This window comes from Nothobranchius furzeri, chromosome 16 (genome assembly GCF_043380555.1).
Source record: "Nothobranchius furzeri strain GRZ-AD chromosome 16, NfurGRZ-RIMD1, whole genome shotgun sequence".
Classification (NCBI taxonomy): Eukaryota; Metazoa; Chordata; class Actinopteri; order Cyprinodontiformes; family Nothobranchiidae; genus Nothobranchius; species Nothobranchius furzeri.
The window spans coordinates 31439795-31583973 of record NC_091756.1 but is presented as its reverse complement, the minus strand read 5'-3'; the positions used below and the strand labels follow the sequence as shown (position 1 = coordinate 31583973).

At 42.2% G+C, this 144179-nt stretch overlaps 6 protein-coding genes across 17 annotated transcripts; 4 read left to right on the top strand and 2 right to left on the bottom strand.

Annotated features, from left to right (window-relative positions):
• Window positions 1–23468: 23468 nt before the first annotated feature.
• med24 (mediator complex subunit 24) lies at window positions 23469–68707 on the top strand. Of its 8 annotated transcripts, none has more exons than XM_070545542.1 (27): window positions 23469–23490; window positions 54982–55112; window positions 55195–55277; window positions 55359–55397; window positions 55480–55553; window positions 55659–55882; window positions 56080–56191; window positions 56271–56421; window positions 58320–58433; window positions 58764–58817; window positions 58894–58976; window positions 59055–59141; window positions 59258–59369; window positions 59498–59640; window positions 59731–59768; window positions 59845–59927; window positions 60051–60229; window positions 60315–60414; window positions 60680–60855; window positions 60938–61202; window positions 61272–61453; window positions 61526–61619; window positions 61710–61809; window positions 62174–62257; window positions 67079–67159; window positions 67898–68046; window positions 68452–68707. In XM_070545542.1, the coding sequence occupies exons 2-27, from the start codon at window positions 54983–54985 to the stop codon at window positions 68566–68568; spliced, it is 3054 nt and encodes a 1017-aa protein (XP_070401643.1). In that variant the 5' UTR covers window positions 23469–23490; window position 54982; the 3' UTR covers window positions 68569–68707. The 8 variants fall into 8 exon arrangements, with proteins under 8 accessions (XP_070401643.1, XP_054605093.1, XP_054605092.1 ...); XM_054749118.2 differs by lacking the exon at window positions 23469–23490 and adding an exon at window positions 53833–53932; XM_054749117.2 differs by lacking the exon at window positions 23469–23490 and adding an exon at window positions 54850–54870 and having other exon boundaries at window positions 59270–59369.
• Window positions 36039–37639, top strand: kcnj12a (potassium inwardly rectifying channel subfamily J member 12a). The gene has a single exon (XM_070545546.1). The coding sequence runs from the start codon at window positions 36185–36187 to the stop codon at window positions 37487–37489; it is 1305 nt and encodes a 434-aa protein (XP_070401647.1). The 5' UTR covers window positions 36039–36184; the 3' UTR covers window positions 37490–37639.
• A 378-nt stretch (window positions 68708–69085) lies between the features above and the next one.
• Window positions 69086–73046, bottom strand: csf3a (colony stimulating factor 3 (granulocyte) a). Its single transcript, XM_054749124.2, has 4 exons — window positions 72761–73046; window positions 69791–69898; window positions 69564–69704; window positions 69086–69482 (listed from the first exon to the last, which is right to left on the bottom strand). Exons 1-4 carry the CDS (start codon window positions 72911–72913, stop codon window positions 69318–69320), a joined length of 567 nt encoding a protein of 188 aa, XP_054605099.1. The 5' UTR covers window positions 72914–73046; the 3' UTR covers window positions 69086–69317.
• On the top strand, window positions 72732–138728 carry top2a (DNA topoisomerase II alpha). 4 transcript variants are annotated; one of them, XM_054749114.2, is made up of 36 exons: window positions 72732–72867; window positions 114298–114346; window positions 126664–126810; window positions 126933–127023; window positions 127106–127169; window positions 127267–127412; window positions 127761–127858; window positions 127963–128175; window positions 130002–130175; window positions 130479–130580; window positions 130660–130797; window positions 130880–131018; window positions 131094–131251; window positions 131329–131454; window positions 131575–131685; window positions 132420–132525; window positions 132646–132755; window positions 132861–132953; window positions 133026–133140; window positions 133254–133375; window positions 133797–133945; window positions 134038–134269; window positions 134370–134504; window positions 134619–134819; window positions 134908–135103; window positions 135180–135271; window positions 135351–135491; window positions 135577–135660; window positions 135743–135955; window positions 136044–136158; window positions 137019–137189; window positions 137407–137584; window positions 137665–137720; window positions 137821–137934; window positions 138019–138245; window positions 138337–138728. In XM_054749114.2, exons 3-36 carry the CDS (start codon window positions 126715–126717, stop codon window positions 138478–138480), a joined length of 4650 nt encoding a protein of 1549 aa, XP_054605089.1. In that variant the 5' UTR covers window positions 72732–72867; window positions 114298–114346; window positions 126664–126714; the 3' UTR covers window positions 138481–138728. The 4 variants fall into 4 exon arrangements, with proteins under 4 accessions (XP_054605089.1, XP_070401642.1, XP_054605090.1 ...); XM_070545541.1 differs by lacking the exon at window positions 114298–114346 and having other exon boundaries at window positions 72739–72867; XM_054749115.2 differs by lacking the exons at window positions 72732–72867; window positions 114298–114346 and adding an exon at window positions 118363–118396.
• On the bottom strand, window positions 100096–104658 carry lrrc3ca (leucine rich repeat containing 3Ca). Of its 2 annotated transcripts, none has more exons than XM_015963483.3 (2): window positions 104522–104658; window positions 100096–101228 (listed from the first exon to the last, which is right to left on the bottom strand). In XM_015963483.3, the coding sequence occupies exon 2, from the start codon at window positions 101144–101146 to the stop codon at window positions 100352–100354; it is 795 nt and encodes a 264-aa protein (XP_015818969.1). In that variant the 5' UTR covers window positions 101147–101228; window positions 104522–104658; the 3' UTR covers window positions 100096–100351. The 2 variants fall into 2 exon arrangements, with proteins under 2 accessions (XP_015818969.1, XP_054605098.1); XM_054749123.2 differs by having other exon boundaries at window positions 104516–104646.
• Window positions 138729–139897: 1169 nt separating the features above from the next.
• Window positions 139898–141089, top strand: LOC107388097 (gap junction delta-3 protein). Its single transcript, XM_054749122.2, has one exon. The coding sequence runs from the start codon at window positions 140027–140029 to the stop codon at window positions 140876–140878; it is 852 nt and encodes a 283-aa protein (XP_054605097.1). The 5' UTR covers window positions 139898–140026; the 3' UTR covers window positions 140879–141089.
• Window positions 141090–144179: the final 3090 nt, after the last annotated feature.

The window sequence follows — 144179 nt, the reverse complement described above, 5'->3', positions numbered from 1 at the left end:
TTGTTGGCTAACAGCCCTAAATAAGGCCAGTGAAGTAGGAGTTATGGCACAATATGGTGGGGCGAACTAAGTTTTGATTTTTGTCACCATTTCTATTACTAAATCCAGTACTCACCTAGTCCCAGTGGGTAAAATTGTCCAGTGAGTGCTTGCTACACACAAACAGTTTCAGGCTTATCAGTGTTAAAACTAAACAATGTCAAATGTGGTATTTTCTAAGGGTGGGGGTGAAAAACATTTTAGAAGGTCAAATTTAATCAAGACTAAGAGCTAGTTGGATGTCAGACGTTTGAGGTCAGGAGGCTGATGTGTGCATGATAGAGATTTATTAATGGCCCGAAGTTAATTAACCACCTATCACTGTACCTCTTTTACTCCTAGTGTGCTATAATTTTGTCTGTGAGTTAGAAATTTTTCTTTTAATCCCGCTCATGGAGGTCTCCATTTTGTGGCTGTGTGAATGATTTTGAGCACCAAATGCATAAGCAACACCTGGATCAGATTTGCACAAACAATTGACATAAGGTAGGTAGGTTTTACCTCCCTCATTGATCCAGTAACAATCCAAAAAGTTGCTGAACATCATTCCCTTCTCCAGCTATCCCTTTAAATCCAGCATCTCTCATGGGAACAATGGCAGAAATATTTGGACTTTGGAGCTGTTCAGTGGACCCATTGATCTCCCTGCTGTGGGATCGGATACAGTGAATTAGTGTAAAGCCTCAGTGGAGAATACAGCTGACACAACGGCAGTGCTGTGGCCTTGCTATTAGTTAATGTCATGCAACACCAGGATTCAACTTGACAAGCGTTAGCATATGGTTGTTTCAGTTGTTTGGACTACTTAAACCTAAATATCCCATCATGCATGTACAGCAATGGCAGGTTTTACTTAATATAACCCAGACAACTATATTCTATATCTTATCACCCACACATTTCAAAATTATAGTCTATGACTTTTAGTTACTGTTTAACGTTTTTTGTCATTTGCAATGATCTATTGTATGAAAGAATGCCTTGCAAGTTGTTCTACGGGGAAAAAGGTTTGGTGCGCCTGTTTTAACAAGGAGAATTAAGCTGGAGGAGAAAGTAGCTTCAGACAGCAGGATTTGAGTCCTTTTTCCAGATTTTTGGACATCTCACCTCGGATTGGATAACAACAACTGTAACACTGATTCCATTTTTCTTGTAACGTTGATGTTTTATCTCCACAAATAACACAAAACATGAAGTTAAAGTTCCATTAGCTGTCACACTAGTGAAATAATTTCTCCACATTTGATACAGACGCACAAATCAACCCTTTGCTCACTTATTGTTCCTCAACACAGACATAAACAATCTGCCGCAAGGTCTAATAACATTACAATAAGATATTCACCACACATAAGAGTTTTTAGCATTTTCATTTACAAAGTGTTGAAACCTTTGTGTATCTGAGGGAAGGTGTGGTTTTCTGAGGGATGTTGGTAAAACTCCAAACGTGTCAAATACTGATTTGCCAAAACTTGACCAAATGTCATAACATGGTGGTTTAATAAAAGAAGAATTATTTCCCGATTAAGTCAGTTTCTAGCTAATTCTCGAACTAGGCAATTTGGGAACAAGCATCGTTGAGACATCTCTTTTGACCTACAAAAAGCCTCTTTGCACGATGCAAGCTGACACAGCCAGACGGCTCTCATTTTAAGAGCCAAACATCCACCTTGGACGCAAACAAGCATTCCAGCTACTGTTGTGACCCGGATGACATCTCAAGACTGGACAGGTTGTATCGGAGCTGATCTACAGGCTCTAGGTACCGTGAGGTCCACCCGACTTCTGACAGTCCGGATCTGCTGAGGGTCTCCACCAGGGTTCGTAGGCACAACAGATTGCCTCTGATGCTGTTTTTTTAACCTAACTCTAGTTTAGAGCAGACAACAAATTATTTTACACCCAGATTTCACAATTTCTTTCAGATACAAAGAAGGTTCTGCTAAACATCTAGCTTACACCACACCACACCACATCACATTACATCTCCTCATATCCACTGCATCACATCTTATTATTCATATCTTGTCATGTATAATTCATTAGTTTAGGAAAAAGAACTAAATTCCTTTTTTTAACTATATACCTGACGCTGTCTGAATTAATACGAAGTGTGTTTATGGTCCCTGAACAAGTAAAAGTAACTATAATCTTCTGATTAAACTTCAAAGATCAATCAGGTTGATAATTCATATTTATATGAATTATCACACCTTATTGGTCACAATTAGTTTGCAATCGCCACGCTACAAGATGGGATGACTCTGCGTATTCTTTTCCCTTGCAAGCCACCAGGTAAACTGACAATATGAAGCATACCTGTAAGACCTAAAAATTAAAAATGTAGACTACATCAATTTCTATATATTTATATTCATAAAACAGTAAGGTGAAGAGCTACACAGTCCACTGAGCTAGTGATTTTTATAGTGTAGCTACTGTCTCTGAAGCCCTACACTAACCCGGTCACGGAGGCTTGCAAGTGTTGCCAAAAGAACATCTTCATTGAGACAAACTGCTTCAAAGTTTTGTGATGCACAAAGTATCTGAAAATGATTGAATAATGCTGGTAATGTTATTTCACAGTATAATAAAGAAAATTAGGAATTTTTTTTATTATGATGTGGTTCTGTGATAATGTATAATAAAGGTATGAATTTTTATTATGTGTTTCAGTAGTATCTTGGATTGCTGCTTAGCTTTTTGCAACAAATACTCTCTATCTCCGTATGCATGGGTATGCATTTCCTGCATGTGCACCAGTGTTTGAGCCCCATCCTGACAGCAAAGTACACGTTTTAGTGCAAATTTGACTCAATAGTCCAGGTTCCTTTTAACATAACATACTTCACACTCATGAATAACCTTCCCATTAATAACATAAAATTGTATACTTCATTGATACAATTATTATTTTATTTAAACCTATTTTACTCCAATATAGTGAGTTTTGGTGTTCATTTAACATCCTGTGTCTTTAAGAAAAGGGTGTAGGTTTGGCATGGATGGAGGTGACGTGTCCCAACCAATATCCAGCAACGACCAAACAGTCCCCACCAATAATTTGACCACCTCTGCTAAAAAACAACAAGCCATTCAATGTCTTGTTACCCTAGAGGTGCAGAAAGAGTTAAATGACATTCTCTCCTCGAGTCCCACCTCCGTAACGCATATGGCCAGTGTGAATGGCTGCGCATGCTGCCACGGGAGACTCAAGTGAGACAAAATACACTGGTTGTTTGCAGCACCAAAGCCTGAAGGAAAACGTTCCAGTTGTATGCAAGACTTCTGTGTTTGCAATGTGAGGCGAGTGACGCATTAGGCCTAAAGCGAGTGAGTGTACCCGAGGGTCTTGAGAGGATGATGCTAACTGTATAAAAGGTGCATAGAGTGGACAACGGCCATGAACTCGAGAGCCTTTTTTATCATTACATGACATTACAGCAGTCAAGTTCACCAACATCCAACCCACACACTTCAGTTCATAACAATAAAAGCGCTGTACACCACATCCTGCCTGACTGTATTGATGAAAATAAGAGCCTCACGAAAGTTGTTTACATGAGGATGGAGGCAAAAAAAGAAGAAGGTTGAGGACATAAGGAACTATATTCCAAAGAAACGTGTAAGTCACTAAAGGTTAAGTTTGCTAATGAAATGAGTCCATCATAATAAAGTTATTGCAGTGCTAGTCTTTAGGGCTCAGGATACAGCAGGTAAATCATCTGTAGCTACACCAATGCTTAAGATGAGACAAGTAGTGGGTTGTTGTCACTTCCGGCTGTGCGGGGACAGCGAGGGGAAGAGAGTTAAGCTGGTGTTCTATTTTTGTTTTGCTGTTCTGCTAATAAAGAAGAATTAATCCAAACAACTGTAGCCCACTGTTGTAATAGGGTCTATTTTACAATAGGAAGCGCACAGTGTGGAGTGATACATAAGGAGTGGGGTTGCCAGGCAATGACGGTCGCGATGTATGTGTGTTGCTGGCTGAATAAGTAAACGTTGAAAACTTCAACCACAAGTGTCCTTATTTAAGATACCAAATAACACTTCATGGTGGCAGCAGTGAAGGACCTGTATAAGGAAGGAAAAAGAGAGAGGGAACTGCTCCTTATCGAACGTTAGTGGAAAACGCGTACTCCAGTTTTTTCATCACTGTGACGGAGCTGCGGGAGTGCTAACGGCAGCTAGATAACATGGCGTCGCAACTGCCCATGATGAACTGGTCCAACCCAGATCTGATTGAGGCTATTTCACCATTTAAGCAGAAAATGTCATTGTACCTAGAAGATGAGGGCATAACTGACGAAGACAAGCAAGCACGGAAAATATGCCGGGGCATAGGAGATCAGGGGCTAAAGAAGCTACATGCTAGCGGCTGATGATGAAAAGAAGGTACCCGCCAATCTGTGGACGTTTTTTGAGGGACAACTAAACCTGGACATGAACTTCAGGATCCACTGACTCCGCCTCATGCAATACAGACAAAGGTCAGATGAAAGTATTGATGATTTTGTAACAAGAGCAAGAACGCTTGCATTGAAGTGCCAGTTCACTGAAAAAGAGCTGAAAGAATGCCTGATTGAGCTAATAATAGCCAGCACACCACACAAAGCATTCAGAAATATGCTATATGGGAAGCCCCAAGGTTGATTTCTGGCCAAAATATTAACAGAGGGGAGGAGGCACGAAGCCCTGACAGCAGGAAATATGCAAATACAACAGCTTGGGCTGACAAAAAACAAAAAGATTGATCCTATAATTAAAAAACAGGAATAAATATGCCAGAAATGAGGTAACGAACACAACTCACGTCAATGTCCAGCATTCTATGATGAGTGTTGGGCCTGTGGAATGAAAGGACACTGGGCAAAATGCTGCAGAAAAAACAAATACCAGCAGAAACACCATAGCCAGCACCAAGGGAGCAAGGCTCAACCGCATAGAGGCAAATATAAAGACCAGCATCAGCACCAACCACACAGAAATGACCACATTAAGGCAAAGAACCCCAACTTTGACACTAAATGCACAAGTGAACTTGGGCCCAGGGAAGAAGCATACACAGTGCTAAATGTAAAGCCACTGGGTTTGCCTGATAATGGACACACACTCCGTCTAAAGATTGACACTGGAGCATCAGGCAACACCATTCCACTGCGCACATTCAAACAAATATATGGGAACCGCTGCCAAGCTATGAACAGGCTACAAGAGAGCAATACAAAAATATCTGCTTACAGTGGCCATAGAATTAAATGCTTCGGAAAAATAGACATCCCATGTCAGTGGAAGGATTCAGAGTGGGTCAAAGCCATGTTTTACATTGTGGATGTACATGGACCAGCGATTGTAGAACTGCCTACATGTGAATCGCTGAAGCTTGTTATGGTGAATGTGGACTCGATAAGCAGCCAAAACGACTCTAAGAAGCCAAAGAGATCCAATTCACCAATACAAATATCCACAATAAAGGATCTGAAGTAAACATACCCTGACCAATTTGACAAAACTGGCAATTTCAGTGGAACCGCCAGACTCATACTGAAAGAAGATGCTGAACCGTTCCAAGACCCACCATGTAAATGCAGCATCCACATTAAAGACAAGCTTCAAAAGGAACTGAATGACCTTGTGGAGCAGTGTGTGTTACGCAAAGTAGAAGGACACACGGATTGGTGCTCCAGCTTAGCGTACAGCACAAAAAAGGATGGTACACTCCGGGTGTGCCTAGACCCCCAAAAGCTCAACAACAGCCTGAAAAGATGCCCACACAAGATTCCAACAGTAGAGGAACTCAACCCAAAGTTTGCTAATGCTACAATATTCAGCAAACTGGATGCTAAGGCAGGATCTTAGTCAGTCCACCTGGACCCAGAATCACAACTCCTAACCACGTTTCATACCCCATTTGGTAGGTACTGCTGGACACGCCTACCTTTTGGATTAAGTGTGTCTCAAGATATCTTTCAGGCCAGGATGGACCAAATCCTCGAGGAGCTGGAGGGTGTAGTCAGCATAGCTGATGATATCGCTGTCTGTGGGAAGTCAGAGGAAGAACACGACAAGAACCTGATCAAACTGATGGAACGTGCTGCAAAGACAGGGTTGGTGTTCAACAGTGATAAATGCACCGTAAAAGAAACTCAGATCTCATTCTTTGGAAATCAGTACACAGCTAACGGCATCAGACCAGATCCAGCTAAAATCCGGGACATCCAATAAATGCCAAATCCAAAGAACAAAGATGAGCTACACAGATTTATAGGGATGCTGACGTACCTGTTACCCTATATTTCCAAGTTTACTGACAAAGTGCGCACACTGAGGTGTCTTCTAAGAAAAGATGCAATATGGTGTTGGAACCACAACCACCAGAAATGCTTTGATGAGCTAAAGGCTATGATCACAGAGAATGCATGTCTAAAATACTACGATCTCAAAGTGACCCTGACACTGGAAGTAGATGCGTTACTGAAAGGCTTGGGCGTGGCCCTAGTGCAAAACAACAAGCCTATAGCTTTTGGATCCAAAACACTCACAGAAATGCAATCGAGATACAGCAACTTTGAACAAGAGATGCTAGCCATTGTGTATGGCATACAGCGTTATCACACCTATTTATATGGGAAGTCATTTGTATTGATAACGGATCACAAGCCGCTTGTTATTATACGCAGAAAACCACTACATGCTGCGCCACCCAGACTACAACGCATGCTAGTGCAAATACAGGGGTACAATTCTGAGATTGTGTATAGGCCGGGACCACAGATGATCCTAGCAGATACACTCAGCAGGATGCCAACCCCCAAAAACAGGAAGGAAATAGAGCTAGATGAACGCATATATGGAATAGCCCTAGAAACAGAATGGCACTTATAAACTTCTCACCAGAAAAACAGAGCATCCTACATGAGGAAACCAACAAAGACCTCAAATTAAATGCTCTCATGGAAGTGATCTGCCAGAGTTGGCCAGAGAAAATGACCGATCTGCCCAAAGATCTGCGTGCCTTCTGCCCTTTCAGACATGAACTTGCAATGGAGGCAGGTGTAATATTCAAAGGCAAACAGATTATTATTCCAGACTCTATGACCAAGAACATCCTGGAACAGCTACATGCAAGTCACCAAGGAATGGAGAAAACATGCAAACTTGCAAGAGAGAGTGTCTACTGGATGAGAATCAATGAGGACATAGAGAAAACATGCAGATCCTGTAGAGCATGTGCAGAATACCAAGATGCACCTCCAAAAGAACCTCTGCACCCACACAAAGTACCAACAAAGGTGTAGCAATCAGTAGCATCAGATATGTTTGAAGTAAATGGCCACCAGTTTTTACTGACTGTGGACCGATATTCCAAATACCCTGTGCTTGATGAAATACACACAGCATCTAGTAGAGCTATCGCACAAAAATGGAAACATACATGTCAATGTTTGGGCGTTCTGATGAAATCCTGACAGACAACGGTCCACAGTACACAGGACAGCCATTTCAGGAATTTACAAAAAAATGGGGAAGAAAGCACAACACAAGTTCACCACGCTATACGAAAAGTAATGGATTTGTGGAGAGACATGTGAGGCACATTAAATCTACAATGAAGAAGGTACTAGAACACGGTGGAAATCTGCAGATTGCATTATTGCAGATTAGAGCGACACCTATCGATAGCAAACTGCCATCACCTGCAGAGCTACTCTTCGGAAGACCAATCACCACCTTGCTGCCAAGTCGATCTGATCCTGGGAAGTAGGAACACGGGTTACAACTGGAACAAAGATCCACAAACATGAAAGAAGAGCATGACAAAACCAGTGGCAGGGAACTCCCACCACTCCATCCTGGACAACACGTGACTGTACTACAACCAGAAAGGAAAACATGGTACCCAGCTACCATTGTAAAGAAGTGTAGCGAGCCAAGGAGTTACATAGTACAAACTCCAAATGGAAATCAGGTCAGACGTTGCAGGAGGCATCTGCGGGAGCTGTTCAGACCACACCAAGGGACTGACATGGAGATAAACACCACAGAGACCAACCCAGGGGAGCGACAGCATTTGACCATATCAGTTAAACACAAAACTGACCAAGTAACAGACACCATTCCCCAACTTGAAGAAAAAAATAAACCTTGAAACAGACAAAAGTATGTTACAAACACGCACCAGATGTGGCAGAGTCATAAGCAGACCAGCCCACTATAATGACTTTGTTTGAAATGCTTTAGCCAGCTAATCATGTTCATCACCAGGAGATGTTTTCCCATCTCAGTTTCAGCAGATTGTATCTACTTACTTCTTACACTCTATTATACAGACAATTCAAGTAAAATGTGAAATGTGAATGTATATTTCTTGGCTGACGGGGGGATGTTGTAATAGGGTCTATTTTACAATAGGAAGCGCACAGTGCGGGGTGATACATAAGGAGTGAGGTTGCCGGGCAATGACGGTCGCTGATGTATGTGTGTTGCTGGCTGAATAAGTAAACGCTGAAAACTTCAACCACAAGTGTCCTTATTTAAGATACCAAATAACACCACCCACCCTTTTCCATCTACCCCAAGTGAACCACCACCAGACAACCTTTAAGAGTTACAATATTTAACCCCAAAACCTACCACAAGTCAGTCTATTGTATTATTAATTCTAAAGTAGTCTCTTACGGTTATGTACTAAGTCCATCCAAGATGCTTTAAGAAGTTTCATTATTGATCCTTGCTGACAATAGTTCTAAATAGCAATGTCCATATATGCTCATAGCCAGTGCACAAAAGACAAGTTGTTAGACAGGTTCCATCTTTGAGCTATGAATGTCTCAATAGGGAGTCTAAGCCACACCCATCTACTTATGGACCACAGTCCCCGGAAGAACAAAAAAATTAATATGAGTCAATGGGGCTATAAAAGCTAGTTTCTAATCCCATTTGTTACGTGCCATGGATTTCACATATGATGTCAGTGAATTTTAAATTAAATAAAGTACTTAGTTTCGAATGGCGGCAAAAGTAATTTTAGGTTTTGTGTGAAAATACTTTCAAGACTACAAATGTGCATCACCAAATTGACATCATCGAACCAGACATGGAGGAGAGCAGAGGAAAATGGATTCAAATCCTTCGTTCAGGAGGAAAGAACCACCATAAGTCTGCCATGTGGTAAGTAGCAGCTATACGCTAGGGGAGAGGAGATTCTGTGGTGACGTCATATATGCAGCATGCTGACGACTGATTTGTAGTCATAGTAATTATGAACTTTTACAAGCAGATAAATCTCAAAGTAGGTGACAAGTGTGGTCAAAACACACATCATTACTTTAATTTAAACTGACCATATGTGCGATCCAGGGCATAAGGCAAAGCAGGTTAGAAAATAGCTCTTTTAGCCACATCGACTTGCATTCATTTTTTGTTCTTCCAGGGACCCATGAGCAGACCAGAAAGGGAGAGGACTTAGGCTCCCAATTGTAGTCAATCCTGGAAACCAGATTATACAGGTTTCCTCTGTATGTGATAGCTGTGAGTCATCATTTAATCAGTGAACAGGATCCAATGGAAGAGGGACACCTCTTAAATCAGTGACACAACAAAGTATTTTACCCGCGGTTCTGAAACTCAGGACACCACAGGAACAAATGTGTCCAGAGTCCCAGGTGAACAAAACGAACAAAAAGAATCTGATACAGCATTCATTTTGTGTCTAATGATGTTAATGTTGATCTTTCAACTCAAATGATGTATCCTGGCACAATAAGAAATATAAAATTGAAGTGAGAATGTCAAGAAAATATATTTCTTTGTTTATTTTTTATTAATCCACAAAGAAAATCCATTAAGATTAGAAAATCTCTATGATGTCTAATTTACCGATGGCAAGGTCTGCCTCTATTAGAGTTCTTGAAATCTGTTAGGATTGTAGGGTGGTAGCCAATTTTACTCTTACTAACGTTCAAATATACAGACACAGGTTAAATATGTAGTTGAAATAAAAAATAGTTGCAAATATATATTTAGAGCTGGCAGAGAAATGATTGCACAACACCTAGACAAACTGATATAAAGCCCGGTCTCACATTTTTAACTATTGTCTGAAAAGTATGAAAGAAGAACTCTTTTTATACCATTAAATTGCATTTTCAAATCTCACCAGTATGACTGGAAATCTTCTGTTATTTTAAACAAGTAAAACTATTAGATTTAGTCACTATATAATAACAGGACGCTTGTTTGGCCTTTGTATTTCATTTCTCGTGTGGATCTCCTAGCTCGGTCTTATGAATGGCTTCTTAATCCAAAAGGCCCCAAGTGAAAAGGGCAAGTGGTATTTCACCATATGCCTGCACAAACCACCATATGCACCACTGGTTAATTCATTTTTCTAAATCTTCAGGCCTAATTTTTTTGTGTCTCAATGTGCAAGTCACAACACAAGCTGAAATCACTGCACAAAACTTCAAACGCTGTCTCTGAACTAAAACGCTTTATGCCATTTGATATAAATGTGCCCTCTCTCGTGTCTATTCTAGTGACAGTAGAGATGAATGTGTGTAGGTGTGAAAGTGACTGTGGCTGAGCGTGTGAAAGAGCATATGGGGAGTAAAGATAGATCTTTATGAAAGGCTATGCTGGTGAGAAATAGGAATAAAAAAGCACAGAGAGAGTAGATGAGAAATCAAGGAGACCATTTCAGTGCAGCCCGGGGATAACGTGGTTCTGTGATGCAACCATGAAATAGGGTCAGCTGCTGGTAAATTTAGGGTAAAATTAGGGCTTGGCTGGTCTGGGTTGCATGGAGCTGACAGATGGAGGATGAGTTACCTCGGAGATGGCCCTGCTACAAATAGTTGGGAGTGTACCCGTTCTCCTGCATGTACCTACTATATATGCAACCTTAAAGGAAGATTGAAGCAAGGAGCAGTTCTAACACAGATGTACACCCACCCATACAGGAAGGGCTGAAAACAAGTGCATGGACATCTTTATGGCAAGGGACTTGCAATTTCACACAGAGGTGTAAATTAACCCTTGTCTGTTGCAGCGACTGAGGAGACGTTTCCTGCGGAAACGTCAAGGATGTGTCCTTTATTCCTATGTGCCATGTGACCAGTTTTTCCTGGTTTTGACAAACGGCAGTTCAGTAATAATCTCTGTTTTGGGAACAAACTCTGAGGCATCCACAGAAAGTGTCCAATCACACTGCCGCTCCGCAATCAAGGCATGAAATCAGAAATCGAGTGAACAAATATTGATAGGATAGCATCTTGCAGTTGATGGAGATTTGTGGGATGCACATCCAGGGCATGAAGCTCCCGTTCCACCATATCCCAAAGATGCTCTATCGGGTTGAGATTTGGTGACTGTGGGGGCCATTGTAGTACAGTGAACTCATTGTCAAGTTCAATTTGAAATTATTCGAGTTTTATGGCATGGTGCATTATCCTTCCGGAAGTAGCCATCAGAGGATGGGTACATGGTGGTCATGAAGGGATGGACATGGTCATAAACAATGCTCAGGTAGCCCGTGGCATTTAAACAACGCCCAATTGGCACCAAGGGACCTAAAGTGTGCCAAGAAAACATCCCCCACACCAATACACCACCACCACTAGCCTGCACAGTGGTAACAAGGCATGATAGATCCAAATTCTTTTTACGCCAAATTCTGACTACCATTTGAATGTATCAACAGAAACCGAGACTCATCAGACCAGGCAACATTTTTCCAGTCATCAGCTTTCCAATTTTGGTGAGCTTGTGCAAATTGTAGCCTCTTTTTCTTATTTGTAGTAGAGATAAGTGGTACCCGGTGGGGTCTTCTGCTGTTGTAGCCCATCCACCTCAAGGTTGTGCTTGTTGTGGCTTCACAAATGCTTTGCTGCATTCCTCGGTTGTAACGAGTGGTTATTTCAGTCAAAGTTGCTCTTCTATCTGCTTGAATCAGTCGGCCCATTCTTCTCTGACCTCTAGCATCAACAAGGCATTTTTGCCCAAAGGACTGCCGCATACTGGATGTTTTTCTCTTTTCACACCATTCTTTGTAAACCCTAGAAATGGCTGTGGGTGAAAATCCCAGTAATTTAGCAGATTGTGAAATAGTCAGACCGGCTCGTCTGGCACCAACAGCCATGTCATGCTCAAAATAGCTTAAATCACCTTTCTTTCCCATTCTGACGTTCAGTTTGGAGTTCAGGAGATTGTCTTGACCAGGACCACACTCCTAAATGCATTGAAGCAACTGCCAAGTGATTAGTTGATTAGATAATTGCATTAAGGAGAATTTGAACAGATGTTCCTAATAATCCTTCAGGTGAGTGTATGTTCACAGGTGCTGGTCATAAAATTAGAATAAATGGACAAAGTTGATTTATTTCAGTAATTCCATTCAAAAAGTTAAACTTGTGTATTGGATTCATTCATTACACACAGATTGATATATTTCAAATGTTTATTTCTTTTCATTTTGATCATTGTAACTGACATTTAATGAAAATCTCAAATTCAGTATCTCAGAATATTAGAATATTGTGAAAAGGATAAATATTAAAGAGCCCTGGCGCCACACTCTAATCAGCTAATTAACTGAAAACACCTGTAAAAGCCTTTAAATGGTCTCTCAGTCTAGTTCTGTAGGCTACACGATCACGGGGAAGACCACTTACTTGATCGTTGTCCAAAAGACAACCATTGACACCTTTCACAAGGAGGGCAAGACACCAAATGCCATTGCTAAAGAGGCTGTCTGTTCACAGAGCTCTGTGTCCAAGAACATCAATAGAGAGGCAAAGGGAAGGACACGACGTGGTAGAAAAAAAAGTGTACAAGCAATAGAGAACCGCACCCTAGAGAGGACTGTGAAACAAACCCCGTTCATTTATGTGGGGCAGATTCACAAAGAGTGGACTGCAGCTAGAGTCAGTGCTTCAAAAACCAGCACACACAGACATATACAAGACATGAGTTTCCGCTGTCATATTCCTTGTGTCAAGCCACTCTAGAACAAGAGACAGGTTCAGTAGCGTTGTAAGTTTTAATCATTAAAATTAAAAGAACAAACATTTGAAATATATGTCTGTGTGTAATGAATGAATCTAATATAGGCTACAAGTTTCACTTTTTGAATGGAATCACTAAAATAAATCTACTTTCTCACGATGTTCTAATTTTATGTCCAGCACTTGTAATAGGTAAATATCGTTAAGTGCATTTTCTTCTCATGATACATTTATTGATTATTCAAAAACAACAGAGGATCAAATACGTCCTTCACAGATAAATGCAGGGAAAATAATTGTGATGATGTTTACAACCCAGATGTGTAAAAAAATGTTTAATGAGTTGAATCCATTCAAATCACTTCATGAACTGTGTCAAATCATTTTTTAAAACCTTTGATGAATCATTGTCAGGGATTAATCATATCCAATCAAATTGTATCATTAATTGATCATATTGCTGTTATGGTACCGTATCAAGGTACGAATCAAGTCTGCCTCACCGGCGGAGATTCGCATCCCTCGTAGAGGGCAGAGTATGTCTCAGCTTGTAGATGCTAACTATCGGCACTCCACAACATGGTGGAACAGGTTTGGAATTATGTTATTTATGGAGAAAACACATCAAATATTCATTTCTCACCGAAGAATGAAAGGTAAAAAGAGGCCATTCAGGGGCTATGCATTTGCATATCATGATAATGAATTAATGAGATTCATAACGTCTGTACTTTTCCAAGTTTGCGCTCACACGCATTGATGGAAAGTGTCCCTTTTACTTCTTTGTTGTGTCAGTGTTGCAAAGCGATTCTCAGCCAGGACTGTGGACCTTTTCTGGCGGTAATGACAGTTTATTTACTTCAGCTTGTAAGTGCACATATCTTGAAGGAGGTGTGAATCCATCCACCCATCATGTGTACCCGGTTATCCACGCAGGGTCACGGGTGGACTGGTGTCTATCTCCAGCTGTCTCCGGGCAACCGTGGGGGTGGGGGGGGGTGGGGGTGGGGGTTGGGGTTGCCACTCGTAGGAGGTGGTAATTCAAGTCAAAATTTTAGATTCTTGTGTTGATATTGTAATTTGTCATTATTCCTATTTCGTTAAAGAAAGTTCAGAAATCAAAGCTTGTTAACGCTAGTTCACTAACAGAGGCTGATAGATAACGAGTTTTCATTGAGCTCGAACTGCTCGATCTCAAAGAACAAAAACTTTTGCTGCAAAGATTTAACAGGAGTGAAGGAGACAGCGTCAGTGGAATGTCCGTTCACTGATGCCGCCACTACTTGGGCTGACCAGTGACAGATGTGTGTGTCCTGTTATGTTTGACAGATAGTTAAAAAACTTGGCTCTGCTCTGTCCATCCTTGTGTGACGCAAAATGGCGCTGTGTGGCTTTACCCTGCCATTTTCTGCCCCTACCCCTTTGATAAATTAACCTATTGAAACAGAAGCAGGATACATTTTTATCCACAGAAAATTACTCAAAGTATTCATTCCTAGTGGAGACAACAGAAGATTTCTGAATAAGACTTTTAGAAAATCAGCCTGGAGGTCAGAACTTTCAAAAACCTCAGGTTAGAGGAGTGGAGCCCTTCAGACTGACCAGAGTTCTCTACCAGCAGACTGACTGCAGTTCATTGTAATAGTTTAAACATCTAGCATCGATAATAATGATCATAAATACACATTTAGAATTGCTTAGCTGCTTTACCGTGGTTAACAGAGGAACTTGATCACTTTATGGAATATGGAGAATATATGTAGACCATGAATGGTTGAGCCTAAGGTACTGTAACAATAAGGAAGGTTGTTAAAACATCAGTCACTGTAAACCAACGGCATTCCTGGATTAAAAATAATATCACCAGCCACCCACAGTGAGAAGTGGCAAAAGATGGACGTTAAACTTAGGTGCTGGAATAGCAGCAATACACTTCATCCTTTCATGTGACCACAACTCTGCTGACTGGCAGTGTAGGTGTTGTGGCAGGCATTACCGTTTTGGTGTTTTCTTGGACATATTTGTTCTGTTTCAGCACAAATATGGCAGGAAGTTTTCTAAAACGTCACTGTGTTTAGCTAACAAATATGAAGAGGAATGCTGGAAGTTCTTATGTCCCTCAGACTGCTATGCTTGATTATTGTTGGACCAAAGGTTAATTTATTTTATTTGTTTAATCCACGGACGTAATTTGGGGGGGGGGGGGGGGGACATGTCCCCCCCACTTTTTCAAAAGTCAAGTTTTGACCCCTTCACTTTTTACCATCCAAAATCAATATTACACTATATTAAATTGACACTGGTTGAGCTCTAGGACCAAGCAGAAAACAACCATTTGTGTTGAAGCCTGCTTCCCATGAGAACATACTGTAAAGATACCCCCCAGCCCCCGTGTCCCCCCCCACTTCTAAAGTGAAAATTATGTCCATGGTTTAAACGTTGTTTTGATTGAGACAGTATGGACAACACATGACGTACAGTTGTAAACATGTCGATTATAGCCAAAGGCTAATTTCCATCCGTCGTCCCACGGAGAGGGTCCACACGGGTTAAAAATTCGTAAGAACATAAATGGTTACGATTTCATAGCAAAAATAAAATGCACATTGAAAGTTTGAAATTTCTCATTAAATATTTACATGAATTGTATTTAAAGGCAAAACTCTACAATTTATTTGAAAAGGTCAAAAATCAGGGCAAATTTCATTAAATACTTTGCAACTTTTTCATATTTTTAAATCATTTTCTTGAGCCAGTATGTACTAAAATGATCCTTTACAGGGTTAATAAAAAGTCACTCAGATCCCCACTGCCCTCTGTGGCCAGAATGCCACATTTGCAAATTCAGAGTGCCAAGCTGCTCTGTTGACTTAGAAAATTCTGAGCTGACATACCTGGCGCTGCAGTCTGCTTCCAGCATGTTTTAGATCATGAACACAGCTGACATGTTTCATTTAGTGATGAATCACTCCAGGAGACATTTCAGCTGTTATATCAAGGTGTAAAAAAGATGAACGCTCTGCGAGTAGATAGGTTTCACTTTTGCTTTGACCACATATAATTAACAACGGACACTAGGGAGTGCTAAAAGCCAGCAAAACTGCTTAATATCGCTTTAAAACAACTCAATGTTTATAGACTCAACACAAACAAGTAATTATTGCTGCAACTTATTCTCTAATGGTTACAATTCTGGTTAGACAATAACCAGTTTTTAATTTTTGCTTTAAACCTATGTCAGCAAGGATGAATTGTATCGTAACAATTAAACAATTCAATTCTATAATCTTTGTTTCACTTCTCAAATATCACTGTGCGTGTCTCCTATATGATACATCCAACTGAAATATTTATCGAGACAACCAACGATTTATACAGGAAAATCATGAAATTTTGCATCCCACTGTATATATTTTTATGTTTTCATCTTCATATCAGGGAGGGCGGATCCCGTTATGGATGAACCACTACTGGTGTTGAGTGTTTTTATAATAGTATGCTACATTTGTAACCTATAGTCTATATTTTTGAATTTCAAGTTTAAAAAGTCAAACTTAAAATTTGAACTCAAAACACAGTAGTCATTCATCACCACTGGGTGTTTCTCTGTGTCAAGGAACCTTGCCTTGATGTCTTGATTCTGCCCTGGTTCCCTAGGAGATACGTCATCAGGAACTGCCAAGGTGTGTTCCAATGTTCATGTTCTACCGAGGGCTTCTTAGTTTGTTAGCTCAATGGTTGATATGTCTGGTGAGTATGCTGGCCATGTCACAACTGGGGTGTTTTCAGCTTCCAAGAATTGTGTACAGATCCTTGCAATATGGAGCCATGCGTTATCATGCTGCAACGTGAAGTGATGGTCGTGGATGAATGGCACAACAATAGTCCTCAGGATCTTGTCATGGTACCATTGCATTCAAAATGCCATCAATAGAATGCACCTGTGTTCGTTGTCCATAACATACGCCTGCCCCTTACAATAAGGGCAGCAGTAGCTCAGGAGGTAGAGCGGGTTGTTCAGTAATCGGAAGGTTGCAGGTTAAATCCTGGATCTGACCAGAGAATTTTCATTTGTGCAAGACACTTAACCTGCTTCACCTGCTGGTGGTGGCCAGACAGACCAGTGGCACCTGTGCTTGGCAGCCTTGCCTCTGTCAGTGTGCCCCAGGGCATCTGTGGCTACATTGTAGCTCATCCCCTCTAGCGTATGAATGACTGACTGTGTTGTGAAGCACCTTGGGGGGTTGTAGAACTCTAAGAAGGTGCTATACAAATACAGGCCATTTACCCCACTGCCACTATGGGTCACTATGGCCATTCGTTCCACAATGTTGACATCAGCAAACCGTTCACCCACACGTCGCCACACACGCAGTCTGCCATCTGCCCTAAACAGCGAAAACTGGGAGTCATCTGTGAACAGAACGCTTCTCCAACGTGCCAAATGCCATCAAATGTGAGTGTTTGCCCACTCAAGTTAGTTAGGACGACGGATTGCCGTCAGGTCCAGACCCTGTTAAGGATGATGAGCATGCAGATGAGCTTCCCTGAGACAGTTTCTGACAGTTTGCGCAGAAATTCTCTGGTTATGCAAACTGATTGTTGCTGCAGCTGTCCGGGTGGCTGGTCTCAGGTGATCCTGGAGGTGAACATGCTGGATGTGAAGGTCCTGGGCTGGTGTGGTAACACGTGGTCTGTGGTGGTGAGGCCGGTTGGATGTTCTGCTAAATTGTCTGAAACTCCTTTGGAGACAGCTTACGGTAGAGAAATGAACATTCATTTAATGAGCAACAGCTCTGGTAGACATTCCTGCAGTCAGCATGTCAATTGCATGCTCCCTCAAAGGTTGCGACATCTGTGGCATTGTGCTGTTTGATCAAACTGCACATTTCAGGGTGGCCTTTTATTGTGGGCAGTCTAAGGCACACCTGTACATTATTCATACTGTCTAATCAGCCCCTTGATATGCCACAACTGTGAGGTGGGATGGATTGTCTTGGTAAAAAAAAGTGCTCACTAACACATGTAGACAGATTTCAGAACAATATTTGAGAGTTATGAGTGTTAAGTGCCTGTAGACAGTTTCAGATGTTTGAGTTCAGCTCATGAAACATGGGGGCAAAACAAAAGTGTTGTGTTTATATTTTTGTTCGGTGTATTTATATTGAAAGTTATATGTATAAAATATAATGTTACCTTTAAGTCTGTTCCATTTACCATTTTCTTTGACCAAGGAAGGACAGTGTCCTCATAAGAAAGACGCCTGGCCTCGCAAGACATCCCCTTGGGAGGCCAGGTGCCTTGACATTGAAAAACAGCCATTGACCTCAAAATCCAATATGGCTGTCATGTAAAAAAATAAAATAAAAACATATTTAAGAACAGGATGTTGACCATGATTGGATGAGGTTTTCCCAGGATTGAAAGTTGAATAAAAATATTTATTTTTTCACAAAACATTTAATTATCTGGTTGCCATCAGTATGTAAGGAGCATATCAATTAATATAGCCAAATTAATATAGTCAAATACTGCTCAAAAACATACCAGATTACACCTTAATGATTATTTCACAAGTAGCATATCCATCTATGTGCGCAAAATGCACGTTCTCTGCTTTGAGTTGTTAAACAGGAAGCAAGGACAAAGTAGGGTTAGCTATGTGAAAGACAGCAGGTCCTGTTCTCTTTGCAAGTTATTTCACATGTTCTGTTTAGAGTCTGGTTCTAGTTCTCGTTGGGAAATGTTTAGGTGACGGACTTGTTTGTTTGAGCGGCTCACTCTCTTAGTTTTAGCTGACTAGATACATTTTAATTGTATCCTCTGTCTCTTTTACCTGTAATCAGAATTTGTTTTATTGGATCTGCTTTTAGATTTTTATTGTTCTTGTGAAGCACTTTGTTATTTTATCTGTGAAAAGTGCTATATAAACACATTTATTTTCATCTTTTTAATTAAAGTCAAGAACTAAAAAGTACTACATAAAAGTAGGAGTAAATTCCCCTTAGCATGTCAAAAAGTCTTTAAATGATTTTTCTCGATTATGATACAGGGAGAGATTGAACTGTCAGCAGCAATAAGTCAAAGAGGCTCTGCTCTGTTTCTGCCTGAAGTGCCATTGTAACAAATGAAATGCCATGATCACTATCACTGCAGAGATGATCAAAAGTTTATTCTTAGGGCTCCGCTGATTAATGAAATTACACCTTGCTGCCCACAACTGGCAGGTGTCCAGTGACTGCGCGAACACCAGTTCCTGTCCCCCATAGCTATTTTAGCATGTCACTTGTCACTCCCGTTTTCATTTTAGCCCTGTCTTGGTATTTATTTTCACGTATCAATTTGTATTCACACTTTCTACATCAAAGTATTTATTTCAGTTAATTCCATTAACAAAAACGTATGATTTCAGTTCAACAAGCAGTTAAAAGTTATGCTATGAATGAAATAAAAACTAGTCTATGTTTTCTTTCTCTCTGTCTCTGTTTTCTGCCAGCTCCTTTTGGTCTGAAAATAGTGAAAAAAGTGTTATAACTGTAGCCATGGTTGCAGCAGTGAATCCCACTTAGCCGTGTCCCTGGGAGGCAAAGCCCTCTCATTTAGACACAGACATGCAAAGGATATTTGAGCAGCCACCTGTGATTATGTTGCCGTTACATAACAGGGTTTACAGTCTGAAAGTGGGAACCTTATTTTCCGAGCTTTCCACATTATGGCGTCTATAAGCCCCACATTATGCGAGAACCAGTGTGATACCTGTTGCCGACACAGCACGAGAGACCCCTGGCTCAAAAAAAGGAGGACATTTTGAGCTCCATTAGTTGACGTCATCCTCCCAACACAATAGCCTGGTGATGATCACACACAAGCTACTGCAAATCACGTTCAGAGCTCTGAAATCAGAGCACGGATGGGGAAAAAGGGGTGCAGGACAAGAAAAAAAGACAGAGGGTTCCTGCACTGATGAATCATTAGTGATACAGCCGGCGCTAAGCTGCATTTAGAAACTTCTCACTCGTTCAAACCCCCCCGTACTAATTGTCTTCTCTTTTTGCATTTGACTGATGACTGATTCTAGAAAGACGTGAGAGGAAGGGGAAGCAAGCATTCAGCTCTGAGGATAATGCCACACTTTGAGGCTGTCAAGGGTAACAGTGAAGTACCCAACACTGGTGGTGAGTGAGAAAAAGCTGCAGACTGAAGGCAAATGCAAGGAGAATGGACTGTCACAGGCGCATACTGTCAGTGTGAACAAAGGTGTCCCATCCCAATGGAGAGTCCAGACTCAGAATGCAAAACTGTGTTTAGCTGACTGGCATTTCACCCGATTCACTTCAGTTCGGAGCATTGCAGAGAAGTTTAAACAGACACACACACACACACACACAGATTATCAGGTCAAATTTGATTGATTAGCTGCTGGTGACAAGTGTGAAAGGCATCTATCTCCAGTGAGACACAGCAGCCAGTAGGCTGTATTTTAAACCCTTTCATTAGAGTAACAAGCTCTCACAAGTCAAAGACAACTCGACCCGGTCACGCTGCAGCAGCTGTTCAACAAGTGATGCTCTCACCTGCCAAGGAAAAAGCCAGATAATTTGCACAGCTCTGACAGGAGAAGCTATGTGAATTTTGTTGAATTTAGATGAGTTTTGTTGAAGAATTAAAAAATGAATGCAAGTCAATGTGGCTAAAAGAGCCATTTTCTAGTCCACTTTGCCATACATGCTGAATCGCAGATATGATACACTTCAATTTAAATTGAAAGTAATTATGTGTGTTTCGACCACGCCAGTCACATATTTTGAGATCTATCAGCTTGTAAAAGTTCGTAAGTAGCATGACTACAAATCAGAAATTGGCAAGTTGCATATTTGACATCACCACAGAATCTTCTCTCCCCTAGCGTAGCTGCTACTTACCACATGGCCAGATTTATGGTGGTTCGCTGAACTTACAGCCCTTTTACCTCAGATTTTCTCCATGTCTTGTTTGATGACGTCACTTTCGTGATGCACATTTTTAGTCCTGGACTTATTTTCACACAAAACCTAAAATAGCATTTTCCCCCGTTCGAAAATAAGCACTTTCCTGACATCAGAATGTGCCTTTAAAATTCATGTACATCATATGTGAGAGTCCATGGTAGATGACAAGCAACGTTGGAAAATAGCATTTTTAGCCGCAATGATTTGCATTAATTTTTTCGTTCTTCCTGGGACCCCATGGTCCAGAAGTAGATGGGCGTGACTTAGCCTCCTTATTGATAAGCACTGATATCTAGCTTAATGCAGAGGCGGACTGGGACAAAAATTGAGGCCGTGAGTATGAAACCACCCCAGGCCACTGTTGGTAAACTGTTATATATTATATATAAGGACTAATCTTTTTTTTTTTTTTTTTTTTTTTTTTTTTTACTTTCTTTGTTTATTCAGCCAGTGTGCGTCCATGTGAGGTGAGCTGAGTAAATCAACTAAAATGCTGCGTGGAAATGACCAATTTCAAAGATCTTTACAGACACAAAATATTTTGCAGTAAAAAAAATCAATAAAGGAAAAAAAATCAATAAAATAGATAAAAATCATGAGACGCTTCACAAAAACAAAAATAAAAAAGATTTACAAATGATTCAAAATCATTATAAAAATGGGAAAAATAGATATTGTAATAAAAAATAGTTACAAAAACAAGATGCACAGCAGACACTTTCATCACTGGACTACTGAGGCCAGTACAACAGTAGACTTGTTTAAGACGCTGTGGGAGGCATGTTTACTCAGAGCGGGTATAGGCAGAGCTTCAATGTTTTTGTCAAATCTTAACATTAAATGTGTTTAACACTGGAAGCCCCATTTTTTATGATTATTTCTGATTATAATCAGTCCCTCTGAGTTTTTAATGCAGGCAGAACATAAAACCAGTCTAATAATAAAAGTAGTATAATAGTCTCCTACACCTATCTCCTGCATTAGCTTCTGATAGAAAACAGACGGTGAAACTCTGGGGTTACAAAAGCCTGACACATCTACGTCAAACTGTCACTTAATATTCATGGACTCACCCATCTTGAGTCACAACAGGGAAGGCTGTTGTTGGTTTAGCATCCAGGAAACATTAGAGAACGTCTCGACTAGTATAAGCTAATTGCTAGCACTAGCAACTCCACCACATAGCAGAAGCTCCTCCAGGCTTGCGTTATTTGTGGAAATAAAGCATCCATGTTGCAAGTTAGTAGTAGAGTCACAATTCTGTCATCCAGTCTGGGGCGAGATGTCCAAATATCAGGAAATAAGACTCCAAAACCTGCCATCTGAAACTCAGCTATAATGTGGCTCACTTCTAGTTTCTGTAAATGGTGCCCCGGTATATACCCACCCAGAAAACTAAGAAGGTAATTTCCCCAGTGCAGGTTATTGCCCTCATCCATCTCCTTGTTCTTTCCTATATAAACACCAACTGTATTTCATGTAGAGTTAGCATGTGGCAACATCACATGTGACATCCCAATGTAGCAGAGTGGTAAGTTGGGCCTCAGCAGGGATATTGAAAAAAATAGATTTAACGTACAATTTTTAAGCATTTTGCACGTTAGGGGTCAGAATATAATAAAATAATGATAATATATAAAGTTTAAAAGTATATTAAACTGATGAAACGTAGTAGCTAATATGTGGATATTTATATAAAATATTCATGTTGATTACCTGTTTTTGATTAAATTCAATGATGCTCTGACTGTCTGCATGTGTTTTCTGAATGATGAATCTGTGCATCAAGTTGCTATCAACTGGTAGTGCTGTGACATGGGAGGGAGGGTGAGACAACAAGATAGGGAAAAAAGAAGAGGAGAGGAGGAGAGAAGAGAGGATGGGAGGGAGGGAGGCTGCGATTGGTGACACCACACGAAGCAGGAACAGAGAGAGAGGAGGGAGAGAGAACAGCGGTCCAACTAGATCAGATTGCAAAAGATTGATAGAGCTGCCTGGGAACATTACACTTTGTTAAGAACTGTGAAGGGAAGACTAGATGTTTTTATCTAAGTAAAGGATCGTAAGTAAGAAGACCAGCTCAAGAAACAGCCCAAAAGATGGAGATACAGAAACCCAAATTTTCCTTTGGATAGCTCTAATTAAAAGCTGTGCACCTGCTTTACAAGCCCGAGAGTGCAGTGGCAGCTTAGCCCAAAGCTTCTGGTGTGAATCGTGTGCAGGGCAGAGCTGCTTCTGGTCCATGCTGACAAAGATTCAAAGGGAGCTGCAAGGACTCAAGCAAGGATGAAGATGTTTAAAGAAAGTCTGTGCCTTCTGCTGAAGATGATGATGGAGTGGGATTCTTCAGTATTTGAGCACCTGTAGTGGTGGATCCAGAGAGAATGACTAAGTTTGGTTAATGGGAACACGGAGACAAAGAAGACATCACTCAGTTCTGGAGCCTGGTGTAGGACAAGGTAAGAAGAGGACACAAAACTTTATGTGAAAGTCTCAGCCTGACTGTCACATCGGCATCTGTCAGAGATCTGCAGCTTTACAAAGATGTAGGAGTGCTGCGTCAGGCATTCCCAGTGGTGCACATCCACAGTTGTTCCAGTTCAAGTCAATCATATAGCCAATGTTAAATTTTCATGAAGCAATTTTCTAAAGAATGCATAAACATCAGCTTGAGTTTAACTTTTCTCAAGGTTACTTTAAGATTTTACAGGCAAAAATGAAGTTTTAGTTGAGAAGGTTTGTGGGAGTTGTTTAAATTTCCTTTTACAAATGCACTAAATGAAGCTTTTTGTTACTGGTTCTGCTTTTTTCAAACGTCTGTGTTTTCTTCTATAGCTAAGACATATGATTTATTATGGTGTGCAGGTTTCTGTATAAAATTACACAATTATGCCTTTTCTGGTGTTATCATGATCTGATACTGAAAATAGGATACCAAAGGATTTAGAAGGCAAATGATAATAAAACATAAACAATAAATGAAGATGTTCAAATAATTACATTTGCTTCAAGCGTGTCATGAAAAATACTTTAATCCAAATCGTACGTTCATTAGGATGGGAAAGCAAAGTAAGATGAAACTGAAAACAATGTTACATTATCACATCCAATCTAGTTAATAGATGGTTGAATTCATGTATTTATTTAGCAAATATTCTTATTTACCTAAGTAAAATGATAAAAACCTACTTGTAGGCAAACAACCTATAACATTCAATAGATACAATAAGAAAGCACAGAAGGTTGTTGCTTTTTATGTTTATATTTGCAGGGTTGATGTTTCTCTCATTTAGACAAAATACATAATGTTAGCCTGTTGCTGTCTAATCTGGTCAACTGTGCAATCATTTTCTATAGATTTGGCAAGAATACAATAATTGTGTGTCTAAAGATTCCATAACTACAAATAGCTTTAGGGCAAAGTAATAATGTCATCAGCATATTGTAGGACTGTCAGGAGTGGATCTTCTCTGTTTCTATTATCTATTTTTAAATCGAGGTACAAAAGAAGGCAGGACAAAGTTTAGCAATATCGTTTTACAAGTCGTTAACTTCATCTTGCCTCTCATCTCATCTTCTTTTAGTTAGATTCAAAATATTAGGGCAACAAAAAAACAAGAAATTATCGATTTACAGAACCAACAAGAGGGACACAGTGAAATTTTTTTCTTGTACGGATAAATGTGATTGTAAAAAAGTCACATTAACTGGGCCTTTCCTTCACCTCTCATCCCAAAGCTGGGCTGGATCGTTGTGTCCTGAGTCACCAGGGAGAAGCTCACATGAGGGAATGATCAGTCACTGGAAACCAGGTGTTTGAACAAAGCGACAACTTCAGGTGCAGCCTGTAAAGGAAAAATGTTCTACTTGCAAAAGATGAAACCATCTGTTCCAACAGTGAGAAGACAGCATATTTTTGCTTATGTGCTATTATTCTGCTAGATCAAGGCTCGCAAACCCTGGTCCTCATCCCTGTACAGCATGTTTCAGTTGTTTCTCTGCTCCCTTAATTCAGTAATTGAATTGCCTGTTCAGTAGATCATCAAGCTCTACAGAAACCTGTTAATAACCTGCTGATTTAAATCTGGCGTGTTGGAGCAGAAACACACATAGAACATGCTGGTTATGAGATCTCGAGGACCAGGCTTGGAAAGCACTGTGCTTGTTCTGTTTTGTATAGATTTTGCCATTTAAAGTGGCAGTGTGTCGTTTCTTGCCACTAGGGGGCAGCACACAACTTTCAGGGTAGACTGTTGCTTGTTTAAAAAAACATTACGGTAAATGTTGTTACCTGTGGAGCAGGTCATGGCCTATCGTTCCATCTCTATGCTGACGATTGCCAGATTTACTCTCCATTGTGTCAGGAGAAAGGTCTCTCTATCCAGTCCTTTGTGTCCTGTCTTAACGAGGTCTTGGTTAATGGCCAACTTTCTGCATTTGAATGAGGGAAACACAGAGCTCATTGTTTTTCACCCCAATAGCAGGGCTGTGTGTCGTTATGTTGATCTCGGCCCTCTTCAAAACCAGTTGTCACCAGTTTGGGGGTGAAAATTGACGCTGGACTTAAATTTGATGCTCACATCAACTCTGTGATCCGGTCCAGTTTCTTTCTCCTGAGACGCCTTGCAAAAATCAAGCCTATGCTGTCAAGAGCCCACCTGGAGCGGGTACTCCATGCTTTTGTAATTTCTAGACTTGACTACTGCAATTCTCTCTATGCAGGGTTGTGTCAGTCATCACTGCGTCGCCTACAGGTTGTGCAGAACAGCGCAGCCAAGTTCCTGACTGGGACCAGGAAACTGGACCACATCAGTCCGGTTCTGGCCTCCCTGCACTGGCTTCTAGTTTGTTATCATTCACACTTTAAACTCCTCGCCTTTGTTTACAAGTTCTTCCAGGGTGGTGCTCCCCCCTATCTAGCCACACTCCTGAACAGACATTCCCCATCACGCGCTCTGCGCTCCTCAGACCAAGGCCTCCTCGTTGTCCCTCGGTCTAGGTGTCGTACTCGCGGGGACCGGGCTTTCTCAGTCCTAGCACTGTCACTCTAGAACCAGTTGCCACCCTCAGTTAGGCTGTCCCCATCTCTGCCAACCTTTAAGAGTCACCTAAAAACCCACCTCCTCTGCTTGGCGTTCCTTGAACGTGTTTGAATTTGGCCCTCTTTTTTGTTGATTTTATTTCCCTGTTTTCATTGGTCTCTTTATCCCTTGTTTTACCCATTTGTCTTCTACTATAATGTTTTACCTTTTTTGTAATATTTGAATTGCTTTTATTTTCGATTTATTCATCATATTTCAATTTTCTCATGTACCATGTTCAGCGCCTTGGGCTTCCCGACAGGAAGGCGCTTTATAAATAAAGCTTTGATTGATTGATTGAGAAAGGATGCAACCTCAGCGTGACTCCTCAGTCTTTGATCGTCCTTCGGTTAATTTCATCTAGAGAACGCAATGCCGACTGTAGTTTCCTGGCACTGTAGTTTCTAGATCTGCTCGAGGTCCTGCGCCTGCCGATGACGCCATCACTCTACGGCAATACCATTCAGCCAAAATATATTGATTTTTATTTCAATTGAGTTCTTTCACGTGTTTTGGAAAGAGTTTAGCATTTTTCTGGACATCGAATCCTCCAAAATACAAGCAAAAACGTTTTCATTAAACTTCCAATTACACACCATCTCTGTAGTGTTAATGCGGTGCAGCATTCAATAGGAGATCACCTGAGACCATTTGAGTTCACCTGGTGAGCTAAAGGAAAATACAGACACCTGAGCCTCTGACATTCCTTCACAATGGCTGTGGGGGGTGGTCCGGGGTCTTAAATCCTCAGCTCAGTTTTTTGAATGCTTTTTCTTGAGTTGAACATAACTCTCCCACAGGGCTTCATCTCCATTGTTCCTCCCAATCCCTTCCCATTATTTTTGGCCATCCAATTATTTATTCTATTCAGCCTAATCAGCAGCAAGCTTATCCTCTCCTCCCAACGCCGAAGAACAGACAGCACAGGGGTCACTAAAGGATGTTCAAGAAACAAAAGTGCAAGTCTGTTTCTTTGGTGCGGGCTATGTGTGCTTTTCAGCATCTCACCATCTGGGTGGTGGGTTTGTGCACTACTGTAGTATTTAATGAATGAACAACTTCTCATTCCTAAAAATAACCACCAAATCTGAGTTGGAATTACGAGGACTAACACTTGATGCAAACCGTCATCACACCCTCATTGTGACACTAATATTTAGCTGCAGCTTTTAGTAAATAATCACCTGTTGTGGGATAATCACATCCAGTGTGATTAAACAATTTTAATAGTGACGCTGGGGTGGGGGTGGGGTGTGTGTGTGTGTGTGTGTGTGGGGGGGGGGGGGGGTCCAGTTTGTTAGACTAAGTTGAATTATTTCAGTTTTGTTCCGTAGTTCACTGAACTACTAAATACATGCTGGCTCTTTACCAACTTATTTATTAAAATTTTCACTCAAATAATAACATTTTGAAAAATAAATAAATTATATCAATCCAAAACATTTATTTACATTTTTAAAAGCACCTATACACACGCCTCTTGGTAGCTGGTTTGAAGAGCTTTCTGTGTTTTAACATAGATGTTTTCTTTCTCTTTAGGATTTAAAAACTCTTATAATTACTCCATTATTCACAAAGGAGTTTTACTTTTTATTCAACAGATGAGCGACACTACTATAGGGATGCTCAGGTTGTGTGGAGGCTGTAAAGCATATCATACAGACAGTCAGTGTAGTACACGTGTTTGCTCTCAGTAGTATGATAGAGCCCGCCTGTTCTGATGGGTGATCCAAGGTGAACAAGTTTAGCTAACCTGACTGAGTGAAAGTCACATATTTATGTAATCAGAGGAAGTAAAACAGCAATGTATTAATTTTAGCATCAGCAGATGTTTCCTCCTCTGGGACTGTAGTGTCATATTGTCAAAAGATCTTTGGAGGTGTAAAAATAGCAGCTTTAGCTACAGCACGTTTTTCTGATGTGGGTGCTCGTTTTGACCCCAAGGGATGGTATTAATCTGTGGCTTCTGATCGAGAGAGCTTCCACCTGGAAGACTGCGAGTGAGATTTGGTGTGTGGCAGTCAGGGAGGAGGGCACTCGGGATTTGGGAGCACACACGAGTGAACGGTTGGGTCTTCAGGGTCCACATCAGACAGGCAGCAACGTGTTTACATGATCCGAGCTTTCTGCACCCTGGGGATGATAGTCCATGTCCCATGAGGGGAACTTCTTGATCCCATGAACATGCAGCACATCGGTCATGTTATCACCTGAAGGAAGTTCTGACATAATACACAAACTTCTGAGAAAAGCATTGGGACATGCATCAGCCATCTGGCTGCATTTTTGTAAGCTAACATTCTTGTATGTAATTACAGATAAAGGAGGGCATTAGACGTGTAAAATCCACTTTCCCCTTGTAGAACACCATGGGAAGGACTTTGCTGCATCCTGCATGATTAATAACACTGCAAATTTTACAGAATGGGGTCAAATAAATTAAGTCCTCTCTCTGTTTCTGTTTGCAGCATCTGGAATCTCACATCCGATCAGTGGCAGACACACAAGTCCCTTAGGAGCAAAAGTGCACTCAACCCGCTCTAATATAAAATATGTAAAGACGGGACAATGGTGGACTGTGAGAGGACAGATCGAGGAGCACAGCTTGTGTGTTATAATATGTGTGATAACTTCACAGCATGCTGCTGATGGACTATTAATACAACCAAGACATGCTGAAAATTAACATGCGACAGCCTTCTCTATTTTGATGGAAATATGATCAAACTTTTCATTAAAAAAATAAAAGCAAGCCTCACGTGAGCAGTGACTTGCCATTTTGAAAATCTAGCGTTTGATAGGAAATGAATTAATCTTTTGTCCTAATTTTATGATTTAAAACACAGAGAGGGGAGCCCGTTTGATATAAGTGGCTGAGCTGTGAGGCGAGCTCTTCACTTTCTCAGCTGACATCAAAAGACAGGAGGACTCTTCAATTTGGATTAACGAGATTTTGTGCCATGATGATAAAAGAGCAAGACTGGCTAGAGAAGGAGTGAAGTAGCCACAGAGACTCAATCTATACAAGCACTTAAATGGATACTATGCAGTTTTGGCATGCTTTAACACCCCCTAGTGTCCATTTTGAATCCCTCTGCCACGCTGTGAGCCCGTAGTTTCAAACCAGCTGATCACATATTCAAGTTATACTTACAAGCACATGATCACGATGTCTGCATCCACTTAGAAGCATTCTTTTTCTCTGAGCTTTTGTCATTCAGAAAACGATTTCCCAATGTTGATTTTTGTTTGACCACTCTTTTGGTCTATTTTGTTTAATCGGATAAAGGTTTACTTTGGGTGTTCCTCAATGTCAAGGCGCCTGGCCTTGCAAGGCGATGTCCTGCTAGGCCAAGTGCTTTGCTTACGAGGAAATTGTCCTTCCTTGGTCAAAGAAAACAGTTAAATGGAACAGACATGCATCACGTGACCGCGAAGGTCACGTCACATGATGTGACACGTGACATAAAAGTTTCAAAATAAATGTATAATGAGGCTTTCACTTTTTAAATTGTGTATATATTGGTGAAATCAAATATGTAAGCAAGTTACTACCCACTAACCACCGAAGCTGCAACTACTAAGTAACTAACCAACTATAGATAACTGCTTTGGATATAAAAAAAAAAAACAGATAAACTGTAGATATCAGCCCGATAACTACAATTAGTTGACATACATTTAAACTGGAAATTTGAAGTAGCTGCTGGCTCCTGATCCGCCATCTGTTTGAAAATACTGCAGTGTATTCTTGGAAATGTTTGATCAAGGTCAGGTTAAAAGGTACCTCCCGTATATCCTTGCTCAGCTAGCTAAACGGCTAACAAACGAACAGACACCTTGGTAGAACATGAACATTGGAACATGCCTTGGTGGTTCCTAATGACGTATCTCTAGGCAACCTGAGCGGGTACAAGACATCAAGGCGAGGTTCCTTGACATTGAGAAACACCCCCCTTTGGAGGCTTCACCATGGTGAACATGATACAATAGACGCCGACCATATCTAACTTGTCTGTTAGGAACACTCCTGTGGAGTTCTGGATGTAAAAATAACAGAAATGTTCCGGCAGTGGAAGTGTAGCGTTCCTTCTGTCTCCCTGATGGGTGGGGTTTTTACAAGCAAAGCTCTGGTCTCCGAGAGAGAGAATGTAAGACCTGCCCTTCCGGTCCGTCAGGCAGCGTTACCTTGTGCAGCATTTTACAAACAGGAAATAAGGGCGGAGTTAGACACAGATTGGGGGTGACTTGTTATTTAAGTAATCTGAAAGCTGATAATGATTCATTCTCACCTCTGGGTCAGTGCCTGGAAAGCACATCTGGTTAGAGTCTAAAATGCTATGTTTTTAAGTAAGGACTAAGTCCACTGAGAAACCATTATTTACTTGTTATTTTTAAAATATGGTCTCTTTGAGTTTAACATGCAAGCTGAACATGAAAAGTCTTCTACCCCTATTTCCTGCAGTAGCCATGAGGAAATGCTTAAATTAGAAAAGCCAGTCAATTTTACGTCAAATAAAAAAATTGCATTCATGGAGGTGTATTGGCTTCAGATGGGGAAGGCTGTTTTGCATCCAGAAGAGAGCAGAACACGTCTCGACCAGTAGAAGCTAACCGTTAGCATTAGGAATGTTGGTTACGTATTGTAACCCCAGATTCTATGAGTCTAGTCGCAGCCCTTAAGCTAGCTGCTATTGGAAGGATGATCTCAGCATCAGCCAATCATGAAGAGCTTAAGTGTACGCCCACCAATGATGGGCACCCCTGTGGGTATATGAGTGGAGCGACTCCACTGTTCGCCTCCGATGGCTCTTGGTCCTAACAGAACCAGTGGGGCCAGTGGCTTAAGGGCTGCGACTAGACTCATAGAATCTGGGGTTACAATACGTAACCAACATTCTATTTTGTCTAGTCTTAGCCCTTAAGCTAGCTGCTCTTGGAATAATGCGCAGCTGGATGGGTTTACGCCACACTGGTTAGCTCAACCAATGGACACACCCAGCATGTCTCCTTTTAGCGAGGGTCGCTCAGCCTTAGCCAGGGCTTTAAAGGCTGAGGCAGCCAGAGAGAAGAGTGGGGCTCCCACTAAAAATATCATCCACAAGAGGATGAAATTCATTCAGGTAGGGCTGATGTGGTGCCATAATGCTTTCACTTAGCCTGCTGAGGTCCAAGCACTGAACGAGTGATGGATCCTGGAGACACATCTCGTAAATAATAACGAGTAAAGGAACAGGGTGAAGCCCATGAAGCAGCCTAACAAATGTCTTCCATCGACACACCACAGTGGAGCGCCATAGAAGAGGAAATCCCTCTGGCTGAGTGAGATCTGAGTGTCTCAGGAGGATCCCGCCCTGATGATGTGTAAGTGAGTGAAATGGCGTCACACAGCCAGTGTGAAAGACGCTGGGTCGACAGCGCTTGCCCAAGGGAAGAATCTCTGTAGTGCACAAACAGGCTTTGTGAGTCACTGAGAGGGCGGTTAGGTCGCTCACTCTCTTGACTAATGCCAGTGCCAGCAGCAAGGCAGTTTTGAGTGACAGGAACTTGAGTGAGACCTGGTCCTAGGGTTCAAATGGGGCTTCAGATAAGCCGCGCAGAACCACCGTTAGGTCCCACTGAGGAAATAGTGGGCAGGACACAGGTCTGTTCCTTCTGAAACCTTTTAGAAAACGTTTTGTGATGGGATGATTGAAAACAGATCTATCTCCAAAACCCTGGTGACAGGATGAGATAGCTGCAGCATATGTTTTAATAGTGCTGAATGCGAGGCCTCTGTCCATCAGCATCTGCAGAAACAATAGGACATCTGCCAGCTGGCAGGAGAGCGCTTGAACATTCTGCTCTGTGCACCATTTCTGGAAAGCTGCCCATTTAGCAGCATAAGATGTGACGGTAGAAGGCGCCTGCAAACTCTTAATCGTGGCGGCGACCACATCACGCGGCAGCCCAGAAGCCTCTAAGCGTGACTGCTCAGTGGCCAGACCCACAGCCATTGTCCTATTTCCGGAGGATGTTTGATTATCCCATCTGCCTGGAGAAGGGCGTCCGCCCTCCACGGAAGCCTCCACGGGGAGCCGGACACTAGCGCTTGCAGGCCTGGAAACCATGACACGGACAAGCGTCTGGGAGCTACCAGAATTACTGAGAGCTATTCTGACCGAACTCGGTCCAGGAGACGGGGAATCAGTGGGACAGGCGGAAACGCATACAGGAGCATCTGAGTCCAGGGCTGGTATGAGATGGCGTCCGCCCCGAGTGGGGGGTGGTCCCGGGGACTCAGAGAAAACTACAGGCGACACTGAGCGTTTTCGCGAGCCTCGATCAGATCCACAGAGGGTTCCCCGAACTTGATCCAGATCTGTGATAGTGCGGGATGCAGACGCCAGTCGGAGTCGCGGGGTCCCCCTCTTGACAGGATGTATGCTGCTAGATTCAGGACCCCCGGAATGTAGGTGGCTTTGATGGACAGCAGGTGGACATGTGCCCAACACAGTAAATCTGTGGCTACGCGCAATAGTGGGAGGTATCGAACTCCCTCTTGGCGATTTATGCAGGCTGCCGCCACCTGGTTGTCTGTGTGAACTTCGACATGACGGCCCTCGAGAAGGTCAGCAAAGTGTCTGATCGCATTCTTCACTGTCATAAGCTCCAACACATTTATGTGCTCTTGCGTGTGGGAGGGCCAGCGCTCTGCCACCGTATGGGACAAGCACGTGCCCCCCCATTCCAACAGTGACGCATCCGTAAACACAGATACGTGTGACGTAGGACGTCCGATGGGAACCCCTTGTGAAAGGATGCAGAGATTGCCCCAGTGAGCGAGGTCCCCACACACTGAAGAGAGAACCCTCAGCATACATCTCTTCTGACGTATCGGGTGTACCCAGAGGCAGATGAACCAACGCTGTAGGCGTGCGTCTCGTGTGCAGTAAACCTAACGGCACCACAGCGTGGGCTGCAGCCATCATGCCCAGAAGTTTCATGACTAACAGGGCTCTCACGATCTTGCGGGGTTGCACGCGGGAGATCACCGTGGTGAGATATGCCGCTCTCGCCGGAGACAAACGTGTTCTCATTAAGGAGGCATTCAGCTTCACCCCGAGAAACACAATCGACTGGGATGGAAGGATGGAGCTCTTTTCCCAGTTTATGGAAAACCCCACGGTTGACAGATGCTCTATTAACTTCCTGGTTTGCTCTGACGCCTCGTCCTTGGACCGGGCGCATAGGAGCAGATCGTCCAGGTAAAATAAAACCCTCTTTCCCACCGTGCACAACGGCTGCAGAGTGGTCTCCAGACATTTGGAGAAGGTGCGCGGGGCTAGTGAGTAGCCGAAAGGGAGACGATTGAACTGGTATTGAACTCCCTTGAATGAAAAGCGCAGGAACTTCCGATGTTTGGGAATTACTGGGATGTGGAAGTATGCATCTTTCAGGTCTATTGACGTTAACCAGTCCCCGGAGCGTACGTATTCTAGGACTTGCCTCATTGTTAACATATGGAAATGCATCACTGCTATGGAGCAGTTGAACAGGGAAAGGTCGAGAATTGGTCTCATTCCTCCCGACTTCTTCGGTACTACAAAGTAGTGGGAGTAGAAGCCTGAGAGCTCTTGTCCGCGAGGAACATGGGAAATGGCGTCCTTGGACTAAAGTTCCCGCAGCTCCAGCTCCAGGGCCTGAGATTGTTCCTGTGACGTGAACGTCGTCTCCACGATCCCGTCGAAGGGAGGAGGAGCGGACTGAAAATGGAGTGTGTGACCGCAATGAATGGTGTCCGATATCCATTTGCTCATGAGACAAAGGCGGCGCCATTCTTGCGCGCATTCCGACAGCGGACGCGTGTTCGAGGTCACGTGAACGACGTCTGAGGACTGGGTTTGCGCCCTTACTGTCGTTGCTTGCACCAGAGAACTGGGAGCGACCCATGGAGAGCTACGCTCGAAAGGGCGAGTGTGAAACAGCTGGAAAAGGCTGATCCGCACCGCGGAGCGTGGAGTCCAAAGATAAAGGATGAGTGGGAGCCGTGCTTGTGCATGGGGTTGACACTGTGTCGCCGCGCGTGGACCAGGTCTCGCACCGTGGCTGACAGTTCAGCTGTCTTCTGAGCCCTCTCGATGACGCTCCTAAGATGGGGACCAAACAGAACGTCAGAGGTGATGGGGCCTTCCAGCATCTCCCTGTGCAGGTGTTCAGGAATGGAGGGCAGGGCCTTGAGTCACAAGACCCGCTGGATAAGGGTCTGCCAGGCAGCAATGTGAGCAGAACCGGTGAGTACAGCAGCGCACAGATTGAGAATGGCATCAGCAGTTTTAGTAATGATGGTTTTTGACTCGTCAGGAGCGTCAAGCTCTTCCACCATTTTGGAAACGCCAAAGACAAGAAGGGCGATGTTATTTCCTGCAGCGCCGGTCTGGAAGGCGCACTGGTGTGCGCGATCAGTGAGCCGCGTCAGCAGCTGGTCATGCTTAGAAGCGGGAACTGCTCGTGGGCCAGCGATGTGGTTCTTGGCGCCAAACAGCGAGGCCAAGTCCGGCTCCAGTGGAGGAACGGAAGGCCAGCCTTGGTCGGAGAAGCCCTCGACCTTGATAATGGGCGCATATGTGGAAATTGGCGCCTTGAGCTTAGCAGGTTCGGAGAAGGCAGCGGACCAGCAGCTCATGGCAGCGGGGAAGTGCGGCCAGATGGGGTCTGGACAGCGCGTCTGTGTTGCCCCGAAAATTCCCCCCAAATCATCTGCTTCAGGCGAAGCCGGTTCTGGCATGGCTAGCCCCTTGCGGACCGCAGTCGCAGAGATGATGGCAGGCAGCTCCTGGAGCAGTGCTCTAACTGCTGGCAGGGAGGAGCGAGAAGTCAGTGGAGCAGAAGGACCCGCTGAGCGAGGCTCTTCGACCTCCGTGTTGTCCAGGAGGGAAGAAGGGCTATGGCAACCAGCCTCGTCGTACTCCTCACTGTCGATGACATCGTCCAGTCGGTTGAAGCCAGCCGGCTCCTGGTTGACGTTGAAGAACTGTAAGGCCATGTCCAGCGAGTACGTGTCAGCCATCGGAAATTCCTTGTCGTCGGCGGGGGTGAAGTACTCGACCCGGCGAATCTTTTCAGCCACGGGCAGAGCGGCACAAAACGGGCACGAGGCCTGGGGGGTCAAGGCAAGGCCAGCGTGATGAGCCCCGAGACAGACCTCACACTTGGCGTGCAGGTCGCCACTGGAGATGGAGCCCATCTGGCAGGCCGGGCAGATCCTGGCATCGCTGGACATGGTAGGTGAGTAGAATGCTTCTTGGATAATTGCTCTTTAAAGGAAGCTCTTAAGCTTGGCTTGAAGAGATAACGGAGGCAAATAGTGGAGTCGCTCCACTTATATACCCACAGGGGTGCCCACCATTGGTGGGCGTACATTTAAGCTCTTCATGATTGGCTGATGCTGAGATCATCCTTCCAATAGCAGCTAGCTTAAGGGCTATGACTAGACGAAATAAAACGCCACCACATGGTAGAAATCCTCCAGGCTTGTGTTATTTGTGGAGATAAAACATTCACATTGCAGAGAAAACAGAGTTCGTGGTAGAGTTGCGTTGGTGTTAGCCAATCAGGTGAAATGCCAGAATATCAGGAAATAAGATGCCGAATCTGTTTACAGCTTATCTCTCCTCTGGCTCATTTCTAGTTCCCAAAACAGGAGCGCAGGAGCTTTTTTTCCCCACAGAAATTGTTTCACAAGGCATTCATTTAGAGATTGCTGCAAATGCATTAAAAAATTCTTGAACTTGGTCTTTAACTACTCTCAAATTTTTAGATGTGCTGCATTGACTGATTTATTTTCTTCTCTTTAAAAAAATTGTTGGATGACGTTTAACAGACTGTGTGTGTGTGAGCTAATCTTCATGACACTCAAACATGTTCTCTCCCCTCTGCAGGGCCTGGATTCATGCTCAAAGCTCCCACCCTGCTGCCTAAATGAGGCACTAAAATGTGGCTAAGCCAGTGATCAAGCTGTGAGGGGCCTTGATCACAGCCTCCAAGACTGCCCTTCTGCTCAAACTCTGCAGCTGAAGGTGACGTCACGAGCATGAGTGTGGGCAAAATCAACCGCTACAGCATTGTGTCTTCAGAGGAAGAGGGGCTCCGCCTCACTACCATGCATGGCATGAACGGCTTTGGCAACGGCAAGATACACACACGCCGCAAGTGCCGCAATCGCTTTGTGAAGAAGAACGGCCAGTGCAATGTGCAGTTTGCCAATATGGACGACAAGTCACAGCGCTACATGGCTGACATCTTCACCACGTGTGTTGACATTCGCTGGCGGTGGATGTTGGTAGTTTTTACTCTTGTGTTTGTTATGTCTTGGCTGGCCTTTGGACTGGCCTTTTGGGTCATTGCTTTACTGCATGGGGATCTGGATAACCCAGCTGGAGATGACAACTTCACCCCGTGTGTGCTCCAGGTCAATGGATTTGTGGCTGCCTTTCTATTCTCCATTGAAACACAGTCTACTATTGGTTACGGCTACCGCTGTGTGACTGAGGAGTGCCCAGTGGCAGTTTTCATGGTGGTCTTCCAGTCAATTGTAGGCTGCATCATTGATTGCTTCATGATTGGTGCAATAATGGCTAAAATGGCAAGACCTAAGAAGCGAGCACAGACACTCCTGTTTAGCCACAATGCTGTCATTGCCATGCGAGATGGAAAGTTGTGTCTCATGTGGAGGGTTGGGAATCTTCGCAAGAGCCACATCGTAGAGGCCCACGTCAGAGCACAGCTCATCAAACCCCGGATCACTGATGAAGGGGAATATATTCCTCTAGATCAGATAGATATTAATGTTGGTTTTGACAAAGGATTGGACAGAATTTTTTTGGTTTCACCTATCACTATTCTCCACGAGATAGATGAGGAGAGTCCCCTTTTTGGGATCAGCAAACAGGACTTGGAAACGTCAGACTTTGAGATTGTCGTCATTCTGGAGGGGATGGTCGAAGCGACAGCCATGACCACGCAGGCTCGCAGCTCCTACCTGGCATCTGAGATCCTTTGGGGTCACAGGTTTGAGCCAGTCCTGTTCGAGGAGAAGAACCTGTACAAGGTGGATTACTCTCACTTTCACAAAACCTATGAGGTGCCGTCCACCCCACGGTGCAGTGCCAAGGACATGGTGGAGAACAAGTTCCTAGTCCCCAGCTCTAACACCTTCTGCTATGAAAATGAGCTGGCCTTCCTAAACCGTGATGATGAGGAAGAGGAGGACATGGGTGGTGGGAGCAGGGTGCTGGCAAATCTCAGTCCAGACAGGAACAGCCGACATGAGTTTGAACGCTTACAGACAACCAGGGCCATAGATCAAAGGTCATATCGTAGGGAGTCAGAGATATGACCCCAACTTAATGACCAATAGGTGTCAGAAGAACAAACTTAAACAAGTGTAAAATGCAGAGCAATGCAAAGTGCCATAGGAAGACACAACTATAGTAAGAGCCTGGAAAAGAAATGTAATCAAAAAAAGGAACATTACTTAGGGAATGTGGAAATGCAAGGATGCACAGGTTAGATGTTGGGTGAAAACAAGAAAAATCTTCTTCCTTCACAAAAACTTGAATGTTTTTTCACTTGGTCATTTTGAGTTCAGAGTGTTTAATACTAGTTCATCGACAGCTACTAGGACAGAACCTTATTATAAGTCTTAGATGTAAATACATTTCTTAGATAAGCTGTTTTGTGTGCAGTAGCATCTCTAAAACTGCACCCTGGATAACTATAAGCAGCTCTTTCAATGTGTTATTTACCACAAATCATGGAGTTATAAGTCTCCTCCCAAGATCAGCTGGTAGTGGTGTAATTTGCTGGACAAACACAAACCAGATGCAGCTTCCAAACACAATGAGCCATGACATGTTTAAATACTTGATTTTAAAATTTAGGTCCCAAAAGACAACATTTTAAAAGGGAAAAGATGCAAAATTAAAAAAAAGCACTTTGATTATTATGAAGAATGTATTACAAAGAAACTGTATGAACCCTCTGTTAAAAATCACTTAATGCCTCTTACAAGCCATCAATGTCATGACTAAGCTGCTGTAAAGCTAAAGCTACACAGAGATTACAGGGTGACCTGAAGCACTAATCAACAATAAACAACCTAAATGCAAAGGTACAAAATACGAGTTTGTGTCCATAAAGAAAAAACAAAACAAAAGAGCAGGGTTACCTTTGGAAGGCATCAAGCTAACTCTAACCTATATGCTAGAAGTCATGAAGTCGTTTTATTTCACATGGAAATTAGAACAAACTAATCACACAATGTGTGCATTTGCTGTCTTCAAATGTTAATCTATGCATATTCCCATTTCAGGGGACACCGTCTAAAATTATGTTAAACAAAGCTTTAATCTAATGTTTGGAGTGAGGGAAAAAATGGAAATCAAATTCCGAAAATTGCTGCTTTCTTTGTCAGATGTGTTCAAAATCTAGTTGAATGAAAAATTATTTCCAAATTCTTTCTTTGCAAAGTTTAATAATAATAAAATGTAATGATGATAAATAAATAATAATGAGTTTATTTAGTCTGGCCAGGCTATTTAAAATCAATTTTAAAAAAGAAGGTTACAAAAAGAAAGAACCATGTAGAGTAAACTGGAAGATCTCAACATTTTCACAACTGTTTTTCAAACAATCAAAGAAAAAAAAATGTGCAAAGCCCTAAATCATTTCCCATTAGCAGTGATTGAATTTCCCAGTATAGTTATAGGGAGTCTGTCTCTTAATAAACCATACCGTAGTTGTAGATGGAAAAATATCATCAGTGATTACAATTTCATATGAGTATAAATATTAGTACACTAGAGTACTTTTTTAACTGATCCTTGCAGAAGCAATAGTTAGCATCTCACTGGGCTGCAGGAGTTTGTAACAAACTGTGAACACCTCTGAAGAGGTTCTAAGATGTCCTAAAATGTTTGTGAGGGTTCTTGTTTTTCATCGGTGAGGCACACAGCCTCACTCTTGAGTCGCATGAGTTTAGAACATGTATGTAAGAAATCATTTCTCTCAAAATAACCACAGAGCTGTTTCAGAAGACCCATGAAACTGAAATGCGATAAATCGAAAGTTTTTAAAGTGTTGTCTTACTTACCAGAGGCAGCTACAATGCTAAATAATTCACATAAAAATAACTCAATAATCAAGATATTTTGTGACTAAACTGAGACAAAACAATTTGCACAACTTTCCTGAAAACTGTGTGAATGTTCTACTTTGTTAGGAGTTTTGACATACACACAAGTTCAGTTACTCTGAGGCAACATTTGAATATTTTCTTGAAGTTCGGCGTTTCCTGACAGAAAGCCCAGTGAGAAACTACTTAAACATTACACACTGTAGACATTTAAAGGCATTTTAGACAAATCGTCAACAAACACATGCCTGAGAGCTGAACTGAAGCAATAAAGTCCAAAGCACATTTTCATTTGGTCAACTTAAATAAGTTATTTATTTTTATTAATGAAATTCCAAAGAGCTTTTTAAGGGGGTCAGAGGAGAATGGTCGTGGCTTTATTATTATTATAATTTTTTTTTTTTTTTTTTTGTATTTTCATGGATACAGTTTCATATTTGATACCAAAGTAACAGAGTGTTGGGTAAACTGAAGGTTTGATGTGATCATTTTCCCAAAGTACTCCTCCCAAACCAGATGATTTGGACTTGATAGAATGGGTCACATTTTTCTATTTTAAACAGCAACATGAAGAAGGTCACAAAATATTTCAACCATTTAAATTTACTAACAAAGCAACATCAAGATAAATTTAGGTATTAAAAACTCTCTTTCCTCGACGTTGACAACCTTCTTCTACTTCTGATGTCTGGTCAAAATCTAGAACCAGTAAAATAACAATCATTGTGTCTATTTCATTATTATCTCCTTAAATTCATATCTGGTTATTTTAGTTAAATTAAGGCAGTGGTGCCCGCAAGGGGTGGCTAGGGGTGGCCATGGCCATCCATAAAAATTTGATGCCCCCCCCCCCCCAGGAAACACCAGTGTTAATGAAATCACACTAGTATCTACTCAAACTATAACATCTTATCTTGTTAATTCAAGACATAAATGTAAAACACAATAAAAATTATACAATTAATGAGTATAGAAATAATCAGAATAAAAAATATAAATACATACATATATATATATATATATATATATATATATATATATATATATATATATATATATATATATATATATATGCATATGTTTCTGCTGCTCGGCATAAAAAATGTTTATATCTCCACAGCTTTTTGTGAAGACAGCAATAAGTGAATTAAACAAAAAAAATTCTAAATGTTTTTTTGCAATAACATTTCAAATAACTGAAGTGTAAGTTTATGAAATGTTTGGTTCTTAAATTTGTAGTAAATGTTTTGGATACATATTGTTTTATTATTATCTTTTTTTTTTTTTTTTTTTTTTGCATTGCCACAGGCTACAATCTCCCATAGCTACCACAAGGACCTATTTGGTGTGCCACCCCCAAATTTTCTTTGGCCCCACCTGGCCACCCTTATTAAAATTTTCTGGGGGCGCCCCTGCAAGGAGGGGAAAATAATAAACTAAGGGAAAACATGGAAAATGAAGAAGAAAACCAGGAAATGGTTGTAATGTTGGTCACAATGACCAATATTTTCCTAAAAACTAGCATCCTGTCTGATAATACTAGCATTTAGTTAAATGATGCTCTTTAAGAACATAGTAGAAAGTAGGAAACTGTACTTTTTCTGATAAATCAAAAGATTCTTCAAACCTAAATATTTATTATCTTCTGGGAAGGTTGTGTGCATTCAAGTGTGACACCAATTCACTAAAACTTCAGTGGTAATAAAGAGGCAGCAGCTGCATCACTGATATGCACAGATCAGTCATTTCTACTCTTTGGCTTTGATGATGCCCTTAAAAATGATGAAAATGTTCAGATTAACGTAAACTCAAGATAGGGAGCAGAGAAGCTGAACAAACCTGCTTGTTTTTACCTAAGGTTATTTTTTGATAAAAAATAAATAAAATAAAGGAGCAATAAACATGTATCTGTTTTTGCAGAAACATGAAAAGAAACCATCTGTTGAGACAACTGAAACATAGAAATACAAATCTATTTCAACTATTTAATTTTTGCTGTTTGTTCTGCACAGAAGCTCATAATAAATATTTCTCTTAAAGGGAATTTTGATGGAAAACAAACACCTTTGACCTCTGTAGAAGTCTTCCTATGTCCAGCACAATGTTTACTGGGCGTTTGAGTTTCATTGAGAATAATTGAAATGATTCAATTAAAAATATATATATTATGAGGAAAAGCAGACTACTGTTGTTTTATCCCATGCTAACATGATCTCCAAGCCGACACTGTGTTTTGTATCCCAAAACATTGAGCCTGGTCTTGGGCCATTGATTCAAGAAGGTTCATGAATTAATCACAGCGACACAGAATCAGAGGGGCGGGGAGCCGTTTGGCCTGGCGGAGCGAGAAAAGACGCCTGTAGCTGTCTTATGTAACAACACGTGGAGGATCGTTGGTGCTCTAAAACCTCACTAGGTGTCTGATCTGTTTAGAATAAACTCTGCAAAATGTAAACGTGTAAAGAACTGATTGAGGAAAATAACACAGTGTGAACAGTGACTGTGAAGACACAGACAGTGAAACTCTGGAGTCAGAAAAACCTGACAGATCTATGTCAAGCTGTCCCTTGGACTCACTCATCTTGGCTCACTACGGGAAAGGCTGTTGTCGGTTTTGCATCCAGGAAACATTGAACATCTTATCTAGCAGAAGCTAACATTTAGCATTAGCAACTCAAGCGCATGGCAGAAGCTCCTTCAGGTTTGTGTTATTTGTGGAGATAAAACATCAACGTTGCAAAGCAAACAGAGTCAGTAGTAGGGTCCCGTTGCTGTTAAATCAATCTGAGGCAAGATGTGCAAATATCAGGAAATAAGGCTCCAAATCCTGCCGTCTGCTGTCGCTCTCTGCTGCAGCAGACTTGCCTGTGCTGAATCAGGTGCTTCTGGGCTTTATTCCGCCCGAGAACAACTTACAAGGCATTCAGTCCTTCCAGAGACCGCAGCAAATGTATTGATTAAAGTAGTGTTCCAAATTTAAATGTGATCATATTTTTTTGCTTTGGGTAAAAAAAATCTACCATTGGGGTCAAAGGAAAAGTTGCTTTGCTAGATATCTTAAAACTAGCAAAATTATCTAAAGTTAGATTAATTTGCTAGTTTTAAAGGTGCAGTATGTAGTATATAGGGAGCCTAAGTCTTCTCCATTTCCAGTTGGATCGTGGGTCCCCGGAAGAACACAAAAATGAATGCAAGTCATCTGGGCTAAAATAGTTATTTTCTTATCCACTTTGCCTTATGCCCTGGATCACACATATGTTGTACAGCAATTTCAAGGTAACAAAACCCCGAAAGAACATTTTTTTTGCTTATAAACTGTATCATTGGGTTTTTACAAATGCAATCTTTCTGTTTCTGTGCATTTTTTGACATGTTTGTGTAAACTTGATTAAATCTAGAATCTAGGTCTAAAAATGTCTTAGTGCTGCCCCCAGTGGCAGAACAGCAGCTACTGCATTTAAACTTGTGATTATCTGGGGCTGGTACAATTTCACGTCATCGGTACAGCCTCCACCCACTCCCCCTCTATTACGTCCCCGGCTCTCTAGGAGAGATGAGGAGGGGAGCAATAAAATTAGTGTGTGGGTTAAATAATAATCAGGGTGCTGTGTCGCTTAAAAACAAAGGATTTTATCACAAAATGAATGGAATATGTACAAAGAACCTAAAATCAATACTATATACAAAACCAAAGGAGCAATATTTAAAAAGGAGAACCGAAAAACGCCACCCCAGAAGGGGGTGGGAAGAAAACCGAGAATAATAAATATACCTATAGTTTCAAAAGGGGAGATCCTAAATCGAGGTCAAAATGCCGGTCCGAAGTCAAATTAGCCAAACGATCTACTGCCAAATCCAAATACCAAAACGAGTCAAAAATCCAAAGTCTACCAAGCAAACAAGTTAACAGTGAACGAGGAGAAGAAAATAGTACAGACTCAGCCGAGTCTATACTACCCTTGGACCTTCTCCCAGACTGAGGGAGGATAGCAGCTTTTAACAGCTGCTCCCTGATTAAGCTTGGTTTATGCTTGACGCATTCACTTTCCGTGCGGTGATGCGGCTCGCGGCTGGAACGCGCTTCACAACTCGCAGCGTTTATGGTTTGTGCGGCTCGTCTCTGCGGTGAGCCAATATTCTCCCAAACTGAACGGGGCAGCATGGAGCTCTACAGCATGCATCCAACACTACACCATAGTAGAAGTAGAAATCACTGTTTACAACATGGTATTTAGCATTTTTAACAGCGTTCTTGTCTTTTCCGACAGTGCGAGCTATTTCTCTCCAAGAATTATTAACAACATGTTGATCACGGTGATCTCTGAGAGCTGAATCATACAAATGTCTGTATTTACGAACCTCTGCCGTGCCGGTCCGCCATGTTTTTCCGCGTCCGTCCGTCCGCGTGGTTAGAAATTTTCCAAGGTGCGCGTTGCGGAAATCTTGAGCCGTGCGGAGACGCGGTGGAGGGGCGTGGTTGTTAAAATGACGCAAAATGACGCAACTTTTCCGCGCGGAGCCGTGCGGACCTCGCGGACGCGTCAAGCATAAACCAACCTTTACAAGTGATTACAGACACCTGGTACACCGGGAGACAGGCGAGGCAAAGGCCACTGAGGCCATCTTGTGGCAGAAAAGGGACACGGTATGTAACACCCTCCCTCCCAGGATGGAAATTCCCACACCTGGCCGTACTTTGTGGGTGTTTCTCAATGTCAGGGAACCTTGCCTTGATGTCTTGGCCCCGCCCCGGTTGCCTAGGAGATACGTCATCAGGAGCCACCAAGACGTGTTCCAATCGGTTCCAATGCTCATGTTCTACCGAGGCATGTGTTCTCCGTTTGTTAGCCGCTTAGCTAGCTGAGCAAGGACACATGGGAGGTGTCTTGTAGCCTAGACATGGTCAAAAATTACCCAGAATGCATTGCGGTATTTTCAAAAGAACGGCAGATCAGAAGCCGGCAGCTACTTCGGGGACAAATTTCAAGTTTAAAAGTAAGTCAACTAATTTAAAATGTTTTTAGATCCAAAAAAAGTTATCTTTTTTTTTTTTTTGCATCATAAAGATATTGCGACTGTTGGTTAGTGGCTTAGTAGTTGCAGTTTTGTTGGCTAGCGGGTAGAAACTTACTTATATTTTTGATTTTATAAATATAAACACAATTTAAAAAGTAAAAGGCCCATTATATATTTATATTGAGAATAATATGTATAAAATATAACGTTGTCTCCCGTGTCACGTGACGTTACGTGACCGCCGTGGAAGCCGCAGTCAAGTGATGCAAGTCTGTTCCATTTAACCGTTTCCTTTGACCAAGGAAGGACAGTGTCCTCGTAAATAAGGTGCTTGGCCTCGCAAGACATCAAGGTTCCAAGATTCAAGATTAGACTTCAAGAGGCCGTAGATAACAAAGAGCATGGCAGAGAACTGCCCTGCAAGTGAGACGGTTCTTATAATCCCAGACATGTGACCATTATGCAAAGACAATCACTTCAATTACTTTAATTAATTCCAGCAAGTGCAGTCCTAATCAAGTGTTGTTAAGATAAAAACTGTCTAATGTTATCCACCAGATTCTCACATGCTGACCTGCGCTGAGAGAGAGCTCTGTGTGAGAAGCTAAAAAAGGTGAAGATGTTCTTCATAACCCCTAACTGGCTTTGGTAGAGCATGTTTGTCTTTACATCTTCCTGAAATCAGCAATACACCAAACTAAAACCAAATCCACTAAACTAGAACAATTCTAAAAAAGAGGTTTTAAGAAATGGTTAAAGAATATTTCATTACATTATTTTCACCGTAATATTTTTCATTTTACATTATTAATGATATTTTCTCAGTTTAATAACATTTATTGCTCCAAATGAATCAAAATGTGCTAAATGAATAGTTTTCACTGCTGTATAATTCATTTTTAAACTCAAACAGAAGAACCTGTGATGACTGCTGCTGATGCACCAGACACACATCCCATCATGGCTTCTCCCAGTAAAGCCTATTAATTACTGTATGGAGACGGTTGCCATGTCACCCACTGGCTAAATGAGGGAAGATGCTTGCAGCTGCAGAACTAATCAGAGACATCCTTGAAAGACCAATGCACAACAAGCGTGCCCCAATGCTGAGGGACAGACAGACAGACAGACAGACAGACAGACAGACAGACAGACAGACAGATGTTATTTTGCATCATAAAGATATTGCGACTGAATTACACAACAGCAGAGCTGAAGCTCCCTTGGGATCATCCCTTTTGTGACTCTCAGGGAGCAGCTGATCATGCCAGCTGAGGTCTGGACTCACACGATGTAAAATAAAAACCACATGGCATCTTTTAGAAAATATTAACTGAATTTAAAAAAAGATTTAAATGGATTGACCTGCAGCATAAAGGGATTAGTTATGATGACGATGACGATCAAATGATTGTGAATCTCCGTCACTGCTCTCCTGGCTAGTAATATCCTAATTTATGACTTGCATTAAAAGACACATTTATACAACAAACATGTTTTTTTTTTGTTTTAAAAAGATACAAACTAAAAAAGGAGTTTTTACCAAGCCCAGACTGACTCAAGAGTAAGAACAAACTAAATCTAAGGGCCGCTGAGCTGAAGCTAAGTACAAACTGAACCTTTTCAGATCCCAAACTGTGACGGGCATTCAGCCAGCGACTGAGACATGTTTTGCAGTTTGTTGCCCAAATGGAACAAAATCACAAAACACGGCAGCCTTGTCCTACAACCCACGCTTGTTGCCTTGTGTAAAAAGCCCACTGGTTAGCTGTGAGTGGTGGATAAGTGCACATCAAGCAAAACAAAAATGAACTTTCAGATGGATGCCTTCAGTCAGAATCCCACCATCAGCACCTCCTCCAGCCTGTGTGGCTGTTCGCCATAGCAAGAAAACACCTAAACACTTTGCTCTCAGACACGTGACACCTATATTTTTTATTCTGGATGCCGCCCAACCTTTAAATCCTCAACACACAGAATAAAAACATTCATATTAGAGAAACTGTTAAACTTTGCACACTTTGTTCTTTGTAAATGTTGGAAGCAGTGAACATTTGTTGCACCGATTAATATTCACAACATAAGATGTTCTAACAGCTAGCTTTAGGATTTGGCACAGAGCGCCGTAACGTTGCAGCAACTTTGGAGCTGTGGCATGGAACGAGGCCTGTAAAGAAGTGGGGTGACGGTGGCACAGAGGTTAAGTGCTCGCCTCGTAATCGGAAGGTTGCAGGTTCGAGCCCCTGTCACTGTCATCGTGTCCTTGGGCAAGACACTTAACCACCACCCCACCCCCACCACCCCGCCCGCTGGTGGTGGTCTGAGGGACCGGTGGCACCACTGGTCGGCAGCCTCGCCTCCGTCAGTGTACCCCAGGGCAGCTGTGGCTACATCGTAGCTCATCCCCACCAGCGTGTGAATGTGGTGAATGACTGATTGTGTTGTAAAGTGCCTTGGGGGGTTCCAGGACTCTAGAAAGAGCTATATCAAATACAGGCCATTTACCAAAGTGGTGCTGACATGTTACGGGCCTCTTCTCTCAGCTGCAGCAGGTTCCTCTCGCTCTCCTCTGGATCAGAAATAGAAAGCCTGAGAGAACAAAAGCGGGCCACACTCATTTCCTGGCTCTCCACTCTCAGTAATCATCTCTCTGTGTGCCCAAAGGCCCTCAGTGTGTCTTTGAGAAAGACAGGAAGAAAAAAGAGGAAACCAGAATCGCCTAACTGTAACAGATAGGCTATAAATAATGTAAAACATGACAAATTAATTCAATCTGCTTCTGTTATTTTAAGGTTACCCTCTTCTTTCTCTCTGAGCACAGCATGCAGGGTGATATAGGTCTATGGGTTAGTAACTGATAGATTACCTTAATAAAGCACAAATCTGGTAAAGGAATAAAAGGTCCATAAAATCAGTCTGATCCGTCGTTATTGGTCTATTCTGAACAAGGTAGGGTGCACATAAACAAGTCAGGGAGAAATAAACCTTTTAAGCTGATTCTGGTTAATAGAATACAATGCAATTCATTTTTAACTGAGTTGAAAAGAAGCCAGTAAAATTTGTTGTAATGCTTTAAAAACCCAGCTTGCTGATTTATTGTGTCTGGTGGTTGAGTTGACAGACAGACATTTACGTAAAATTTTACTAAGTTCATGATAAAAGAAGACAAAAACATGATTGAAACTGTCACATTTAACTTAAAGGCACAATGTATAGTTTTTTATCGTTAATCTCTGGCATTATCCATCAAAATGTTGTTGAAAATTACTTAAGAGTTATTTTAGAATTAAATGATGCCCAGTTGTTGAAAAATATTGGCGGCTTCTTAACATATAACCATAAAAACCAGGTCTAAAGTACACAGGAGCGGGTGTAAGGGTGTTTTTCAATGTCAAGGTGCCTGGCCTTGCAAGGCGATGTCTTGTGAGGCCAGGTGCCTTACTTATGAGGACACTGTCTTTCCTTGGTCAAAGAAAATGGTTAAATGGACCAGACTTGCATCACGTGACCGCGGCGGTCACATAACATCACGTGACACGGGAGGTAACATTATATTTTATACGTATTAGTTTCAATATAAACATATAATGAGCCTTTTACTTTTTAAATTGTGTATATATTAAATATTTAAGTGAGTTACTACCCGCTAGCCACCGAAGCTGCAACTACTAAGCAATTAACCAATCATAGGTAACTTCTTTGGATCTAAAAAAACGTTTTAAATTAGTTGACTTACATTTAAACTTGAAATTAGCCCCCAAAGTAGCTGCCGGCTTCTGATCCACCATCCTTTTGAAAATACTGCAGTGTATTCTGGATAATTTTTACCAAGGCTAGGCTACAAGACACCTCCCGTGTGTCCTTGCTCAGCTAGCTAAACGACTAACAAATGGAGAACACACGCCTTGGTAGAACATGAACATTGGAACACGTCTGGGCGGCTCCTGATGACATATCTCCTAGGCATCCAGGGTGGGGCCAAGACATTAAGGCGAGGTTCCTTGGCATTGAGAAACACCCAGGGTTTTTCTCAATTTCAAGACATATGGCCTTGCGAGGCTATGTTTTGCGAGGCCAGGAGCCTTGCTTACGAGTACACTGTCCTTCCTTGGACAAAGAAAACGATTAAACAGAACAGACTTGCATCACATGACCGTGGCTTCCACGGAGGTCAAGTAACGTCATGTGACACGGAAGACAGCGTTATGTTTTATACGTATTAGTTTCAATATAAATATATAATGAGCCTTTTACTTTTTAAATTGTGTATATGTTTATTCAATTAAAAATGAGTTACTACCTGCTTGCCACCGAAGCTGAAACTACTAAGCAACCAACCAACCATAGATAACTTCTTTGGATCTGAAAAAACATTTTAAATTAGTTGACTTACTTTTAAACTTGAAAATTTCCCCCGAAGTAGCTGCCAGCTTCTGATCCCCTGTCCTTTTGAAAATACCGCAGTGTATTCTGGGTAATTTTTGACCAAGGCTAGGCTACAAGACACCTCCCGTGTATCCTCACTCTGCTAGCTAAATGGCTAACAATGGGAGAACATACCCCTCGGTAGAACATGACCATTGGAACACGTCTTGGCGGCTCCTGATGACGTATCTCTCGGGCAACCGGGGCGGGGCCAAGACATCAAGGTGAGGTTCCTTGGCATTGAGAAACACTCTCAATGTCAAGACACCTGGCCTTGCGAGGCTATGTTTTGCGAGGCCAGGAGCCTTGCTTATGAGTACACTGTCCTTCCTTGGTCAAAGAAAACGATTAAATGGAACAGACTTGGATCACATGACCGCAGCTTCCACGGAGGTCATGTAACGTCATGCGACACGGAAGACAGCGTTATATTTTATACGTATTAGTTTCAATATAAATATATAATGAGCCTTTTACTTTTTAAATTGTGCACATGTTTATTCAATTAAAAATATAGGTGAGTTACTACCCGCTAGCCACCGAAGCTGCAACTACCAAGAAACTAACCAACCATAGATAACTTCTTTGGATCTAAAAAAACATTTTAAATTAGTTGACTTACTTTTAAACTTGAAGTTTTCCCCCAAAGTAGCTGCCGGCTTCTGATCCGCCGTCCTTTTTAAAATACCGCAGTGTATTCTGGGTAATTTTTGACCAAGGCTAGGCTACAAGACACCTCCCGTGTATCCTCACTCAGCTAGCTAAACGACTAACAAAAGGAGAACACACGCCTTGGTGGTGTGGCAAGATGGATAAACGAGGGCCCGGGCGGGATTTGATCCCCAGACTCCCGGGTGAGTCATAGCTCTAACCAGTCAGCCAAAGGGACATCCCCCTGGCCAAGTAGCCAGGGCGCATGATCAATCGGGACATTGTGACAGGACGCTCACACTGTCACAGTAGAACATGAACATTGGAACACGTCTTGGCGGCTCCTGATGACGTATCTCCTAGGCAACCGGGGCGGGGCCAAGACATCAAGGCAAGGTTCCTTGGTGTTATGGATTTTATCAGTATGTTTACCAATAACCCATTTCCTGATCGAAGAGAAAAGGAGAAACACGTTGAGCAACAAGTCAACCAGTTATAACTGTGGCACATGCACGAGGCAAATTGCCCCGAACACCTGGTCACAGACTTTATTTAAACAAAAAGATAAGAAAGAAATGGGAGTGAGAGAGAGAGAGATTGTGTGTGTGTGTGGGGAGTCAAGAATGTGTGTGTGTGAGTGGCTTGTGTGGATGTGTCTGGATAAGTGAGCATGCAAAGAGGCATAGAGTAATACATGTTACATTCACTTGATTGAATCAATGATCAAGAAATATCATAAAATTTCCATAACACTTGGCATTGAGAAACACCCCCTAAGTCTTTGGGCGACGCCATTTTACATGCCATGTTTCCTTCTACAGAAGCCCTTGAGGACAAAATGAATTTACTGATTTGTGTCACGAGCTGACTGGCGGATCCGTAAAAACACCCAACACAGAATGACAGTTAACAATGTTTATTAAAAGGAGAGAGGCAGAGGCTAGGTCAGGAGGCAGGAGGTAGTTACCAGGAGGTCAGAAGTGAGAATAGTCCATAAGGGAAATCCCAAAAGCGAAGTCGGGAAGCGAAGCAGGATCGGAGCCAGAGGACCAGAGAAGCAGTGGAGCAGACAGGGTTATCCAAGAGTTGAGGTCAGAAATGGAATAGGATCGGAACCAGAGGATCGGAGAAGCAACAGAGCAGACAGGGTAATCCAGGAGACGAGGTCGGGAACAGAGCAGGGTTCGGGATCTGAAGACAAGGTGAGTAAAAGGCTGGAGAATTTACTAGCAGGGCTTTCAATAATCTGGCAATGACTTGGTAGCTGGATGGATCTTATATAGCAGGAGGAGCAGGTGTGGTGAATAAGGTTGATGACGGAACAGGTGGAATGAATGGAGCTGTGGCAACAGGTCACGGCAGGAACAGGATCATGACAGTACCCCCCTTCAAGGACCGGCACCAGCCGGTCCAACAGGCTGGTCAGGATGGGTCCGGTGGAAGTCGCGGATGAGGGACCCATCGAGGATGTCCTTGGCGGGGACCCAGGAACGCTCCTCAGGGCCAAACCCCTCCCAATCCACCAGGTACTGAAGTCCCCGACCCCAGCGCCTGGATCGTAGGAGCCGCCTGACCAAACCGGCCCACCCCCACCAGCCGGGCGGTCGGAGGAGGCCTGGAGGCAGGCACAAGTGCCGAGGAGACGACGGGCTTGATCCTGGAGACGTGGAACGTGGGATGGATGCGAAGCGGCCTGGGGAGACAGAGGCGGACCGCTGCAGGATTGATGACCTTAGACACAGGGAAGGGTCCGATGAATCAAGGAGCCAGCTTACGGCAATCCACCCGGAGGGGAACATCCTAAGTGGACAACCAGACCTTCTGCCCAAGACTGTAGACAGGAGCAGGTATGCAGCGACGGTTTGGCCGAGCGGGAGTAGACTGCAGAGGAGCGGACGAGGTTCCTGCGGGCTACCCGCCAAGCCCAATGACACCTGAGAGCGGCCTTCTAGGCCAATGGAACCCTGGACACATGGTCCTGCAGGGAGAACACGGGAGGTTGAAAACCATAGACAGCATAGAATGGGGACACACCTGTGGAGCTTGATGGAAGGGAGTTGAGGGCATGCTCCACTCAAGGCAGGTTACGTGACCAGGAGGTTGCATCATCCTCACAGAGTATACGAAGTCTGGTCTCCACCTCTTGATTAATCCTCTCCGATTGACCGTCGTTCTGGGGGTGAAAACCGGATGAGAGACTCACTTGAATGCCCAAACGAGCACAGAACTCCTTCCAAAAGCCAGAGATGAACTGAGGGCCACGATCTGAAACGATGTCCAGGGGCAATCCATGAAGGCGAAACACTTCTCTCGCCACGATGTTGGCCATGTCCTTGGCAGAGCAGAGTTTCCTAAGGGGAACCAGATGTGACATTTTCGAGAATCGGTCCACAATGGTGAGAATTACCTTAAAACTGTTGTGCTTTTCAATTTGTTGTTGTGCTTTTCAATTTGTTGTGCGTTTAGTGATTTGTTTTTGCGCTTAGTGATTTTTTGTTGCATTTAGTGAATTTGTTTTTGCGCTTTTCAATTTGTTGTGCGTTTTGTGATTTGTTTTTGCATTAAGTGATTTGTTGTTGCGTGTTTCAATTTGTTGTTGCGTTAAGTGATTTGTTTTTGTGCTTTGCACTTCAGGGCCACTGTAATATAGTTTTTAATTACACAAAGGCCTGTTGTGTTGCCTTTTTAGGTCTTTTAGCCTAATTGATACTTTCAGACAGGTGTTATTGATGTAAATTCTTAATTCATTAGAACTCAGAGTTCTAGATAATGTGATTAATCACATTTACTTTGTGATTTAACAAAGGGTGTCAGTAGCTTTTTCACACAGGACCTAGGTGGTTTGGCTTTTTCATCTAAATAAAGATAATCCTCAGTTCAAAACTTTATCTTTGTGTGATTCAGATTTGTTTTCTTCTGAAGGAGAACAAACAGAGCTGAAGCTTGTCCTGAGGGGGAAACTAAAACCTATCAGGAACCAAAGCTCTTAAATAGAATAAGATCTTTCACCTCTGATACATAACCACACATCTCACAACGTTAGACCATTACAGAGGGATTATCTCTGGCAGGATGACATCACTCCTGTCCCAGGACACAGTCTCCAATATCAGACAGAATGAGCGTCTTTGTTGAGGATGACTCCGTGCTGAATGTTCACAGAGGTAGTTTAGGAGATTTTTGATATGGAGAACAGACTCTCTTTCATTCCAAAAATAAAAAAGACTTGATGATGAATGAACAAGTTTATCTTTTCCATTTCTGGGGGTAGAACAAAGTTGGAATGTGGTTATATAACATTCACACACATGTTGGAGGAAGTGCCTTGACCAAGGGCTCAATGGCAGACTGAAGGAGCTGGAGTCAAACCACCAACCTTCCAACTATTGGATGACCTGCTCTACCTCCCAAGTTGGTAAACAGGCTGTGTCTGAATCCAGGGGTAGAATACAATATTGGACAGTTGTCCCTGGCCCTACCTCCCACACCCCTCCATCTAAAAGGCTGGGGTATCCTGAGTTATCTCTGTAGCTATGCTGCTATAGGCCTAGACTTTCATCACTCTGTTACTTTCTTCTACCACCACTCTCTAATTGTATTATTTACTTTAATTTCAGCTGTTAAATTTATGTTTTTCTCACCAGAAAAACCATACTGGTGTTCTGCTGAGCTGTGATAGCCTCCAGGAGCAGGCCATCAGCCGGCCCACGGCTGCCAAACACTGAAGGACTGGGTTCTCGTGTTTCCACTCAGCTGACCTAAATAAAACATATAAATCTCCTAAAGACAGAGTTCATGGCCATCAGTCAAATCAGATGACATATAATAGTAATTATATTAAGAGTTTCTTTAAACAAAGAACAAACAGTAAAACGAAGCTGCACTTATATATATTTTTTGCTTGTTATTTTTTGTCAGAATCGTTTTTTGTTTTATTTAGTTGAGGAGTTTATATATTTATTGCAAAATCTAAAAACATCAATGCTTTTCCTGTTTAAAGCAAAAATGAGTACCTTTTGAAAAATAATTACCATGTATGTATGAATCTCTCTCTCTCTCTCTCTCTCTCTCTCTCTCTCTCTCTCTCTCTCTCTCTCTCTCTCTCTCTCTGTTTATTACACGTAGTTGGGTATTTATTGGGCTTTGAACTAATAACTCATAGTTTTATTTCTGACATGTTTTTGATTCAAAACTACAAATTTATGCTGGTAAACATCAGTATCTAAATATATTTATTTTATATTACCTATTAATATTTTAATTGAATTTAATAAGAACAAAACCCCTTTTTAATCAGTTTAAATGACTTTCTCTGACTCGCTGGTAGAAATAAATTTTGCTCATCTGGTAAACAGCGACATGTAGTGTTCAACATTATCTCATGCTTGCGACGCAATTTTTGAGCACTAGCTCCAACCAATCACCAGAGAGAATACTCCTACGTTTGAAATATTGACCAATGAGCGCTTACGTAGTTGCAACAACGATTCCATCGCTTACGTTGTGAGAGTCTGGTTTTCAAACCTACAGCCCTGCATGCTGTGGAAAAGTCAGGTAATTCTTACATTGGGAAAAAATCAGTGCGACTAGAAATGTTCCCATTGACGGTGACATAGGTGTGTTTAATAGCTGTTGAGTTTTTTTGTTTGTTTCAAACAGCTGATGGATCGCGTCGCTATCTAACGGCTAACATGCTAATAAACACGCTTCAGCGACATTGAACGAATGGTTCAAACTATTAGTATTCTATTATTAGTATGGAATATATCAGTGAAATGCGGCGAGACTTCCTCGTTTGCTTTTATTTTGCTTGCAATGAGCCACGTTTCGATGTCGTTTTTTCATACTAGTGGACTTATTCAGGCTTTAGCTTCTCTTTAACCTTACCTGGCTGCTTTATAACTAATAATGTACTATCCGTTTACAGAAAAATGTTCTTTGTTAATAAGATACTTAACAAGATAGATAGATAGATAGATAGATAGATAGATAGATAGATAGATAGAGTAGCAGACAGGGAAGTACAAAAGTATAAGAATAGGCAGAAGTAATATAAACTATTGGTGCTTTACTATACTAGAGTAACATGTTTCATGGTTGTATATTTGTAGTTATAAACAGATATGCGTTTGTGGAAAATTAATCTACAATAAAAACATCTGTTGCACAGCGATGGTATGCATGTTGTCTTGAAGCCATATTTACTATGGCAGAGATGGCCAAATGAGCAGCCGATTAGTCTCTGTAGGGCAGTGGTTTCTAATCCAATAGCAATCACTGCGTGGTTTTAATCAGTGAGGTACTTCTGCAGAGCTTGTTGACATGCTGATCATGTAATTCAAGCTTTGAATTGGAAGTGTTGGAGCAGACAAACAGTGAGGACCGCAGTGAGGCGTCCTGAAGAGAGATGGGTTGTCTGTGGTGGGGAGCAGTTTGTGCAGAGACGACCTGTCTCTCATGCCCTAGGACCAGATTTCCATGGTTTTCCTTAGGTGCTTGAAACGACTTGAATTTTTTTTCCCATAAAATACCTAAAACCTTAGCTGAAATTGGGGATTTGGAGTTTTGTGCATGACAAATGTGTGTGTGTTCACTCTTGCTAGGATGAAGGTGGTGAATTTGAAACAAGCCATTTTGCAGGCGTGGAAGGAACGATGGAGTGATCACCAGTGGGCCATCAACATTAAAAAAAACTTCCCAAAGGGCCAAACATGGGACTACCTTAATTTTGCTGGTTTGTGACGCCTATTTGTTGATAATCTGTTAATTTAATAAACACTTCCTCTATGATTTGAAATGTTTTCTGTGTATTTTAGAGGCACTGATGGAGCAGGCGATGATCGGTCCCTCTCCCAACCCGCTGATTCTGTCTTACCTTAGATATGCTATAAGCTCACAGGTAGAGAGAAGAACCATGGTTATGATCAAACATGCAGCTGAACAGATTATCTAATGGTGCACCTCATTCTCCCTGTCTCAGATGGTGTCCTATTCCAGCGTACTAACAGCCATCAGCAAGGTACTTTTTGGAATATAAACACAATGGTGTAGTAATCACTTGAAGAACTACAACTTTAACATAAATATCTCCATTTAAACAGTTTGATGGCTTTTCTCGGGAGCTGTGTGTCATGTCATTGTTGGAGATAATGGACATGTTCTGCCATCGTCTCAAGTATGTTCAATCTTTTCTAACTCAACAGATTGTGTCAATGGGTCATCATTCTACCACTAAAAAAATGTATAAACTAAAACAATTTCTTGTCTGTGTGTGTCTCAGCTGTCACGGAAAAGCAGAGGACTGCATCGGGCTGTGCCGGGCCCTGCTGGGGGTGCTCGTGTGGCTGCTGCAGGGCTGTGCGTTTTACTGCGAGAAGTTAAGAGAGCTGGGCCCGTCTCCCAGCATCGAGGCCGCTCTCAAAGCCTGCCAGGAGAGGCTCCACCACCTGATGAGCAGCACTAAGATCAGAGCTCTGGTCCACATTGCCCGACTGGAGGACCAAGGTGCCTGAAAATAGCTTTTTCAAACCATTTATTTAAAAATATTGTTTTGAGAAGCTGAAAGGTGTTCCTTGTGGATACAATGGTGTTTAAAATCCTCAAATCTCTCTCGGAACATATTTGTTTTGAAGCAAATGGCAGACCACAGGATGTTGCGCTTACTTCATGCACCTTTAAAGTGTCTGTGTCTATGTCCTCAGGTTCCTGGGGTAACGCTGAACAAGCAGTGCTCAAGGTGTCTGACGGCCTTGTTAACGTGCCAAACCAAACACTCAGAGCTAAACTAGAGGAAAGCTTGTCTCTAGTTAAAAGGTCAGCCTTCCTCTGCCCGACTTAGAAGGGCCATCACAATCCAGCTTGTTTATGCTGCATCTCTGCTCTTCTCCCTCAGCATCCCGCTGATGCTCTCGGTACAAAGTGACCCGCCAGTCCGTGCCTCTTTCCCATCAGTTCATGCTTTCATCATGCTGGAGGGGACCATGAATCTAACGGGGGAGATCCAGCCCATGGTGGAGCAGCTAATGATGATCAAAAGAATGCAGGTAAACATTAAAGTGGGGGGAAACAATCACATTGCACCTTTTTTATTTTTTGTAGAAAGATGAACCTTGTAATGTTTTTAGTTGGAACAATTTTAAGTAAGAATGTGTTTTCATTTCATTTGCATTTAAAGGGATACTATGCAACTTTTTTCATAATTTTAAATCATTTTCTCAAGCTATTATGTGCCAAAATGACCCTTTGCAGGGTTAATGAAAGGCCACCCAGCCCCTCTCACCACCGTGGCCAGAATATTCCACTTGCAACTTCAGACTGGCGGGCCACTCTAAGTTAAGCTGATTTACCTGACGCAGTAGTCTGCTTCTAGCACGTTTCCTTCATGTTTTAGATCACGAACACAGCTAATTTGTTTAATTTAGTGATGAATCACTCCTGTATAAGGAAGGCTGAGGAGACATTTCAGCTGTTAGATTAAGGTGTTAAAACACATGTGTCAGACACAAGGCTGGCCTGCGGAGCATTTCTATGTGGCCCGCGAGATAAATATCAAAAATATATTAAAACTGACCCGCTGGCCGATTTTACTGTAAAGACTACAACTCCCATGATGGTTTGCGGCGTTAGCGCGGAGCCAAAGCGCCCCCTCCTTTGTGTTTTTTCCAGCATCTACTGCCGGTGTCTGCAGCTCCGCTGTCTCGGACAAACTAAACGCTCCTCTCACTCAGCGCCAAGTTCACTCAGCTGTTTTCTGACGTTGAAGCCCAGAAACGGAGATTTTAACCGCTCTGTAATGTGTGAACGACTATAAGAGAAAGATTTCCAACTAACTTTCAGACAGAGCTGATTTTACTCCAGCGAGCAGCGACGAGCTCAAATCAGCATGACTCTGTGGCTGCTGTCGTTTTTATTTTTCCTCCCCAACACACAACGACGTGGTCAAGCTGCTCAGACATGTTCAGCAGCACAAACCTATGTGAGCACCTGTTGTCATATAATGTTGTCATTATTATGATGAAGATGAACAAAACAACAGGAGTCTCCTCCTCAGCTCAGATCAACCCCATGATGCAGGGATCTGGCTGGAACAGGTGAGCATCACAGTAAACCAGTGGAACAAACTGAGCTTTAAATATGTTGGTTTTATGCTCTTTTTCTGCTCCAAAACATGAAAGTTAACAGGTGAGATGTTGCATTTTCATTTAAGATAAAATGATATTTTTATTTTGTTGTCGGCCCGTGAGAAAAGATTTAACCTACAGTAAACAGGAAGTGGAAAGGCTGCAGATAGATGAATAGAATAGAAAATCCCTTTATTGTTCCTGAGTGGGGAAAGCTAGATGTCACAGCAGCGATGACGCGTATTACAGGAGAAAAAAAGGAGAATAAAAAATAAGAAAAATGAATAAACAAGAAAACATAAATCCTGAATAGATTTTTAAAATGCTGATTATACCACAAGTAATGAATACCACTGATGTGTTTTTATTAAAGTAGACTTGCTGGTTTGTAATTTGGTTATTCCACATTCAGTGTTAATGCAAAAAGAAGTTTGTTTCAAAGTTAAAAGGTTCAAAATTGCATATATGTTGATAAAGAAAATGTGCAAATTTGCCGTCACTTTTTCAAAAAATAAAAAGTTTGGCCCGCGACTTCGTCCCAGATTTTCATTTCGGCCCAGTGTGAATTTGAGCTTGACTCCCTTGAAAAAGACAAACGCACAGTAATGAGATAGGTTTTGCTTTCTGTTCTACAAATGGACAGTAGAGGGTGCTAAAAGCAAGCCAAAACTGCCTAATTCCCCTTTAAGTTTTCATCATAAACTTAAAGAGACAAAACTAACGAGTGGAAATGGTGCAAAACAGCTCCTGGTGTCCAGATTCAGCGCTGTAGACACACACACCTGTGTATATTTACCTTTCATTGTTTTTTTCCTCAACAGCGAATCCCTGCTCCTCTTTTTATCTTGGAGATATGGAAGGCGTGTTTCACCGGACTCATCGAGTCACCAGAGGGCACAGAAGAGCTGAAATGGACTGCCTTTACTTTCCTCAAAGTAGGAAGATGTGATTCAAAGATCTTGACCCTGAGCCCACATCTGCTATTAATCCTTTAGTCTTTATTATGACTGCATTTAACGTGGCACAGACTTTTATTTAGCATTTTCTAGAGTTTAGTAAAGCGACATACCCCTTAACGCCTGGATTCATTTTCAATTATAAAAGTTTTTTTCACTTGTGGATTTTCTCAGGTACTTGCAGTATTTTGGTTGCATTTGGAGCAGATGTGGGTTTGATGCGAATTTGCGACAACCGGCGTTAAGGGGTTGAAGGTTGTTTTCTTGAGCTTTAGGCATCGAAAATGAATTTCGTATTATTTGCTTTAGATCCCACAAGTTCTGCTCAGACTAAAGAAGTATCCTCAGAGTGATAAAGGACAGGTACAGTATTTAACCCACTGATTTCATCATGACAAGTTCTAATTTTTGCTGTGACTAATGTTTAAACGTTTTCCAGGATTTTGTTGAGGACGTGAACGCTGCGTTTCAGTTTTTACTTAAACTCACCCCGCTGTTGGACAAAGCAGATCAGAGATGCAAGTGAGTGATTCAAACTTATTTGAGTCATCTGGTAAGACCCTGCAGACGTCTCATTCCTCCTGGTCGTTCTTCACATAGCTGTGACTGCCTCAGCATGCTTCTGCAGGAGTGCAACAAGCTGGGGCTGCTGTCAGACCCAAACACGGAGAACCTCACATCCAAACGGTATGAGTCTTTGCATGATGCAGTACGTTTCACATGAATGTGATGCAGCAGAGAACACGTTTTAAGTCTCCTTACCCCCACCCCCCTCCATCTTTCCTTCTGCACATTTCATTAAGCACCGAGGACAGAGAGTTCTCCCCAAGGCTAAAAACAGCAGAAAATGCAAACATCCAACCGAACCCAGGCCTTATCCTGAGAGCTGAGCCCACTGTCACCAATATTCTGAAGGTAACTAACCCAAACAACACCTAGAGTCATGTAACGATGTGAGCTAAGAAAATAACTTGAAGCAGAATAGTTCCTAAACTGCGAATCTCTTAAAGAAGCATCCCCCCCCCCCTTCTTTTTCTTATCAGACGGTAGATGCAGACCACTCAAAGTCACCCGAGGGTCTTCTAGGTGTTCTTGGACACATGCTGTCAGGGAAGAGCCTGGATCTGCTTCTGGCAGCGGCGGCGGCCACTGGAAAACTCAAATCGTTTGCCAGGAAATTCATCAAGTGAGTTGATATGTGATGTAACAGCAGGTGAGGACATGTTGGAGTTTTACCACCGCCGGTAATCTTGGTTTGTATTCTTCCTGCCTCTAGGCTCAATGAGTTTCCAAAGCACATCAGTGGAGAAGGATGTGAGTTGATGTTCCAGTTTTAATGACATAATATCGGTGATCTGATGTACTAACGCTGAGGATGTTCCCTTCCTAGCTAAGTCTGCTTCTGTACGAGCCCTGCTTTTTGATATTTCATTCCTCATGCTCTGCCATGTTGTGCAGACATATGGGTCTGAGGTGAGCTTGTCCAAAAACACAACTATAATATAGGGAATGTGGAGTAACATGGATTTTCATCTGAAGATCATCCAATTTTAGCAGAAAATGCTTCATTTTTCCTTTATTTCCATCTCCATAAAGGTGATCTTGTCAGACCCCAGTCCCTCAGGAGAGACACCCTTTTTTGAAACGTGGCTGCAGACGTGCATGCCTGAAGAGGGCAAGACGCTGAACCCGGACCATCCCTGCTTCAGGCCTGAGCCTGGAAAAGTGGAGAGCCTGGTGACCCTGTTGAACAACTCCTCAGAGATGAAACTAGTGTACGTTTATTTTATTTGTAGGTGCTTTCCTATTTCTAATGGAGTCTTGTTGTTTTTAAACAATCTGCGTCTGTTTTTTTAAAAGTCAAGTGAAGTGGCATGAAATCTGCCTCAGCACTCCGGCAGCTATCCTGGAAGTTCTGAATGCGTGGGAGAATGGCGTCCTCTCTGTGGAGGCTGTGCAGGTCAGTCTTCACCTAACCTCATCATGTCTGCCACCCTGAACACAGAACTGCACTTAACTGTGCCATGACTTGTCACCCTTTGTGCGTAATCTACAATGACGTCTTATTTTGCCCAACGTCTTATGCGTGCGTTTTGTTTTCATGTGACAGAATGTGGAAGGATGTCATTTGAGTCAGATCCTCTCACCTCTTTTTCCATTCTTTGCATCCTCCTCACCACGTTTCCTTCCTCTTTTCTTGCTGCGACCATGTCTGTTGAGTGTAGAAGATCACAGACAACATCAAGGGGAAGGTGTGCAGCATGGCCATCTGCGCAGTGGCCTGGCTGGTGGCCCACGTACGGATGCTGGGGAGGGACGAGAGAGAGAAACCTCAGACGATGATCCGACAGCTCGTGACTCCAAATTTTGCGGAAAACACCCTGCAGTTTTATAACGAGCGGTACAAAAATAAATGTATTCAATTCAGCACCGTGATCAGGTTATGGTGACAGCCCACATTATCTCCTTTCATCTCTCCTCAGTGTGATCATAATGAGTTCCATCATGGAGCACATGTGCGCCGATGTTTTCCAACAAACGGGTGCCGTCCTGCGGGCCCCGGTCGAGGGCCAGGAGCCAATCCCCTACCGCAACCTGCTGCCCGCTAAAGAACCAATTCATAAAGCCCTCAGTAAGCAGTTCCAGGTGGTGCTGCGCAAAGGCTGGGTGGACAGCCGGGCTCTGCATCTGTTTGAGAGCCTCCTCAACATGGGGGGGGTCTTCTGGTTCACCAACAACCTGATCAAGGTAACGAGAATGAATAAAGCATCCAATATGAGCTCAGATGGTATATAAACACCTGCTGTGTTGTTCCAGGAGCTTCTGAAAGAGACACGTCAGGAGTGGGCCACGCGGGTGGTGGAGTTGCTCTACAGCATCTTCTGTTTGGACACCCATCAGATCACCCTGACGCTGCTCGGTACCATTTTACCCAACCTGCTCACTGACTCCGCCCACTGGCACAGCCTTTCAGACCCTCCTGGGAAGGCTTTGGCCAAGTAAGAGCAGCTCCTTTCTGCTGGTTAAATCTGCATTTCAGCTGCTTTGCATTAACTTTCTTCCCCCTTCAGGTTGTCTGTGTGGTGTGCGCTCAGCTCTTTCTCCTCTCACCACAAAGGCCCCCTCTCAGCACGGCAGAGAAAAAGGCAGAGAGAAGACATAGAGGTAAAACTGCAAAGGCCAGGAATGGCATGTTGAAATGCATGAGTGATGTAATGTCATGGTTGCGTTTCATGAGCATCTTTCTAACCACAGGACTACAACAGCCTCTTTCCTCTGGACGATACTCAGCCGTCCAAACTCATGCGGCTGCTGAGCTCCAATGAGGATGAGCCTGCAGCTCTGTCCAGTCCAGGTCCGTCTAATAAAGTTTGTGTTTGGTTGCACGCTTGAATTATGGAGCTTCAGACATTTGTCTCTCGGTCTGAGCTGGGGATTATTCAGATGCTTTTTCTAATATCCACTTCCAAACCGGTTTGTCCCACTCAGAAGGGATAAACTTGGCTTCCAGTGATCCCAGACGTGAACGGTGGCGTTAGGTTTGCAGGCTTGCAGGTTCTAACTTGAGCCTCATGTGGGGTTAAAATATTGCCAGATTAAAACTCTGAGCAACAGCAGTGTTGTATTGTTACTCAATTCGTCATCACATGACCAGTATAATGAGCTTCCAGATCACCAGCTCTGGAATTTTTAATTATTTTCCCTGTTTTTGGCTGCAGCTTCGGAGACAAATTCCCAGACAAGACGTTGCATGACTCAGGAAAAACTTCAAGGCCCTTTACACTTTGCTGTCAAGACTGAAAGTAAAAGTGCTTTTGTTCTTTCAAAACCTCAAATAAGAATCATTTAGAAACTATTCTGGTCAGACCAGCGGCCGTGCTCAGTGATTTTTGGAGTGCAGGCTTCTTAATTACAGAACAACAATACAAAATCAGAATATAAGACATGGTTTAAATGGCACCACAGACACCTCGAGTCTTAAATAGATTTGGAGTATTTTCATGTTTAAGTGATAAAACTTTTTCCTTTGATGTAGCTCAGGTGGTTTATCAACCTATCATTTAGCCGCTTAAATGTATATTTATCTACAAACAAACAAGGAGCTTTAATCAGAGGGTAAAACAAAGTAAGATGCATACTCTGAGGTGGGAGTGACCAAACGCTCTTGCGTTTAAACAAATGGGACTAATAAGAAGGAGCCGTGACCTAAAACTTGTTCTGAAGGGCAACTTGTTTTACTCTTTGTTTTCAGATAATTCAACAGTTAAGTTATGTCAGCATTGGTTAAGTTGTTTGGTTTTCATGACACTAACCCATCGTGGTTATTTTTGCTGAATGCAGTCCGCCGACTGCACTGTCAGCTTAACCGATAATGATACTGCCACCAACGTGCTCCACAGTTGATGGTGCTGCCCACCCCTTTACCCCTACAAACACATCAGGTGATTGTGGTCAGAGCAGCTTTGGAAGGTCATGAGATTTTCAAACGCTTCACTCGGTCAGATTTGAGTTATTGGGTTGATTTAGGTGTCAGTGTGTGCCATTTAAAGGTTCCATTTCATGCTATGTTAAACCTTTGAGAACAAAGGTAGGCAGATTATATGGTAAAATATTACCATTGGCAATATTGAGATGTCATTTATCTTAAATACAAGTTATTTTCTTCAGCATGAGTTGATACCCAGAAATAAAATGCTTAATTTCAGTGAAACTCCGCCCACGCCCGCTCTGACAAAACGTGACTACAACAGTGTCATAGGTGAGTCAGTTGCTGTGTTTGTTATAAAATGGCCTGTATTTGATATAGCGCTTTCTAGAGTCCTGGAACCCCTCAAGGCACTTTACAACACAATCAGTCATTCACCCATTCACACACACATTCACACACTGGTGGGGATGAGCTACGATGTAGCCACAGCTGCCCTGGGGCGCACTGACAGAGGCGAGGCTGCCGAGCACTGGCGCCACCGGTCCCTCCGACCACCACCAGCAGGTAGCGTGGGTTAAGTGTCTTGCCCAAGGACACAATGACCAACAGACTGAGTGGGGCTCGAACCTGCAACCTTCCGATTACGGGGCGAGCACTTTACTCCTGTGCCTCCGCCGGGGGGGGGGGGCAGCTCAGGAGGTAGAGTGGGTAATCTGAAGTTTGTAGGTTTGATCTTGGCTCCCACCAGAGAATGCCGCTGTTGTGTCCTTGGGCAAGACACTTAACCCACCTTACCTGCTGGTGGTGTTTGAAGGGACCGGTTGCGTCAGTGTTCAGCAGGCCTCGCCTCTGTCAGTGTGCCCCAGGACAGCTGTGGCTACATCATAGCTCCTCCCCACCGGCATGTGAATGGGTGAATAACTGATTGTGTTGTAAAGCACCTTGGGGGGTTGTAGAACCCTAAGATGGAGCTATACAAATACAGGCTGTTTACTATGGCAGGCCAGCGGTTAAGGCATCTGACTGCTGTCTCAGTTTTGCCATGTGCTGACGTGGGTTCGAATCCCGGTGGTGTCGGAATAAATTTATTTAGCCACCTGAATCAGATTTCATGTTTTCATATTTTAGTTTAATTATTTTCTGTAAAATATTTTGTGTCTCTAAAGATCTTTGAATTTGGTCATTTTCAAGCAGCATTTTAGTTGATTTACTCTGCTCACCTCACATAGACTCACTCTGGCTAAATGACCAAAGAAAGTAAAAAAACAGATTAGTCCTTACCTTTTAAACAGTTTCCCAATAAAAGTGTAGCTAAAAAACAGTTACTGCCAAGGCTGGGGTGCGAACTTACCCAAAACTACATGCCCGCCTGGTACTCTAACCACTGGACTACCAAATCTGCTACATGACACCAGTTGCCTAAGCCAGTGGTTCCCAACCTTTTTTGACGCTAGGACTCCTGAGCCGTTTTCTCGCACCATGAGTACCCCCTTAGTCAAACGTGTTGACGATTCCCCAAAAGTGTATAACTGGGTGCTTGGTAAAAGCTGGTGTATCATTCATTTGGGTAGAAATGGGCCACGTGGCCTAAGATCTATATCACAGTATGTTTCTTTCCTCTATTTATATGTTTATGTCAAAATTAGGGGTTTTACATTCTCACATACCAGATGAATTTCAGCACAACAAATACTTCTAAAAATGATTGAAGAACATTAAACATTCAAAACATACTTAAAAATACATCTTTCTAGTAGTTTTTATGATGTTCTGATTCATTCTTCAAACAAAGCAACACAAAAATGCTCCTGAAACAAATAAAGATGAAGATATTTAAATAAAATTCAAGCTAAATGGGATGAAAACACAAAATTATAGTTTGAAATAAAGTGAAAACATGTAAAAACGGAAATAAGATTTCCAACTTTCCTCATTCATTTAATCATTTTTTATGTTTTTCATTTTGTCATAGAAGTTAAGTGTTGCTTCAGTCAGGATAACTGACGGTAAAATGATTTGTTGCTTCGTTTTTTGTCGACATTAATAAATAAGCTGGAGGTTTATTCTTTCTTCCTCTGGTAGAGCGATGCTCTGATCAGCGGGTCTGGGGTTATTAGAGATCAGAGCCGCGGTGTGCACCGGCCGCACAGGGTGAGAGAGCTGCACAACCTGGAGCGTTTTTAATGGCAGGAACAGCTGCGGATGGACAGTTGTTCAAACTAAATCACTGGAAATGTCTGAAATTTTGGAAGTCTGTGTGTTTAAAAATGCAGCATTCAAGGGAATTAGTGTTGATGAGCAATTAATGCAGACGCACCATTACTCTCGCCAGAATTATTTATTTAGGATGTTTTTCCAGTCATCGTACTCCCGAAACCCTAATTAGTTCCTATAACCAACATTACCAGATCAAGTACATCTCCACGCGCTCCGCGCTGCAGCAGCCTCTAGTCCAGAACTGATGCAACTTGAAAAAATGTGTAATGGGTTACGATTTGTTGTGGTCGGACTTTTTATGTTGAAGGGTGTTCTTGGCCGGTTGTGTGGAGAATTTCGGTTCAGGAAATCTGGTTTGGTTGTTTAGAAAGAGAAAACGAGCTAGTTTGAACTGAGATTAATGTTGTTTTTCCTGGAGTTAAGGCGCGGGTTGCGGCCAACAGTAACCCGGAATAAAGATCCAAAATAGAAAGAACAAGTTGGAGTCACTACAATATCTTTAAAAAAAAATGCTGCTAGGTTTTTGACTGGAACTAGGAAAAGGGACCACATTTCTCCAGTGCTGACTTCTCTTCACTGGCTCACGGTCTCCTACCGCGCACAGTTTAAAATTCTGCTTTTGGTGGTTACGTTTTTCCAAGGCAGTGCCCCCACCTACTTAGCGGAGCTCTTAATAAAGCATATTCCCTCACGGTCATTACGGTCGGCTGACCAGAAATTGCTTATCGTCCCTCGCACCCGATTTAAGACTCGTGGTGATCGGGCTTTTCAAGTCGTTGCACCCTCTCTCTGGAACCAGCTCCCAGTCACAATCAAACAGTCCCCATCACTGGCAGTCTTTAAGAGCAGGTTGAAGACTCGTTTTTATAGGATGTCTTTCTCCTAAAGCACTTGGTTTCTGGTTTTTATTTTTTGTTCTTAGCTTTATTTTAACTAATTAATTTTATTTTTTTAATCTAAATTTTATCTCATTGGCATTTTATTGTTCTCACCTATGTCTGTTCTTATCTTGTTTTTAATGTTTTCATGACTTGCTATTTTTTTCTTTGTTACTTTTTTGTCCAGCGCCTTGAGCCCCCCTTGAGGGTGGTGGAAAGCGTTATGTAAATAAAACTTGATTGAAAAAATAAACAAAAATGTATAGGTGTGGCGGATTTTATTTTGCTATGGCGGTGTGACACGATCAATTAGTGCAGACTTTTATTTTGACAAACGTAGCAGGGAAAATAACGTATTTTGATGCCCATTCTGATTGGTTAGTGAAAAGCTACAGTAACCCCCATTAAGGCGTTTCTGTAGCCCAAGCAGAAATGCCCCATGGCGGGCTGGACCCTGCTCCCCCTGGGTGAGAATCGCTGACCTAAGCCACATATCCTGTGTTGGTCAGAGGAGACAGGTTTCAGACCAAAAACTAGCTTTCTGGAGAGCATCAGGGCCTGATGACAAGATTAGTTTCCATTGACGCTTTACAGGATTTTCAAAGTAAAAATCAAAATTTCCAGCTGAAACATGAAAATGCATGAATGCAGCCAAAGCATGTGTTTTTTTCATGAGGAAATAACCTCATAATAAAATATGGTAAAAAGCTCCAAATTGTGATTATTTTTTGTGATATGACTATTAAAACTGATTATTTCAAAAGTAACAGATAAAAGTTTTGAAACGTGTGGACTTTGCTCTGATTTTGAAACAGGAAAAACTGTTCAAGGGTTTTAAATGAAGGCTTAGTTTTATTGTTTCGGTCATCACGACTAACACGTTGAGCTATGAAACTGAAATATCTTCTAAAGGAATTTTTAAGGAACAATAACATTATGTAACGAAGCAGCGAAAGGAAAAAAGTACTGCATCCTTTAATCACAACTACTCTTGTCTTGTGCAAAGACCGAACTAGTGATCCTCTGCTTCCCTTTTGCTGTTTTCTGTTGTTAGTGAATGAAATGAAAGCGTGTGATTTCATCAGCTGTTTCCTCTGTAGGAGATCGATCGATGAGCAGCTCCCTGTCTGCCTCCCAGCTTCACACGGTCAACATGAGGGACCCTCTCAACAGAGTCCTGGGTGAGACACGTCCCACAGCGCCGTCCTCCTCACCAGCTTCTGCTCATGACACTGTCATCAAATGTTCAGACTTAGAAACATATAAATCTTGAGGAGAATTAACCAGAGTTTGGTGCGATTTGTTGAAATAAAACAAAAGAAAAGGGTTTGATAGCTACACATCACACAGTAGCAACAACAGGTTTCTGCTTGTGGCCTTCATCAGGGTGTTTCAGGTTCAGAAAGCCTTACACTGGTGTCTGTGGGGGGTTGCCGTGGTCACCCTCATGAGCCACTGGCAGCAGTTTTTACATTTCTTGATCTTTTGACACTTTTTAGTTTATACATCAAAATGTACACATTGACACATTTAGGTTTTTTAAAGATAATAAATATAAATGAAAACTTTTAAGGTAACATTTGATCACATAGAAAGTTTATCTGCAGTGGTGATTTTAGAAAATAAAAGTGCCTATTTCTTCCAGGCAGCAGTAGCTCAACAGGTTGAGCGGGTTGTCCAGTAATCGGAAGGTTGCAGGTTCGATCCCGGCTCCGGACAGAGAATTCTGCTGTTGTGTCCTTGGGCAAGACACTTAACCCACCTTGGGGTGGTCGGAGGGACTGGTGGCGCCTCTGTCAGTGCGCCCCAGGGCAGCTGTGGCTACATTGTAGCCCATCAACATCAGTGTGTGAATGTGTGTGTGAATGATACACTGTAGTGTAAAGGGTGTGGTCTGCTCTCTCTCCCCTCCCCCTCAGCCAACCTGTTCCTCCTGGTTTCCTCCATCTTGGGCTCTAAGATGGCCGGACCTCACACCCAATTTGTGCAGAGTTTTCTGGAGGAATGTGTCGACTGCCTAGAGCAGGGAAGCCGTGGGAGCATCCTGCAGTTCATGCCTTTCACAATGGTGAGTTATGAGCAGGGTGAGGGAGATGACACAAAGGAGTGGCTGGAGGGAGGGAGAGAGGTTGCTGTTGCTTCACATTTTTCCTGGGCAGAGTTAGAATTTCCTGCGTTTACATGAACTGTGTGTTCCATCTCTAAAAACATCTGTGCTTGTGGTTTACAGCGAGCAATCTCTGCATGGGGATAGGTCAAAAGTTCATGGATGCTTCATGGTTAAGGAGTTGGGACAGGATTATAAATCAGAGCTTGGTCATGTGACTCATGTTATTAGACTGGTCAGGAAACAGGGAAGAAACCATTCCTCTTTATTCTGAGTTAAATGAGTCAGATACTTAAATAAAACAGAGCAAAGGTTCAGCAGCTGAGCAAAGGTCAAGAGTAATCACCTGTCCTTTTGTGTGTTTAGGTCTCTGAGCTGGTGAAGCTGCCCGCTTTGGCCAAACCCAGAATCATCCTGGCTATCACCGACCTGACTCTGCCTCTGGGGAGGAGAGTCGCTGCCAAAGCCATCTCTGCTCTGTAGAATATCACCCACGTTCTGTGTAGTTCTCTTTTAGGAGCACTTTTTATGGGTTTTTTTTTCACATAAAAACAATGTTTCAAGAAGACAATGTAAATACACTTAAGAATAAAAATGCAGATCTTTGTTCTGTTTGTCCGAAGCAAGCTTCCTTAGTTGTTTTCGTCAGATCAAATTGTTTATGCTTTTCCTGGAAGCGGCTGGGATCCCTGCTGACATCTGACCGTCGTGATCACATGCTCACAAGGCTTTCGCATGACACGGCGTACGATGGAGTCATCCTCTGAGCGACGCAGTGGGTCGTCTCCTGCTTGCAACACTTCCTGAAGGCAATGAGTGTCTGTCAGAGGGGAAGGAACACTGGCACCAAAGCCTCTGTTTCACTTTCAGTTGTGCTTTTTTTGTCATAAAATTAGTTTTGTTGGAATTTCTGGCCCAGACTCATTGATGAGGCAGACTGCGTCAGCCAGATTTGCCCCTAGTTGAGTCACTGCAGTGTCATCGTCAAAAAGGAACACTCTTTAAAAGAAAGCCTTTTTATTAGGAACTCAGAAAATACACATTATTATTATTATTGATCCTTTTTTCTGCAAAAATAAATATCTAGCATCCATCCTCTGAAATAAATATATAAATAGATTTACAAAATAAATAATCTTGTCAACAAATAAATAAATATAACAAAACATTTCTAAGATTTTGGCATGAACCAAAAGAAAAGTATGACACTGCTGTCAGTTTTCAGTTGTCTCCTAACTGCTCTGGTCCAGACTCCTGAAGACTCGGTCCATGTCCTGTCCAAACGACTGGAGCTGCACCAGAGTCAGGTGTGCTGCCACCTGGACCTCATAACTCCCAGGTAGACGTAGAGCCACTGGAGCTATAGTGGGCTGCTGCTTGGTGCCCGTTTTTAACATCTGAAATACAAACAAAACATGTAACAAAGATGCTAATTGTTTTTTTGTTGTTTTTTTCCCAGTAGTGTGGAGTATTTCTACCTTCTTGATCTGAATTGTCAGATCTCTGATGTCATCCATCAGATCAGTTACTTTCTCTTTCTCCTCCAGTCGTGGGGCGATGAGGTTCAGTAACTCCTGATGAAGCTTTAAACCCTCATACATCCGTCTCAAGCTGTCCTCCTAAAGTAGAGGAGCAGGGTGTATAAACGATCCCTGCCTTGTTTTAATATAAGTTAGTTTCACAGATATATCAAATAAATTCCTACCAGAGAGACGTTTCCTGAAAGGGGTCCGAGTACAGGAGCAGGGGGGACACCGATTGTGGATGCTATATTTGCTAGCTTGGAGTTTTCTGCAGAATTGAGCTGTAGAGTCTGGAAAAGAGAATAAATAGCTTACATCATATCATAAAAGAAAACAAAATCTCTTATTTTACTGCAAAGGCCAGAATGTAGACATACTGCTCCAGGCCCACAGATCAACTTTTACCAGCAACAATTCAAGAATCAAAAGGGAACCGTAGTACTATTGTTATAAGTTTAATGCATTGGAGTGCCCAGTTACTGAGCTGGTTGCACTTCTGTGAAGATTATTTCCACGCTAACAAGAATATGCAGATTTTACATTAGAACATGCTGCAGAATCGGTACTAATGTGTTTGGGTTGCGACACAAACTGATACAGACAAAATTAGCATGAGATTTCCGCATAGACAAACATGGGAATTCATAGATCCCTCCTATGGGATCTATGAAGCTCAGGCAGACTATAGTAGAAATATTATTCAAACTTCAATGATCTGGTGTCCTGATTTGATTTAGAGATTTTTTTTTGTTGGTAATTAAAATCAAATTTAAGATTTTTTCTAACAACCCATACATCATACATTAAAATGTAGATATTTCTGTCTTCTTTCACACATTAGACCTTAAAGGTTTTTTTTTTATTATTGTGACTTAGTTTTCACACAAGGACACTTACTGTCCGCCTCTCGTTAGCTGTGCTTACTGTCAAGGATCAGAGATGCAGGTATGTGTTGTTACCATGGTGACCACACACTGAGCAGCTTTAACATTTCTTTTGATCTAGGAGAGTTTACGCCTCACAGTTTGACACCTCTTAGATTGTTTTAGAACGTTTATGGTGGATTTTCTGGCACCTTTCAGAGTTCTTCATAATTTTACCACAATGTAATTTTTTTTATTATATATTTTTTATGTTTGCAGATTGTAGCTCAGTTTTGAATGATAAACAAAAATGTTTTAAAATGATACACTGCAATATTATGTCCAATTGAATAAATGAATTAAGTAGCAAAAATAAAAGGCTCCAGTGGTAATAAAGTAAAATGCTTTGATGTGGGCAGGTTTTAGAGACCCTAATTCCCAGTGAGAGATGCATGGTGGCTGCAGCCCAGCAGGCTCTGAACACATTTTAGACAGATCAATAACATAACCAGGGACGAAATTTTGATTTCAGAAGTGGGGGGGACACAGCAGGCTTGTGCGGATTTGGGGTGGGGGGTGTTATGTAAAGACCCCTTGACACGTCACGTGCCCATCTCAATAATTTTTCCATCGTCTATATCTATATATATATATATATATATATATATATATATATATATATATATATATATATATATATATACATACATATCAAAGTTAAAAAATGTACAACTCTATTATTATTTTTATTTATTATCATTATTGAAGTGCAGTTTTGGCTGTTGACAATGGATAGGCCATTGTATTTATTGTTTTGGGTCTTTTTTATTGTTTTTGGTGCAACATTTTCTAACAGGGAGTGAGATTCCTGTTTGTTATTTTTATTCATTTAGAAGTTCTGGTTCTGGACATTTCAATGTTAAATGAAGGTTTATTTGTTGCATTTTAAAGGGTGTACTTGCATTATTATGATATATTAACATTATATTAGTGGTTATTTTGGTCTAGATAATGTTGACAATATCGTTTATCATCAACAATTTGTTGGACAAAATATCGTCCAGCAAAATTTGTTACATTCCCAGGCCTAGTCAAAAGTATAAAAATTATTTATACATAAATGGTCCCTCCTGAGATCTGGCCGTTTGTTCATTTGCTGTGTTAGAGGACATGCTGAACTAATGTTTTACACATGATCATCACCCCAACATTTGAGTGTATAAAAACATATTAAATATGTTTTTTCCCTTAAAAGTGTTTAAACAGTTGTTGCATTTCAACACACAAAAAATAAATGGAAAAAATAAGATAAATCTAATGAAGTGTACATCTTTGACATTAAGCTTAAAAAAATCTGTTGACGATGATGATACTGTTCATTTTTCAGAGCTTTTTAATGTGAACATATACATTGCAATAGATAAGTTTACAATAAAGTTAAATGATAAAGGTTTTGAAGTTACACTTCTACTACTACTACTACTAGTAATAATAATTATGATGATAATAGTAATAATAAAAAAATAATTATAATAATACGAATAAATTGTGTCTGAGGAGTCAGTTATGTGGAGGAGATGAGTTTGTAAAAGTTAGTTTTGAGTATGTGTGTGAAGGAGGAGGTGAGTCTGAGCTTAATGCAGGTCTGTCACATGTTCCAACTTACGTTTTGACTTTGAAAGAAGTCTCTTATATCCACTTTTCGTTTTCTTGACATGCTGCCTCCTGGCTGTGCATAACTACCAAAGACTCACAAATGAACACTTATTCAAATGTTATGTAATGGAAGCTGAGCTGAGCTCTGATATTACACAGCGTCTAGTTGACGATGTGACTCAGTACCGGTGTTCCCTAGCGGCTCCAAACTAGCAAAACAACGTGAGCACGTTCTGACTGTTTCCAACTTGAGTGACAGCAGCAACAGCCAATAATACGTTAGCAAGTATCAGCAGAGCCAATAGATTAGCTTTTGGGCGGGTCTAATAGGAAACCGGTTTCCGTTTCGGTCCTAGTGCTCAACCAAATCCATTTAATGGAGCGTAACATTGTTTTTGGACGGAAAAAAGTGCAGGGGACCAAAACTGCCTTTTGAAAAAGTGGGGGGGACATGTCCCACCCGTCCCCCCCCAAAATTACGTCCCAGAACATAACAGACCCTCCTGCCCAGACTCCTGAGCCCCTTTCAGCTCAGAGCGCTTTCTTGTGACGCAGCAGCATTAAAATCCGTTTCAGACAAAACGAACAGAGACGCGTCTCCTGAACTCACGGCCCTGTTAAGAGGACTCTCACCTCAGTGTGAATGCAGGACTTGTGCGTGTCCGGCACCGACAGCAGGATCTTTTGCGTCAAGCTGCGGCTCCTGTGCAGACCGTCCTGGAACTGCGGGTCCTCAACAGGTGAGCCGCTCTCCGGCAGGGGCGCGCTGTGGGCGGTGAAGGCCATGTGGCAGGCGAGGACTGTGGTTCCGTTAGAGAGAGAGAGAGAGAGAGATAAGATCTGTCAGTGCGCGGGCATCCGCACAAGCCTCTTTATGCTCTCAGAACTGTGTGTGTGTGTGTGTGTGTGTGTGTGTGTGTGTGTGCGCGCGCGCGCGTGGCGGTCAGAACAAAGCCTCTCTCTCCCCCCACCAGACCCAGTGCTCTGCAGAGCTGGGCACGAGCCCCCACTTCCACTCCCTTTTATAGGAACTAAGTTAGTCCCTGAAACATGAAGCTCTAAGCTGAAACTGTTCTAGTCTATCTGAGCAGATCCAACCCCACCTCCAGCTGTGCTGTCTGTTTTTACAGTTAATAGCAAATACTAAAAGTATACATACACACATATATATATATATATATTATCATCGAGTAATACCAGCTTGTTGGATCTGACCAGTTTCTCCCTCAGACTCTCAACTGTCACTGCAGATGGTCAGCGTCACAAAAAGTGGAGAGAGCATTTCAAGTGTTTCCTCACTACTCACCAATCAGGACATGCATGGCCTCAACCCTGAAATGTTTTAGAAGTTTTGACCTCAAATGAACAAGATTGCTGGTTTACTGTATGGGCATTTATAGGTCCCAGCAGGGATTTCCCATCATCCTGTCTCACAGTGAGTGACACAACTTTCCCTGGAATTCACACATTTCATCTGCTATTTCACTCAGATCCAAAAACCTTATTTTACTCTAAACATGATCATGACATGACTTTAGCCTTTTTTTCATTCTGTAATTTTCATAGTATAGTGATTTTTTATTATATTATATTATATTATATGAGAGCTTGTAACACAGGCTGTTTGATAGGTGATGTTTTGATTAATCACCTTATGTATGCAGATGACCTCATAGTTTTTAGCCCAAGTAGTGCAGGGCTGCAGGAGCTCCTAGATGTTAGCACTGAGTATAGAATATGATTTAAAATATAACTCGAGCAAAAGTGCTGTTCTAATCTACAGAGTCACTCAGGATAAAAGGCTTAATTTTCCTGTGTTTAAATTGTCCAGCAACAGTCTTGCGGTCTGTGAAAAGATAGAATATCTTGGCCACTTCATTACAGCTAATATGAGCAATGATCATGACATTTACAGGCAGTGCTGCAAGCTGTATGTGCAAGCAAACACCATTGCACGGAAATTTAGCTGTTGTTCCACACCTGTTAAAGTGGCATTATTTAAATCATACTGCACATCTGTGGTCATTCTATAAAAAGTCTAGCTTGCACAGGTTACAAGTGGCATACAATGATGCAATGAGAATCCTCCTCAAAATTCGTAGGGGAAGAAGTGCTCGTCAAATGTTTGTTTCTGTGAGAGTGTGCACATTTAAAGCACTTTTAAGGCATTTAATGTTCACGACTATGAGACAGCTGGACGAATCTTCCAATAGTATTATAGTTGCGCTCTCAAATCCCACTGTGAGCTGCTCTCGTATGTCTAGGCTGAGAATGCAATGGCTAAAATGTTTGGGTAGATTTATCTCAACTAGTTAGTTTTGTTATCCCTTACTCCCGCCACAGTTATATCCTGTGATTTTATATAGGATCTTATTGTTATTCATGTTAATTGGTATCTTTTCTTTTCTTGTGTTTTTCTTGTATTGTTTCTTTTATCTGTATGTTATTTTCTTTTAAAATGGACTTTAAGTCTGGCAATAAACTTATATTACATTATATTATATTATATTATATTATAATAGACTTTGTTGATCCCACAGTGGGGAAAATCACAATACAGCATCATACAGACTTAGAGAAAAGGAAGAAGAACATACTACAATTACAGGTAAATTATTATATTATATTATATTATATTATATTATATTATATTATATTATATTATATTATATTATATTATGTTATGTTATGTTATGTGAGTTATATTACATGATGAAAATAAAGTTATGAAGGACAAATTCCAATATTTTCTAAAGCAAAACAAATTCAAATGATTTATTATTTACATCTTGTAAGTAGGTTAAAACCTATTTCACAACAGCAGAAGTATACAACTGGGAATCTCTCTGTGACACGCTTCCATCCATCCATCCATCCATCCATTTTCATTCGCTTATCCGGGGTCGGGTCGCGGGGGCAGTAGCCTAAAGCTGGGCGAACACTGTGCAACTTTTTCACTCATAGCACTCAGCTTCAGCTCAAACTGTACGACTTCCTCGCAGGGCAGATCTCACGAGTCATGTGCTCACACTGCACGACCCAGTTCTCGGATGCGACCTGACTGCTCACACTGTACGTCTGGTAGCAACACGTCGGCCCTAAAAATATGCTAAAAATAGCAGTTTTTACTCAACACGTCAGACTTTTTTGTCTTGTCTTGCCTGTTGTCCTTCGGGAGTACTGCAGGAGGTCACACAGGGATTTATGGGGGTTGGATGAGGAAAACGAAATAAAGAAAGTAAATCTGTGTTTTGTGATTAGTTTAATTTGACATGAACACGACAAACACGCTTTCTTGACAATCTTTGTGAGTAAAAAAAACGTGTGGAAATAAAAACGAACAGCGTGTGTTATTAGGAAAATAGCGGGTGAGTGGTGTTGATGCATGGTTGCGCATGCGCCGTGAGCAGTTCTGGTACTTTTTGGGTCGCAGCTGCTCGCAGCGCCGCTTCAACAGCGCAATACCCTCACAAGGGACGAGCAAAATTTCAAACACGCTAGAAGTTTGTGCGAGCTCACGATTGCTGATCGGTAGCTGGTCACGTGGTGTTAATCGCCTCTCGTAACCCCCTGTACACTACACGACGATCAGCGCAAAACTCGCCCCGATCTTGTGGATTCTCGCACGAGTGGAAAATCGGCTCAAAAAAGTGAAAAAGTCGCACTGTGTACGCCCGGCTTAAGGCGAGAGGCACAGACTTCCCTCTCCCCAGCCACTTGGGCCAGCTCCTCCGGGGGAATCCCAAGGCGTTCCCTGGCCAGGTGAGAGACATAGTCCCTCCAACGTGTCCCGGGTCTACCTTTAGGTCTCCTCCCAGTTGGACGTGCCTGGAAAACCTCACCAGGGAGGCATCCAGGAGGCATCCTGACCAGATGCCCGAGCCACCTCAACTGGCTCCTGTCGATGTGGAGGAGCAGCGGCTTCTCACCCTATCTCTAAGGAAGAGCCCAGCCACTCTTCGGAGAAAACTCATTTCGGCCGCTTGTATCCGCGATCTCGTTCTTTCGGTCACTACCCAAAGCTCATGACCATAGGTGAGGGTAGGAACATAGATCGACCGGTAAATTGAGAGCTTTGCCTTCTGACTCAGCTCTCTCTTCACCACGACAGACCGGTACAACGCCCGCATCACTGCAGATGCAGCACCAATCCACCTATCGATCTCACTCTCCAGTTTTCCCTCACTCGTGAACAAGACCCCAAGATACTTAAACTCCTCCACTTGGGGCAGGACCTCATCCCTGACCCGGAGAAGGCATTCTACCCTTTTCTGAATCAAGACCATGGTCTCAGATTTAGAGGAGCTGATTCTCATCCCAGCTGCAAACTGCTCCAGCGAAAGCTGAAGATCACGTTCTGATTAAGCCAACAGGACCACATCATCTGCAAAAAGCAGAGACCTGATCCTCAGGCCACCAAAACGGATGCCCTCCACACCTTGGCTACAACTAGAAATCCTGTCCATAAAGGTTATGAACAGAATCGGTGATAAAGGGCAGTCTTGGCGGAGTCCATCTCCCACTGGGAACGAGCCTGACTTACTGCCGGCAATGCGGACCAAGCTCTGACATCGGTCATATAGGGATCTAACAGCCCGTATCAGAGGGCCTGGTACCCCATACTCCTGGAGTACCCCCCACAGGGCCCCCCGGGGGACGCGGTCAAACGCCTTCTCCAAATCCACAAAACGCATGTAGACTGGTTGGGCAAATTTCCATGCACCCTCCAGGATCTCCTTAAGGGTATAGAGCTGGTCCAGTGTTCCACGGACAGGACGAAAACCACATTGCTCCTCCTGAATCTGAGGTTCAACAATCCGATGGACCCTCCTCTCCAGAACCCCTGAATAGACCTTACCAGGAAGGCTTAGGAGTGTGATCCCCCTGTAGTTGGAACACACCCTGCGGTCCCCCTTTTTAAATAAGGGAACCACCACCCTGGTCTGCCAGTCCAGTGGGACTACCCCCGATGTCCACGCAATATTGCAGAGCCACGCCAGCCAACACAGCCCCACAACATCCAGAGCCATAAGGAACTCTGGGTGGATCTCATCCATCCTTGGAGCCTTGCCACAGAGGAGCTTTTTAACCACCAGTGACCTCAGCACCAGAGATTTGAGAGGCCAACCCAAAGTCCCCAGACTCTGCTTCCTCACTGGAAGATGTGTCGGTGGGATTGAGGAGGTCTTCAAAGTATTCTGCCCACCGATCCACAACGTCCTGAGTAGAGGTCAGCAGCACACCGTCCCCACTATAGATAGTATTGGTAGAGCACTGCCCCCCCCCCCCCCCCCCCCCCCCCCCGAGGCGCCAGATGGTGGACCAGAATCTCCTCGAAGCCGTATGGAAGTCTTGCTTCATGGTCTCATGGAACTCCTCCCATGCCCTGGTTTTTGCCTTGGCGACCACCCGTGCCGCGTTCCGCTTGGACTGCTGGTACCCGTCAGCTGCCTCTGGAGTCCCACAGGCCAAAAAGACCTGATAGGACTCTTTCTTCAGCTTGACAGCATCGCTAACCGCCGGTGTCCTCCAGCGGGTTCGGGGGTTGCCACCACGACAGGCACCAACGATCCTGTGACCACAGCTCCGGTTGGCCGCCTCAACAATGGAGGCACAGAACAGGGTCCATTCAGACTCAGTGTCCCCCGCCTCCCCCGGAACATTTTGGAAGTTCTGTCGGAGGTGGGAATTGAAGCTCCTCCTGACAGGAGACTCTGCCAGACGTTCCCAGCAGACCCTCGCGATATGTTTAGGCCTGCCTGGTCTGACCGGCATCCTCCCCCACCATCTGAGCCAACTCACCACCAGGTAGTGGTCAGTTGACAGCTCCGCCCCTCTCTTCACCCAAGACTTGTGGCCGCAGGTCAGATGAAACAACAACAAAGTCGATCATCGAGCTACGGCCAAAGGCATCCTGGTGCCAAGAGCCCACATGGGCACCTTCATGTCTGAACATGGTGTTCATTATGGACAATCCATGACTGGCACAGAAGTCCAATAACAAAACACCACTCGAATTCAGATCGGGGGACCGTTCCTCCCAACCACACCTCTCCAGGTCTCACTGTTGTTGCCCATGTGAGCGTTAAAGTCTCCCAGCTGAACGAGGGAGTCACTGGAAGGAGCGCTTTCCAGCACCCCCTCCAAGGTCTCCAAAAAGGGTGGGTAGTCTGAACTGTAGTTTGGTGCATGAGCACAGACCACAGTCAGAACCCGTCCCCCCACACGCGGAGGGAGGCTACCCTCTCATTCACTGGGGTAAACCCCAACATACAGGCACCAAGATGGGGGGCAAATAGTATGCCCACTGCTGCTCGGCGCCTCTCAGTGGGAGCAACTCCAGAGTGGTAGAAAGTCCAACCCCCTCAAGGAAACTGGTTCCAGAGCCATGCGTTGAGTTGAGTCTGACTATATCAAGTCGGAACCTCACAACCACACACACAAACTCAGCCTCCTTTCCCACCAGAGAGGTGACATTCCATGTGCCAAGAGCCAGCTTCTGTAGCCAAGGATCAGATCGCCAAGGTCCCCGCCCTTGACTACCACCTGTCACACACTGCACCCGACCCCTTTGGCCCCTCCCACGATTGGTGAGCCAATGGGAAGGGGGACCCACATTTCCTCTTCGGGCTGTGCCTGGCCGGGCTCCATGGGTGAAAGCCCGGCCACCAGGCGCTCGCCAACGGGCTCCACCTCCAGGCCTGGCTCTAGAGGGGGGCCCCAGTGACCCACGTCCGTGCAAGGGAACACAGTTTCCATTTATATAATTCATCATAAGAGATCTTTGGGCTGCTCTTGTTCTGATCCCTCACCTAGGACCTGTTTTCCATGGGTGACCCTACCAGAGGCAGAAAACCTCAGACAACTTAGCTCCTAGGACCATTGAGACACTCAAACCCCTCCACCACGGTAAGGTGGCAGCCTAGGGAGAGGGAGAGCTTCCGCTGTTGCTGTTTTTTCTGTACTGATGCAACAACAGGCATAGTAGTTTATGAATGAGTGTGAAAAGTTGCACAAACTCGTAAATAGTGATCAGAAGGGAAATAATAATTTCCTTTTCACAACATGAGTGAGAAATAGAAACTGGAAGTCCTCAGATATTCCACTTAGTCTTTTGAAATAGAGGATTTTTTAAATGACTGCATCATTTTTGTCTAGAATGAAATAGAGACTTTTTCTTGAATATAAAGTAAAATAAATGTGGGGAAAATACACAAATGTGTGTCATCAGGTGTAATTGGCCATTTATACGTATTTTAAATTGTTAAAAGTGTTATAACATTTAAAATTGGTTCTCAAACATGCAGAAGTTAAAAGGTATGAATGCAAAAACTGTACTTGTCTGAGTTTGAAACCACTCAGATTCAAAGGCTTCCAGCCTCTTTTGATTTATCTGCTTGCAAAAATCCTGTTTACTGTATGTTGGAAACGGGGAGTCCAGCCTTGCTGCTGTTGCTTTTTTCTTCAGAAAGTGACTGATATTGATTTTCTTTAATTTACCTCAGCCAGAGAATGAAGACAGCCTATTTATTATTGAGTGTCCCATGGACAGAAGCAGACTTAAGAAAGTTTGTCAAAAATTAGTAAATTAATTAAACATTTTTTAACTTTTTGCTTCTAAAACAATTGCTGTACTTTTATTAACTAGTAGTTTAATCCGTGAGTAATAAAGCTGTTTCCAAAACACGAATCACTGCTAAAATCCATGTTCCACCAGATCCAGAGTGAATAGCTCCAAAAAGTCTCGACCATCACAAATGAGACACGGATTAAATTGTCGTGTCACAGTTTGTCCCCAAAATCAGGTGCAGAGAAAATAACTGAACATGTTCTAAATTAGAATAAATTAATCCTGCTGTATTTTTTAAATCACATTATGTCAGAATTTTCATTCATCTCAGGAAAAAAATGGGACACTACTAGATGTCCTGTGATAAATAGGTTCAACTTGGTTTTATGTAATGCTGAGGGATCTTAGCTGAACAAATGAGTTTAAAAACATGAGAGTGAATGAGTGCCCTCTACTGGAATTACTGCAAAATGAACATCAATCAGTTTTAATCATGTATACCAAACATTGTAATTGTGATGATTTTAGTTAAAGTTTTAATGAAACCCTTTCTCTACGGGACTCTGCACACACAGCAGTGGATATGGATGTTTTATATATGTCAGTGACCCATCTGGCTACTTTTATCTGGGTGTGAAACAAGTCTGGATTTTGCATTTGCATCAAAGAAAGGCTGGGATTTTTTTTCTTTTGGAACACATGCTTTATTGATCTTTTTTCACATTACAGTGCAGGTCAGTGGGACACCTTTTAGATTTAGTTTCATATACAACACTGTTGACCATCACCTACTGCTTCAGAGGCTGAGAGACTGGGTAGGCCAATCAAGACCTGCTCTGGAGTGGTTTTCTTCTTATCCGTCCAAGCGTTCCTTCTCTGTGGCCGTCTCCAAGTTTCAACCTTCTTCCGCCTCCCTTGTCCATGGTGTCCCACAAGGTTCTGTGCTGGGGCTTCTATTGTTTCTCCTTTATCTGCTCCCTCTCCAGCAATTTTACAGCTCTTTTAAAGAAGTCTCCTACCATCTTCATGCAAATGACATCCAACTGTACATCTCCTTTAAGCCCCATGAGATGTCAAAGCTGCAGCTGTTACACACCTGCTTAGACTCTATCAAAACCTGGATGGCTAAAAACTTTCTACAGCTGAATGAAGATAAGACTGAGATCCTCATCTGTGCCCCAGACAAGCTGGTTCCTAAAGTCAGAGACTCTCTTGGCTAGCTTGCTTCTCACAACAAACCCTCTGCCAGGAATCTTGGTGTGACCTTTGACTCAGCTCTCACCTTGGATTCTTTTTTCATTATAGGAACATGGCTAAGCTGAGAAACCTGAGATTGTTATCCATATCTTCATCTCCTCACGCTTAGACTACTGCAACCCACTTTGCACTTGTCTGACTAAAACCTCCTCTGAGATCGGTGGACTCAGTGGTCTCCTTTAAAAAGCAGCTGAAAACTCACTTGTTCAGGCTGGCTTTGGTGTGACCTTCTGTTCATCTCTTCTGTTTTTTTTCTTGCTTGCTTGAGTTTCTCTTGTAATTTCTCTGTGTATTTTGGTGAATCACCTTGTGCACTATGCCTTGAAAGGAACTATAATAATGAACCTTACTTATTTACTAGTATCAGAATCAAAAGGGTTTATTGCCATATGTGTGAGGTTCACAACATTAAGAAACTGCTGCGGTACTTGGTGCAAAAATAAGAAATAAGCTCAATAAAATAATAATATAGAAACATCTAATATATACAAGACACTGTAGGTACTGATCAGAGTGGAACCTACACAGTCGTATAGTAGGCCTATGATATGATGTGCAATATTAAAATACATGTATTTTAAGGCTCACAATCTTTTTAGATTCTCTTTCGGATTCATGGGTCAGGTCAGAGGAAAGAAAAAGATTAGGATAGACTCATTGGTCAGTGTTTTAGCACTTGTTCAGATTCAAGTTTTTAGAGTTTACCCTGAGACCTTTGACCCTTTGTGATCATACAATTTTACACAAAAAACAGACAAACTGGCATGTTGCCTGGCTGAAAAACTCTCGGTAGCCTGCAGGGGATTTCAAGCTTACATTCTAAAACCTTTGTACTGACAGGAAGCTGCATTGGCATCCACAAGAGAACAGCGGTGTGGATTCACAGCGTGGTGCTAAAACTTTTGATATGTTCCCCCAATTATCAAGTGGATGTCAGAAATTGCTTGTACTGATTATTTTTTCCCAGTCATATTTGTAGTATTCGGAACATTTGAAGTTGTGTTCTCTGATGAATTTGGATCGGTTTGAGTTTAGAAGCTGCTCCCATCAATCCACCAGCAGCACATGGGCAGCATTCAGTGACTGAAACATGTGATTTCATGTGAAATGAAAGTAATTATGAGCTGTTTGTTTCACATCAGCTGTCCAGTTGATGTCGGGAAATTTGATGAATTGCTCTTCCACAGAGGAAGAATGTTAAGACAGCAAAGGACATTGCTCAGAAAATTATTACACAGAAAACATCACAGTGGTGAAGAGACTTTTCCATGAAAAAAGTCTGTTAGGCTTAAACATGTTTTATGAGGCTGATTCATTCATTTTCAAATTCATTTCCGTGTGCGTGTGTGTGTTTGCGCGCGCGCGTGTGTGTGTGTGTGAGTGTGTGTGTGTTTTGCTAAACACCCTTTGTCTACTTGTTCATGTATTTGTCTCTATACGTGACTATTTACAGAGTTTTTAACTGAGCTACCTACATTTACAGATTCAATAAATACCTTGGTGGCAAAAATGGATTTGGCATCTACCGACTGCATATTTGTCCCACTTAAAAAATGAGAGGTCTGTAACTTTCATCATACGTCAATGTAAAAAAATCCAGGAAATAACATTGTATGATTTTTATTAACTATTTGTATAACTGTACAGAAAATGAGAATTTGGTCATCAGGAAAATTTCACCTAAATACTTTGCAATAAAACCTTGGTTGGTAATGAGGTCAAATGTTTCCTGTAGCTCTCCACCAGGTTTGCACACACTCAGCGTTTACGTGCGCATCAGTAAATAGACTAACGTTGTTTTTTTTAATGCATGTAAATGCATTAGACCAGCTGAAGGCAAACTGGTTCTAATCTAGCTGAAGTACCCAGATAATGGGTAATGGGCCATTCTCTAGAGCTACCAGTGTTGATACCAGATGCTGCTGGAAACCAACTTCCTCTGCATGTAAACGGCTCAGTCGAGTTGCAACCTACTGTAATGGAGTTGAACGCACTTCATTCGAGAGTTCAGTTTTCTAACATACATGTAAACTTGGATGAAGACTCCCAGTTTACAGCCATAGATTGACCTAGATCAACGTAGAAGTGCATGTAAACATTTATTAGGTGGTTGGTATTTTTGCCCATTCTTCGATGCAGATCTTCTCTAGAGCTGAGTTGTTTTGGCTGTCTCGCTGGGCAAAACAGACTTTAGCTCCCTCCAAATACTCTCTATTTGATTCAGATCTGGAGACCAGCTAGGCCATTTATACCAAATAGTTCTAGTTTGGTCTCATCTGAGCACAAGGAACTCTTCCAATCCTCTTCTGGATTCTCCAGTTGGTCTCCAGCAAACCATAGATGGGCCAAGACACGTGCTGGCTTAAGTAGGGGGACCTTTCGACTCCTGCAGGGTTTTAAACCATGACGACTTGGTGTTTTACAAATTCTAACCTTTGTTACTGTGGTGCAAGCTCTCCACAGGTCATTAGCTGTGTTTCCACCATAGTTCCAAGAAATTTCTGGGTGGGGGAAAATTAACCAGGAGATATGCTGGCTTAGTCATTCTAGCTGTTGTGTTCAGAGGGCTCTAACGGTAACTAGGATGACCAGAAGTCCCGCTTTGTGCGGGACAGTCCCACATTTTCATTACTTTTCAAGTGTCCCGCAAATTGAGACTCATGTCCAGCATTATTGACAGTTTCCCGTTTCGAGTTTCAATCTGATAGAACAGTGGTTCCCAAACTCATTTAGCCGCGCACCCCCTTCTATGTCCCGACCATGTCGACACACCCCCCCTCCCCCCCCCCCCCCCAGCCCCCACATCGGGGCATGGCTCTCTCTCTCTCTCTCTCTCTCTCTCTCTCTCTCTCTCTCTCTCTATCTATCTATCTATCTATCTATCTATCTATATATATATATATATATATATATATATATATATATATATATATATATATATATATATATATATATATAAGATGTCAAGCTAAACAGAAAGGGTTAAAAAAATTCCCCATCATTTTCATTTTTTAAATAGTAATTAATAAACATTCGATACCATTACAATTTCCTTTGATTTCATTTTAAATAAATATTTAGAGTGCCCAGGTAGCACATCAACAATGCAATTTAACGGTTTTCTTAAAGTAGGAACGTTTACCCTGTGCGGCCAGAGCGCTCTCCTTCCTTCTGCTCTGCGTAAACCTGAGCTGAGTGTGCGCGTGCGCGCGCGCGGCACAGCCGCTCAAGTCACCGCGTCTCGCGCTATTTAAACCAATGTTGTAAAATGACTTCTGCCCATCCCAGATGTGCTCACATATGCACCCGTGAGCCGTGGTTCCGCTGGAACGCGTCTGATCTCTGACAGACGCACTCTGAACTTCAGATCTTCAGCGCGCTGTCAATAGCCTGAATGGGAATCATTTCTTATTTAGTTACAATCCACAATGTTCTGTGTGTGAGGTTTACAATGTCAGAACACCTGCATGAGACAGGTGTTAATTACAATCTGCCAGAATGACTCACCACCTTCAGATTCCTCCAACACCGTTAAAAATGATCAAATACGGAACATATTGGCGTGCGCAGGCCAGAGTGCTGAAGCTCGGCGCATTATTATTATTATGAAGCTAGGGCACATGTGGAGGACACGCACGCGCGCGACGGAACATATCGGCGTGCGCAGGCCAGAATGCTGAAGCTCGGCGCATTATTATTATTATGAAGTTAGGGCACATGTGGAGGACACGCACGCGTGCGACGGAACATATCGGCGTGCGCAGGCCAGAATGCTGAAGCTCGGCGCATTATTATTATTATGAAGTTAGGGCGCATGTGGAGGACACGCACGCTCGCGACGGAACATATCGGCGTGCGCAGGCCAGAGTGCTGAAGCTCGGCGCATTATTATTATTATGAAGTTAGGGCACATGTGGAGGACACGCACACGCGCGACGGAACATATCGGCGTGCGCAGGCCAGAGTGCTGAAGCTCGGCGCATTATTATTATTATGAAGTTAGGACGCATGTGGAGGACACGCACGCTCGCGACGGAACATATCGGCGTGCGCAGGCCAGAGTGCTGAAGCTCGGCGCATTATTATTATTATGAAGTTAGGGCACATGTGGAGGACACGCACGCTCGCGACGGAACATATCGGCGTGCGCAGGCCAGAGTGCTGAAGCTCGGCGCATTATTATTATTATGAAGTTAGGGCACATGTGGAGGACACGCGCGCGCGCGTAAAAATATACTTGTTTTCAATTACATTTATTGTGCCCACTTACTTTTCCTTAGGCCCACCCACAAATGAGTTTCTGGCTACGCTAATGGTGACATCTGACAGACTTCTCTGAGCTCCGCAGCCATTACACTTTTCACCTCGCGCACCCCCTAGCGGCAGCTCGCGCACCCCCAGGGGTGCGCGCACCACACTTTGGGAATCCCTGGAAACTGTGGAGAAATCTGCATGTTGCTGTCAATCAAATGGAGGCGGGACTTTATCGCGGATCCAGAGAGTGTGTAGAGCGCACCCGAACCACCAAAACAAGCGTGAGTGAGCACAGAGGAGAAAATGCTGTTAACTTGTGAACTAAACGTGTTCAGAGATAATCTGGCAGAGTCTTTGTTGTTTCTGAGTCATGTTTTCATGTCTCAGAAGGTTTATTTCTGAATTATAAAAAAATAGCAAAAAAGTATGGATATTTTTTCTATGAGATGCTGATTTTAGTGGAAAATTTATTAAAAACAAACATAAATAGATCTAAAAAATATTACTGGTACTTTTACTGTCATTCTGTTGTGGAAAACATTCAATGAAAACTCTGAAAAGATGCTTAAACCCACATTTGTTTTATTATTGTGGGCCTATCTATATTATTAAAATGATCATGGCCACTACAGAAGGCCCAAAGAGCCTGAGTTATGTTGTGGTAACGAGAGGAACTGTGAAATAGTAAAGCTTTTGCTGTATGCTTGTTCATGTTGAATTCAAATGGCTGCATGGTGGCGCAGTTGTTTGCACTGTTGCCTCGCAGCACGAAGGTTGCAGGTTCGAAACTTGGCTGCGGCCTTTCTGCGTGAAGTTGCGCGTACTCCCCATGTGTGCGTGGGCTTCCTCCGGGTACTCCGGTTTCCTCCACAGATCACAACATGCCCTATAGGTTATAAGATATAAGTCGCTTTGGATGAAATTGTCTGCCAAATAAATAAACATAAACATAAACAAATTAGATATATATGATGACAATAAGAATAATAATTGCATGTATATGTAACAGTGATGTTAGGGCTAAAAGGCAGAATATACATTTTGTTTATTTGTTTATTTTTTCTCATTACATTGGAACTTCACATTGTCCCACATTTGGCAAGTTGGGATCTGGTCACCCTAAAGGTAACATAAGTAAAAAAAAACACAGCGGCAGAGGATTTCCAACTTCTAACTTCTTTATGTTAAAGTTTTAATGTTAAGGCAGAGTTATAGTGGGAGAACACATTTATGCAGACCGCTTTAGTCAAACTGTGCCATATGCATTATTAGAGATGTGCAGACTAACCTTAATCTGAACTACGGAAGCCCAGGTGTAAAAAAAATTGTAATCAGATGCCTGAGCCACCTCAACTGGCTCCTCTCGATGTGGAGGAGCAGTGTGTCTACTCCCAGTCCCTCCCGGATGACCAAGATTATCACCGTATCTTTAAGGGAGAGCCCAACCATCCTGTGGAGAAAACTCATTTCGGCCTCTTGTATCTGTGATCTCATTATTTCGATCACCCAAACCATGTGACCATAGGTGAGGGTATGAACGTAGACTGACTGGTGAATAGAGAACTTCACTTTCCAGATCAGCTCTCTCTTCACCACGACAGACCGGTACAATACCCACATCACTACAGATGCAGCACCAATCCGCCTGTCGATCCCTCGCTCCATCTTTCCCTCACTCGTGAACAAGACCCCGAGATACTTAAACACCTCCACTTGTAGCAGGATCTCATCAGTGACCCAAAGAAGGCATTCCACCCTTTTCCGACTCAAGGCCATGGTCTCGGATTTAGAGCAGCTGATTCTCATCCCACTGACACGCATTCCGAGGAGGAACCAGAGCTGGGAGACCTGGGGATAGACTGTCCAATCTCTGGGGTAGAAGTCGCCTAGGTAGTTAAACAACTAAGCAGCTGCATCAGGTTCTGACCTACAGCTCTTGCTGGGGAGGTTTGCAGCCGAGTGTGAAGCGGCTGGGATGAGGATCAGCACCTCCTGAGACCATGGTTCTCAACCAGTACGGGTCAGCTTGCCAACTCCGGGTAGGGAGAGAGGTCCTGCCTCAAGTGGAGGAGTTTAAGTATCTCGGGATCTTGTTCACGAGTGAGGGAAGGAGGCAGCGGGAGATCGACAGGTGGATTGGGGCAGCGTCTGCAGTGATGCAGAAGCTGAACCGGTCTGTTGGGGTGAAGAAGGAGCTAAGCTGGAAAGCAAGGCTCTCGATTTACCAGTCGATATACTGCCCAGTCCTCACCTATGGTCATGAGCTTGGGTAATGACCGGAAGAACAAGATTGCGGATACAAGAGACCAAAATTAGTTTTCTACGCTGGGTGTCGGGGCTCAGCCTTAGGGATAGGGTGAGGAACTCGGACATTTGGGAGAGACTCGGAGCAGAGCCGCTGCTCCTCCATATCAAGAGGAGTCAGTTGAGGTGGTTTGAGCATCTTGTTAGGATACCTCCTGGACGCCTCCCCAGGGAGGTGTTTCAGGCATGTCCTGCCGGCAGGAGGCCCCCCAGGTCGACCCAAGACACATTGGAGAAAGTATTTCTCTAAACTGGCCCAGGAACACCTTGGAGTCCTACCGGAGGAGCTGGTAGAGTTGGCCGGGGAGAGGACAGTCTGGAACTCCCTAGTTGGAATGCTGCCCCCGTGACCCAGACCCAGATAGGCAGAAGAAGATGAGATGAGAGGGATGATTCTCATCCCAGCTGCTTCACACTCAGCTGAGAACGGCTCCAGCGAAAGACGGAGATCACATTCTGATGAAGCCAACAGGACCACATCATCTGAAAAAAGCAGAGACTCAATCCTCAGGCCACCAAAACAGATCCCCTTAACACCTTGGCTGCACCTAGAAATCTTGTCCATAAAAGTTATGAACAGAATCAGTGATAAAGGGCATCCTTGGCGGAGTCCAACACTCACCGGGAACGAGCCTTACTTACTGCCTGCAATGCAGACCAACCTCTGACATCGGTCATCCAGGGACGGGCAAAAAAGTGTTTAGTCAGCCACCGATTGTGCAAGTTCTCCCACTTAAAATGATGACAGAGGTCAGTAATTTTCATCATAGGTACACATCAACTGTGAGAGACAGAATGTGAAAAAAAAATCCATGAATTCACATGGCAGGATTTTTGAAGAATTTATTTGTAAATCAGGGTGGAAAATAAGTATTTGGTCACTTCAAACAAGGAAAATCTCTGGCTCTCACAGACCTGTAACATCTTCTTTAAGAAGCTTTTCTGTCCTCCACTCCTTACCTGTATTAATGGCACCTGTTTGAACACATTATCTGTATAAAAGACACCTGTCCACAGCCTCAAACATTCAGACTCCAAACTCCACTATGGCCAAGACCAAAGAGCTTTCGAAGGACACCAGGAAAAGAATTGTAGACCTGCACCAGACTGGGAAGAGTGAATCTACAATAGGCAAGCAGCTTGGTGTGAAAAAATCAACTGTGGGAGGAATTATCAGAAAATGGAAGACATACAAGACCACTGATAATCTCCCTCGATCTGGGGCTCCACGCAAGATCTCATCCCGTGGGGTCAAAATGATCATGAGAACGGTGAGCAAGAATCCCAGAACCACACGGGGGGACCTGGTGAATGACCTGCAGAGAGCTGGGACCACAGTAACAAAGGTCACCATCAGTAACACACTACAACGGCAGGGAATCAAATCCTGCAGTGCCAGATGTGTTCCGCTGCTGAAGCCAGTGCATGTCCAGGCCCGTCTGAAGTTTGCCAGAGAGCACATGGATGATACAGCAGAGGATTGGGAGAATGTCATGTGGTCAGATGAAACCAAAGTAGAACTTTTTGGTATAAACTCAACTCGTCGTGTTTGGAGGAAGAAGAATACTGAGTTGCATCCCAAGAACACCATACCTACTGTGAAGCATGGGGGTGGGAACAACATGCTTTGGGGCTGTTTTTCGGCTAAGGGGACAGGACGACTGATCCATGTTAAGGAAGGAATGAATGGGGCCATGTATCGTGAGATTCTGAGCCAAAACCTCCTTCCATCAGTGAGAGCTTTGAAGATGAAACGTGGCTGGGTCTTCCAACACGACAATGATCCCAAACACACCGCCCGGGCAACAAAGGAGTGGCTCCGTAAGAAGCATTTGAAAGTCCTGGAGTGGCCTAGCCAGTCTCCAGACCTCAACCCCATAGAAAATCTGTGGAGGGAGTTGAAAGTCTGTGTTGCTCGGCGACAGCCCCAAAACATCACTGCTCTCGAGAAGATCTGCATGAAGGAATGGGCCAAAATACCAGCTACTGTGTGTGCAAACCTGGTAAAGACCTATAGTAATCGTTTGACCTCTGTTATTGCCAACAAAGGTTATGTTACAAAGTATTGAGTTGAATTTTTGTTATTGACCAAATACTTATTTTCCACCCTGATTTACAAATAAATTCTTTAAAAATTCTGCCATGTGAATTCATGGATTTTTTTTCACATTCTGTCTCTCACAGTTGAAGTGTACCTATGATGTAAATTACTGACCTCTGTCATCATTTTAAGTGGGAGAACTTGCACAATCGGTGGCTGACTAAATACTTTTTTTCCCCACTGTAACAGCCCGTATCAGAGGGCCTGGTACCCCATACTACCAGAGTACCCCCCACAGAGCCCCTCAAGGGACGCGTCAACCAACACAACTCCACAACATCCAGAGCCTTAAGGAATCTCTTCCACCCCTGGGGCCTTGCCACCAACAAGTTTTTTGACCACTTCAGTAACCACAGCCCCAGAGATTGAAGAGTCCAACCCAAAGTCCCCAGACTCTGCTTCCTCACTGGAGGACGTGGAATTGAGGAGGTCTTCTATGGAACTAGGATTGGGACAATATTACATGTAACTTGTACCAAGCTTTGTAACCTGTAACAAGTTTTGTAACTGACTTTCATTTTGTAGCATGTAATTCTCATTTTGTAACATGTAACATTTGGTACGTAACATGAAACTTTAGTTTTGTAACTTGCAGAAAAAAATCAATTTACAAGTTTCAAATGACAGCTCTCAAAACACACATCAGTCTACAGTTACAAACTCAAGTTTACTTGTACCAAACATTTCGTCCCAATTCTAGCTTCCTTCCCAAAGAATCAATGACAGGCTTTGTCTGACCAGCCAATCATGAGTCTTTGATTCCTGTTAAAGACAATTCCTGTTGGAAGTAGGGATGGGTACCTTTGACATTTGAATTGATTCGGTACCAATTCCCGGTACCTAGGAATTGATACCGGTACTTAACGGTACCAATTTTCGATTACTTTTGAGTGTTTATTATTTTAATTCTCTTTTATAATTAAATATATATTTTTCTCAATATATAACAATATTTGATAAATATCACGATAAATAACATTCAACTGTTTGTATTTTAACATCGTCCATGTAGTTTTATAAGCTGATAATTAAACTGAAGCAAACATCTTTACTGTGAATTAAATTTACTGTGTATCTTCATTCCTTTTGCAGTCTTTTTCCAATTGATTTTTCCTACTGGGAAGTTAGAATTTCCGAGGAGAAAGCGAATGAACCATTAGCTGATAACAATGGTGGCAATGGAAGCTAACATATCAAGCTAACGTTATCTTAAACAGTTTATTTAGCTGCTGGAGCAGATTAAAACGATGATGCCTCACACTTAGATCGTTGTCACTGGTTTCATCTTCACCCGTCACATTTAGTAAAGTGAAGTCTAACTTTAGAGCGCGTTCATGTTCTTCTAGTCGGACATTCGGAGTGCTGAGGAGAAAGCGAACGCACCATTAGCGAAACGGAAGCTAACATATCAAGCTAACGTTATGTTAAACATTTTATTTGCCTACCGGAGCAGATTAAGATAAGGATGCCTCACTTAGATCGTTGTCGCTGGTTTCATCATCACATCACATCACCCATCACATTTAGTGAAGTGGACCCAAGCTTTAGCCTGCATTCTTTCTACCATGCTGCTCTGTTTACAACTGGTTCGCAGCGAGCGACGACATAACGCTCTTGCGCATGCGCAGCTGTCTTGGCAAGCTCTCGTTATGAAGGACGGGTTGCGAAACGAGGCACCGTTTGAAATGACGTGAATCGGTGCTCAGTCGGTACTATGGAATTCGGTCGGTACCTTAAAAATTACCGAATTCGGTACCCATCCCTAGTTGGAAGTAAGTTAGAATTGGGAAAAAAAATGTTTTGTACTTGAAGGCTTGAGTTTTGTAACTGTAGACTGAAATGTGTGTTTTGAAAGTTGTGATTTGAAACTTTTACATTGATTTTTTTCTGTAAGTTACAAAATAGAAGTTTCATGTTACAAAATTAGAATTACATGCTACAAAACTAAAGTTACCTGTTACAAAATGAAAGTTACACATTACAAAACATGAACTACATTGTACAAAACAAAAGTCCCAGTTACAAAACATGTTACAAGTTAGTATTGTTGTCATGATCCTGTTCCTGCCGAAGACCTGTTGCCACAGCAACCACAGCCCGCACCTCATCAGCTCCATTCATTCCACCTGTTCCGTCATCAACCTAATTCACACACCTGCTCCTCCTGCTATAAAAAAATCCATTCAGCTACCCAGTCATTGCCAGATTATTGAAAGCCCTGCAAGTAAATTCTCCAGCCTGTTACTCACCTTGTCTTCTGATCCCAAACCCAGCTCCGTTCCCGACCTCGTCTCTTGGATTTACCCTGTCTGCTCCGCTGCTGCTCTGATCCTCTGGCTCCGATCCTGCTCCATCCCCGACTTCGCTTCTTGGATTTCCCCTACGGACTATTCTCCATTCAGATCTCCTGGTAACAACCTCCTGCCTCCTGACCTAGCCTCTGCCTCTCTCCTTTTAATAAACATCGTTAAACTGTCATTCTGTGTTGGGTGTTTTTACGGATCCACCAGTCAGCTCGTGACAATTGTAGTATTGTCCCAATCCTAGTTTCATAATCTTCAAAGTACTTTGCCCACCAATCAGCAATGTCCCGAGTCGAAGTCAGCAGCATACCGTCACCAAAGTAAACAGTGTTGTTAGCGCACTGCTTTCCCCTCCTGAGCCATATGAAAATCTTGCTCATGGTCTCACTGAACTCCTCCCACACCCGGGTTTTTGCCTCTGTGCAGACAAACTGCTCTTCTAAGAGACAAACAAACAGACTTAGACGCAAACAAGCATTCCAGCTTCCTGTCGTCACCTGGAGAGATCTCAGACTCGACAGGTCCTATCGGAGCTAATCTACGGGTTCCTGATATCGAGAGGTCCACTCCACCGGCAGTGTCCATCACAACCTCTTGATCCTCTGGATCGCACGAGAATCTCTACATTAAGGGTGCGTAGATTCAACACAGATTGAGTCGGATGGTTCTTTAAACAAATCTGAAGTTTAACAAGCATACAGCCAAATTAATTTACAATCCAGACTCCACAAATTCTCTCAGATACTTATTAGGTTTTGCTACAACATCTAGCTTCCATTACAACATTCCACACATCACATTAAATCACTTCATATCCATTACATTACATATCATTATTCATACCTTGTCATGTATAATCATTAGTTTAGGAAAAAAGAAATAAAATAAATTTTATGAACTATATACTTGACTCTGTCTGAATTAATACGAAGTGTGTTTATGGTCTCTGAATAAGTAAAGTAACTAGAATATTCTGATTAAACATTCAAAGATCAATCAGATTGTTTTTTCATATTTATATGAAATTATCACATATTATTGATCATTTTTAATATGTAGTGCAAATCATCATCACACTACAAAGGAGAACATGCAAACTCCATGAAGAGAGACTCCAGGCCAGGAGGCGAACCTGGGGCCTCCTTGGTGTAAGGCGACAGCGCTAACCACTGCACAGCTCCAAGCTCCTTCATAAACAGCAAATTGAAACTGAATCAATAAAATAGATTTATTAGCCAGCCCTAGCATGTTTAATGTACTGAAATATTAAAAGAAACCCCCCAGAATAGCTCTGAGCCATTCTCTAGAGCTACCAGTGTTGATACCATAATTTGTCTCCTGAAAGATTTATGCTGACTTTCTTCACCTTTTCACTACACAGGGAGGTCTGTAACACAGGACAAAAGCTGTATCTTAAAACACTGCTCTTCTCAGCTTTGATTGTGAAAATAGGCTGTAGGATTTTTTTTTTACCATTTTGTAAACACAAGGAGAGACATCTTCCCTCAGATGTTCCACTGTTGTCATTCTTCTCAGATTCACCATCTTTTAGGTGTCACTTTACTTTTTGCCCAAAGAGGAAACTTACAGCTGCTACGTCAGAGCCTTACTGGGAGACCTAATGTGATCTAAGCCTGGAAACATTTTCACCTGCAACTAAACCCCAACTAGGGCTGTGCTCTGTGGGATTCGATGTGTTACCTTATCCCTCACTTTGTGTCCCATTACCCAGCAGTTGTAATGCTCACACCAGTGTAACGTGTCCCAGGTTGCAGATAGGGCAAGCCGAGCTTGCCTGAAATTTAAATTAACCTCAGCAACATGTGTGCTGGAGAACACAAAGTGTCAGTTTACAGGCACCCTCACTGCTGCCCTGCAAACACACCCATCGTACACAGGTGAACAAAGCAATGAACAAACTCAGTTCAGGTGAAAGAAATGCTGGCATACGTGCCTGGTAATACTTTTAGGCTTATCTCTTCTTGGTGGCTGGCTTCAAAGCCACCATAAGAGTCTGATATCAGAGGAAAGACCGGAGAGAGAGAGAGAGAGAGAGAGAGAGAGAGAGAGAGAGAGAGTGAGAGAGAGAGAGAGTGTGTGTGTGTGCGTGCGTGCGTGCGTGCGTGCGTGTGTGTGTGTGTGTGTGTGTGTGTGTGTGTGTGTGTGTGTGTGTGTGTGTGTGTGTGTGTGTGTGTGAAGCAGGAAATGTCAGAGCGAGAGGCTTACCATCTATTTTTCAGTACTCTTGAGCCTCCTGCTCATCACGGGTGACTGTGCCTGCACTTCCTTAAGATCAGAATCGTTGTTTTTCATCAAAGTGAGCACTAACAGATTATGTGAGCAGGTCCATCAGGTGTGATACAGAATATGTGACATCCAAAAGAACAACTTCTTTAGAATTAATAATTGATCAACTATTTTGTGTTTTTTATTTCCCTCACAATGTTCAAACATTTTTTAAATTGTGCTTTTTCTCAGATTTTCGGTAAAATCGATTTAATGTTTGCTGTAGTCGTTTTAGCTAATCACCAGCAATAGAAAAAGATAACTTAGTCTCAAGACTGAAGATATCAGAAGAACTTTAGCATGTAAAAAGCACAATTGTATTATTCAGTATTACTAAACCTTTACTGAACAGATTTCTATGTGGTAAAAAGTATTAATAGCTATTATAAATTTTCCTGTTTTCTCATAAATTGTCCTATTCACACTTCTCAAAACTATTTTAAAATAAATGTTTTTTTTTAAGTTAAGGAAGAGAAGGTTCCAGCTGCAGATTGCAGGGCGGATTCAGATTTTCAATGGATGGGGCCGGTCAGTAGGCAGAGTCCAACTCCACCATCAACAAGTACCCCTGGCCATACATAGACACCCCATTTGGCGCTGGAGAGCATAACAGTGTTGCCGCCATATTGGATGGGTCTCCTCGTTTTCCAAAGTCAATGCAGAATGGGAACCTATGCCCATTTTTCAGCAGTCTACAGTTGCAAAAACCGGCATACTATTGAAAACAGATCACATGAGATTACTAATGACTTTTCTAGTCTAACTGATGGGATTTTGTAGTTAAATTATTTTTTTATTTATTTTGTTTATTTATATCTATTAGTCAGCATGCCATACCATATGTCTGATTTTGTGTAAAAGCTTGATAAAATGTGTTATTTATTTGAGTAAACACCTTCATCAATGCAGTAGGGGCGAATATAGACCCATCTAAGATGGCGGCTGGCAACTACGGCAGCTTTAATTGGCTGCGCCAGTCCACAGGGCGTCTACGTATATTTCTGTGCCCCCGGCTATGTAGGGTGGGCTCAGCTGTCCGATGGGCGTGGCCAGTTGTTGAGATGCCAGGTCTCAGGTATCATTCAGTAGGAGGTAAAAACAACTCTTTCTGGAAATAGATAACTAACAAATATAGAAGAAGTGCTTTGTGACATTTTATTTGTCCTTTAAACATTTGGACACGAATAATAACCTTTAAATTTTAATATTTTATTTGTAAAATTATGAAAAGGTAAATAAATTATACACTTGAAAACATTGTAAACATTTTACCGTAACTCTTGCTCTTGGTAGCCCTCTGCTGACCAAAAACCAGACTTGATAGTTTTGTGGAGCAAGTAGGTGTTCTAGCGGATGACCTTTACCTGCTTTATGGCTGTTAGCGGTAATGCTAGTGGTTAGCATTTTCAGTTCGCCAATCTTCAGAGGAAGCTAAAGGAGGCTACAAAGCCACTTCCAGATTTTGACCTATCTTTGTTGCTACTGGACTTGTAAATAAAAATATTTTCGTCCAACAGTGTGGATCTTTTAATTTTGTGGTTTATTTTAGCATTAGTTGGCTTATGTTAGTGTTAGCTCGTTGTTAGCGCTACATGCAGCAGGGTTGTTTACGACATTTGTAATTCCAGGAGCAGAAACCTGCTCTGTGTTACTTTAAGTGTTAAAATATAAATGAAAACTGAGTATTTCTTTTCACTAAATTATTTATTTAGCAGTTATGTAAGCTGAGCTAATGTAGCCAATATTTCACAGCTGTCAGGCACTTTTTACCATAATACCTTAAAACATAAACAGGTGCTATTTTCACACTTTTTAAATTCAGTAAGCATTTACGTGAACACAATCTTCTATTTATTGCCACGTTCCATCTATCAATAATGAAATAACTCAGCAGATGAGTATTTCGTTTTAGTTTTGAAGTAAAGATCTAATTTTGATATTGATAGTTTTAGAGAGCCATACGTTTGGAATGGCATGTCATTCTTTCAAGAAGAAAATTGAAAAAACAAATTTTTTTTAACAGTATTGTAAATTTACCTCAAATAATCCTAAGAAATGCTCGAGAGTAAAGATGCAGCATCCTTGATAAAATGTCTGTAGCTGTCACATACCATCACCTTGGTTTTATTTTGTTTTTTCTCTGCCTATAGACAAAAGGATTGCTCAAAAATGAAAAGAGGTATTTCCATTAGAAAGTCAGACATTAACATCTCAGTTGGTTTAAACAGCTTTTTGAATAGCTTTAGTTTGGGGTGAAAAAAGATTAGCTGGGTCATGATGAAAATGTATTTCTGCCATCCTAAAAGAATTTCAATCTCAAAAAGTATAAACAGTCTTTTAAAACCTTTTACATTTGCATCACACTGTTACTATAGAGGAATATAGTACAATTAAACTATGTTTAATACACGCTGATCTCAAAATGCTACAGATAGCTAGCGCTGCTTCCAATTTCCACTGCAAATAGTTTTATGTAAATTAATGTACATTCATACATTTGCAGCTGTGTGAAAGTTCATTACACTTGTTTCAGGATTACATTAATCTACTTAGATCAACCTGATCAGTTTGAATCTCTGTTTCACCAAACTGAGGTTGTTCATTTACCTGTTACAGGTAATAAATTAGCTATTAGTAACACAGAAACCTTCAAAGGATCTGAACTAAGAATAGAAAACTACAGCATACAGCACTAGGAGGTCTGTTATAAGAAACACAACTACATATTTCTATATCTCAGTGAGGAAATTACGGAGTTAAAGAATAAGTTTCCACCAACTGTGAGTCCTTTGGTTATTCAAGGGCATTTGGGAAGTGCTTCACCCACCAAATGGAAGTCAGGCTGCAGAGACGGGGCAATGATCCCTTGCGGCATTCTCCCTTAATTTCTCCCCAAGAACTGGGTCACACTGGATGATGGGTGCAGCCCTGGTCTTTCTGCACAAGTGTTTTTTTATGGGCATAATGAATAACTTATTTGACCGGCTCTACTCTGAAGGTATTGCTGTGTCAGACACAAGGAAACCCCTTGTTGACAAACCATTTCCTACATCTCAGACATCAAATTTCATTATTCAGCACCGCAGCAGGCTTTTCTGGTCGGAGAATAGTCCATCGACGAACTCCATCTTGGAGCCCGGTCTGTAATGGATTTAATTATGCCTCCACTCAGACGCATTTCCCTGTCATGGTTTGTATCGATGATTTCATCCACAGACACTTAAATGCATTTGTGCATCATACTCTTTACCATACACTCTGGTGAAATGCAGCTGCACTCTCATGGCAGCTCTCTAAGTGGATGTGCAGGTCGTGACCTCTTAAATGTTATCTATAAAACTCATGAAACCATACCGAGGCACAGTTGGTGCATATTACGTAAAGCTCTTAGATGAAAAAAAAAACTGCTGAGTCAGAAGATGTTTCCAAACTTTTTAGCTTCTAACTCACAAAATATCAGGTTTATGATGAACGTGCAACAAATGCATCTTTTCCTCATTCATGACCACCTTGTGTCAAAACAGTCAGAGAACAATTTCCATTTGTATTCTGTGAATCAGAACCTCATTGTGATGCCTCACAACCCACAGTAAGATCTCAACCCCATCCAGAAACCATTCATGATAAGCTACATAATCAGGGAGAGCTCCTGGGGTTTCTACAGAGGAAAACTAACAGCTGTTTTCTGTCTGGCAATTTCAACTTAAGTAAAAACTAATCAGGAATAAGGGAAATAAAGTATTCCTCCTTTTCTTTCTATTTCATTTCTTTCCTGTTTGTTGTTTTCCATCTTCATCTCTCAAACCAACTTCTTTTTGATGTTTTGATGGTGTGATTCACCAGTTGTGTTGCTGCCAGAGACGCCGTTTGAGAAAAATTAAATGTCAAGTTTCTTGACATTTAATTTGGAGGGATAACAAATACACCAATCTTTCATACTAGTGCTCTGTTGAGTTCCCCCTCTTTACAAAATACTCTTGGTAATGTGGATTAAAAGAAAGGAATGAGTCTGCAGTGCTGAATGTAGTTATGATTTAACCCTCTAGCGGCAGGCGTTGCAGATTTGAAACAGTCAAAACCTACCTGCCTGGTTACTCCACATACGTATTTCATGAGCAATTTTTAACTCAGACGTACCCCTGAAGGACTTAGTTGTTCGTCCTTTTATCAAAACTTATTTTGAGCCTGAGAGAGTTAAAGGGGAACTAGGCCGTCTTGGCTTGCTTTTAGCACCCCCTTGTGTCCTTTTTTAAGTTGAAATGTCTCCCAACCTTCCTTAGTGTCTACAGGAGTGATACATCACTAACCCTGGTTTCATACTGGAAGCATCGGCAGTGCAAAACAGCAGCGGAACAGTTCACTTGCGAACTTCAAAGCGGTCCTTTTCATACCGGGAGAGTCTTGGCAGTGGCACGGCTTCCCCGCTGTGCTTTTCGCTGAACTTGCGAGATCACAAGATCCCTTGAGACTTCAGGTCATGGTTTGTTTATGCAATCTGCCATTAAACCAAAAAGAAGGAAATCAGTTTGATATTACCGTTTGTCATATGTGATGTTGTTGTTCTCCACTGCTAGGATTAAAGTCATGAAAAACACACCACTGCACTTCTGAAACGATGCTGTGAGTAAATAAGCCGTTGGGTCACACATAAGCCTCATATATATGAAATTGCATCGCAGCAGTACTTTTATTTTGAAAATCACCAGGGATTTTTACACTGAAAGTGTGCGATTTCCTGTCTAGCCCTACGTTAAGTGAGGAAATTGACGCATCCCAGAAGCGGCTCGCTGTACAAATAGAACCCAGTTCTATCTGTAGCAGCGTGGCGTGACGTGAGGCTTCTGGGACGCGCCTGGAAATTGCTGCGTCACTGCTGGTTTGAAACAGTCCATTGACCATAATGGATTTTGTTTGAAGCAGTGCCATTTCATGCCGCTGATGCTTCAGTATGAAAGCAGGGTTAAGCTGTGTTCATGATCTGAAACATCAGGAAACGTGCTGGAAGCAGACTGCCAGTCTGAAGTTGCAAGTGGAATATTCTGGCCACAGGGGGGCGATATAGGCTGGTGACCTTTCATTAACACTGTAAAGGGTCATTTTAGCACCTACTAGCTCAAGGAAATGATTTAAGAATATGAAAAAGTTGCAAAGTATTCCTTTATGTTTTGGGTTACTTTTGCTTTTTTATTTATGGAGGGTAAAGTTAGAAGGTCACCATTCTAACTGGTTGATCAAGGATTTTTCTTTGCTGCTGTTAGGTGTCTTTCTGTGAAAGGTGCTGATAAATAAAATTCATTTTTATTGTTATTTGTTTTATTATTTATATGTTTATTTTAGGTCTAAAGAGACTTGTAATGAATCAAGAGAGAAATGCCAGTTTGTGGTAAATGCTCCAAGAACACTTAAAGAATTTTTCCAGCATAAATTTATTAATATCATTAGAATCTCGTCTCATTCTATCAATTCAAATACAGAGCGTCATCTTCTCTTGTGAGCTGAACCCCTAGAAATATGTTTTGTCAGATGAGTCCGTTTGTTCAGTAAAAAACCTTCAAAAGAGCAAGTAAATGTGACAGTGTCCTCTCCCTCACCTCGTGTGTGTGTGTGTGTGTGTGTGTGTGTGTGTGTGTGTGTGTGTGTGTGTGTGTGTGTGTGTGTGTGTGTGTGTGTGTGTGTGTGTGTGTGTGTGTGTGTGTGTGTGTGTGTGTCCTCATAGGGACTTCTGTTGGACAGCACCTGTCCATTTGTTCTGGCCTTGTCTTCTGTCTCGTTTCACTGTCAGATGTTTCCTCCTGGTCGGTTTTTTTGAGGCACATCATGGTGCATGCACCACTGGACAAATCCCATTTGTATCCCATATTTGGAATTTGCAAAAATAAAAATAAAAAATAAACTATGCCACTGCTTTTATTCCCTCAGCGCACTGACGAGGCCATCAACTCTGCCAACAAAATGTCCTAATGGTCTGCTGAAGGTTGAATTATTCATCTGCACCATCTTACATCTGCCAGGGTTTCTGGACGCATGTTTATTTTTGCACAACTTGGCTCAGTGGCAACGCTGAGCACAACTGAAACTCATGAAAATGGTGTAGGTGTGGGTTATACCAAAAGCTTTGTTCACTATGAGATGCACTTTAAGTTGCAGCCTCACACCACAGTGCTAATAGTGGAGGACTCCTCGGACTTGCCCTGCCTGCTGGGCAGTGACTTCAGATACTCCAAGTGTCTGCGTGCGTCCTCCTGGTTTGCTCTAACATAGTAGACCAGGTAGGAGATGACCATAGTGAACCAGCCAAACATGACAACCAGCATGGCCACATCTGTAGTCCTCTTCATCACATTGCACAAGTCTATGTCTGGTGCCAACAGAAAGGCGAGTCCTTTGACTCCTATTTCCTCTGGATTGGAAGTCTGGCACACGATGCCAGTCAGTGACGCAGGCTCCAAGTCCACACGAGGCAGCGCCATCTGCAAATTGCAGTCACAATGCCATGGATTGTTTGTGAGGTTGGCACGAGCTCGCAAACCCTCAAAAGCGTCAGGGTTAAATTTTTTTAACTTGTTTGATGACAGATCTAGGAACTGTAAAGAGGAGCTGAGGCCTCTGAACGCTCCGAGTTCTAGCTGGCTCAGCTCATTGTGGGATAGATCCAGTTCAACTAAATGGGTTAAACCCACAAAGGCGTTTGTTGGAACCGAGGTAAGGAGATTGAAGTCCAGATAGAAATGTTGCGTGTCGTTGGGGATGTCCTCTGGGATCTCCGTCAGCTGCAGGTTGCTGCAGCGAACCGTCTTGCCACCGAGCTCGCTCTCAGAGCAGTAGCACCTCTTGGAACAGGTGGTGGCGGCGTGATGGAAGCAGAACGTCATTAAAACCAAACTGTGCAGCAGCAAACACATGACCACCGAGTGGCGCAGCAGCCAGTCTGCAAGCAGGGGCATTGTGGAATTGGGGCATGCTCCACGGAAAACCACCAGAGCCGAGGACGGAAGCTCACATCAACCTCCCTGGTTACAATGGAACCTGTGAAACGAAGAGCAGGAGAAAAATCACAGATGGTGCACGTTGAAGACCAAATTCACTCATTTTTTCAATACGTTTGCTGTGTTCTCTAGTACAAAGGAATGCTTTTTGAGTCGATCTCTGAGGGAAAAAAGCTCTGGCGCTCCCATTTCAGGAAGTAGAAGTTAGCCAGAGGAGTGGGGTGCACAAAACTGCTGAATTGGGAGTCTTATTCATTATTATTTCCTGATATTCAGACATCTTAAGTCTGATTGGCTAACAATGACGTAACTCTTCCACTGATGCTGTTTGCTCTGCAACGTTGATGTTTTGTCTTCACAAACAACACAAGCCTGGAGGAGTTCTGCTGCGTGGTGGAGTTGCTAATGCTAACGGTTAGCTTTTACTAGCCGAGGCTAACTCTCCTGTTTCCTGGACGCCAAACCTACATCAGCCTTCCCCGTCATGATGGAGTCCATGAATGCTAATTTACAGTGTGATGCAGATCTGTGTGGCTTTTCTAATCCATGTGTTTCCCCGTCTGTTTTCCTTTCAGCGGCTAATGCAGAAACCAGGCGTAAAGACTATTTTCATGTTCAGCCTGAAAACTCAGAGTGACCAACTGTATTTAAAAAATAAGAAGTAAAAGAAACGTTTCCTTGGCAAACTTGCTTTTTAAAGATGTAAAATGTGGGTGAATAACAGCTGCTCTGCCATCTAAAGGAAGGTGCCGTGTCTAAATTCAGTGTGGGGGCAGTGGGAAAAACACATACTCCTTTCAGGGTCACTAAAAGAACAGGCCTTTGTTTTACTTCAACAAAACCTCACAGTTCAAAACATAAAAGCTCACATCAACAGAGCACAATAAACAAGCAAGGAGCATACGCTGGTGTCACCATGCCTCTTTTATAATTGACATCCCTGCAGTGCAGGACTATTTTAGTACACAGAGGCTGCATTAACATGTGACACCATGTAGAAAATGCTCATTCAAAGTTTGACTGTTTTTTATACACCTTTGCCAGTTTGTTCATCATCAGAAAAAAAAAGTCCAGTCATCTTATTCCTTGAACCCAAAGCTTTTGGATCACTTCTGTCAGTTAAAGTTTAGATTTTGTACCTCAACCACAGAAAGAAGCAGATCCACCCATCCTGACACACTTCATTAATAGCTGATCAGGCTTCTCCTGTTACTAATCCACCTAAAGAAAAACTCCCTGAGTGAGTGTAGCATTAGCTTTTGGCCACCCTATCCTTTTGTTGAGATAAATGCGAACATCCTAACCAGCAACAAGGCCAATACACCCAACTATGTGATGCCCCGTCTGGTTTGAGACCAAATGGAAACAGGGAGTCAACCAGACTTCTTAATGTATTCCAAGAGACCGGCAAGATCCACTTATCAGGATTAGAAAAACGAAATGGACCTTTTAGTACCTGAAAGTATCACATAGCACTGATGGGCTGAGGACAGCGTGTGGTAGAGCTGGTTTTGCTTGTGAGGAGGGATGAATGAAGCAAATAAAATGTAAGAGATACCAATAGAATGTGTGATGCAAAAACACAGGAGTTCATTCCCAAATCTTCATCCAAATCAAAGACAAACGAATGTTTTCCGCTTGAAATTCCTTCAAATAACTTCCTTCTTAACTCTGTGTCAGCTGGGTGTACGAGGGGCCAAACACCCGGGCGAGTGCACGGTCTTGCGCGGCTAACAATATGCTCTAGGGCTGTGGTTTTCCCATCACATGCCACCTCAAGAGATAATTAGGGAGCAGAAGGAGAAGGGTTGGTGATAAAGGAGGAGAAAACATGTGGACAAGAAGTGAAATTGTACACATGAGCGCTGGCTTGTGAGAGAAAGTATGATATCAAGGGGATTTAAGAAGAGAAGGGGGGGGGGGGTAAGATTACAATTACAACCCAGAGAACATTGCATGACACTAATAAGATATCCAGGAAATTGTCGAGCTGAGAGAGACACGCAGCTGGTGGAGAATAAGCACTGGAAGATAGAGGAAAGTCGCTCATGGACAAGATCAGAGAATGTAGGCTTAATGAGAAGCAGGGCAGGGCGCCACAAAGTCTAAAAGCAATAAGTCAAATTGATGCTTTGCCAGTATTTCTTAATTCATGGACTCTTTTGTTTATTTCTCACCATCATAAATTCTCCTCTTGCTTTTAATTTAAGCAACAAAAGCAGCACTCTGGAATAAATAAATACTGAAGCCACAGGTCAGACTCTCACTCCATAAATCCTCTGCTGTCAGTGGCCGCTGAAGCCACTGGCACCTGCTCCATGAGGAGCATTAACATGGATCAAACCCAAACATCACTGGCTCTGAAAGGCAGCACATTTATCATGGTAATATCTACTGTGTTGAGATTACATGGATTTTGTGCAGGCATCAGAAGTCATTCCCTGTCACGGGAGGGTTCATAAAGAGGAGTGTGGAAGAAGCAGGAGGGGCGTAAATGTGTGTAAATCTAACACAAAACTGCATTTGCTCTTGAACTTGAGTCTGTCTATCACTGGATATTTTGATTCTTACAACACTTTGTTTTTGTTTTAAGGATGACAACCTCTGAAAACGTGCACGTATGTGCAAAATGAAGTATTACTGCTAAATGTAGGTTTTATTCAGTGGCGCTCCCAAGGGGTGACCAGCAGTGGCCATGGTAACCCCTAGAAATTTGCTGCCCCCACCCAGGGTAGACCAGTGTTAATAAATCATATTGTTGTTCACTCAAACCATAAATTAATCTTATTTATTCAAGACATAAATGTAATACACAATAAAAATATATACAATTAACAAGTAAAGAAATAATCAGAATTAAAAAAAGTTTCTGCTGATCACCATTACAAAAATTTTATATCTCCATAGTTTTTTGTGTGTGTGTGAAGACAGCAACAGGTGAATTTAACTAATGTAAATAACATTTCAAATAACTGAAGTTTTTTCTGAAATGTTTGTGTTTCTCAATTTGTATTTAAGTGCCATGATGTTTTTATTTTTATTTATTTTTTTATTTTTTTCTAATAAAAAATAAATAAAAGAATAAAGGAGGAATGCAATGCATCACCACAGGCTAAACTCTCCCTGAGTTACAAGGACAAATTTGGTGTGCCACCCCAAAATTTTCTTTGGCCCCATCTGGTCACCCTCATCAACAATTTCTGGAGGCATCCCTGGTTTCACTCACTAACATTGTGAATTTAAGAGACACATCAGGCCATGCTTACATTTCAGTTATTAGAACATAAATCCCAACACTGAAACTAGTTCTGGTTTTAAATTACGCACACTCACGTCTTTAAGGCTGCTTTTCCTCTCCGCTCCATGATTCGTGCACCGGTCCTCTTGTTTAACTTGTGCAGCTCCGGGAACCGCGACGCGCCGTTGGCTCCAAACAAAAATAATTTTAGAAAGCTGCTGCACCTCTTCAGGGGCGAGAAGGCTTTTAGTTTCCACGCAACCAGAAAATGCACGGTCAGCACGGTCTCGACGATTCTGATTCACCAGTAGGACAGGAGTAAATGTTTGGATTAAACGCAGAGAGGCGGCTGCAGGACGCACAGTGGGCTGTGTGAGCAGACAAAAGCTGGAGAGAGGGAGAGGCTGAGCGCGCGCAGAGCGAATCCATCCAGCCTCCGTAATCGTCCCGACTGAAGGCTCTCATTCACACACTGACTGCTGAGAGCGTATGGGCTTGATGTGCATCATGCATCAGGTGCCAGAAAGCGAGTGCTCCTCCCACACACACACACACACACACACACACACACACACACACACACACACACACACACACACACACACACGCACGCACGCACGCACGCACACACACACGCACACACACACAGAGCAGTAACCTCATGCACGGTGCAGCGATGCTCACGCATGGAGCAGTCAGACTGGCAGCCTACATTAATCACTTCTGATCTGCAGCTTTGCTGTTTCAAACATGCTCCTGGCTGCCAGCACTGAGGAGGATCTTTGGCCCAGCTCTCTTTCCTGCCTGTTGCCAGCCGATAAGGAAGTCCAATCAAATTCACAATAAAAAAGCAGGCGGCAGCAGCCTGGGAGAGTCAGCCATGCATGCAGGAGTAAGGTAATAATGGAATTAAAAGCAATGAGGTGACATACTCCACCCAGATGCTTCACAGCGTTCTCTGAGTGTTCGTGTCCCAATAAAATCAAACTGATGCATAAAAAACATGTTTGACGATTTGATGAACCCGTACTTACTTTTAATTCCCTTTTAACGTTGGGCCTTTTTCCGGCGACTGGTCTTCTTCGGATGGACTCCTAAGTTATTTATTGAGACCTGTACAAACATTTGGATGCTATTGCGCCTCTTCGACAGATAAAGCGGAATCGGGCTGCTATCTTGTGGTTAATGGACCGCATTCGGGCTGAAAGAAGGGGATGCAGGAGGTGCAAAAGAAAATGGCAACAGGACAAGCTGCAAGTATAATTACCCTAAGGGAAAGTTGGGAAATCCTATCAGGAAATTGTCAAATCTGAAAAGCCATACTATTATTTCAAACGTGTGTCCGTGAACAGCAATAAGTTCTGTATGCTGCCATTACCTCTGTATTGAATGTGGATGATTGTTCTCCTGCCCAGGCATCGAACTCTGTGCGTAACAATTTTCTCAAAATTTTCTTTGAGAAATTAGCAATTTTGTGAGCTCTCCTGCCTACAGCTGACGTGCAAAGCTCTTGTCCATCTCTTGAGTGATGGCTGGTGGTTCCTTATCACCCAGTTTCACTATAATGCATAGCCAGATTAATGGAGGAGACAAAACCAAGTGGATCACCAAGAGGATATCTTAAGGATGTCTTTTTAGCTATTGTGCCACTAATTCTGCACATGATTAATAGCAGTTTGACTTCTGGATGTGTGCCGACTGACAAAGAAAAAAGGTTCAATTCAATTCAAGTTTATTTATATAGCGCCAAATCACGACAAGAGTCGTCTCAAGGCACTTCACATAATAAAAATTCCAATTCAGGTCAGTTCATTACGCCAATCAGAAATAATGTTTCCTATATAAGGAACCCAGCAAATTGCATCAAGTCACTGACTGGTGTCAGTGACTATACAGCAATCCTCATACCAAGCAAGCATAAAGCGATAGTGGAGAGGAAAACTCCCTTTTAACAGGAAGAAACCTCCAGAGAATCCTGGCTCAGTATAAGCAGCCATCCTCCACGACTCACTGGGGATCGAGAAGACAGAGCAGACACACACACACACACACACACACACACACACACACACACACACACACACACACACACACACACACACACACACACACACACACACACACACGGACAAGTAATGTGTCTACAGTTATATTGTGATGTCTTAGTAAATATTCTATTTGGTGAAAGATAAACTTTATTGTATTTATCCTAGTGAATCTATAATTAAACGGATAAACTAGTATTAGCACATCAAAAGTCAAGGAAAGCAAAAAGCCATTATCAGGAGAGAGAGAATGTTTAAGTGGTTAGCTGCAGTGTGCTAGTCGATGGCCCCCTCCATGAGGCCACCACAGCTCAGCAGAACGTCATTGTCGCATCTTCTGGGGAGAAAAACACTTACAGAGAAAATAAAGTTAGCTGAAATTGGACAAAATAATACAGTTAAAGAGCAGATTGTAGAAGAAAGTAGTGGAGTGTGAGAAGTGGTCAGTGTATCCTCCAGCAGTCTAAGCCTATAGCAGCATAACTACAGAGATAACTCTGGATAATCTATCCTATTTAGATGGACGCATGTTGGAGGCAGGGCAAGGGAGAGCCGTCTTTACCGACTGTACACTCCACCTCCCTGTACTCCCCCACTTGTCCAGATTTAGGCTAACATCAGATTTTAACCATAGGCCCTATCAAATAAAAATGTTTTAAGCCTATTCTTAAAAGTAGACAAAGTGTCTGCCTCACGGACTAAGGCTGGGAGCTGGTTCCACAGGAGAGGAGCCTGATAACTAAAAGATCTGCCTCCCATCCTAATTTTAGATATTCTTGGAACCACCAGTAGACCTGCAGTCTGAGAGCGAAGTGCTCGGTTAGGAACATATGGAACAATCAGATTCCTAATGTATGATGGACCTTGATTATTAAGAGCTTTATATGTGAGAAGAAGGATCTTAAAATCTATTCTGAATTTAACAGGTAGCCAATGTAGAGAAGCTAAGACAGGAGAGATATGATCTCTCTTTTTAATTCTCATCAGAACTCTAGCTGCAGCATTTTGCACAAGCTGAAGACTTTTAACTACATTCTGTGGACTTCCTGAGAGTAATGAATTACAGTAATCCAGTCTTGATGTAATAAATGCATGAACTAGTTTTTCAGCATCACTCCTGCAAAGTATGCTTCTAATCTTAGCAATATTCCGAAGGTGGAAAAATGAAATCCTACAAACTTGTGAAACCTGGGATTTGAATGACATGCCCTGGTTAAAGATAACACCAAGGTTCCTTGCTTTGTTCGCGGAGATTAATGTAATGCCTTTAAGGTCAGGCGATTGGCTAAGCAATTTCCTTTTCTGGATTTCTGGTCCAAAGATGAGAACTTCCGTCTTGTCTTGATTTAAAAGCAAAAAGTTTAGAGTCATACAATTTTTTATGTCCTCAAGACAAGCCTGTAATCTACGCAACCGATTAGGTTCATCAGGGTTAATGGATAAATATAGCTGAGTATCGTCAGCATAACAGTGGAAGTTTATCCCATGCTGTCTAATGATTTTACCAAATGGGAGCATATATATATATAGTAAAAAGAATTGGTCCAAGCACTGAACCCTGTGGTACTCCGCAAGTAACCCTGGAGTATGAAGACAATTTGTCATGTACGTTCACAAAATGAAATCTGTCAGACAGGTAGGATTTAAACCAGCCTAACGCTGTTCCTCTGATCCCTACAACATGTTCAAGTCTTTCTAAAAGAACATTGTGATCAACTGTGTCAAAGGCAGCACTGAGATCTAACAAGACTAGAACAGACACAAGATTCTTATCTGAGGCCATGAGAATATCATTTGTAACTCTCACTAATGCAGTTTCAGTGCTGTGATACTCTCTAAAACCAGACTGAAATTCCTCAAACAGAGCATTGGTGATTAAATGCTGACATACTTGGATGGCCACTATTTTCTCTTAATGTTTTTAATAAACATTTTGGGAATTATAATATTACGAAGGAGGAGGATTTGAAGGGGATGAACCTGTATTGGTAAAGATAAAAGACTTCCTTAGTAGAAACACTAATTTCTTCCAAACACTGTTTTTTTGCTTAAAAGAATGGGAAATTTGCGCCCTCTGGTGGCCACAAACAGCAGTAAGGAATAAAGAGAAGGTGGGAAAATGCTGCCCTCCAGTGGCTGTTTGCTGTAAATGCGCCTATTTCATTTTAGCCATTTAGAATAGATCGTTTTAGCCTCCTTGTCTTAATGAAGCTTTAAAAAAGTCTTAAGAATAGTCTTAGAAAATGCAAACTCAACACAGGAACATCCCATTCCGGGAGGCGAACCCGGGACCATCTTCATCCGAGGCAACAGCTCTAACCATTGAACCACTGAATACCTATTGCAATTAAGGTTGACCCATTCAGATTAGAAGATTTCACCCCCATGTCTAAATGTAGCTTTAAAAGATCTTAATGTTTTTAATAAACATTTTGGGAATTATAATATTATGAAGGAGGAGGATTTGAAGGGGATGAACCTGTATTGGTAAAGATAAAAGACTTCCTTAGAAGAAACACTAATTTCTTCCAAACACTGTTTTTTCCTTAAAGGAATGGGAAATTTGCGCCCTCTGGTGGCCTCAAACAGCAGTAAGGAATAAAGAGAAGGTGGGAAAATGCTGCCCTCCGGTGGCTGTTTGCTGTAAATGCACCTATTTCATTTTAGCCATTTAGAATAGATCGTTTCAGCCTCCTTGTCTTAATGAAGCTTTAAAAAAGTCTTAGAAAATGCAAACTCCACACAAGAATATACCTAGCCGGGAGCAAACCCGGGACTATTTTGATTCGAGGTAACAGCTCTAACCATTGCGCCACTGCATACCTTAGCAATTCAATTTGACCCATTCACGTTATAAGATTTCACCCCCCCCCCCCCCCCCCCCCATGTCTAAATGAAGCTTTAAAAAATCTTAATATTTTTAATAAACATTTTGGGAATTCTAATATTATGAAGGAGGAGGATTGGAAGGGGATGAACCTGTATTGGTAAAGATAAAAGACTTCCTTAGAAGAAACACTAATTTCTTCCAAACACTGTTTTTTCCTTAAAAGAATGGGAAATTTGCGCTCTCTGCTGGCCACAACCAGCAGTAAGGAATAAAGAGAAGGTGGGGAAAATGCTGCCCTCCGGTGGCTGTTTGCTGTCAATGCACCTATTTCATTTTAGCCATTTAGAATTGATCGTTTTAGCCTCCTTGTCTTAATGAAGCTTTAAAAAAGTCTTAGAAATTGCAAACTCCACACAGGAATGTCCCAGGCTGGGAGGAGAACCCGGAACCTTCTTGATGCGGGGCAACAGCTCTAACCATTGCGCCACTGCATAACTTTAGCAATCATCTTGACCCATTTAGAGTAGAAGATTTCACCCCCCATGTCTAAATGAAGCTTTAAAAAATCTTAATGTTTTTAATAAAAATTTTGGGAATTATAATATTATGAAGGAGGAGGATTGGAAGGGGATGAACCTGTATTGGTTTTAGCCATTTAGAATAGATCGTTTTAGCCTCCTTGTCTTAATGAAGCTTTAAAAAATCTTAATGTTTTGGGACTGGCTCTCTGTCCAGGGTGTACCCCGCCTATTTGCCCGTTGACTGCTGGAGATAGGCACCAGCCAACCCGCGACCCTACTAAGCGGGTTCAGAAGATGGATGGATGGAAATAGGTGCAGTTATAGCAAACAGCCACCCGAGGGCAGCATTTTCCCACCTTCTCTTTATTCCTTACTGCTGTTTGTGGCCAGCAGAGGGCGCAAATTTCCCATTCTTTTAAGGAAAAAAACAGTGTTTGGAAGAAATTAGTGTTTCTACTAAGGATGTCGTTTACCTTTACTAACACAGGTTCATCCCCTTCAAATTCTCCTCCTTCTCCTTCATAAAATTATAATTCCCAAAATGTTTATTAAAAAGATTAAGACTTTTTTAAGCTTTTTTAAGACAAGGAGACTAAAATGTTCTAGTCTAATTGGCTAAAATTGAATGAGTTATCTGTTACCATGGCAACACAAGGAACTACATATCACTTTAACCAAGTCTCATAGGAATGAATATTAAAAAGCTGAATATTGAGCCAATATCAGACGCCTGTTTTTGTTCGTGTTGAACTATCTGTACTTAAAACTAGAAACACGTTCAATTTGATTGACCGTCAGAAGGTGGGAAAGTGCCCCGCTCCCTCCCAGCTCCCTGGTTGGTTGAGAGAGGTCAATCATCTTCTGGCTAAATGGAATTACACACCCACGCATGTGAGACATCAAATCGATCAGCTTGGCCTAAGGAATCCATCCATCTACATATAAATCCATGCATGCTTCTATCTATCCATCCATCCATCCATCCAATAAACCATCTCACATCCATCCAACAATCCATCCGTTATTTCATTCATCCAACCATTCATCCATCCCATATCAAATCTAAACATATGCTAATCTATCAGTTTCAGATATCAGCAAATATTTCTAAATTCACAGTTCATCCAATTATAAAAAATGTACCCGTTAAACTATTCTCATTCAAATGCCAGCTGTTTAACATTTCAAATTTTGAGTTTTTAATAAATGTTCAAAGATTAAAGTTTTCTGCTGTTTAGCATTTTTATCCATTCTTCACCTATATTCTGAGCTTTATTACACTTGTTGGTGATTTTTGCTTCTAAATCTTTAAATTCATTCAGCTCATTTCGACAGTTTGGCTTAGTTTCAGCTTCACTTCAGCTATTCAGCAGCTTCAGCAATCCGTTTCTGAATTCGGCTTATGCTACTCATTTCACAGTTAAACTAAATATAAAAATTAAACTGTTAAACTAGTCCTACTCAAACAACAAGTGTTTAGACATTTTTGCTGTCCAGATTTTTAAATAATGTTCAGATTTCACTTTTCTGCTGTTTAGGATTGTTTTCTCCGTTCTTCACTTTTTGTGCTTTATTTACATTTTGATGCTTTTTGCTTCTAAATCTTTCAAAACATTCAGCTCATTTTAACAGTTTTGCTTAGCTTCAGCTTCAGCAATTAGTTTCTGAATTCAGCATATGATGCTAATTCCACAGTTCAGCTAAATGTAAAAATTAAACTGTTAAACTAGTCCTACTGAATTAACAGGTGTTTAGACATTTTAGCTGTCCAATTTTTTTAAACAGTGTTCACAGATTTGAGTCTTCTGCTATTTAGGATTAGTTTTCTTGATTCTTCACTTACTTTTTGTGCTTTTTTGCTTCTTGGTGCTTTTTGCTTTCACATATTTCACTACATTCAGCTCATTTGACAGTTTAGCTTAGTTTCAGCTTACTTCAGCTATTCAACAACTTCAGCAATCAGTTACCAAATTTAGCATAAACTGCTAATTTCACAGTTCAGCTAAATGTAAAGATTAAACTGTTAAACTTGGCTAACTGAAATAACAGGTGTTTAGACATTTAAGCTGTCCAGATTTTTATACAATGTTCACAGATGTAAGTTTTTTTTTTGTTTTGTTTTGTTTTTTTTTTTGCTATTTAGCATTATTTTTTCTCTATTCTTCACCTACTTTTTGTGCTTTTTTTGCTTCTTGGTGCTTTTTGCTTCTACATCTTTCAAAACATTCAGCTCATTTTGACAGTTTTGCTTAATTTCAGCTTCAGTTCAGCTGTTCAGCAGCTTCAGCTTACAGTTTCAGCTATCCAGCATTCAAACAGCATTTGTGCAACAAATGCAATTTTTCTAGTTGGCTTCTTTTTTGGTTTAGTCTTGTTAGCATTAGTTTGAAATGACACGCGTGAGTCGTACAGAACATTGTTTTTACTGTCACTGCCTCTGGCACAGTCTGTGATCATGAGGCTGTCTTTCCTTGTCAATTAGCAGCAGATCAGATAGGTGGAAAAGCATGTGACAGGGAAACAGCAGAAAATAGGATTACTTTCCTCATAGACAGAGAGGAGTGCACTGGCAGTCAGTCTTCCTGAGTTTATCAGATTACCACAAATGTTCCACCGTGGTTGGCAGCTATTGGCTCACCGTGAATTAAAAAGTATTGATAGACTCTCCTCTCAAGTGGATCAGACACCCCCTTTTCTCCCAGTTTGTCTCTCAAAGCAGAACCCACTGAAATAATGGTGGTGCATCTTTAAAATAACATTGATGGTTTGGAGCTTGCACAAAAAAAGCTGGAGTTTCGGTAATGTCACTTTTGAGGCGAGTTATGGTGGAACAAGAGCCCTCATAACGTTAATGAGATCTTTCCTTTTTCATTCACCTTCTCCGTTTTGATTCCTACCCTTTTCTTCAAACTCCACAGTGATATTCTTGAGCTCACACACACCCCATTTCTTTGGCTTCCGGACCGGTTCACACATCCTCCTGAAGCGAGATCAAAGTCCTGCCTCGTCTTTGTGGATGCAACATTAACCTGCTTTATTTATTAATTTCTTTCCGCGCCTGTCTCCAGACTTTTAATCAAAAAGCTGTAGGAACGGCATGTTAAAAGGATTTCCCTGCTGCAGAAGGAAACAGTCAGGCATCTCAGCTTGCCTGTGAGGAGTCTTGTCTTTGAAGTCTGACACCATTGACATTTTTTAACAAGGTATGAAAACGCTGCAGATATTAATTTCAGTTTTGTTGAATTTCCTTCTGTGTGGATGTCCAAATCTTGGATTACAGATTAAAAGTAGCTTTATCCTGTATGGATGAAATCTTCAAATGGTTATTTGCAAACCTTTAAAGGTGTTTAAAGGTGTGGAATGCTGAAAAACTATTATTTCTGGTTGGTCACAGTTTTTCACACAGGCTGAACATGAAAATAGTTTCCTACTCTCCCCCATCCTGACTCGTGACAGGGAGGGCTGTTGTTGGTTTAGCGTCCAGGAAACAACAGAGAGTGTCTTGACTAGTAGAAGCTAACCATTAGCATTAGCTACTCCACCACAAAGGAGAACTCCTTCAGGCTTGTGTTATTTGTGGTGATAAAACACCATCGTTGCAGAGCAAACAGAGTCAGTGGTAGGGTTGCGTTGTTGTTAGCCAGTCAGAGGTGAGATATTCAAATATCAGGAAATAAGACTCCAAATCCTGTCATCTGAAGCTCAGCTCTGATCTGGCAAACAGGCGCACCAGGACTTTTTGTACCCAGAGTTCGAATTACAAGGCATTCTTTCCTACTAAAGACCACTGCAAATGTATTGATTAAATGAGTGAACCACACCTTTAAAATTCAATAGACAAAAACTAACAAAGGACCCAATTTCCTCATCTACAGATTTCTACTCCTATTAAATTGATCTTTCCCTGGTTAGCTTCCAGAAATTATAACAAATTTTGTGCATATTGGTCTGTTAGCAAAATACATAAACAACCAAATGAAAATTGAAGGGTGCGTGTTATGATTTCCTTAAAGCTGCAATGGCAAATTTGGAAAACAAATTAGCTCCAAACATTTTTTTCATGTCTCTTAAATACTTTCTAACATAGTATAGCTATAAATATACTGTGGGGACTTAAAAAATGAAAAATGATTAATAAAGTGGCTCTCTCACATTAGTAGAAAAACCTCAGCCAACAACACGTTTCAGACCAAATCAACTATTGGACATCTGGTTGTTCGTCCAGCAGGATCACAGTCCTCCATTCATTACACGCTCACGCATTTAGCAACAGAACACTATTGGTGTGAGAGGTTCGCCGCTCATTAATATCAGAAAAGGAGAAACAGTAGGCTGCTACCAATTCAACTTTAGGACATACTACCAGAGTCCCAAAAAGAAAAACACCGTTTGAAGTCATGGACAACAAAAGACGTCAGGACCTAGAAAAATGACGACTGGTGTTTAGCATTCTTTCGTTTTCTCTGACTTTGCAGGTTTACAGTTCCAGCAGAAGTGACTCAGGCAAGATACCCGAGGGGAGGGGTGAGTGTTGCGTGACCATGTTTGCATTCAAAACCTAGTTTGTTTGCAGATTAACTGTAGCAGTTTTCAGTTATAATAGTTCTATGGTGGATACAAAACATGTTTATGAAGTTATTTGCTCTAATTCATGTCACAGGAAATCATTTCAGCAGTTTAATTTATGACTGTTTAAGTCCCATCCAGAATGAGTTGTTAAAGGGCTCTGTCACTTCAAAAAAACAATTTGGAGCTGACCACCCATCCCCCACTCAGACTGCTATAAGCTGAGAAGCTCCTATGTCCAGGAGGGGCTCAGAGTAGAGTCGCTGCTCACCCAGCAGCAGCTCTCTCATGCATGTGAGAGGTGGTTCTGTTCTACTTTCCTCATTTATGACATCATAAACTGGGACTTTCTGAAATGGTTTGTTTTAGGCACATAATTCCTGAAACTAACCCTGACAGAAAGCGGAAGGTCATATTTGTTCCGCCTTTGGAGTCTTTGGTATAGAAACCCACACGGCAGCACAAAAGGATGTAAATGATGACTTTTGCATAATATGTCCCTTTTTAATGGAACTCATTGGATGTATAACTGAATAACATTTTAACCCAAACCCACAGCATTACATCATAAAAATTGTTATTTTCAGGATTAGCTTAAAATCACTAAAAGTTCATGATTTTTCTACATTATAATCTTCTTCCAAAGAGAAATCTGTTAAAATAACACCGTTATGACAATGATCAGTTATTTTACTGATTCCCATTAAACCATTTGTTTCTTCAACAACAACAAAAAATCACATTAGCGTTTTCCCTTTCCCAAAAATAAGCAAATATGAAGATTTGAGAATGTTTTAAAGCTCATTTTATAAGGTTTTAGAGTTTTTGTCACCTGCAAGTTTTTAAAAATGTGTATTGCAATGCATTTTATCTATTTGCGATTATCACTGCTGACTCACCAATTTTTGATTTTTAGGCTGGAAGACTGTCTGGTTTGTTCTACAAGTCCCCAAATCCATCCTCGAGTCACTGTTCTCCAACAAAATCCACCTCTGAGGAATGCTAGACCTTTCATATATTACCAAACTGCAGGAACTGTTTTAGTTTTCCTTTTAATTTTATTTCAACAACTTAACTTATTTTTAACTCTTAATATCTGCACCTTTCTTGATTACCAGACTAAAACACATCCTTACGTTGTTTAACCAACAGGTGGCACCGAAGAGCCCGAGGAGAGACCTGCTGTAGTTGGACCCTCCTGCTCTAATCTGTTCCATTGAGATTAAAAATAATAATCTGGCGATGGGGTGCTAACACTGAATATGTTTCTAGCCCTTTTAGGAACATTATATCACAAGTATTAGAAGTAAAAAGCTTGAGCTATTTCCACTTACAGAACTCTGCTTTCCTGTGACAGCAGAAGTGATGCAAACTAAACAAAAATCATCATAAATGTTAACTTTTGTGTTGAAACTGATTCAAGCTGAAGGCACATCCATCACTCATGTTATGGTTCACCTCCAGGTGTATGACGGCAACACCAAAGCTTGTTCTTCTCTTTAGATCATTTCTCAAACCAAACCGATTTCCTTTCCTAATGCAATGTTTTTCTACTTTTTTTATACGTTTATTTACTACCATGAAGTATTTTTGTGCACAAAGTAATGTAATTCTTAACGGCACAATATGTACGAATTCTACAGTGAAATTGTCACAAAATGGTTTACTGCTTCAGTAGTGTTGGAAGGAAGGTTACATTGAAATGGATTTCCTTCTCAGTCAGCTGGGGGATTGTCAGATTTTCTCCTTTACAAAAGGCCAAAGAAGGACGTGAACCTGCAGGGTAGCCAAGTCTGCGCCGGCAAACACTGCGACCTCAGCATTTGTAATTGAACATCAGCTGGCAAAAAGCATCAGTGTTGTGGACAAATAATGTTAGTCAGTAAATAGGAGCAACCCAGAAGTTATTTATTGTACCCTAAGAACCATGGACGTAGTTTTGACCAGCATGAGGACCGGGGGGAGGTCTTTACAGTATGTTCTAATGGGAAACAGGCATCAGCACAAACGGTTGTTTTCCGCTTGGTCCTAGTGCTCAACCAGTGTCTATTTATGTTTTATGTTTATGTGCTTAGCAGACGCTTTTACCCAAAGCGACTTACAATTTTTTATTTTTTTTTTTTTTACCTATAGGGCATGTTGTGATCTGTGGGGGAAACCGGAGTACCCGGAGAAAACCCACGCATGCATGGGGAGAACACGCAACTCCACGCAGAAAGGCCGAAAGGCCGCAGCCGAGTTTCGAACCTGCGACCTTCGTGTTGCGAGGCAACAGTGCTAACCACTGCGCCACCATGCAGCCCATGGTGGCGCAGTGGTTAGCACCAGTCGTGTAACAATATTACACTATTTAGTATAGTGTAATATTGTTTTTGGATGGTAGAAAGTGCAGGGGCCAAAACTAGGTTTTGGAAAAAGTGTGGGGGGGGGGGCATGTCCCCCATTCCCCCCCAAAAATTACATCCATGCTAAGAACCCACGGCATCCTTTAGTATCGGGTAAAGAAGGCTAGAGGCTAACTTTGAGCTAATAATGCTAACGGAGAACCAGACAAATTTAGTCTGCTTTAAAAATACCTCAAGCTACTTTTTCAATGCCTAACCATCTGATATTACAGTGTTTATCTACTATCAGCTTTTCTTGTGGATCTTCTTTAGTGCAAATCTGGCCACAGGATCTTCATGCACTTTAAGGTCAGGACAAAGTCAGAAAAGCTGCTATCCCTCCATCCCATCCAACTCTTAAAACTGTTTGAAAAACACCAGCTTGGCCTGAATTTACACTTCTAACTCAAAACCATAAGGGAATAATGTACCGATGAGATAGAGGAACACTTCCTGACCCAACTCCTCCAGCAGCATCTTAAATGTTATTTTATTAGTCAGCACAAGATTAAGGTAGTTGATGTTATTTTTCCTCTGCCCTTCTAAAGTAATTAATAACTCAGCTCCTTATTGTGTCTCTCAGACATGTTAACAATGACTGGCAGGGTGGGGGTGTTTACATTAAAGGTCACATCGAGAACCTCCAGGATGTTAAAACCATGGACAAAAACTGGAGGTCTAACCGAAAGTACGGTGTGAGAATGTGGTTCCCTTCAGCTTTTCCTCCCTCATCTTTCTCACCAACAGAAAACACACAGCCATCCATGAATAAAGGAACATTGAGGCCGTTGGTACCGAAAACATGTCTATCTACTTCACTAGGGGACTATTTTGGGATTCTGAGTACTTAGTATTCCCACTTTCAAACTGCCCACTTGTACTTGATAAAATGAGTTCTGCTGGTGTGTCGGGGGACTGAAAATGCTGCAAGAGAAAACACACAGCTGTGTTGGAAAGTACCTGAAGATTAGCAGCGGGAAGCTAATGGGGATGGAATGAAACATCTTTTCCTACGTAATTGTAAACTCCTTGTAGCGTTGGCAAATTGAGCGCTTTAAGAGCTCAAGATATATATTACCTCTACTTATGACCAATAAGCTGTGATACTCTATTTAAATACAAAATATCAACCCTGCTTGGTCTTTATTGTATTTATTAGAAGATTCTAGGATTTTTGCTTTATTAAGTAATTGTACACACTTTGTTTTTATCCCAATAAGAGTCAGGTTTATAAAAGTAAGAATTTATTTTATAAACAATTAAAACATGACAAGTTAACTAAGCAGTTACTGTGAGTGGATGTGATGTATAAACCTATGTGTCAATGCGGTGTTAGTCAGATCCTCCTTATCTAGGAAAGCTGAGTTCTGGATGTAAAAGAATTTGGTTTGCATAAACTATGAAGTTCTTATCAAAGACACATCAGATGCAATCTGTCATGTCTACTTCACCTGTTTTGGAGACCCTCTTGGTGGATCCGAATGTCACAGGGGTCGGCTGACCTCTGGCACTGGAGGGCTGTAGAATATCGTGGCACCGACTCTTCAGTCCAGAGATGTCTCGGGTCTCAACAGCTGGATGGAACCGCGTGTCTGGGACTCTTTAAGGAGTCTAATAATATTAGGTTTGTTCTGCAGGAACTGTTGCTTATCAGCTTCGCAGGTGCACAAAGGTTTTGACGACGTGTCAAAACCTTTGATGGTTAAAGAGGTTTTGCTTCAGATGGCCGGTCTGAAGCTTTCTCTAGAACTGCCGAATCAGGGTGACCCAGTTTTAAGGTTTTGATGTTATGATTTGCACAGCCAATCAGAGGTTGACAGGCTTGAGAGAAGTTACCAAGACAACTCAGAAACACGCCTTCTTTGACTGGATGTTCTGACTGGGTAAAAGACTATTTATGTGTCAGAGTTTAATATAACCTTACTTGTTATGGTGTGAGTGCAGATGTTATGACCTTTGCCATATAAACCTGCAGAACCACACTGCAGTCATTGTAGACATAACATTCATTTCAAACTTCATTCAGTGAGCACATATTAATGAAGCATTTCAGTATAATCTAATTATTAAAAGTAGCAATAAACAAATGTTTATTTAATGATTATATTATAAGTCATGGAAGAAGTTCATATTGATTTAGGAAATCATTGTTGAATTTAGCAACTGATCCGAGCTGGAGTGTTCCTTATGTGGAGGCCTTGGGGAAGAAAGTTATTGTTGACATGTCGTTATCTGTCATCAGAGCTGCAGAGTCTGTGAGCTCCAGCTGGTATGAAGGCAGGCTCATTTAAAGGGAACACATGCAGTCCTGTGTCACCGGTTTGACCAGATGTTGAATAGATGTTGAAAGGTCAAGCTGTACCTAAAACTGACCATTGCTGGACGCTACATCCTGCACATGAAGGTTTTTACCAGCAGCTCGGGTTTGTTTTTTTATTTTCAGACTTTTTTCACGGTAATATTGCCATATATTGTTTCTGTCAGTTATCAGCTGTAGCTTGTTGATGTTGTTTTATTGTAGGTGGATTTGTGCAAAAGTTAACAAAAATAAACATGTTTTCAAGGACACTTTGACATCAGACAGGTGCTCCGAGTTACAGCCGCCCCAGACAAACTAAAATATCACATCCTCCTTTATTCTTTACTTCTTTTTAAGACTCAATCATCTCTGCAGTGACTGACTTCTTATTCTTTTTGTTAAGCTTTTGTTTAGGAGTTATTTTCATAATTAAAAAGCTAATATCCAGTTTCAGATTCTAAAAGGGGCTCTTCTTGATGACATTCTTGCGTGTTAATGCCACCAGGAAGGAAAAAATATAGTGTAAAGTAATGAAAATACAGGGCTGCCAACTTTTGAACATTGAGTGAGACGGGGCCATGGGGTTGGGAGCCATAGGCGTCATTTTAACCGGGGACGCCGGGGACATGTCCCCGGCAAAATTTGTGATTGGCAGCTGTGTCCCCCCCACTTTCAAAAAAGCCTGCTGATGAGGATTTTTGTTTTACCAGCTCAGATCTCATACCAGGGGTCGGCAACCTGTTCCCATCAAAGAGCCATTATTACCCGTTTCCCACAGTAAAGAAAACACCGCAGCAGCCGCGGCGTTGTGGGTGGGGCCTACCCTCAGACAGCAGAGAGCTGCTCACAACAGGTGACAGCAGCCGGTACCGGTCGCTCGCATGGGCGTCGCACCCGTGGGGGATTCAACACCCACACTTTTCCAGCTGTTTTGCTCACCTCCACACCAGTCTGGTTTCTTTAGGTCGCACTCACACTGTTTGCCTCATCTCCTTCTTCACCTCCCGCTTCTGACAGCCGATGTTGGGTTTCCAGAGAGCAGGAGAGGGAGGGACGGAAGAGCTCGACTGAATTCATGATTTTACATCTTGACATTAGCTGTACAAAGTCTGAGTTTGATAAAGTGAAGAACAACCATTTGCAGAGTTTATAATAGGCGCGGCGCCAGGTTTTCATTTTTGGGTGGGCCACGGTAATTCTGGACGGACCTTAATAAGCAGTGACTTAGTGAAGCAGGCAGGTCGCGCTAGAAAATTTTGTTTAAAAAGACGTAATAAATGTTTCCCCCGTCATTTTTGTTTCTAAAATATGAAGTAAAAACTCACAATTTAATTTTCATTCATTTGTCATTAATATGTAGTCTACACCCGTGCGTTAAGTGGACCATCTTCCAGTAAAAGCAAAGCATCCAGCCCACCTCTCCAAATGCGTAAAATGTGCATCAGCCGCTAGTTAGGCGCGCCGCACGCACCGTCAGCTACGTCAGCCCAGACAAGAGCAGAGCAACTAGAGAAATAATAGAGTATAATTGTGTCTGGATGTGGATGGAGATTACATTTTACAGCAGTCTGATCATCATTTAAATACGTAAACCATCACCTGTCTTCTAGTCCACCCTATCAGCATTATTATAATTGGTGTGTGTGTGTGTGTGTGTTTTCCACTTCAAACACTGGTCTAACCAACCAGACCAGCGTGTCCAGTAACATATTAATGTTACAATTAAACAGTTTCACTTCATGTAGGCTAGGAACATTTCACCTGCCGTGGCCCGACCGCTTCTGCTCCACATAAACTTTGTGCGTAATCAAATGTCTCTACATGTGCTTTCTGAGCTGAAGAGACTATTCTGCCTCAGACTGGATGCGTCATGCGTGTCCATATGAGACGGGAACAAGCGCTGTTCAGCCAAAGTTTCATAATTTCATAAAAAGAACATTTTTCCAAGTGGCACATCCCTCAGAGAGACCGGGTTTCCAGACCGCTTCAGTGGGAGGAAACCTTATCGCATGCACCGTGGTTCTGCACTGCACTCTACAGATCTTCAGCTCACTGTCCACCGTGGGCGCTCCGAGCCGCGCTGAACACAGTGTCCAGTATTTGCCTTCTTGTGAAGATTGTTGCAAAGAGAAACAACTAAACTTGGTTAACCCCAGAGCCATGTGCACTGCGCTGTACTGACTGTAAATGAGGGGGAAACGATTTAATCAGATCCTTTTCTTTTCAACATGGTTTAATGTAAAGTTTCATTCAGTACAAACTTTAGTTACACCAATCTAATGAGACAGAGCCTGGATTTGTATTCTGAACAGTTTAAACATGTTTAAAACGGAGACATGCGTGACGCGTCTAAAATTCGCACCTGCTCCGCTATTATGGAAATTAAACTAACAGGATGAATAACATGAAATTATTTTAGGCACAGACAACATCCCCCACACTTTTGAAAAGCTTGCAACGCGCCTGGTCGCTCGTGTACGTCAAAGTTATCTTTCATAAGACGATAATCAATAAAACGAATTATATAAAATGGATCCAGAAGTTGTAGCCCGTCTCTGCCTTCAATTTTTGGTATTTTTCACCCTGTTGGTGGTTTTACTGAGCAGGTGCCCCTTTTGTCATTCTTTTTAAAACGCTGCGAGCACAAGCGTGACGCGTCAACCCGGTCTCAGTAAGACCGGGTTGGAACTGTTCAGGTTTACGCAGACAATCTTTACATTTAGAATTGGCATACAGATGTAAAATTTATGCAGTAAAATATAAAGCATTTTATTTAAATATCCATTCATTATTTTACAAGCACAGAGAGCCGCATCAGATGGAAGAGCCGCAAGCGGCTCCAGAGCCGCGGGGTGCCAACCCCTGTGCTAGCCTACTTTATTGTCCCCAGCCAGTGGCGGTTCTACATCGAATTACTCCCCGGGCGAGGCCCCCTTTGAGCGCCCCCCCCAACCCCCCCCCCCCACCACCACCACCACCACCACACCACCCCACCTGCATGAACACACGCATGTTTTCTACAAACAGGCATGTTTTATTAGAACGACTATTGAACATTCATTTTTCTAAGTTGCACATATTTACATTAATTACTATGAAGTTGTCAGAATGTAAAGCACTATACATTATATACTGTATCAAAATATATAGAATCAAATATACAAAAACAAACAATAACTAAATATTAAGAATATATGAACATAATAGATAATAAATATTCTAAATAGCAAAAATATTTCACACATAACAAACTAAAGATAATCACTACAGCATTGCACTTAGAACAGAAAACACAAACTAAAATTAAAACCTAACCTTGATGCAACATCATCAATAATGTCATCACATGAAATCTGCTCCCCTACTGAGTGATTGATACTAATCAGAGCCAGGTTAGTGAGCCGCCCCTGAAACATAGGTGACCTCAGGTATGACTTGATCAAGTTTTGAAAAGCTCCTCTCAGCTTGAGCCACAGTGACTGGCAGAGCAGTCCAAAAGTTGGGGTAGATCTCCTATAGATCTCATGATCCATAATATTTTAGAATTGCCTCTGAAATTGTAATTTAAACTGACATAAAAAACTGTAGACTACCAAAAATGCCAACTTTTACAGAACAAATCATGTAAAAAATAATCAGTGCAGCCATCTGCAATAAATAAACAGGATAGTTAGTGGTGACTGGGGTGTTTTCTTCTGCTTGTAGAGTGGTTTCATTTATTATTATGTGAACATGATCAACATGTGTTTGTTGTTGTTCAGGCAGGCCACAGACTGCAGTGAGCATTTAACAAATCCTAGTTTGAATCAGTAAAAAACGATTCAAGGACTTTTTTCAAACCATTTGAATATTCGTTTAAATATTTCAGCCCTATTAGCTCTGTTAGCAATTAGTTGACCGCATTTAACCGTTAAAATCCCAGTTAACTGGTTCAAAAAATTGAAAACATGCATCATGAGAGCTACATACCTTTATCTTTCTGCTCTTTTTTCTTTTTTTCCCCCTGAATCGGGCACCTGGTGGTTTTAGCCTTTTTATGTTCATCTCTTCTGTTTGGCTCCTGACTCAGTAAGTTTCCTTTAGTCAGGACTAAACAATTTGACCTTGATGGGGGGGTGACCACAAAATCGTTTTGTTTTTCCTTTTTTTATTCGGCCATTTCACACAATTCAGAGAAACCTGAAAGAATGATAGGCCTGTGTTTATGATATTATGAATGAAATATGGAAGAACGTTAAGATGTGATTGACTTTAGCCATGTTAATACAGTTGATTCAGCCCCTGCACGCTCATTTCATCTGGGAAAGACGCAGAGGTGAATTCCCCCGCCGCACCCCTCCCCTTCCTGTTCTTCATTGACACACGGGTGCACGTGAACGTTCTCAGTCAGCATGAGCGCCTGCAACTGCAGGGGGCGCCAACTTGCTGTTTCCAATCCAGACACTGTAATATGACAGATAATAGAACACCTCGGTGCGGCGCAGATTTCCTTTTTTTTTTTTTACTCCGCGCTTGTGCGCCCCTTTTGTGTCATGAAAAAATGCCGCCCCGGGCAACTGCCCTGTCTGCCCGTGCCTAAAACCGCTACTGTCCCCAGCAATTTTTAAACCCCACTCAAGTGTATGGTTATTGTCCCCAGCAATTCTGAAAACAAACTGACGCCCTTGTTGGGAGCGGACAATTCGCCGAGCGTTTGTGGGGGGGATTAATATTGAGACTTTTTGTGCTCTACATTTAATGCATTTATTTCTACTCTGTATGGAAGAGGATTAGAGCCACTGACAAGAAATAAAAGAAAAGGAGAATTCTTACTTTTTTCTCAGAATTCTGACTTTTAATCTCAGAATTCTGACAGGGAATTCAGGGAAATAAGTCAGAATTCTCTTTCTTTTCTTTTTTTCCTTTTCTGTGCCTGCAGCTAATGCTATAATTAATAACATGTTTGTTGGTTTGTTTGTTTTCATAAGCCCTACGCACTGTGCGTGATGCGCATTTGGGGAAGCGCAGGCGCTGGCTTAGCGTGAGAGTTTGGAGGTGTGGCGTAAGAGCGTGTGAAGAGGGTTAAATGCATCGCAAGCCTTAGGGATCACAAGTCGCCCACTTTTGAGCATGTTTGGTTATTTAACGGCGAGAAACAGTGGAACATGTTTTGTGTAACTGTATAAAATATGAGGAAAGAAGAGGACAACTCAGGGAGATATTAAAAAACATAGGAGGTGGAGTGATAAATGTAAAGAATTTGTTAAATGGTGAAGAAAGGCATTATAAGTTGGCTATTGAGTATCTAAAACACAGTGGTTTGTTGTTGAATAGAATTTAGTTTTTAGTTGGGGTTTTTTAGAGAGGGTGCTCGCTGCAGAACTACAAAGGCGGAGCTGCACCATAAGGTGGAGCTGCACCAGAGTCAACCCCGCCCATTCACGCAAACTCAGCCTAGCCCACTGACTTCCGTTTTTGTTTTCAACTTTATCGCAAACTGACCTGACCCACATGAATTACGGCTGTTACTAGTTTACAGTCGTTAATGCTATGTTCTGTGCTCCAATTAAACAAGATAAATATAACTTGCTACATGACAAAGTCTGAATATATCCCGAAATAAAAAGGTTTCTCGTAGCGAATATCTGCCCACAGCCGCTCTAACAAAAGTCCTGTACAACAGCATGTACCCTTCCTGTGGGTTCTGGTAGTCCAGTGGCAAGATCGTCTGACTAACGTTTTGCTTTCCCCTCAGCTGATGCTGGTTCGATTCTCGGTGGGGTCGGCAACAATCTATTCAGCCAGCTGAAACATTTAATTTGTTCATATTTTAGTTGTAATGTTCATTTATAGCAAAATATTTATGTCTCTACAAGTTCTTTGAATTTGGTCGTTCCTAAACAGCATTTTAGTTGAAACTCTGCTCACAGATGGACTCACACTGGCTAAATAAACGAATGAATAAATAAAAAAAACACATTAGTCATTATATGTTAAACGGCATACCAATAAATTGTTGTAAACATAGTACTGGCAAGTGTAGCTAGAAATGAGGAAAAGAGATTATAGAATATTTCCACTGCTGGGAGGCGAACCTGCGCAAAACTGCATGTCAACCTGACACCATTACCACTACACCACCACATCTGATAAAAATCAGGTGGCGTTACATTTTATTATGTTATTTGGTGTGTCTTTGTAGATGGGATGTATGATTTTTCTGGCGGTGTCTCAGTAGAAGTCATTTCAGAAATAAATTGTCAGAAAATTCACAGAATATCCAGATTTGAGAACCAAGACCAGACCCACTTTGGGGGAGGAGACCAAATTGAAGCTGAGATGGGAAGAAAATGCATGAATGAGGCCAAAAATGGCTTTGGCGTGTTTCTTATGAGGAAATGACAATATAACATGATTAAAAGTTCCAAAAGTTAGATTTTTAATTATATGGAACCTTTACAAAAACTGTTCAATTAACTTCTCAACTCCCTCCTCAATCTTGCATTTTTTAGCTATAACACCCTCTTTGTTTCCAGAATGCTATCAAGTCTGACAACTGGAAGGAATTGGACTGACTCCGATAGGATGGGCGGGGCTGATTCTGGAATGGGCGGGGCTGACTCTGGTGCAGCTCCACCTTCTGGTGCAGCTCCGCCTTTGTGGTTCTGCAGCGAGCACCACTTGGTTTTTTACGCTCTTACTCCGACTCACACTCCAGCACAGTAGGTGGCGGAAATGCACCTAGAAGTTAGATGCCACCCGCCAATAAACACGAAGAAGACGAAGAAGAAGAGTCACTCGTCTGATTGGTGAATTCACCTGGCGCGAAACCGTTGGACCAAGTTTCGAATTTTCAAAGGATTTGATCACGTCGGCGACCATAGGATTAGTCTGGAGCTGTTTTACTACTTGTTCAATCCTCATCTTTTACGATATTAAAAACAACACGAATTAGAAAGATGGCTGAACCGCTGAAGGTAACTTCAAACCTTTAATATTAGCAGCGTTGAGCTAGCGTGTTTGTCCTCGTAGCCAAACATCAACTGTTAAAAAGTGTCCAAGCTTTTGTTTTAGCTTCATGTGTTAACAGCTTTAGCTACGTAATATTTAGCATAATAAAAATAATATTTAGCAACGTTTAGATGTACAAATGTATTCGGCCTTCTTGTAAAGATGACACATATATGTCGAATAAAATGACTAAGTTTCTAACGCCATCTTTTACGTTGCTAAAACAGGGTACATTTGACTATAATGTATGAATTTCCTCTCGAAGCAAACAAACACAGTTCAATTAAGTCGTTCAATTTTACCAAACTATCGAAAAGTTGTCCCAACTAAATAGAAAACCGAGTAATTGGAAAGATGAGGCTTAAATGGCGACTCGCGCTAAACTTGTTGATATTCTGCTCCTGAAGAAGCCTCGAAAGATATTTGATGACGCAGTTTCGTGTTATTTGCACATACGATTATTTTTATTCCGTTTGTAGCGTTAAAATCGTAAAGCTCCGTGACACTCTTCGGTCCAGTGGCGTCACATGCGTTGATCTGAAACCTAAATAAAACCGGTCCTGTTGTGTACATTTGGACGGTAACTGTGACATTTTTCGCAGGCCTTTTTAGAAAACAAGCCGGTGGAGAAGACAAAGAAAGATCCGAAGCGAATGTCCGTGGAGAGGATCTACCAGAAGAAGACCCAGTTGGAGCACATTTTGCTCAGACCAGACACCTATATTGGTTCTGTTGAGCCTGTCACTCAAGTAAGAACAGCCCCACCACCATTTTTATTATAATATATGTTCATTTATTTAGGCACGTCTCTCGGAAACATTTTATTTTATTTTGGTGTTTCAGGAATCATGAGTTTAACTCTTTTCTTTAGCAAATGTGGGTGTATGATGAGCTTGATGGCCTGAACTGCCGTGACGTGACGTTTGTGCCAGGGCTTTATAAGATTTTTGATGAGATCCTTGGTGAGTAGGCGCTTTCACGAGTTTTAAATGTGTGCCGCTGGCCAACAAACACCCTTTAACCATTTATTTTGTTCCTTTGTAGTAAATGCAGCTGACAATAAGCAGAGGGATAAAAATATGAACCGCATCAAGGTCAGCATCGATGTGTGAGTATTCTATAATACTACCCTTTACATTTAAATGCAGTTAGTGATTTCTCTGACTGTTTTTTCACCTTCTGCCAAAATGTGTGTTTGTTTTTAGTGAGAACAATACCATCAGTGTTTGGAATAATGGGAAGGGGATTCCTGTGGTGGAGCACAAAGTGGAGAAGGTCTATGTGCCCGCCCTTATCTTTGGACAGCTTCTTACTTCCAGCAATTACGATGATGATGAGAAGAAAGTCACTGGTGAGATCAGATTTAGGTTTTGGTTACGTGTTTGGCGTGTCACAGTTTGCCTGGGCAGTTCCATGTTGGGTTGCTAATAAGAAGGTAATGGAAAGCCACTTAAAAAGCTGCATTGAGTGAGAAGGGGCCAAAAGTGAAGCCAGAGATTGTATAGAAATGATCCCCAACTCCGTTTCACTGTTCTCCCTGCTTCAACACACCTGATTTTAGTCAGCAGGAAATGAACAGGCTTCTGCAGAGCTTGATGAAGAAGTGTGTTGGATTAGGGAAACAACTAAAACATGCTGGATACTGGCTCTAGGGGGAAGGGAGTTGGGGATCACTGGTATAAAATGACTTGTTCTTCAGGTGGTCGTAATGGATACGGTGCCAAGCTCTGCAACATATTCAGCACCAAGTTCACAGTGGAGACTGCCTGCAAAGAGTCAAAGAAGGTTTTCAAGCAGGTGAAAACTTGAAAATACATTGACCTTGTTTACGACTTAACTTGTTATTGTTCTAATTTGTTAGAGGAAAATCCGTTTCTACTGTACTTTCATGTCTTCCACAGAGCTGGTATGACAACATGGGCAGATCAGAGGATGCCAAAATCAAGCCCTTTGATGGGGAAGAGTATACGTGCATCACCTTCAGGCCTGATCTCTCCAAGTTCAAGATGAGCACCCTGGACAGAGACACCGTGGCTCTGATGACAAGGAGGGCATATGACATTGCTGGATCTTCTAAGGGAGTGAAGGTGTTCTTCAATGGCAAGATGCTGCCAGTAAGTTTATATGATGATCAATAGGCATGTTGTTAGTACTTTAACTCATTCAGACTAAAAGTCAAAACTATCCTGTTTTAATGGGTTAATATCACCTAATCTGAATGTAACATCAAAAGTGGTCAACTCGGAGAGTCTTAGAATTGAAATAAGATTGAAGTTGGCTTCTTTAAGATGAAATAAAGTTTTTCAGCTGCTGAAAAGAATCACTGTTATGTTAAAGAGGTGGTCAGCAAAAAGATCAAGTACAGCTTCTATTGTGTTTCATGGCATTGGAAAATGTCTTGTGACATGGCCGAAGATTTGGGGTAGCTACAAAATGCTGACCTACCAGAGTACATTACATCCACTGGCCACTTTATTGGGCACACCTAGCTAGTACTGGGCTGGACCCCCTTTTATTTCAGAACTGTCTTAATCCTTCGTGGCATAGATTAAACAAGGTACTGGGAACTTTCCTCAGAGATTTGTCCATATTGACATGATGGCATCACACAGTTGCTGCAGATCTGTCGGCTGCACGTCTATGATGAAAATCTCCCGTTCCACCACACCTCAAAGGAGCTCTGTTGGACTGAGATCTGGTGACTGTGGAGGCCATCTGAGTATAGAGATCTCTTTGTCATGTTCTAGAAACCAGTCTGAGATGATTCGAGTTTTGTGACACGGCTCATTATCCTGCTGGAAGATGGGTACACTGGTCATAAAGGGATGGACATGGTCAGCAACTACACTCGGGTAGGGTGTGGTGTTGCAACGATGATCAATCAGTACTAAGGGTCCCAAAGTGTGCCAAGAAAATATCCCCCACACCATTACACCACCACCAGCAGCCTGAACTGTTGATACAAGGCAGGATGGATCCATGCTTTCATGTTGTTGACGCCAAATTCTGACCATACCATCAGAATGCAGCAGCAGAAATCGAGACTCATCAGACCAGGCAACATTTTTCCAATCTTCTATTGTCCAATTGTGGTGATCCTTCGTGAATTGTAGCCTCAGTTTCCTGTTCTTAGCTGACAGGAGTGGCACCCAGTGTGGTCTTCTGCTGCTGTAGCTCATCTGCCTCAAGGTTCATAGTGTTGTGTGTTCAGAGATGTTCTTCTGCAAACCTCGGTTGTAACAAGTGGTTGTTTGAGTTACTGTTGTCTTTTTATCACCTCAACCCAGTCTGGCCATTCTCCGCGACCTCTGGCATCAACAAGGCATTTTGCCCACAGAACTGCCGCTCACTGGATGATTTCCCTTCTTCAGACCATTCTCTGTAAACCCTAGAGATGGTTGTGTGTGACAATCCCAGAAGATCAGCTGTTTCTGTCCGTCTGGCACCAACAACCATGCCACGTTCAAAGTCACTTAAATCACCTTTTTTTTTCTTTCCCAATCTGAAGCTCGGTTTGAACTGTAGCGGATCGTCTTGACCATGTAAACATGCCTAAATGCACTGAGTTGCCACCATGTGATCAGCTGATTAATTATTTGTGTTAACAAGAAGTTGGACAGGTGTGCCCAGTGAGTGTGTATTCATCACACTGTAAGAGTTCACAGCTCTTTGAGTTTTTATAAAAGTTTAGGAACCCAGAGTTTGACACCATGAGCTGATGTCATTACACACGTCAACAAAAACTTGCTTTGCTATAAATGAATTTTAACACTTTTATGAAAACCCAACAGTTGTGATTTGATTACTAATTACAGTTCAAAATGCTCAACTAAATGATGGTCCGACTACGCTAATGACATGTTTGTCAGAACACCACCTGTTTTCCTTTTTGCCAGCTGAGTGCCAGATCTGATCTAGAGAATAATCTGTTCATTTTTAGGTGACTGGCTTTCGTAGCTACGTGGACATGTATGTAAAGGACAAGGTGGACGAGCTGGGCGCTGCGCTCACCGTCATCCATGAGATCGTTAATGAGCGCTGGGAGGTCTGCCTCACCATGAGTGAGAAAGGTTTCCAGCAAGTCAGCTTCGTCAACAGTATTGCCACAACAAAGGTAGTTCCTCTTACTTTAAAATGATGTATTCTTGGATTACAAAAGTGTTTCAGTCGTTAGAAAATTATCAGTCTAGTCTAGATTTTTTTTTTTTTTTTTTTGTTGACGGCCATTTTAGATTAGGATCTTAGAGCAGCTCTCAAGTGAAATAGATTTGAATAGAATAGAAATAAATAGATTCACCAACTATTGTGCAGCTAAAACCAACTCTGATTGCTTTTCAAGCAACCTGATGTCACTTTGATTAATATTCACAACATTTATTGAGTGAATGAGACTTCATGTTTGCCTTTTAAACCTCAGGGGGGCAGACACATCGACTACGTTGCTGACCAGGTCGTCAGCAAGCTCATCGATGTGGTGAAGAAGAAGAACAAAGCCGGCGTGGCTGTCAAACCCTTCCAGGTAGTTCAATCATTGTTAACTTTGTATTTATTGTATATCTGTCGAAGCACCATATTTGACACATTTTGTCTCCTGACAGGTGAAGAATCACATGTGGCTGTTTGTCAACTGCCTGATAGAGAACCCCACGTTTGACTCTCAGACCAAAGAAAACATGACGCTGCAGCACAAGAAGTTTGGCTCCACTTGTCCTCTTAGTGACAAGTTCTTTAAGCAGGTGCTGATTCCAGAGGAGATTTCCTGGTTTTGTATTCTTTAGCCATTTGGTGATCTCTAAGTGCTCTTCTGGTTCCTGATAGGCTACCGGTTGTGGGATTGTGGAAAGCATCATGAACTGGGTCAAGTTCAAAGCTCAGTCCCAGCTCAACAAGAAGTGTTCAGCTGTGAAGCACACCAAAATAAAGGGTGTGCCAAAGCTGGATGACGCTAATGATGCAGGTACTTCTGCTTTAGACTTTTAATGTGCTTTAACTAAAAACACAATACAGCGTTATTACTCATGTTTCCCAATAGGTGGCAAAAACTCCCTTGGCTGCACTCTGATCCTCACTGAGGGAGACTCGGCCAAGACGCTGGCGGTATCTGGGCTGGGGGTGGTCGGCAGGGATCGTTACGGTGTGTTCCCACTCCGAGGAAAAATGCTCAACGTCCGGGAGGCCACGCATAAGCAGGTAAACACAAACGGATAGTCCGACTGCCGATAGATGTGTGGAAAGCATGAGAGAATAAATATATGGTCTTCTTTCAGATTATGGAAAACGCTGAAATCAACAACATCATCAAAATCCTGGGCCTTCAGTACAAGAAGAACTACAGCGACCCCGAGTCCCTGAAAAGTCTGCGATATGGAAAGATCATGATCATGACAGATCAGGTGGTTTATCTTTTTTATTTTATGTAGTTGTTGTTGTCTTTAAAGCTAGTTGTTCATCCGTGCTTCCTGTACCCAGTGATGTCATGATGAGACTGGACTGTCTTCATGGTATTTTTACAGGATCAAGATGGCTCCCACATTAAGGGATTGTTGATCAACTTCATCCACCACAACTGGCCTTCACTGCTCCAGCACAACTTCCTGGAAGAGTTCATCACACCCATCATCAAGGTAACAGGGAGATCCACTAAATCTCATTTAAAAGCACAGCCTAGTCGAGCTTGGTTTATGCTTGATGCGTTTACTTTCCGCTTGGTGATGCGGCTCGCGGATGGAACGCGCTTCACAACTCGCAGCGTTTATGGTTCATGCGGCTTGTCTCTGCGGTGAGCCAATATTCTCCCAAACTGTAGGGGGCAGCATGGAGCTCTACATGGCATGCATCCAACACTACACCATAGTAGAAGTAAAAATGACTGTTTACAACATGGCATTCCAGCATTTTTAACAGCGTCCTCGTCTTTTCCGACAGTGCGAGCTATTTCTATCCAAGAATTATTAACAACATGTTGATCACGGTGATCTCTGAGAGCTGAATCATACAAATGTCTGTATTTACGAACCTCTGCCATACTAGTTCTTGCCGGTCCGCCATGTTTTTCCGCGTCCGACCGTCTGCGTGGTTAGAAATTTTCCTAGGTGCGCGTTGCAGAAATTTTGGGCCGTGTGGAGGGGCGTGGTTGTTAAAATGACGCAATTTCGCCACGCAGAGCCGTGCGGACCTCGCGGACGCATCAAGCAAAAACCAACCTTAAAGCTGCAGGTGTTTTTAGCAATACTGCCATCTAGTGTCACACCTTGAAAATAACCACCTATCTCTCACATCCTATCTTTGTGGAGACTGTTTCTTTGGTTAGTTTTTATGTTTCATCTGCACGCTTTGACGCGTTTCCCCCTTCCTGCAGGCTTCTTTCAAGAAAACCCAGTTGTGTTTCTACAGCATCCCTGAGTATGAAGCGTGGAAGGAGAGCCAGGCCAACCACAAATCCTGGAAAATCAAATACTACAAAGGTTTGTTATAAACCCCTGTGTGGTAGTAAAGATATAAAAGTAAGCCACTCATCCCACCTGCTCATCAAGAGGATGACAGCAGACATTTACTAACATCTCTTGTGCTGTTTGCTCTCCCAGGTTTGGGAACCAGCACGTCGCAGGAAGCCAAGGAGTACTTCTCAGATATGCAAAAACACAAAATCCCGTTTAAGTACTGTGGACCTCAGGACGATGAAGCTATCACTCTTGTATGATTTTAAACAGGCTTTTATTATTTTGAAGTGTATTTTGACCAGAGTACATCTTTTATTTTCTGTTTTCCCTTCGGTTACGTTACTTTTTGTTCCCTTTAGGCCTTTAGCAAGAAAAAGGTGGATGAGAGAAAAGAGTGGCTCACCAACTTCATGAACAACAGGCGTCAGCGCAAAGAGCACAACCTGCCAGAGGTAACGCCTTTAATCTGCTTCATCTGAGTGTAGCTCTGCTCTGTTAAACTCACCTGGATGTCTGTTTGGCAGGATTACCTGTACGGCAAGTCGACCAAATTCCTGTCCTACAATGACTTTGTCAACAAGGAGCTCGTCCTTTTCTCCAACTCTGACAATGAGAGGTCCATCCCATGCTTGGTGGATGGTGTGTACATGAATATTAGTATTAAATGTACAGCTCTGGGTGTGTGTGTGTGTGTGTGTGTGTCAGGAGGTGTTTTAAATCTGTGTCTGTGTCTGTGTGTGTGTGTGTGTTAGGTTTGAAGCCGGGTCAAAGGAAGGTGTTGTTCTGTTGCTTTAAGAGGAACGATAAGCGAGAGGTGAAGGTAGCCCAGCTGGCTGGCTCGGTGGCTGAGATGTCTGCGTACCACCACGGGGAGGTGAGATGAGCTCCGTTCTTCTTCTGACAAAATTATTCTGCTCTGTTGGAGACTAGCTCAATTCATGCCAGCAAGGCAACGTCTTCATTGATAAGTTGATCAAAATCAATAAAAAATGTGTTTTGTATTAATTATAAAATCACAATTTGACATCAGCAGCAACAGTCTGACGTCTGTATCTGTCAATCCACATTCTGTCCATCTCTAGAAATAAGATGGCAGGTTTTCAGGAGAAGTTTAATTAACCTTCCACCTGCTTTCTGACGACCTTCTTGTTAGCATACAGCTAGTTACAAACCTGAACACAGCTAAACTGGGATTTTTATTCATTTATTTTTATTTTTATTGTGAAGGTGAGAATGAAATAAAGTCAGGGTTTTTGGTCATTTAGTGAATTTTTCTCTCTCTCCCCCATCCCCAGATGTCTCTGATGATGACCATCATTAACTTAGCCCAGGACTTTGTGGGAAGCAACAACCTGAACCTGCTGCAGCCTCTGGGACAGTTTGGAACCAGGCTGCACGGTGGAAAAGACTCAGCCAGCCCTCGATACATCTTCACCATGCTAAGGTTAGCCATAGACCACACACACACACACTTCATTTCGTTTGGTGCAGTAAAGCCGTGTTTGATGTGATTATAAACTGTGTAAACTCTTTCAGCCCTCTGGCCCGTCTCCTTTTCCCACCTCTGGATGACAACCTGCTCAAGTACAACTTTGACGATAATCAGCGAGTGGAGCCAGAGTGGTACATTCCCATCATCCCGACTGTGCTGGTGAATGGTTCAGAAGGCATCGGCACAGGCTGGGCCAGCAAGCTTCCTAACTACGACATCCGTGAGATCATCAGCAACATCCACCGAATGCTCAACGGGGAGGAACCCTTGCCCATGGTGAGAACAGGAAGTGAAACTTCTGAAACAAGCCTTCGTGTTCACAAAATAGATTATGATTAGCTGTTTTTGTTTTGTTTTGTTTTTTTTCTTTCCACAGGTCCCAAGCTACAAAGGCTTCAAAGGTACAATCGAGCACGTGATGGACAACCAGTTCATGAACAGCGGAGAGGTGTCCATCATCGACTCCACAACCATTGAGATCACTGAACTGCCTGTGAAAACATGGACTCAGGTCAGTCATTTAACGGTGGCATCAGAAACATTAAAGTATTACCTAAAGTCATTTATTACACTTAGATTTTCTTGGCTTACTTCCATATGAAACTCTGCATTCTCATTGGTTTAGGCCTACAAGGAGAATGTGTTGGAGCCCATGCTGAATGGAACCGAGAAAGTTCCTCCTCTCATCACGGACTACAAGGAATACCACACCGACACCACGGTGAGGTTTGTTGTTAAGCTTACGCCTGAGAAGCTGGTGGAGGTGGAGGCCGCTGGGATTCACAAAGTCTTTAAGCTGCAGAGCTCCCTCACCTGTAACTCCATGGTAAGGACCGGTCCTCAACTATCACATAAAACCTAAGAGTACAAACCTGCTTCCAAACATCTAACACTAACATGAATTTTCCTTTTAGGTCCTGTTTGATCACATGGGTAGCTTGAAGAAATATGAGTCTGTGCTGGACATCTTCAGAGACTTCTTTGAGCTGAGGAAGAAATACTACTTCCTGAGAAAGGACTGGCTGGTCGGGATGCTCGGAGCAGAGAGCTCTAAACTCTCAAACCAGGCTCGTTTCATCCTGGAGAAAATCCAGGGAACTCTGGTCATCGGTCAGTAGCTGCTTTAGGAATGGTTTGTATTAAAATGGCACCCACACTTTTATTAAAACTGATCATTTGCTTACAGAAAACAAACCAAAGAAGGAACTGATTCGGATGCTGCAGCAGATGGGCTATGACTCAGACCCGGTCAAAGCCTGGAAACAGGCTCAAGATAAGGTGCTCTTAAACCGCCATGTTCAGCAGGAAGAAAAGCACCATGAAGTGATGCTACGTGTAACGTTGCTTATTCTTCTAGAACGAGGAGGAGTTGAATGAAGAGGAGGAAGGAGCAGAACAGGATGACAGCGGGCCGGACTACAACTACCTGCTGAGCATGCCCATGTGGTTTCTGACTAAAGAGAAGAAGGAGGAGCTGTGCAAACAGAGAGATGCTAAGGTGGGCAATTTTCCCCATGATGTGATTTAACTTTTATCAAGCTTTTGTTTGTATTTCTTATTATTGACTGTCTCACTCCAAATAGCTGACAGAGTTGAACATTCTGAAGAAAAAGTCTGCAGAAGACCTGTGGAGGGAAGATCTCTCCGCTTTCTCAGAGGAGCTGGAGGTATTGCTTTTTTTAAATGTTTTTTATTTAACGGTAGTCCTGATTCATCTTTCATCGGTTTTAATGGTGTGTGTGTGTGTAGCGCGTTGAGGCAAAAGAGAAGGAGAATGCCATGTTGCCTGTGAAGGCTGCTGGAAAAGGAAAAGGTGTGAAAGTGAAAACGGAGACTCTGCCCACGCCGCAGGGCCGCCGCATTGTTCCTCGCATCACCAGCGCTATGAAAGCTGAGGCCAACAAGAAGGCTTGTGTGAGGAGAGGAGAGAAGCAGGAAGGCAAGCGAGGCAAGAAGGCCAAGGTCTGTCCCACCACACAAAGCGCTGCTATTTCTCCTCTGTGTCTGATCCGTGTTCATCACTTTTAACCTTTGTTTTCCCCTAATGCAGAGCGACAGTTTAATAGTGAAGATGGAGTTTGACGAGGACATGGAGAACATTTCTCCAGTGGAGGAAACTGGTTTGGTTGCACGGCTGGGCAAGAAAACAAATGCCAAGGAGAAAGGTGGGAATGACTCACGGTGCAGAGAACTTGTAGTTTTACAATAAACTCATTTCTTATTAGTGAATATTTACTGGCAGATAAAGATTGCTTAATAATTTCACTTGTTAGTAAACCGTTTTAAAGTCTGAAGGAAGATGTAAGGCTTGGCGTGGAAGGGTAGATTTCACAAGTTCTCACTAATAAGTTCTGGTTTTTATTCGTGCTGAACTTGGTTCTGACTCCTCCGGTCCAGATTACATCGATATCCAAAAAGGATCAAACAATACTTTTAAGAGATAATGTGCATTTTTGCCGTTAATCTCTGGAAACTTCCATCGAAACATTGAAAATGAATAAAATGATGTCCCGTCATTGAAAAAAATTGGCAGCTTTGTAACATTTAACCATAAAAATCGGGTCTAGAGTACACCAGGTGTGAGTCTAACGTCTCTGAGGCAGGGCGTGTTTTCTTCTGGCCGGCTCGGGTTCACTGCCTGTTGATGTCACACTAGATGATTGGCTGAACGTTCGACTTACAGAAGTTAGGTTACCATGTTCAAAAACATTTAGGCAGTAAGAAACTCTAATTTAATAACAAACTGCTAAACTCTTTCCAAAACTGATGTGAGGGAACAGAATAGAAAGAGATGCCATATGTTTTGGCTGAGCAGTAATGCCATAGTTTAACATCATCAGCAGGCACATGAACCCGAGCAGATCCAGAAACTACTAGCAACGGTCACAGTGATATGAAACGACAGTAAATGTATGCACTGCCCCCTAGCGCCAGGAAACTACACACTGACGCTTTCAGTTTTCAGCCCAATATGACATGAAGACACCTAAAACCTGAACTCTTAAGAGCCACCTGTTTCCTGCAGCTTCAAAGACCAGCAAGCAGACTACTCTCCAGTTTAAGGCGGTGCCCAAGAAGTCTAAGAAGAATCCATGGTCCGATGAGTCCGAAGGTTTTTCTGACAGCGAGATGGATGCTGATGATGTTGAGGAGGAGGTTGTTGTCCCCAGAGAGAAGGTGGAACGCAGAACTAAAGGTAAGTCGGCATTATTACACTGCAGAATAAGTCACAGATGAACACCAGATACTCGTTCTAAACATTTATAGATCAAGGGCTAATGTTTCTGGTTTATTAACCTTGTATGGGATTGTCTCCTGGTTATCTTGGATTCTTTCTCTACAAGAATAGTACATTTATTTCAAATACTTGTTAAACAATTGTTTCTGTGATTTTTATTTTTTTTTTTTTTTAGCTCCAGTGAAGTACAGCATGTCGGACAGTGAGGATGAGTTTGATGACGGGGAGAAGAAAGCCCCTAAACAGAGAGCTGTTATCAGCGACGATGATTCGTCCTTTAACGTAGGGCTCAGCGCCGCGTCGGACAGCGACAAGGACTCTCCAGCTCCGCCTCCCAAAGCTCCAAAGCCCACGTTAGTGTACATCAATGGAAGGGTTGGGATTTAGATGGTTTTCTTTAACTTGTCTTACATTTTGTGAATTTTCTTCACAGGAAAAAGGAGACCAAGAGCAAATCGGTATCTAAACAAACCAAAGCCACGTCTAGTTGTAAGTGTTTGTTTGACACGGGTGTTGGCGTGTCTGAGACGGGTGTTAGCTTAAAGTCAGGTGATTTATTAACCAACCTAACCTTATAAACATTTTACAGCTCATTCTGATGATCCTGCTCCCAAGGCTCCAGCTCAGTCTAAAACCAAAGAGGCTGCACCTAAGAAAGCTGCTGTTGCTAAGAAACCAGCTGCTTCCAAGAAGAAGGCGGCAGGTAAACTAGTTGGCTCATTATGGTTTATAAAAGACACATTCAGGTTTCCTAGTTGCAGTGCTAGTAACTTCCCCCCGCTCCCAGATGTGAAGCAGCCGTCCATCGTTGATGCTCTGACCAAGCGCAAGCCTGCATCCAAACCCGCTGCTGCCTCAAAGCTGCCCTCCTTTGACTCTGACGACTCAGAGGCTGAGTTAAAAGCTCCAAAAGCGAAACCTTTAAAACGAAAGCAGGTGGTCAACGAAGACTCGGACAGCGATTCGGGTAACCTCATGTCGAGGCTCAAAACCAAAACAAATGCCGGCCCCAAGGTTTGTTCCTATTATACCGTAAGGTTTTCATTTCTGCGGTTTTCTTTGTATATTTATACGTTAACACCTGAATATGTTTTGTTTTTTTAAGAAACCTAAGAAGTGGGATGAGGATGACAGCTTCCTGGTTTCGGACCAGGAAATGGCCTCTCCAGTTGCTGCTGCACCCCGAGACAAAGCGGCACGCGCTCGCAAACCCGTCAACTATAACATCGATTCAGACTCTGATTTTTAATGTGAGTCTTTAAAAGTTTTTTGAGTTACCTGGGTAGTTTTGTTAGACCACTCCTACTTGAAGAAGCCTCAGTAGGACAGTCTGTTATTCAATTCACTTGTTGTATGTTGAATGTTCTTAACGAGTTTTTGTCTTAAAATCCATCCAGTGTTTTAATGACTGCAATAATCCTGTTGTTTCCGTTGCCATGTAAATATTTCAGTGGCTTTTCTTTAACTGTTTTTGAAATAAAATGTGTGTTCTTTTAATTGTGTGAGCAGCTTTTCTTTTGTCCGTAAAACAGGTAGACTAGTGGAGAATAATGTACAACTTAAAGGTACACTTGGCATTTAGCTTGCTTTAGCACCCCCTAGTGTCTATTTAGTAGAAGCAAAAGTGAAACTTCTTTCCTTGCTTTGCGTTTGTCTTTTAAACACAAATCTAACAGCTGAAACGCCTCCCCCACCTTCATTAGTGTCCACAGGAGTGGTTCAACCTCAGATAAGCTGTATTCATGGTCTAAAACATACCGGAAGCAGACTGCAATGCGGGGCGTGTCGGCTCCACTTTACTAATTTCAAAGGACTGGACCAGCACTCTGAAGTTGCAAGTGTGATACTCTTGCTACAGCGGGTGGTGGTGGTCTGAGTGACATTTCATTAACCCTGTAAAAGTTAATTTTGGCACATACTGGCTCAAGAAAATGATATAAAAATATGAGAAAGTTGCCTAATATGGCTTTAAGACGATCACCACGTTGTTAGAATACAGTCATCAGGGTGCATCTAATTGCCAAAAGTATTTTTAATTACATGTGTTTAGGCTTCGACCAGGTCAGACGTTCCCAGCTTATCCTTCCTGATCACGGAAACTGGTGGTACAAACTAAACAAATCCTTCCTGTCATTTAGGAAGCTCTTTGAAACCTTCATCAAGAGTTGCCTTTCCTGGGTAAACATTGCCTGTGACTGAAACTGGATGCAGATTAAGGCAAAGAAGGAATTTCCTTTAACTGGAACCACCCTCCAAATTTGAAGTCATGACAAACCTCAATCACATTTGGAACAGAGTAGAAGAATTATCAGGCTGCTTACTTTTAATTGTTTTTGTTCTAAATCTTCGGGTTTATTCCATGGCTTGTTAAGGAAGGATGTTTGTGTTAACACATAGGGGGGAAAGTGGAATCAGGCTGGACTGGTTTGTTATCCACTGGCTTGAATAAGGTACTGTGGCATTTTATCTCTGGAACACATCCTAGCAGCTTGTAGGTAAGTCATTTCTTAATCATAAGGCACAAAACGCACCTTATAGTTAGTCCTGTCAGAGTTCAGTTCCATCTTATTGTTGCTTTTGTTTGCAGGTTGTCTAAAGTTTTGTTTTTGGTTTCAGGTCAATTCTCACCGAGACCGTAAACCGTAGACCAGCCTTTGACCCGCAGATTGGTTTCACTTGGGAGTCACGACTTGGATGTGACGTCTTGGATTCTTTTTAAATCAGATTTCAGACCTGAGCGGTGTAGGTGAAGACATTTTCAAATCTCAGCTGATTCATATCTGAGGAAGCTAGTCATGGGTGAGTGGGGATTCCTCAGCAGCCTTTTCGATAACCTCCAGGCTCATTCACCGATGCTCGGTCGCTTCTGGCTCCTGCTCATGCTGGTTTTTCGGATGCTGATCCTGGGAACCGTTGCCAGTGACTTGTTCGAGGACGAACAAGAAGAGTTTACCTGCAACACTCTCCAGCCAGGCTGTAAGCAGGTGTGTTACGACATGGCTTTCCCCATCTCCCAGTACAGGTTCTGGGTGTTTCACATTGTTCTCATTGCTACACCGTCCCTGCTTTTCCTCTTGTATGCCACGCATCATCACAACAAGAGAATCTCCAAAGTCAGTCACTGTAGCAGCCAGGACTACAGCGAGGATGTCCATTTCAGAAGGCTGTACACTGTAAACGTGATCTTTCGGATTTTGGCAGAGGTGGGCTCTTTGGTGGGCCAGTGGCAGCTGTACGGCTTCAAGGTGGAGGCTCAGTTCCCGTGTAGCCGCTTCCCTTGCCCCTACACAGTGGACTGCTTCACCTCCCGTCCTGCAGAGAAAACCATCTTCCTTTGCTTCTACTTCATTGTAGGGGTGATCTCAGCCATTTCCAGCTGCATAGAGCTCTTCTACAGCTCCACAAAGTGGTTTTGCTGTGGCAGGGAGCCTCCCAGTCTGGAACACTCCTGCACCTGCCAGAATCTCCACAACTTTGAGCAAGAGGGGTCCAATGAGACGCTAGAGGGAAAGCTGTCCTCAGAAAGTGTCCCCGGCAGTGTGAAGCTGAAGGGAAGGGCGTTGAGGAACAGCAGGAAGGTCTCCAGTGTTGGTCACAAAAAACACAAGGGTGGTAAATATGTGAGCACCAAGACACTTGTGGTGTAACAGTTTTTCCATTTTCCTGTGAAAGTAGCATATTTTTAAACTCCTGAAAACCCTTTCAACTTGAAACTGTTGGTCATTTGTGGAGATTAGACGGAAGACATGAAGGAAATGCTTCTAGCAAGACCAGGAAATGAGCAAAAACAAGATATGGAGGGGTTGTCTTGTTGGTCTGATGGCTCCTTTCAGACAATAAACAGATAAGGAGAAAAGTCCTCAGGAATATCCCTTCATCAGGGATCACACCTATCCCAATGGATAAATCCAGCCTAAAAGTGTTATTTATGTTATTAATGAAAGTACAGTTCTCATTTAGCTGAAATTAATTTCCATTAAGGAAAATTAGTTTAACGTTTTCACACAGATGGTGCTTTTATGTCCCAGAGTGACTTAGCCTAGCTTGCTTAGCATAGCACAGACTGAAATGCTGCACCTCACTGTTCCACTCACTGAGCCATTTGTTCTTTTAAAACGTATTTAGACCTTTTTTGGTCATTCAGTTTAAATTTGAGACTTGATTCAGGTAATAAGCACTGGGAGGTGAAAGATTAACATTAGCTAGAAATGCTGCATGAAGGTTTAAAGATCATCATTGGTACATTTTAGAAGTGGGCATGTGCATTAAACTTCTACCCTTTATATTTTATCATTTAAAGTATCTAATAATATAAAACTGAGACGATAAAAGATGTAGGCCTTTTGTTCTTAGTCTTGACATTAACATATATCAGATTTTGTTTTCATTGATAAAATGAACTCCGTAACTGTGTGAAATCGTTCTAAATGTCCACGCTGTGAAGATACTGTCTGGTTGTTTAGGGAATTGTACGTGATGGATCTCATACGGAGCAGGAATTTGGTTTGAAAATGTTTAATTGGAGGTTTTTGCATTTAACTTGATGTTTACACATTTCAACAATGACAACAACATTCTTGCATTATTTTGTGCATGAAGTTAAAACACAGCTGCTTTGTTTCATCCTGTGGACAATTCCATTTTCCTGTTTTTTGTTTGATGTTCAAATTATTAAACCAGCTTGTTTTCTTTTATGATGGCTAAACTTTTTTTTTCAGTTTCATTATTATACAGGCTGACTGGGTCATTCAACATTTCTGCTCTGCCACGTGTGTTTCTACATTGAGATGTGAGGGAAAAATGTCCACTTTGCAGCAAGATACCATGACCTGCAGGGATTAAAGTTTCCATGTTGGTTTCTGTGTAGGAGTTTCTGGAAACCTCAAGGGCAACATGCCGATTATCACTTGTAAGTCGCTTTGGACAAAAGTGTCTGCTAAAAACATAAACATAAACACTGTGGTTACAGATACAGGTCATGTGATTCATCTCCCGAGTCTACATGCACCTGCTATCCAACATGACTGAACAAGACTGATGGGAAATTAGGATAATACTTTACACTAATGCTGACTCATAATAATCCAGATAGCATGAAGGCGTTTGGATCAGTAGTTTCAATTTCAACGAAGAAATTCACAATTTCACAAGCTTTCACACCTCTGAGCATGTGGCTGAAACATGTTGGTGTTGTTGGTGAAGAGGTGCAGCAGGTACTTGACAACATCCCAAAGACCCTCTTAGCATGACAAATGAAACGGCTTCAAAGAAAAGAAAGTCTAGTTACCACAACTCAGAGTTTAAAAGTTGTGATTATCAAGGCTCAAAATCTAGAAAATTAGAATAAATTGTTCCAGATTTTGAGCCAGTTTTACAACAATAGATGTAAAGCATTTGTCTAATAGACACAGAGTGTTTGTCCAATCGATGTAGAGCATTTGTCTTATAGTCGCAGAGCCTTTGTCCAATCGATAAAGAGCATTTGGCCAATAGATACAGAGCGTTTGTCTAATAGATGTAGCATGGGTCTAATAGATACAGAGCCTTTGTCCAATATATGTAGAACATTTGTTTAATAGGCTTACATCACGGCTCTGCTGCTTCAGTCATCAAAATATCATCAGCCAGCAGTGCCTACACCCCACTCAGGACAATCCAGATTCTTTTCATGTGCTGTTCCACGGATGTGAAATGACCTACCAAGCACTACCAGAACAGGGCATCCTTGTCGATTTTGAAGAAAATACTGAAGACCCAGCTCTTCAGAGAGCATCTTCTAAATGTGACAGTGTGAGCTTCCTGTCACTGTGACCTGATTGATCATGCGCCCTGGCTACTTGGAGAGAGGACAAAATCCTGCACTCTTTTCTGTTCACCAACATTTAACTGGTTTGAAGTGGTTTTACATTAGTGACAATTAAAATAAATGCATATGTATAAATATGCATTAATATTTATGTATCAGGAACTTGATTGGGTTGTGCATAGTGTCATTTTTATGATTTAATCAAATGCTAAATTTGCACCATGAGTGGACATTTCAACAGACTTTCAAATCTGCTGTGGGAAGGACTCTTTTAGAGCTATTAGAGATTATATAGAGAAAAATTGGATGCCCAAATATGAATATCATGGGTTGTATTGTGGAGACAACAGAATATGGGGATAAAGAGACAACAGTAGCATTCTCTGGCGGGAGCCGGGATCAAACCTATAACTTAAAATTACAGGACAACCCTCTCTATCTCCTGAGCAACTGCTAAATAACATGACTCATTAACATTTTTCTTATCTGTCTTTTAAATCTTTACCACCTTCATCTGTAGAGTCTGTAAATTCCAGATGTTGGGAATCCAAATAAAAGCAACAACTATTATTTAATTCTTCAACAAACTCTCTGAAAGCTACGTGGGGACTATTTTATTGTGGAGGGTAGAAACATTTTGACTAAAGCAGCTGAGGGTGTGGGAGCAGTCCTGTGATTGCACCAGTAGGTGGCAGCAGTGGATCAGTGACAGCGGCTTCATAATTAGAAGTATAAAGCTTTCACTTCCAGTAAGATGACTTCATTTGCAGCTACATTAATCCAGTGACAGTTTCAGCTCTTTCAAGCCATTTATTAGCACATTTTAATGAGAACTTCTCAGATTATACCTCATTTTGCCATCTTAAAATCTGAGCAAGCAGGTGGTTTTACTTCTGTTTTCAACTCTTCCCTTTGTGGTCAGATTTTGTTCTGTAATAATAAAATAGTAATAAACAGGACTGTTTGGAGGATTTAAGCAGTCACGGATCCAAGCACACACAAATACTCTCCAAAGAAACTTATTTTAGAGTATAAAATTCCTCCCACACACACACACACACACACACACACACACACACACACACACACACACACACACACACACACACACACACACCCCTGCCATGGTTCCCTTGACGCAT

Bases quoted from the DNA above. Each gene is read 5' to 3' on its own strand.
- med24 (XM_054749116.2), top strand. The intron at 55,883-56,079 runs GTGCCTGAAAAT...CTATGTCCTCAG, and splicing joins TGCCCGACTGGAGGACCAAG to GTTCCTGGGGTAACGCTGAA. The intron at 62,258-67,078 runs GTAAAAGTGCTT...TTTCCTCTGTAG, and splicing joins CTTTGCTGTCAAGACTGAAA to GAGATCGATCGATGAGCAGC.
- LOC107388097 (XM_054749122.2), top strand. From the start codon at position 140,027: ATGGGTGAGTGGGGATTCCTCAGCAGCCTTTTCGATAACCTCCAGGCT.
- kcnj12a (XM_070545546.1), top strand. From the start codon at position 36,185: ATGAGTGTGGGCAAAATCAACCGCTACAGCATTGTGTCTTCAGAGGAA.
- top2a (XM_015963479.3), top strand. The intron at 134,820-134,907 runs GTAAGGACCGGT...TTTTCCTTTTAG, and splicing joins CCCTCACCTGTAACTCCATG to GTCCTGTTTGATCACATGGG. The intron at 135,956-136,043 runs GTCTGTCCCACC...CCCCTAATGCAG, and splicing joins AGCGAGGCAAGAAGGCCAAG to AGCGACAGTTTAATAGTGAA.
- csf3a (XM_054749124.2), bottom strand. From the start codon at position 72,913: ATGGCCTTCACCGCCCACAGCGCGCCCCTGCCGGAGAGCGGCTCACCT. The intron at 69,899-72,760 runs GTGAGAGTCCTC...TCTCTTTTCCAG, and splicing joins AGTCCTGCATTCACACTGAG to ACTCTACAGCTCAATTCTGC. The intron at 69,483-69,563 runs GTAGAAATACTC...TTTGTATTTCAG, and splicing joins TGACAATTCAGATCAAGAAG to ATGTTAAAAACGGGCACCAA.
- lrrc3ca (XM_015963483.3), bottom strand. From the start codon at position 101,146: ATGCCCCTGCTTGCAGACTGGCTGCTGCGCCACTCGGTGGTCATGTGT.